The sequence below is a fragment of the Temnothorax nylanderi genome, unplaced genomic scaffold (genome assembly GCF_030848795.1).
Source record: "Temnothorax nylanderi isolate EJ_2023f unplaced genomic scaffold, tnyl_v1.0 TNYL_tig0136_pilon, whole genome shotgun sequence".
In the NCBI taxonomy this organism is placed as follows: Eukaryota; Metazoa; Arthropoda; class Insecta; order Hymenoptera; family Formicidae; genus Temnothorax; species Temnothorax nylanderi.
In genome coordinates this window covers 875-142,883 of record NW_027249198.1, presented here as the reverse complement: position 1 = coordinate 142,883, position 142,009 = coordinate 875, and the positions used below count along the sequence as shown (strand labels likewise).

General features: G+C 41.3%; 13 protein-coding genes, 1 long non-coding RNA gene and 1 pseudogene across 21 annotated transcripts; 8 read left to right on the top strand and 7 right to left on the bottom strand.

Moving 5' to 3' along the window:
- Nucleotides 1–27,391: 27,391 nt before the first annotated feature.
- Nucleotides 27,392–39,706, bottom strand: LOC139777030 (uncharacterized; annotated as a pseudogene).
- A 5,976-nt stretch (nucleotides 39,707–45,682) lies between these two features.
- On the top strand, nucleotides 45,683–66,904 carry LOC139777020 (uncharacterized). 2 transcript variants are annotated; one of them, XM_071714166.1, is made up of 2 exons: nucleotides 45,683–46,464; nucleotides 61,862–66,904. In XM_071714166.1, the coding sequence occupies exon 2, from the start codon at nucleotides 61,882–61,884 to the stop codon at nucleotides 63,316–63,318; it is 1,437 nt and encodes a 478-aa protein (XP_071570267.1). In that variant the 5' UTR covers nucleotides 45,683–46,464; nucleotides 61,862–61,881; the 3' UTR covers nucleotides 63,319–66,904. The 2 variants fall into 2 exon arrangements, with proteins under 2 accessions (XP_071570267.1, XP_071570269.1); XM_071714168.1 differs by lacking the exon at nucleotides 45,683–46,464 and adding an exon at nucleotides 58,042–58,176.
- On the bottom strand, nucleotides 54,844–57,350 carry LOC139777022 (uncharacterized). The gene is given in 8 exon segments (XM_071714170.1): nucleotides 54,844–55,372; nucleotides 55,374–55,493; nucleotides 55,496–55,528; nucleotides 55,530–55,557; nucleotides 55,589–55,686; nucleotides 55,689–55,855; nucleotides 55,858–55,888; nucleotides 56,935–57,350. Coding segments are annotated over 8 exon segments (1,035 nt in total). The 5' UTR covers nucleotides 57,073–57,350; the 3' UTR covers nucleotides 54,844–54,952.
- An 89-nt stretch (nucleotides 66,905–66,993) lies between the features above and the next one.
- Calypso (ubiquitin carboxyl-terminal hydrolase calypso) lies at nucleotides 66,994–72,566 on the bottom strand. Its single transcript, XM_071714163.1, has 8 exons — nucleotides 72,389–72,566; nucleotides 72,035–72,249; nucleotides 71,168–71,940; nucleotides 70,766–70,899; nucleotides 68,806–68,910; nucleotides 68,414–68,730; nucleotides 68,083–68,231; nucleotides 66,994–67,938 (listed from the first exon to the last, which is right to left on the bottom strand). The coding sequence occupies exons 1-8, from the start codon at nucleotides 72,444–72,446 to the stop codon at nucleotides 67,860–67,862; spliced, it is 1,830 nt and encodes a 609-aa protein (XP_071570264.1). The 5' UTR covers nucleotides 72,447–72,566; the 3' UTR covers nucleotides 66,994–67,859.
- Nucleotides 69,205–70,772, top strand: LOC139777024 (uncharacterized). The gene is made up of 2 exons (XM_071714172.1): nucleotides 69,205–69,375; nucleotides 69,477–70,772. Exons 1-2 carry the CDS (start codon nucleotides 69,205–69,207, stop codon nucleotides 70,734–70,736), a joined length of 1,431 nt encoding a protein of 476 aa, XP_071570273.1. The 3' UTR covers nucleotides 70,737–70,772.
- A 394-nt stretch (nucleotides 72,567–72,960) lies between the features above and the next one.
- On the top strand, nucleotides 72,961–76,667 carry LOC139777025 (uncharacterized). Its single transcript, XR_011719249.1, has 3 exons — nucleotides 72,961–73,508; nucleotides 73,893–73,954; nucleotides 74,058–76,667. It is a non-coding gene; the product is annotated as an uncharacterized lncRNA (long non-coding RNA).
- Nucleotides 76,668–77,155: 488 nt separating this feature from the next.
- On the bottom strand, nucleotides 77,156–78,482 carry Galla-2 (MIP18 family protein galla-2). The gene is made up of 3 exons (XM_071714171.1): nucleotides 78,231–78,482; nucleotides 77,794–77,873; nucleotides 77,156–77,709 (listed from the first exon to the last, which is right to left on the bottom strand). Exons 1-3 carry the CDS (start codon nucleotides 78,349–78,351, stop codon nucleotides 77,440–77,442), a joined length of 471 nt encoding a protein of 156 aa, XP_071570272.1. The 5' UTR covers nucleotides 78,352–78,482; the 3' UTR covers nucleotides 77,156–77,439.
- Nucleotides 78,483–78,858: 376 nt separating this feature from the next.
- Ecsit (evolutionarily conserved signaling intermediate in Toll pathway, mitochondrial) lies at nucleotides 78,859–80,523 on the top strand. Its single transcript, XM_071714169.1, has 2 exons — nucleotides 78,859–79,926; nucleotides 80,110–80,523. The coding sequence occupies exons 1-2, from the start codon at nucleotides 79,017–79,019 to the stop codon at nucleotides 80,379–80,381; spliced, it is 1,182 nt and encodes a 393-aa protein (XP_071570270.1). The 5' UTR covers nucleotides 78,859–79,016; the 3' UTR covers nucleotides 80,382–80,523.
- Nucleotides 80,524–80,696: 173 nt separating this feature from the next.
- Nucleotides 80,697–99,003, bottom strand: Cerk (Ceramide kinase). 2 transcript variants are annotated; one of them, XM_071714164.1, is made up of 8 exons: nucleotides 98,582–99,003; nucleotides 89,986–90,233; nucleotides 87,024–87,217; nucleotides 86,117–86,492; nucleotides 85,523–85,672; nucleotides 85,229–85,425; nucleotides 84,611–84,777; nucleotides 80,697–84,341 (listed from the first exon to the last, which is right to left on the bottom strand). In XM_071714164.1, exons 1-8 carry the CDS (start codon nucleotides 98,746–98,748, stop codon nucleotides 84,257–84,259), a joined length of 1,584 nt encoding a protein of 527 aa, XP_071570265.1. In that variant the 5' UTR covers nucleotides 98,749–99,003; the 3' UTR covers nucleotides 80,697–84,256. The 2 variants fall into 2 exon arrangements, with proteins under 2 accessions (XP_071570265.1, XP_071570266.1); XM_071714165.1 differs by having other exon boundaries at nucleotides 89,986–90,237; nucleotides 98,582–99,002.
- Nucleotides 99,004–101,903: 2,900 nt separating this feature from the next.
- Sps1 (inactive selenide, water dikinase) lies at nucleotides 101,904–106,963 on the top strand. Its single transcript, XM_071714158.1, has 6 exons — nucleotides 101,904–102,533; nucleotides 103,464–103,568; nucleotides 103,723–103,984; nucleotides 104,072–104,262; nucleotides 105,059–105,303; nucleotides 105,789–106,963. Exons 1-6 carry the CDS (start codon nucleotides 102,248–102,250, stop codon nucleotides 105,939–105,941), a joined length of 1,242 nt encoding a protein of 413 aa, XP_071570259.1. The 5' UTR covers nucleotides 101,904–102,247; the 3' UTR covers nucleotides 105,942–106,963.
- Nucleotides 106,964–107,089: 126 nt separating this feature from the next.
- On the top strand, nucleotides 107,090–111,905 carry LOC139777010 (uncharacterized). The gene is made up of 5 exons (XM_071714154.1): nucleotides 107,090–107,664; nucleotides 107,915–108,386; nucleotides 109,065–109,267; nucleotides 109,517–109,656; nucleotides 109,894–111,905. Exons 2-5 carry the CDS (start codon nucleotides 108,001–108,003, stop codon nucleotides 110,785–110,787), a joined length of 1,623 nt encoding a protein of 540 aa, XP_071570255.1. The 5' UTR covers nucleotides 107,090–107,664; nucleotides 107,915–108,000; the 3' UTR covers nucleotides 110,788–111,905.
- LOC139777015 (uncharacterized) lies at nucleotides 111,048–114,171 on the bottom strand. 3 transcript variants are annotated; one of them, XM_071714159.1, is made up of 5 exons: nucleotides 113,893–114,171; nucleotides 113,622–113,802; nucleotides 112,947–113,430; nucleotides 112,474–112,623; nucleotides 111,048–112,136 (listed from the first exon to the last, which is right to left on the bottom strand). In XM_071714159.1, exons 3-5 carry the CDS (start codon nucleotides 113,337–113,339, stop codon nucleotides 111,837–111,839), a joined length of 843 nt encoding a protein of 280 aa, XP_071570260.1. In that variant the 5' UTR covers nucleotides 113,340–113,430; nucleotides 113,622–113,802; nucleotides 113,893–114,171; the 3' UTR covers nucleotides 111,048–111,836. The 3 variants fall into 3 exon arrangements, with proteins under 3 accessions (XP_071570260.1, XP_071570261.1, XP_071570262.1); XM_071714160.1 differs by having other exon boundaries at nucleotides 113,626–113,802; XM_071714161.1 differs by having other exon boundaries at nucleotides 113,956–114,171.
- A 938-nt stretch (nucleotides 114,172–115,109) lies between these two features.
- Nucleotides 115,110–118,750, top strand: Rnmt (RNA guanine-7 methyltransferase). Its single transcript, XM_071714157.1, has 8 exons — nucleotides 115,110–115,425; nucleotides 115,751–115,907; nucleotides 115,978–116,179; nucleotides 116,774–117,033; nucleotides 117,132–117,313; nucleotides 117,638–117,850; nucleotides 118,033–118,241; nucleotides 118,345–118,750. The coding sequence occupies exons 1-8, from the start codon at nucleotides 115,367–115,369 to the stop codon at nucleotides 118,422–118,424; spliced, it is 1,362 nt and encodes a 453-aa protein (XP_071570258.1). The 5' UTR covers nucleotides 115,110–115,366; the 3' UTR covers nucleotides 118,425–118,750.
- A 1,217-nt stretch (nucleotides 118,751–119,967) lies between these two features.
- Nucleotides 119,968–132,133, top strand: Top1 (topoisomerase 1). Of its 3 annotated transcripts, none has more exons than XM_071714152.1 (12): nucleotides 119,968–120,400; nucleotides 120,731–120,785; nucleotides 122,544–122,928; nucleotides 123,014–123,345; nucleotides 123,421–123,554; nucleotides 123,627–123,824; nucleotides 123,933–124,091; nucleotides 124,170–124,264; nucleotides 125,720–126,693; nucleotides 126,818–127,268; nucleotides 127,677–127,826; nucleotides 128,111–132,133. In XM_071714152.1, the coding sequence occupies exons 1-12, from the start codon at nucleotides 120,359–120,361 to the stop codon at nucleotides 128,211–128,213; spliced, it is 3,078 nt and encodes a 1,025-aa protein (XP_071570253.1). In that variant the 5' UTR covers nucleotides 119,968–120,358; the 3' UTR covers nucleotides 128,214–132,133. The 3 variants fall into 3 exon arrangements, with proteins under 3 accessions (XP_071570253.1, XP_071570252.1, XP_071570254.1); XM_071714151.1 differs by having other exon boundaries at nucleotides 119,969–120,400; nucleotides 123,918–124,091; XM_071714153.1 differs by lacking the exons at nucleotides 119,968–120,400; nucleotides 120,731–120,785; nucleotides 122,544–122,928; ... (3 more) ...; nucleotides 123,933–124,091; nucleotides 124,170–124,264 and adding an exon at nucleotides 125,319–125,471.
- A 107-nt stretch (nucleotides 132,134–132,240) lies between these two features.
- Nucleotides 132,241–140,087, bottom strand: Mxt (Eukaryotic translation initiation factor mextil). Of its 2 annotated transcripts, XM_071714155.1 has the most exons (10): nucleotides 139,936–140,087; nucleotides 139,602–139,742; nucleotides 139,286–139,455; nucleotides 138,835–139,027; nucleotides 138,454–138,525; nucleotides 137,396–137,456; nucleotides 136,961–137,255; nucleotides 136,442–136,718; nucleotides 136,074–136,195; nucleotides 132,241–134,159 (listed from the first exon to the last, which is right to left on the bottom strand). In XM_071714155.1, the coding sequence occupies exons 1-10, from the start codon at nucleotides 140,042–140,044 to the stop codon at nucleotides 134,055–134,057; spliced, it is 1,545 nt and encodes a 514-aa protein (XP_071570256.1). In that variant the 5' UTR covers nucleotides 140,045–140,087; the 3' UTR covers nucleotides 132,241–134,054. The 2 variants fall into 2 exon arrangements, with proteins under 2 accessions (XP_071570256.1, XP_071570257.1); XM_071714156.1 differs by lacking the exon at nucleotides 138,454–138,525.
- Nucleotides 140,088–142,009: the final 1,922 nt, after the last annotated feature.

The following is a 142,009-nucleotide window of genomic DNA, read 5'->3' as shown; positions in this document are numbered from 1 at the left end:
CCGTTAAATTCCTGGAACGTTCACATGGTTTCGGAATCCTTTGTACTCGGCACTCTTGGACGTCCCGCCAACGTCACAAAGCTCTTGTTTAAAGCGGCATTAACCTATTGAAACGTAAGTTAACGGGGAACAAAGTTTACGACGCTTTGAGAATCTCGCCGTTTGTTTTTAACGCAAAACGCATCACACAGTCTTGGCCGGCGCCCAATTAAGTCTGTCCTTTTTGCAATATCATCTCTCGACGTATGATCGCGTCTATATATCGGATACTGTACATATAACTTACGCGAACGGAATAATGGGCGCTGCGCAGTTTTCGGCGCGCGCGCGCGCGCGCGAAAGCGATTGTTCGCGCACGAGCGAATCGTTTTCCCGGAACGAATACGTCGTTTTTCGCCAAAATTTAATTACGGCAGCGACGATCGGCCCGAATTCGCAATGACATAACCACTCCCAGCTTTGTATTCCCAGTCGAATCGATTATTCCGCGACGCGCCGTATCAGTCGCCACTCAAGCTAATTCCAAGTAATTGATAGATTACCCTGTTTGTTTTTCCGAAACGTTCGCGCGATCTGCGCCGGCGAGTTTCGTATTTAAAAAAAATATTACGCCATTCAGAGCGTAAGCGAGCCGATATAGGCGCGAGTTATCAATGCCCGTTATCTGTCATTGATTACTTATGCAAGATATGCTATTCAACGAGACGCAGCGGCGAGTTGCGAGCTGCCAAACATAAAAATAGGTCGACTTTACGACGGATCACGTTGCGTCCATCGCGAGCGTGTATACGCGAAAATCATTTGGCGCGAGCGGCCACTTTGGTTTCTATAACGATTTCGCAAGAACCTCATCGCCTCATCGTGATATAATCTAATTCGACGCGTGGCTTTTGTTTACCCGTTCCCGATAGGCAAAACACGGACTTTTCCATGGACACAGAGTCTATGTCGCGGCGACACGTGGCAGATGATTAACTTCGGCATCATTTTCCGCGAATTTAAATGCGCTTCCTTCATAAATCAATCGCGCGATACTAATCTAATTGAAGGGCGGGAAAATCTCTCGTGTATTAAGCAACGAGGTTGTTGTCGACATATATCCCGCGCGACACGTGGCGTTATTATTTCGCATCATTTCCTGCCCGCTTCTGTCGACGTTGCGAATTTAATTGCGCTCTCTTTCATAAATCAATCATATAGCATATGAATTCTAATTGCAGACGGAAAATCTCACACGTGCCAAGCGACGAAGCCGTAAATATGTATTAATCTAACGTGGAACTATGTCATTTTGCACCTGACAACGTTCAAAACATACCGATTAGTGTGATTGAAAGTCGAATTCGTTAAAAGTGAAAATTATACAAATCGAAACTAAAAGCGCGATTATAATTGCAATTGTTTGCAGAAAATACATAGTTCTCGTTATTTTCGCGCATCAAAGAATGATTCATCGCACAAAATCACCTCCGCGAGAACGCTTGTAGAAAAATAACTAGAAAACATAACAGCTAGTGCACTTATACAAATACATCTGTTTTCTTCATCTCTTTTTTCCTACTTTTATCGCAGGCCCTAAAATAAAACAGGTGAATTTAATTCACAGGCACGAATTTACATGGAAAGCGAAATTTTGCCGAAAAATAACATTTCGTCGATGCGGTTCGTGCGGGCCGTAAAATACGGCATTTACAGTCCATAAAATACGCCGATATTCACGGTCACGCGCCGCGTAAATTTTGAATGCAACTGCAATTCTGCAACGGGCGCTAAAAAATGACGTCAGCGAAAAAAAGCACGGATTCCGAAAACACGGCACTCTCTTAAAAATCTCCTGAAAAAAAGACACGTGCACGGAGAGAATTTTATATTAAATTTTACTATGCTGCCGCACCAACTGCGGACCATCAAGACGCCACAAGTTTAAATGCTATGAACATAGCAGTCAATGCTATAATTATAGCATTCAATGCTATAATTATAGCATTAAATGCTATGATCGTAGCATTGAATGCCATATAGCATTTAAACTTGTGGCGTCTTGATGGTCCGCAGTTGGTGCGGCAGCATAGTTAATATAAAATTCTCTCCGTGTGTCTCTAAAATAGGATGCAGAGGTTATGAAAGACAATATATACGCACATAAGGTAAACGTCCCAGTGGCCGGACACGTACCAGTGTCCGACCACATTAGAAAAAAATATTTACTATTTATTTGAACAATTAAAAATAATAATTATTGTAAAAAAAACTTTAATATTTAACGATTAATTGGGAAAAAGCTTATTTTTATTTTTACTTGTTCAAATAAATAGTAAATATTTTTCTCCAATGTGGTCGGACACTGTTACGTGTCCGGCCACTGGGACGTTTACCTTATATCCACGCGATACAGATCTCTGGATGAAATTTACATTACGATTGATCTTCAAATCGAGTTCTTTGTCCCCGATAAAATTTTATTACGACATTAAGTTACATAGATAGAAATCTATCTACGTATTCTCGTTTGATTTGAATTTTCTTAAAGGAATAACGTTCAAGTTTAGAAAGCAGATTCCTCAAATAAGAGAAGGTCAATATACAAACGTGCATTGTATAAATCTCGCGTTTACACGAATGTCACGAGAATGTTTGAATCAGGTTCGTTTGGCTTTCAGCACGCGATTCGTCGTCGACGGTTAACGAGATGAATCGCGCGCCAGGATCGAACGCAGATTCGTCCGCAGGCTGATGCATTTGACCTCCCGTAGGCACGATGTGCATTCGAGCTATTTTCGCAGGATAGCAATTTAGTTTACCCATCGAGCCGTCTCATATTCTCGTCCAACAATGGGGGATATTTATGAAACGAGAATAGAGAAAGCTCCGATTATAACATTTATATTGTATCTTAATCGGATTTGGCCTTTGCAGCATTTAATTTCACATGCAATCAGAATACTTATTGTTAGTTGGATAGAGAGAAAGTTTCCCGCTGAAATATAGACACTGTTAAATTTGTTAAATTAGTGTGAGTTACACTCGATTTGAGTAATTTTTAACCGTTCTTATAGGTCACCACTGTCCTACTCAATATGTCGTTAACTAAACTAATAAAGTTAAAATAATACTGTTTTGTGTTAAAATAATAAATAACAAAATGTTATTTAACTCACGGTATTGGTTTAAATTTCATCCTTTGATATTTAACAGTGTAAGCTTCGAAATATCTTATTTATCAAAGTATATCCTATATCAGAAACTGACACGGGTGATGATCTTCAGATATCTCCAGTTTGAGCCGCGACGTAACGTCGCATTGAATTCGCATTCGTTGCATCACAACTCCTCGTCCCTTTTGTCTTTCTTTGTGTTTTATTTCCTGTGGGAGGTCGATCCGGCGTTCGCGCGCGCTTCTCACGGCCACGAACCTCATCCCGCCTTCATCCCGCGTGCGGGCGCTATTTCTAAAGCCTCGTGTCCACGATGCTACAAATCGCCCCGAGATCTCTGACGGAGGAAGAATTAACCAATTGCATTGGTCAATTGGTCGAATTGTTTAAACGTGATTGGTCAATTCTTCCTCCGTCCAAGATCTCAGAGCGATTTCTAGCATCGTGGAACACAAGGCTTAAGGCTTAAGTGCCAAAATTTAAGGTGCCGTTGCACCGGACGCGCCGACGACGGAATCGAAGTCGCACGAGTGGGTGGTCGCCCTCGGGAGCGAGCGGCGACTCCACCGCGCAATGCGCATATATATATAGTTTATATACACGCGTGTGCGTTACGTGTGCGAGCGAGCGAGCGAGCGAGCGCGCGAGCGCGTTGCTATGGCACCAGCCCGTGCGGGCACCGCCTAGGACAGGTCAGTGACAAAGCAAGGTCACGTCAAGTGCTTCGAGAGCTTTCGGTATGCGCCCCGATCTCGTCGCGCGCGCGTTTGCTCCCGCGACAGAGGCCTCGTTTCTCCGCCATTTGTTCCTGTAATCTGATATGTCGCGCGCGGTAGATGCGCCATGGCCGCCATGGATTAATCGTATCCCTTTCGTGCTTTAGTCCAGTCGCCAGGTCGATTGAGCATTTTTTCGAGGTTGATGGCTTAAGTTAATGTTTTTTTATGTTTTTTGGGTCGTAGAACAAGAATCTGTAAATAGTTTTTTCGTAAGTCGATGCAATAAAAAGTTATTAACAATTTATTTGTTTAAATTGCCCTAGCGATCAAACTATACATCCTATAAAAAAATGAACTGGAGAAAATTTGTTGCTCTTTTCACGACGAACAAAATGGCGTTTGAATTTTTCCAAAATCTTGATTATTGACGGAAATATGTCAATTTTTAGGTAATTACTGCCTACGCGTCGCGGCGTACACTAGGCGTGCGCGCTCGCGCTCACATGAGTTTTGCTCCTTTAATTTTAATTTAATTTATTTTTTTGTTCCTTTTTTATCCTTTTTTGCTCCTAGGGTACTCCGCGACGCGTAGGCAGTAATTACCTAAAAATTGACATATTTTCGTCAATAATCAAGATTTTAGAAAAATTCAAACGCCATTTTGTTCGTCGTGAAAAGAGGAACAAATTTTCTCCAGTTCATTTTTTTATAGGATGTATAGTTTGATCGCTAGGGCAATTTAAACAAATAAATTGTTAATAACTTTTTATTGCATCGACTTACGAAAAAACTATTTACAGATTCTTGTTCTACGACTCAAAAAACCTAAAAAAAAACATTAACTTAAGCCATCAACCTCGAAAAAAATGCTCAATCGACCTGGCGACTGGACTACTTGACGCTTTCTCACGCGCCAGCGGTAAAACACCGCCTCCGCCTCACATATAAGTGTATGCATTGATTCCTTTCGTACTAAATTAAAATGTTAATGTTACGTATACTAAATTAGAATTACCCTGATGCGATTATCCAGGATGTTATCTGCGACAACATCCGGATGCCCCTTGTCTCGCGGATTAAATATTTCGGGACGCTCTATCCGAGAACGGATTCGAAGAAAAAGATTCCGTCATTCCATATGCAAGGAGATTCAGCAGGATGCAACGACCCGGCGGCCTGTCCAAGGCGATCCGGCCGGTGACGTATCGCGCGAAAAAAAAGAAATCACGGGTAACGCACCGCGCGCATCGCGCTTTCACTAAGAATAGGCAGCAGCGGCATCGCGGGCGCATACGAATTATCGTGTGAAAACATCGTAAACCATTCTCTCTCTCGCTGCCGCCGCTTAACCCTTTCCAGCACACACGCGTTCCTTTCGTGCGCAATCTGGATAAAAACGCGGCTCTATAAATTTTCTGGATACGATCAATCGAGAGACTGAAATCACACAAAGCTCTCTTGAATTTAGAACACCGGTGGAAAATACGAGAATTGTTTGAATAATATCCCCCCCCATTAGTAGTTGGAAAAGAATAAGGAATTCAGAACAGAAGTAAGCCAAGTACGAGAAACAGTTTAGTTTACGGGAGCATCGCTTTCGCAAATAATCTTCAGATACCCCCTTCTCCGAATAATTTTTGCCGGCGAAAGACTACGTAATTTTACGACGCTGTACTCAATCGCTTTCACATTCTTCCGAGTGCATTTTGCATAAAGAGGTAATACGATTCCGTAAAAGAAAAAAGAAAAGAAAAGAAAGAAAGAAAACAGTGTTACAATGTGAAAGTGACAGATGGAGAGAGGCAGTAATCGCGTGCCGTAATTTAATTAATGATCGAATGGGTAATCTCTCCCGCCAGTCTTTGTTCTCGTTCGCGCAAAATACCTCGTTTTTCTCCATCTTTCCCTGACGCTGAGAAGCGTCCGTTCTCAGATCGTTCGACGGTTACTACCGTCGCTTTAATTAAATCGAGGTTTCTCCGCGAGCAAGTGCGAAGAAAAGACTATAACGAAAAGAATAGAGAGAGAGAGAGAGAACGCGCGATCCGAGATACGAAAATCGCGAATAATAGTGAATATATTAATGCGGGCGGTGATATTTTTTAATACACTCTCGTCATCGTTAGACCTCGCTTAAACTTTTATTTCGCGACAAATCGCTGGGATGGAAACAGGTCTGCGCGAAAACGAATAAAAGAAAACATCGTGGGGCAAAACGGGGACGCGTGTGTCGTCGCAAGCGCGATCTTTTTTCTTTTCACAGCACCGCGAAATTAAGGCAATGACATTGTGTCGCAAAATGACGACACACCCTGTTTATCGAAGGAGGTAAAGGCCGCCACGCTTTACCAGAATGACTACGCATTTTCGCGTTCGGCGAATTACGACGATGCGGCATCAATTATGCAAATCGAGCAAACAATTTCTTACCAAGTTCTTGATTATCTTAAAATTATCAAAATTGTACGCGTAAATTCCTCGAAGAGCCATTACGACACTGATAAAGACACGTTTAGTTATCTATTACCTATACCTACTTCTGCCTTATCTATTTATCTGTTGTCTAATAATAGGATCTTCCCTGAGCGTCACACTTTTCGTAAATAAAAGTACGTCGCAGATGATTACATAAGGAAACTCGTGTTGTAAATTTTTGCGTTCCATTTTATCTCTGAAATCTCGCGTAAAATCCACGTGAGTGTTGCCGATGTTTCAACTATACGTGTACTTCGCGGTCTGAATTTTGTTCTTCCGAGAATCCGCTACAATTCTGTTCTCTCAGAGCTATTACTAAAACGGACCATATAATTGTTGAATGAATGTAATTACGAACGCCGCATCTGTCACTATAAATATTCCTAAGCCATTGTTTCACATATTACAGTCGTTATTAATATTCAATAAATGCATGGGACTTGGTAAAATTTATTTTGTGCGTTAAATTAAAGACCGTTCGGTTACAAATTTCATACAATTTATTGAATTTATCAAAGCACTCGCATAACATTTAAGACAAAACGGAAATCAATTACCTGATACACATAAAAATCAATATATGTATTTTAGGTTCTTATCGCCGCGAGCTCCATATCAGACTGACCTGAAGTAATCGGATAATAATTACTCGAAATAACTCGAATATCAAATAATATGAATATTTACCTGCTTATATATACGCAGCATGAGGAAGATTTGAAAAATTAACAATTCGCTTTCGAGCTCTTCTTGAGGATGGCCAAAGTTGCGCGAAAGGTTGAACGAACGTGAAACGAGATTCGTTAGCGAACGAATGGGGAAAGGGGGCGGGCAGATTCGAGTGAGAGTTTCTCTCTGGGGGTCATTGACAAGCGATGGATTTACGACGCGAATGAGACGCGCGATGTCTTTCGCGAGCGAAATCCCTCAGCGCGGCGCGGCGCGGCGGGCTGGCCGGATGCGGAAACCGCGCAATTATTTTCTTACGAGAAGCGCGCGGCGTCTTGCGTCACGATGTTACCTAGTGGAAAAGCGATCGGCTAACCGGCTGTCACGGAGAAAGAAGGCGGAAGCTTTCGCCAAGCGACAGCCCCCCCCCCCCCCTTAATATTTCAAATCCGTTAGTTATGTTAGAGGAAACAAAATATCGAAGGCCGGAAGGAGCAAGGATCCAAAGGGCAAACGTTTGGAAAGTCTGTACATTAAATTTGGTAATATCGGAATAGCTGCGATAGCTGCTTTTGTGAAGATAACGACGATAATGTTAACGCACAGTGATTCATTGTTATGTTACCCGGAGAAAAGACGACCACGCATTGCTGATTCACGAAATTTACGAAGTGAGAGTCGCCGGACGGTCATCGCCGAGCGTTTCGTTGCAAATCGAGGTAACTGACCGGCGCGGCGTCTCGTCCGCGAGCTGGTTTACCCTCGTAGCGACATCGGAGAAAGTGAGCGTGAAACGGGGAAAATAATTTTCCACCTTTTGCGGAATTTCATCGCGGAGAAAACCGACGGCGCGATCGCATTTAAGGGAAAAACTCACGCGACAGTATCGGTCGCGTAAACAACGTCTTAATTGCTTAATTCAAAATTTCACAATTAATAACTTATTGACACGATACAAACTTTCAGACTGGCCTAGTTCCAAAAATCGCGGTTTAACGAGCTCGATCCGGTTGGCCGAATTTCGATCGTTCACAATGACGCGGACAAGATATCTCGACTCTCGGAACGGCGATGGCATTGATCGTCAGCGGGCCGGAAGGAAAGGGACCTCCGACGCGAAATCGAGGTGACTTACCTGTCCGTGACATAACGAGCGGCGGCGTCGCGGATGAGCGCCCGGTCTCGTCCCGTCATTTTCACCGGCAAATATTTACGAGGTCGATTCACCGCCGCCGGGCGACCGGACCGGACGACGATGATGACTCTCGCGCGAGCGCGAGCGTAACGAGCAAGGGAGAAAGGGGACGCGACATGAAGGAAGAAAGGAAGGGAGGAATCGCCGCCGCCGTCGCCGCCGCCGCGCCGGAAGAAAGACGCGGTGTGTTGCGGCCAGTGTCAGTGGCCTTGCTTTCTGCGACCCACTTTCTACCGCCGGTACCACAGGCGAGAATACCCGCGTGCGCACACGTAAAAGCGTGCGAGCGCGCGATCGTGAAATGCAATGTCGCTGTCACCCCGGGGAAAAACGCTCGGCGAATTTTCACGTGACCCTCGCGACACCGCGGGGAAGATGACGAAATGTTTAAAAGAAAGAAATTCTGAATTATTTATATTATATTATATTATGTTATTTATATTGTATTTTATTTTATTATGTATATCTCTAATTAGCAATTTTTAATCTTTAGAGATTGTGTGATAAATAGATGTAAATGTATTTTCGCACGGAAGCCATCAATTCTAATACGAGAAATTGACGCAACGCTAGAGAATGGATTCTAAAAATATTCGTCTTTGCAAGAAAGATCATTGCCACTGGCGAGTACAATCGAAGGTATAATTCAAGGCCGTTGAAATTAGCATTAACTCATTGACTAAATTCTAGACGCGTTATACGTTTGCATACATAACGTTGCATACATTGCGTTGCGTTGCGCGAAACATACGTTTGTGACGAATAATCGAGTTTAATGTACGTAGTCTGTCTCACGCATGACGGTATAGCCGGTAGTAATTACAATTTAAATTAACCTATAGGGGATTACAATACAAGTTAGCCGAAGAAATTCATCGGATTTCTCTCGACGTACTTCCAGGCATTAATTACGGCGGTCTCTAATCCGATCGCCGGGCTTACGTAAGCACACAAACAGGTGGCGGTGTTATTATCGCGAACGCGACTGGGGGGTTGGTGGTTATAAAATAAACATCAAAACGTGTCACGGGACGTACGATGCGATCGAGAGCCGATAGAAAGTAAAATTAGCCCGAAGAGAGGAGAGGAGGCGTTTGCGTCGCACATATCCTGCTGTAGGTTGTTGACACCTGGCGTGTCGATGACGACGGCGACGAGGATTGGAAAAGGTGTTGATGCTAACTCGGCATTGCATTAGCATTTCTTCGCCAACAGCCACGATCGATGTTGTAATCGAGCGGCAGCCGAGTTGATCGACTCAGAGCACCGAGACAATTTTACGCCGGGGAAAATTATCGCACTGCGATAAATGATCCTGCTACGTTCCAGCGACTATAGATTTATTAATAGAAAGAGTAGATAAATGGGAAATTTAAAAATCAGAGAACGGGAAAATTTTAGAGATCCCGTTTGGAGAAACAAAAAGAATCAGCGGCATTATCGCCAAGAGATAATTTGATCGGCCTAAACACTCGACTGGGTATATGCCAAATTAATCCGCTGATTTATCGCTAATTGCTTATAAAGTGTATAATTAATCGACGAGCAGTGATTTATAGAGCCGGGAACTCTCCGAATTTCCGACGCTGCGCGTTTAAATACGAGGCAAACGTGAACTACGAGGCAAATTACGTAAGCTCCCATCGCTCGCGTTGTAATTATTCTCTGCCGCGCGCGTGCCTCGTGTGTCTTCCAAGAAGGAAGCATAAAGGATCAAAATAATCACGAGTCTTGGCTCGCGGCACTGCAACGAGACAAGACTCCGTGGATATCGTTGCTCGTCGCACGTGCTGGCGCAAGTAAGGAAAAGAGCGAGCGAGAAAGTCCGATGACAAAAACGGACTTTCTCGCTCGCTCTTTTCCTTACTTGAAGGGAAAAAGAAAGGGAGGATACGCGTGTGCGCACGTGCGGGAGATAAGCGTCCATCGCGCGCGATGGACAGTGTTACGCGTGTCGCAACGCGTGCTTTCCACGCGGGCACGCGCAGCGTATGAAAGCCGTCGTCTATTAAAATCAGGCGGAGAAAAATAAACCGTTGGATTCAAATAATTCGCCAATTACCGTAAATTTATATCGACAAATACATTCTATCTTTTTTCGGTACACCAAAGGAAAGGAATTCATTATGTTATCATTCATAATAGCTTAGTCTGGATCCACCCTAACATGCAATTCCTTGTTTTTTTTTTAACACGCGTTTAAGATGCAATTTGAGAAAATAAAGAGAGGGCTAACCCGTATGTATAATACAGCATACGTGTAAACATATAGCACGGCCACAATGTAATACGACATACGTTATGTGCGCTTGACCGCGTATACGAGCGCACGCAAGTTCGCGCGTAACGCGCATCCGCTTTATATAGTTAGCAAAGCGCTACCGCGTGTAATAGCGTGTAATGCCGGCGCTTGTTCTTACGAGTTCGCGATTGCACAGCGCGCGTAACCCGCTCGAGTAAGTTGGTATAAGAGCTCCGTTCTGTAACCGCTTTTGCGAGCGATACCGTACGACGCGCGCGTCTGCGGACACCGAGACATCCGGGCTCTGTCCCGGTTAACCTTGTTCCTCAGTAACTAATTAAAGAACCGTGAAGGAATATCCCTCGCAATGTTTCGGACGAATTCGGACCGAGTTTGGACCGGGAACCGGGAGCGAATCAGTCGTTTATAAATCATTGAGTAAAGGGAATTGATTATTCTAGCTCAATTTCTAATTCTCACGCATTAGCGCATTACGCGAATCAAATCGCAAATTTAAAAGTGAACCGAGAATTTGTAAAAATTGTCTAAAATGGCGGTACCGTTTAGCCAATAATCGATCAATTGCATCGACGTTATCTCACGTTGGGAATAGCGTTCCGCTTGCCCGCCGCCACTATTTTAACGCGCGCACGCCCGTCACACTAAATACACCTAATTGATTCGCAATATACGTTAACGTAGATACGCACGTCTCCGTGAGCGATCGCTCGTGAAAGCCAAGCTGAGCCGCCGATTAGCGGTGGCGTCCGGCAGGCAGGTTAGCGTGCGTTTCGCTTTAGCGCGGAATGAGTTACATAAAAGTCGAGTCGGGACCGCGCGCGCGTTGTGGAAGGCCAATGTCCTGACCGATCGGTACGACGACGCCATCGCTCGTGTAATAAGAAATGCACCGCTCAAGCGGTTTCTCTTTCGCGGTGAACGACACACGTCCACGCTCGAAACGGATGAACACGCGTGGGTTGTTGTCGTGCGCCCTGCAATTTTTTCCTCAGAATCCTCGCGCATAATTAAGTATTTCTAACACAATTAAATAAATTGCGAAGAAATTAGACAACTTGTGTGGGAGTGATAAAGTTATGTGTATCATTTTCAAAACAAAATAAAACGCCAATGTATGTACATATATTTAATTCATATTAAATATGTTCTTAATTAAAGTATTCTCTACTCGATGTTCTGAATTATTTATTTAAGGATTAAGAAATTGACTGAGAATGTTATTTAATTAAACATACTTTTTCACTTATCATTCTTGAGAAGCTTTAAGTTACAAATCTCACTCGTTGATTTATAAAACTCTGAGTCGTGTGTCTGCGATCAGGAGCGATCAAGGAGGATTCCGTGGATTTTCTCGGCATTACGCAGATTAATCCGCTCGCTCGATCTCACATATCGCGAGCTGAATAGAATTGCATAGTCGGTGCACCGATGGGGAAGAGCGAATAGCGCCGACCGATTGGAGAGGAGATTGGAGAGGAGACTTTCAAATGTATACGAATGCACTTGCCGTAGAAACTTTCTTCGGAAACGGGACGAGAGCGCGCGCGAGAAAGCAACTCGCTCCCTTATAAGCGTATTTCATAACTGCTTAACGTTCCGTAACGCGCGGCAGGGGGATAACACGGGCGGGCGCCACGGCCCTCATGTTACAAGGGCCCGGGAGCCAACAAACTACACCCGGTCTCGTTGCCTGACGTAATTTCACGCTTTTCCCCACTTCTCTTGTCTTGTACGCGTAATTTGAACTTTCGGCGTAATTCTACGCGGCTTTATCTAAAACACTGCGAAAATGCAATGTCTCAGACATTATATATACTATTATTGGGAATGACTAGACTCCACAGATTTAAAGATGTTTTTATATTACGATCACAGTTATAAATAATTCATATGTTTTTACATTTACGAGAAAATATAAGGCATATATGTATATGTATGACTCTTTTTTTCTATTTTCGGAGGTACGGGAGAAACCGAGAATCTACAGTTATGACTCATGACGAGATGAGGATCGGATTAAGAAACTGCCGTGCATACTGTCACGTATCATCCACGATTTCAGAGATCGCGATCGGCGGGCCGGGGTCGACGAACGGCGCTGCCGGTTTCGACACATCGCTTCCGCCAATTCGGCGGAAAAATCTGTCGATTCAGGATCCTCCTGTCGCAAGTGCATGCCGGCCGATACCGTCGACGCGCGGGTCCTAACGGGGTCAACGACTTTCTCCGATTACCTGCGCGCGCGCGACAATGTCGCTGCAATTACAGCGCGACTTGCAATTTTTGAAACGTCGCGACGGGACGATAAAAATACCGTGATATCTTTCACATTAGATAACTCGTTAGTAAGATAGCTATCGTCGACTGGCGCTTGTCGGAACGAGAAATTTTTGTTTTCTTGCTCAAAGCGTAATTTCTCCGCGCCTAAGCCTCGCGATAATAAATCAACATCGCGCCGCGTTTCCTGGTGATCAGTTAGGGCCGCGAGAATCACCTTCGTGTCTTTCCTCGATCCCGATTACGTAAATTATCGTGCGTGCCTTGGCGATCAATGGATGAGCCTCCAAGTTAGTTTCTTATACGATGTATAGACGCGTCAAGAGAAACTTGGCAGGCCGGCGATAGTTCGCGGACGCGTTAGCGTTTCCCCACCGGCCGGCATTGCTCTAGAAATTGCAGCTGCGAACGTGGTGGTGGGACTGCTCCGGAAGAGTAAGAAAGCGGAACGGCGAGTGCCACGTTACACGTACTTGAAACTTTGTACGTGGCCCGTGACGTGTCTCCGCGATCGCATCTCTTTTTTCCCTTCCCCGATAATAATCCAAGTCGATAAACTCGATAAAGAGAAGATCCGCGATCTGCAGTAAGGTATTATTCGGTAAGGTATTAATTTCAGGAAACTCGAGGGTCGTTCCTTGCTGCCGATGAGATAAAAATAAAAAATAATGAGGCTACTGCCCCGCGTGTCATGAAAATGATACTAACTGAAGCCCGGCTTGTCGGAAGGCGCTGAGCCCCGGCCATAATTTCACACTGAAACAGGGGGTGAACGATGTTGACAGGACGAGAATAACTAATGAGAAGCGAAATGCCTTACGTGCGAAGGGATCACCGTTTTCGAGCATCTGCGAGCGGAAGGCTAATTATTCTAGCCTTCGTCAGAGAGCGGGAAAGAATTAATCTTGATTAAGTTAGAACGGTTGAGGGATGGCAATTTTAAGCCACCGGTATTTTTAGATGATCGAGGGCGGGATATAAAGAGTAAAAAGGTGCGGTTTCCCGTTTCGTGATATGAAAGTTTTTCCAACGACAACGATACGCTGTTTATCACTCGAATATCGTCGATCGTTATCGGCTGCTCATTCAAGGGTTACCGCTGACTTTCTCGTACAATTTCTGCACGTTTCGCGATCGCGTGTCGAGTCCGCCTTGCAGTCCCCGAGATAATAATCTTCCCCCCCCCCGATTACGAGACAGCACAAAAACCGTGTAACAACGCGGCATGTTGTCGTTGAAAATTATTTGATGTTTGTAAATACTCGTCGCGGTTTTTAAACCTTAGATATATATTTTTAAAACTACACTGAGAAAAAAAACTATTGCTTCAATTAAAGTGCTATCACGGGGTGCCAAAAACATAAGTAGTTTAATTAATTAAATTATTGGTTTAATAATCCAGATATTGGGTCTAATAATAATAGAATTGAATAAACTGTACTTATGTTTTTGGCACCCCGTGATAGCACTGTAATTGAAGCAACAGCTTTTTTTCTCAGTGTATAGGCTCTTTCAGACTTGAAATTTTGGGAGAAAATTAAATTAAAGAGAAAATTAATTTATCTCGAAAAAATATAATTTAAACATTGCGAAAAACTCGGAAATTTATGCAACCTATATACAGGAATTAATTAACCTTGGATATTTTTAAGTCCAGCCATTCCTAGATAAAAGAATTAAGATGCAGGAAAAATTAATTTAATGCTAGAAACTCTTGAAAATTTGCGAAGCTTATATAAGGTTAACTAATCCTAGACATTTCTAGATTTAGAATATTCCGAAAGTATTTAAGATAAAAGAGAAATTAAATTTCTGCCGAAAATTTTAATCCAGACACACCGCGAGAAACAGTCGGAAACCTGTTGTTCCGTATACAGAAGTTGATTAACCCTTCCATCGTTCTCGGTTTCTCGATAACTGAAACTCGCGGAGGGCGAGGAGGCGGCATTATTATATTATCGTATGCAGACGCCATTCTTCCATAGACGAGAATAGATGCAGGCGGGCGCCATTGTTGCGTCGTGAAACGAGCGATGTGGAAGAATAACAGGAATACCTAACACACCCATTCTGCGCCTATTATGCCGGGGAGTATGATTATACGCGCGCGAGCCGTGTGTCAACGTGATTCCCGTGCTAAGGCCGGGTCTACAACCAGCCCAGCGCTTAGCCGAGGTGTCATAAGCCGCGGGCTTATGTAATGCAGTTTTATGCTCGCGTTACTAAAATCGCGCGCGCGAGCACCTACGCGAGTCGTCCGTTTCGTCCCGTACCGGAGGATATCAACGCTACTTGGACTTTGACCTCGCAGTGATGTCACGAAATATGCATTTCTGTTTATGTCAAATATACGCGAGCGCTGTCTTCACAATTTCATACACATTATTCAATTCTACGTATACACAGTACACACCGTTCGTGAGGGATATGGCCAATCGCGAGAGAGAGATTTTCATATCGTCACTACGGATCGCAATTTAGCCGTAAATTTGCGCGATAAAATTAGTAATCTGGTCGTATTACGCGAGCGCGATCGGAAATTTTTGGAGGAAGATTTATATCCGCTCGTCGTTCAATCGCGTCATTACTTAAAGCCGTATTAAGCCCAAGCGCTTTGCGAAAACATTTTAACGAGCGTCCGCGCATTGTTATGTCACCGGCGCGTAATTTATCGCGCGTGGCATTATTTCGCCCGTTGCGCGAGACCGCAGTGAAACAATAATCGACGGGGGGCGGGAGGACGGAGCTAAAATCATTTACATTGACAGCGACCAGCGACCGCGTGTAACGATTACCAGGACAAATTTATAGTCGCTCATAAAACACGCGGATATACAAATGATTTATAGCGCCTCGTGAAGCGCGAAAGTCGACGACGAGCAATAATTATCGCAAAAATCGTTCGACGTGCATCGCGGCAAACGTCTGTTCCCGGCTTCGCCGATATATACGACGGCAAAAATCGGATCGTTAAGCGGGAAAAATTCGCTTCCCAAGAGGGAAGCGGAAGGGAGGGAGGGGGGCGTTTCCTTCGTAACCCCGCTCAAACATTTGTCGTATAGTGGCGAAGTTTCGACGCAATACACACGTAAGTTCTGACCGCCGTCGTGACTCACTGCGTGCACTTTTAGCTCTATCGATCGTGTTATCTGTGCTATCCATCCCCTTAGAGCAAGCGATACACCGTGTTACCCGACCGAATTACGTGGACGCGAAGGACTGTCTCTGGTTGCGTCGCGAAATCGCGTCAGTCGCCGACCTGATTCGCGCGTTGATTCGGGAATTCGAGAGAAGAGGTAAACGAGAACGGGGGGAAACTCTGTAAATGACAAATCACGATCGTCCGATTTTTTTATCGGGTGCGAATGTCGGAATTCTGCGATTTGTGGTAACGTAAATTCGGTGATCGTGGTGAAAATACCGTATACCGTTCCCCGTACGGTCGAACGCGATTTCCCCGCAAAACGGCCGGATCTTTTTAACGTTTGAGGAAGGTTATGGCGGGGCGTTGGTGATGACGCAAGCGGCGGCAGGCAAGACATAACCAGGCGGAGAGAAGCGGGCGAAACGGAAGAAGGGAGACGGCACCCTGGCACAGCCGCAGGACGCGGAGGGAACGCGAGGGCGAAGATATCGGAGGGAAACCGCCAGGAAGGGCGAGAGAGAAAGAGCGAGAGAGAAAGAGAGAGAACGGCAGGGAGGGAGGGAGAGAGGCAGGCACAGGAAAGAGGGTGTCGGGACAGAAATAGACGCCGTGGCTGCCGAGCTCTCGTGCATGAGCCTCGTGAGCGCCGCGCACAGCCTTCGAAAACGAAGCGATGCACGGCAAGGATGCACGTGAAACTCACTTATCTCGCCGTTCTTTTTTTCCCCGGCTCGTTTCCAGTTTTAGCGCGCGCCGTGTAATGACGAGAGGGATAGCCTCGTCATGGAAAAACCGACTGAATATTGCTCGAAACGTTGCCTAATCCTCGTACTGACGAGTAAGATGAATCGCAGATCTGATCTGCCCATCGGCCTTGAGATTTTCGAATGAGGAAGGAACGGGACCTCATTATTGAGGAAATTATGAAGCTATTTTTCAATCCGTATGAAATCAATGCCCGATATACAATTACGAAGTTACGACAAGAGTAAAGAAAAAAGTATAGTCTAAAATAAAAAAAGGAAACATTGTTATCTATAAATTTTCTTTAAAAAAAAAAAGAAGGAGAACAATAATTCAAAATCAGAATTTAAATAGAAGAAACACTCGGCGAAGCAGATATTTTTGGTACAAAAATTTACAAACTAAATTTAAATAGAATGAAAAAATGAATAAGCTAAATAAACAGATTGCAAGATTTGACTATAAGACTACGTTTTCAGCTGCTTCGATGATCGGGCTTTCTAATGATTAAATTTTGCGATCGTATCGGCCGTTCGTCATTGATATGTCACAGATGCGGAAATCGGAGATGTAATCGCGGGAAAGCGAGGCCCCACACGGGAAATATTCGAGGCAAGAGTGGTTACATCAACGAAGAAGATCGCGCGAGCCGCGGATTGTGGAGATCGTCGAGGGACTCTATCGCGGTTAGAGTTTCCGAGAAAAAGGGACACGCTTGTTGATACGGGGACGCAACACACTCCGCCGCAGCCCAGACAGCCCAGGATACTGCAGCCGCGACGTTCCTATCGCGCGCTGCGGACATCCTGGATGCTGTGCTCGCGCTGCAACAGCCTCCCATATAACGCGTGTCGTTAACCTTACGCGTTGCGTTGGAAGACAACTGATAAACGCCCGCCACGTTTCATCCGCTCGTCGTTATCCTTTTCGTATATATATATAATATATATATATATATATATTTCTGTCGCATTTGCGAGACTAATCCCTTAATTTAACAAGGTGTTAAATATAAAACTCTGTTAAATTGAAACATGCAAGATTACGATATCAATTTTAGGAAACTTATCACAAAATTATTTTGACATATTAATCCTCGCCAGAATTGTAATAAGTTTCTTTGATACCTCAAAATTTATACGGTTCTTAAAAATTCATTAAAATCGAAAGATTTTTGTAAAACAATGTGAATCAGTAATAAAATACTCAAGATTTTATTTTTCGGATGTTTCATTATTAATAGCACGATCTAAAAAACTCCATCTTACCTGCTGAAAATTAATAGTTTGTAGCGAGAGTTTACTATGGATATATTATTACAAAGGGGTTCAACTTCAATTTTATGACATTTCAAGAAAGCTTCAGCTTATTATCTTTTCGAGGGATAACCGCACCAAGCCAAGCGTCTCGAAGCTACGATAAGCAATGTCAGTCCGCCTGACTGGCAGACGAAGAGCATCTGTCCTTCTGTTCCCAAGACCGCGGGCGACTCTTGGCTGTTCTAGTTCCAGGGTAACCGATCCGCCGTCTTCGGTCGTCACACGGGACTCGTGCGATCGTGCGCGCCGGTAACGTGCCGCCCAGGGATGCGCACGTGACGACGACGATGGGGAGAAGCGTGGAGGAGGCACGACGAAGAGGCGGGAGACGGAGAGGCGAGGCGAGGCGATTTTTTACCGAGCAGCCGGAGACGACGCGACGTGGCCACCGCCTCCTCTCTGGGTAACACGGTACCAGCGAGCAACGAAGTAACTAACGGTGTTTTGCCCTCGATAGCCGCCATTGTGAAACTACATATTATGACAGAGGATCCGTCGCGTGTACCGCTTCACCACGACACACTTATCGGCGCGGCCTTAACGTCGCGTCGTAGTCGTCGCCTCACGACTCACGATCGCTTCCTCTCCCTCTCGCATCCCTGCAGCCGCCTCCCCTCCCCCTCGGATGTATTTGTGCATCATCCTATTCATCGTGCGACAATTTACATCGGAAATCGCTGAGGGCCTAACTTTCTACGTGTTGGCGTCTTGGGTCTTACGAACCGTAAACCGTTGACAGCGCTCGAACGAGAGTGTCAAATCGACCGCGTGATAATCGCGAGATATTTTTGTCATACCAATATAAAGTGAACGAGAAATTCCTCAACTCAACGTCCGTCTCTCGAAGTATGTTTATCTATTCGAGTAGACGAGTCTCCCGTAACTTTGTGACGCCTCATACATATGTATGTGCATCGTATATTTTGAACTCAATATGTTGAATTCATTAAAATTGTAAATTATGGATAAAACTGAGAAATCGGGGTTATAAAATCTTATACTCCTACATATCTCGATTACTGAAATAAAAAGTAGAGAAAACAATAAATTCTTACAATTCTCCTTTTCAAAACCGTTTAATTTTAAATTGCTCGTTATTTTCTTACGCTATATAATCAAACTTTGCACGCGCGCGTATCGTCTCATAAAAATTCCGCAGCGCAGTTCATCATTCTTATTCTCCATGAAGAAAAATAAAACCGATTAATTATGAAGCGGAGAAGTTGTGCGGCTAATAATGGACACACTTATCGACGCGGAATACGATGATCCGATTTGCGTCGATTATTTTCGTCCGACGTTCTGCAATCGTAACGTTCGACGACATTCTTTTAATATGCAAATAGCGCGGAACATCAACTGTACCGGCGAACGTGCATCGCCGAGCGACGCAATCGCATGTGTGCAATGTTTGTCGATCGTTATCTTCGCCCGCGCTGTCTCGATGCGATATCGAGAATTTCGCAACAAAGAACGACGATCTACCGCGAAACAACGCCGGTGATTCACTATTGCGCAGAGTAAACCCGCAAAATCTTTCTTCAGAATCGCGTCATTCTTAATTTTAATCGCCAATGATTGATTCCCATTCGTTAAAAGTGTAAGAGAATAATCTGGAAATTATATATAAATATTGTATAAGCTGCGGTGTACACACAAATATTACTACATTAAGCTGGGCAAATTATAATTGTATTACTAGGAATAAAAAGATTAAAATTTTTGAAAGTATCACAAATGAATAAAACGCGGCCTGAATGAAAAAGAGAGCGGCGTGACGCGCGCGTTTATCTCGGTTTCACGACACGATTCCGAGAGGCCGGAAGAGCGCTTAATTGTCTCGTTTCACTCTCTCGCGGTGTCGAATCCAAGTTAAAAAAAAAAGAACATTTCCCGTTACGCCGCGCGCACGCCGTATGGAAACGTAATGCGAGACGGAGCGGCGTAACGTACACCCACAGATTACTTTGCATCTCGTAACAGAGACAAATTCCCGTGCACAATACGCGGGGGCCCCCGAGGCTCCCCGGCCGATCTGCGCTCGTACGCGCGAAGGATACAAAGGGGGGGCCCCGCGTACGTGGCGAACAATGATCGAGGGATGTACAGGAAATCGGTGAACGCGAACGAACCCCCTGGATCTTCTCTTTTTTTTTAGGGCAACTCCCGTTCGAAGTTTGTTATTGGGAAGAAGGGCGCGCACCGTTGGTAAAAGAACGATCGAGATTTCCCCGATCGACCTCGATCGATTGTATACGCCGACCCGAGATCCCTCTGGTCGTTGCACTCCTAATGCAACGGATCTCGAGATCCTCGAGAACATATGGGTCACGATTCCAAGGGAGATCTCTTTCTCGCAACGCGAGTAGGGCGAAAATAATCGACGAGACTGATCCTACGAGAATGACCTATTTCCACATGAATGGGCGACATGGATTTTTATATATTTTCCGCCGAGGCTCTATAGAAGTGTAAGATGACACTTGAAGAATTAATTTTAACTATTTATTACGTGAAAAATTCGGATCTGACTGGAACTCCATGGGAGAAAATTGTGTCGCTTAAATTCTTTTTTCAATTGAACAACCTAACACATGATAATCGATCTTCCCATTCACAGGCAACGCAAGTTTATTCATAGACTCGCAAGGAAACAATTTGCATTCGGGATAACATAATTACCGGAGAACACAGAGTTTCGTAAAAGAATTATTGAAATGAAATTTAATCTATGTCGAGCATTCGGAAAGAGAGAATTAAAGCTAAATACAACAAATATCCGGAGCCTCACGATGTAGCCGATAAATTAGCGCAGATTTTCGAGAACGGCGAATTAATTGGTCGGTCGTTGGCCGAGGAGGAAATACGCGGCGGTCGGTAATTAGATTGCGCCGCTAGCATTTCGTCGGAAATGAGATTATCTCGTAGCGAAGAATAAATCAGCAGATTGCCCGTACGCAAATAGCCCGACGAGCCGCGGAGATGGGTCATACAGCTGCAGATTATTAAGTTTTATCTTCGCACACAATGGCATTAGAGCAGGGCACCGAGTTCGACGTCGAGCGAAAACAGAGAAGGGAAGAGGGAGAGGGAGAGAGAGAGAGAGAGAGAGAGAGAGAGAGAGAGAGAGAGAGAGAGAGAGAGAGAGAGAGAGAGAGAAAATGCGAAATTATTGCGCCGCCTCCGCCTCCTTGTTTCGACGAGGAACGTCGCGCGCTATTCCGGAGCGGAACAATATAAATGAGAAAAATAGGGGTATACGAGATTTTATTTACTGAAGAGAATTATCCCGCGATTCTGGTGCGGTATCTTTCGACGAGAACTCGCGAAGTCTGTTGCCGAACGCTCCAGTAAGTTTAACATTACATCATCGAGACGTACGGTATTTGCCCGGACCACCGCCACCGCCGGCTTTAAGAGGTCCTGACTCGGTACCAGAACTACGTAAATAATAGCTAATACATCCGTGTGTTACGTAATGGACGGCCTCGAACTCAAATGTGCGATACACGTGCTCCGTTGGCCTACTTTCCCGATTCCGAAAGCTCCGCGCGACCCTCGGCTTTTCCCATTTACCAGAATCGTGGAGGATCTCAGAAACGAGAGAAGACTCGCTGCTAATCGATAAATATTTACAAAACGGAAAGATGCGTTTCGCGCTCGAAATAGATATCTCTTTTATTTAAATTTCGTAATTTATTTTTACTTCCTTAATTTTATACAAATAAGTAATCTAACATTTCAAGAAGTTAGAATTCTTTAGTTTGATTTCCTTCTCTCTTTCGATGTTACTCGCTTACATTTAATATAAACAATACAAGGCCATCAATATTTATAAGTTTCTCATAAATGAGTGAATAATTTGATATATTTCAGATCATTCTAAATACCCGTACTTTTAGTTTACCGGTGTATATTTCACTTAATTTTCATTATTGTTTACTTCAACTTCACCGCGGGTTTCATGAATGGCACTACAACAAGAGATAAGTATATGACTCGGGTTTGCTTTTAGCTCATCGCGCAACGTGATTCGCGATAAGACGCGACGCACTCCTTCACACACACACTCGCATCGCTGCTGCTGCTGCAGGAAAAGTGATAAAAGCCACCGAGTATTTCCGGTGTCGCAAAACGTCGCCAATTACCACCGATTAAACGAGACGTATGAGACGCGCGTGTATCGATAAGCGACATTGTCGCGTGAAAAATAAACGATAAATTCTCACAAGGCAGCCTTATCGTCGCCTGTTATCCCGACGAATCTTATCCAACTGTGTATCGAGCCTGGATTTAATCCGACGTAAAGTTATACATTGCCAACTTTCATTCGTTACGAAAGACGCGAAATTATTGTTATTAATGTTAACAATTCTGCGCCAATCTAGCCCGACCTAATCGATTTTAAGTCCGACTTTCATTCGTTACGAAAGACACGGAATTATTGTTATTAATCTTGAATAACCGCGCTGATCTAACTATAATCGATTTTAAATCGAAGATAGTGTATAAAAATTGGATCATTGATTATCCCGATAAAAGAATAATGATGAAAAAGTAAGACACTTACAGTGATGCGGAAGATGCAGCTGCACGACGCGGACGCTCAGAGAAAAGATCTGAAAACAAATAGACAAACTTATAATCTCATAAATATCGGCAGCATTATGCAATATTATAGACAAAAAACATTGAACGAGAGAGAACATAGATGAAATTAAAGAATTTGTAATTTCTCTGACGGAAATGGTAGACTATATGTTTATACGAAAGAATTAGAAAAGTGATTAATTGATAATTGATAATCGATAAACAGTTGACAATTAATTTGTTATCACATTTTTGGTATTTTTATTATACTCATCGGATATTATTGTACTTATTGTATAACACAAAGGGGAAAATAAAGGAAGTACAATCAGAGCGCGGAAAGAACGTAGGGAATGAGTAATGCGATAAAAATGACGTCGGAGGCAATCAACGGACATTTACGAATACAGCAAATTTACTCACCAGTCGTCGTCCTCGGCATCACCCCCGCCGATCGATCTCCTTGGCACTGGACACTCACCTGCGTAAACCAATCGCGGAAACAAGCGACTATATAATCCCGGCGCGGCGCTCCCGGCGGTCATAAACACTGGCGCGACAAGGCGTCGACACTCCCGGTCGTGTAATTAATACGCGTATTCGATTAGCGAAGAAAATTAACGACACGGTATGCGTACACACGTTCGCGACGTATCCCGAACGACGGGGTTGTAACCTGTTGCTCGCGGGCAATCGACAACCAAAAACTCACATCGGCAGACAATTAATTGCGATGCACGTTACAGGACGCATAATTTGTACGAAGCGGAGTCGCGCGACACGCGTTTTCGGCACGCACAACCGAGTATTGCTCCGCGGGTGCTCGGGAGTAGGGGGAGGGGAACAAAAACAGCGTGACGCGGCCCGTGCTACCGAATTCCCGGAACCGAGCGCCGGCCGACCGGCCGGCCGGCCGGTAAAAAATGCGCGAGGGGTGTGTGTATGTATGTCACGATAATTTCTAGCACGAGTTTGGAAAACAATCTAGTGAAATATTCTGCGCTACGTCCGAGAATTTGTTACTTCGCAGTATCAGCATTATATTCATGATTTCGACAAATAAATGTATAATAAATATATAAATAATTAGACACCCATTACTTGTGGGCTGAATTTGGCTCCGCTCCGCAGAAGCTTCAAGCCGAAGCGCGTTCCTTGACAACGGGACACATATGAAATTATTGATTAATCACCGCCTGTCAGATTTATCTGGAGATTCGAACCGTTCGGATCCGGTTCTCCAAACTCTTTCCTGTACTTCCGTTCTGAGCCTGAATAAACCCGAGTTCTTATTTGTATGACGAGTGTGGTTATTTCCGCGATCCCGGACGAGCCCCCAAAAAGTGTTACGCGATTTTGTCGTTTTCTTTTAGCTCGAGGCAAAGGAAAATAAGCAACGTTGGAAAACTCAGATTTTTCAAGAGACATTTTTTCTACGAGAACATCGGTCTGATAAAATTTGATATCTAATTACTTTTTAGAAACAATATTAAACAGGAAAAATACGGCATATTTGAAAATAATAATTTGTAAACATTGCTGACAGAATTACGGAAAATCTGAAATATTACATTTACTGTTTACTTGGACCAATCATATTTTTGTATCGCCGTGATAAATATCCGCCCGAAGGAGATTTGTTACCAGTGAATGGATAAATAACGTACGTGGATTCAACGAGAGTAAACCGCCAGTTTTTTTTAATAGGTAAAAAATCAGCTTTATTTATCTAACAACAAAGCATCCGGTATTCGGCCATATGTGTATCTAACGTTGCGTATTTTATCTGTGCGTGAGTTTGCCGTGTCGATATTTTTCAAGTGATTATTTGAAAACGACAAGTCTCGTAACGAGACGCGGATTCTCTCGGAAACAATTAATTTTAGTTGAAATATCCCGCGCTAAGAGTTTATTACGTTATGCGTTGTTATTGCATCCGCGCTCGCGTTTGTAGGCGGTCGAGAATCTCCGCGACGAGGGGGAATAACGATTTCAGGGAGAATTTCATTCGTCGGAGATATCCGGGGCTAAATTCATCGCTCTCTATTAAACCAGCGACGCATCTCGATGAACAAGTAGGCATAACGATAATCGCGCGGTGATTCCGTTGGCATTCCTAACATTTACCTGTTGCAGGGGTTCGCGTATCTAAAGGCAAGGACTCTGTGTCAGCCATTAAGCGCTCGTCCACAATATTGGGACTCTTCCGATTATGCGTATTTAGTGTATTCACTGTTCTCCGTTTTATTAACCTCGCTGCGCGCGTGCCGACTAGAAACGACAATTGTTCGACAAGTTCTATTGGCGGTATATTGGCACTTCTGGTACTTTTCGACACTCGCGCAAGACGCTCTAGACGAGGAATTTAATTAAGGATCCACGGGAGTCGCGGAAGAATCGCTAACTCGCCTCACGTCGGCCGTGACGTCACGCGATCAAGCACCAGGGGAGTATGGGAGGGCCTAAAATCTAGATACGGCGACTCGCGACCGTTACCCTTTTTCGCGGAATAATCCAATAATCGTGCGACGTCTCAAACGCTGTGCTACTCACGATGCATCTCGAATGAAGAGATATACATATTTACGATCCATGGACACTTGTCGCAGTACTTTCAATACTTCTCTGCGTCCGTACGATACATTTGAGACGGCTTAAAAAATCGCGAGACTCGCGGAAGGTGCCGCGCGTCCTACCTCGCTCGCGTCGTGTAAGAAACTAATGGCGATGTGACGTCACGCAGTCAAGCGCCACGGGGGCCGAAAATCATAATACAGGGACTTACCACCGGAATTCTTTTTCGGACTTAATCGCGCGATATCCTAAATACTGTATTACTCATTATGTATCCCGCGAATGAAATTTGCGTGTATACGATCCCCAGATATTCGTCGCAGTACTTTCAATACTTCTCTGCGCCCGTACGATACATTTGAGACGGCTTAAAAAATCGCGAGACTCGCGGAAGGTGCCGCGCGTCCTACCTCGCTCGCGTCGTGTAAGAAACTAATGGCGATGTGACGTCACGCAGTCAAGCGCCACGGGGGCCGAAAATCATAATACAGGGACTTACCACCGGAATTCTTTTTCGGACTTAATCGCGCGATATCCTAAATACTGCATTACTCATTAAGTATCCCGCGAATGAAATTTGCGTGTATACGATCCCCAGATATTCGTCGCAGTACTTTCAATACTTCTTTGTGTCTCCGATTATATATTTTAGACGAATCAAAAAGTCGTGAGACTCGCGGATAGGTGTTGCGCGTCCTACCTTCGCTCGCGTCGTGTAAGAAACTAATGGCGATCTGACGTGACGCGTCAAACGTCAAGGGAGGCGAAAATCTAAACTCAGGAACTCGCAATTTCTTGGGCGACACTTGGGCGATTGCGACAGAAAGGAATGTGAAAAGAAAAGTTGGAATCCTCATACTCTTTGTCAATGTCTTCTCTTATTAGGGAACACTAATAATTTTTCGTACCCGATGTATGCGTCACGTCTCATTTAAATGTTATCTGAATGATTCGCCGGAAAATTTCCATTCGACTGTTTCTTATCCGCGCGCCTCTCGATTCGTGTTTCAACTCATAAATATATATTACAAATGAAATAAAAAAATTACTCACCGGCCGATGCGCAACAGCGGAGTTGTAACGTTGTAACCCTGCGTTGATCTGTAACAGAAAAATATTTTCACATTAAAGCAGCGTTTCCAAGATAATCGATACTAGAAATTATTAATAAAAAAGTTTCACCCCCCCACTTTCGAGTCTAAGACCCAAAATATCGATCCTAGGTGAAAAATGATAAGGACCAAAATTGTAGAGTATTAAATTTTCTACAAGTTTGGTTATTACCACTTTCACTCTAAAGTTGAAAATAAGCGAGATATTTAATGACCCTCCGAAACAGACAAAAAAAATCGCTTCCCGGAATTAATTCCATTTAAATGTCTCTATCGACTGGGCTATCACAGCAAAATATAACAAACGAATAACAATTACTCTCACCTCACGGTTGCCCCGCTGTCGCCCGATGCCTCCCAGGCCTCGTCCTCCTCTTCTCGATCCTCCTCCGTTGCTCCGTTGTCGCATCTCCGTCGGCAAATCAGCAATATCGTCACTTTATGATCGCGCGACACTTTGCACGGCACTCCCGGTATTAATCTCGCGACGCGGCGCGTACTTTGTCACACGGTATCGGAAGAATTACGGCGAAGAAGCTTACAGCACAGAAACCTTTCAGAGATATCTCAGAAATGTTTCATCGATAATATTGAAACATTTCAAAAACATTGCAAAATGTTTCTGCAACAGCTCTGAGACAGCTCTGGAACAGCAAAATGTCCGCGATTCTTGCACTTGAAACCTCTCTGAAAGTGCGTTGAAAGGTTACCGAAATATGTCTGAAACCTTTCTGAATGTTTGCTGAAAGGTTACTGAAATAAATCTGAAACCTTTTTGGAATATGTCAGAAACATTGCTGAAAGGTTATTGAAATAATTCTGAAATCTTTGTAGAATATTGCAGAAATAATACAAAACCATTAAAATTATATTATATTTACTGCAGATCGACATTAAAGCAGTAAATAAACTATAGCATATATAAAATATATAGATATATAAAGTACATTTATAGTGCCATATATGTATATATACTTATGGTATATTAATATACGTAAAAAAACCTTTTTTTTAGAAAAAAAATGTAATAACGGTAATAATTAGTCGTTTGTATAACATTATTTTTGTAGTGCAATTGTTCTCAGCATAACTCATATGCATCAGTGTGTAACTTATTATTGAAAGCTATATTACTCAGAACGTAAAATAATAAATTATGTTTGTTGTTTACGTTGCAATCGTTCCCTGAAAACATATACAAATTCAAATTTAAAAAATATTGTAATAGATACTTTAATAAAAATGTCTCATTTTCCATTAATATTTACTTACTCATCTCTGTCATGTCGCAATTTTCCTTGCACAAACCATTTCGATATAATCTGCACAATTTGTTGATCAGTCGCAGTTTCGAATTTCGAATTGACACATTCCAAAATAAGGATTTATAATCGTTATAATCGTTAGTTTGAAATTAAATGATTGAAAATCTATGAATAACACATAAATAAATAATTAATTACTGAACTGAGAAATAATTAAAATTTAGCTTAGAAATTTTCTAAAAGAATATATAAATTTATATAACTCATTCTATTATAAAATATATAAAACTCTATTGTCAAAAATACATTTTAATACATGTATTATCATGCGTTTTCGTAAAAAGGTTTCAATTTATATAAATAAGTACGAAGCTTTATAAAAATGTTAATATACAAAGTATTCAAAAAGTTCTAGGTCGTCAAAATATCTAAAAAATGAGACATTTTAGAGGTATCTTGCTGACCTGAAACTTTTTAAACACCCTGTACAATCATTTATGTAAAAATTTCTGAAAATGAAAGGATATATATCTATATATATATATTTGCGGAAATTTAGATGCTTTTAATATATTTTTATAAGGAATTATAAAAATATATTAAAAACATCTAAATTTCCGCAAAAATTTATAGTTATATTTTTTATAATCATGCATTTTTACAAAAAAATTGTCGCTATAGTTTAACTTACGTTTTATGCACTTAGCTATTAATAAATCTTTGAATGCTGCTTTTTTTCCATCTTTTCCATTCCAGCAGTACAGAGTGGAAAGGAAATTACTAATTGTATGTTTTAGAATAATAATATTGTCATTTCGTGATAAGTTTTGCCACCTAAATGTTTCATGAAATTTAAAACGTACAAATATAAAATAATAAACATTTTATTCGTGATAATGACTGATACAGAATTTGTATTCAGAATTTTATGAAATAAAAATGTTGCAATAAAATATCTATTATATCATATATGCCTATCTATCTTACCATGTTTTTATAGAAATCGGCATCTTGAAGATCCAAATCCAACTTGTCCAGGGCTTCTTTAGTTTTTAAAGGAAAAGATACAATTTCTGTAATGTCAAAGTAGTCCTTACATTTATTACTGATTCCATTCTCTAGTCTTTCTTCGAGGCTATTCAGCCTCCCATCAATACGATCTAACTTCGCGTCTATTTTATTCCATTTTCGTAATAATTCTTTTTTAAATTCTAAAATATTAATGAATTATACTATTAAAAACCAAAGTCGCATAACGCGATAAAGTATAAAAAGATCAAACGTTCATATTATCATAGACAAATATATTTTAAATACCAATATCCGCTACAGATATTGCACTATTATTGTCTTTTGACACGCTTGCTTCAGTGCTAGTCTGGCACTGTAAGGAGACATGAGAGGTGTAGCATAAGTGGGAGATGGCAACATCGCCGGTGAAATACCACTACTTTCATCGTTTCCTTACTTACTCGGTTAGGCGGAGCGCGTGCCCCGAGGGATGCTTTTTCGAAATATCTTGCACAGATTGTAATGTATTAACATTGCTGTTCTTTCGCGTGGCCCCATTTTCCAAAGGCAATGAATCCTCCATTGGCTTATTATTTTTGGAGTTTATTATGGACAGCGTTTTCGAAACAGGTTTTTTTGGCGGGGGAGGTAACGTATTTTGCCAATCATTAACATCACTGTCATCTTCATCGAAATAGGTTGATTTTGTCAACCTAATACGACGACTTTTTTTGGAAGTATTGTCGACATCAGACGAATCAATATCCGAAAACTTTTCAGCCAGCTTTACTTTCGCCATTCCACTCTCATATGTATCTGAATTATTACAAACAATTAAGTTAATGCAATTAAAACATTTAGCTAAATGTACAACACAGTACATATACAGTCACATCTTGACAATAAGAATATGTTTACTTATCGTACATTAATGACAAATCAAATCATAAAATATAAATAAATAAAAGAATTTAACATTCACATATTTACGGAATGAAATTTATGTAATATGTATACATGATTTATATACTACCTTATATACACATTATATATGTATTAATTATATTTGCATTTATTAGTTACTTATATATGTATACAATGCAGTGATTATATTTGATACATTATAGAGAAATTTATTCTTGTTATGTTAAACCAATATACATTTGAAGCAGTCATTTATTTACTCACTTGCCCTTGCAAAAATGCGGATAACTTTTACGATTTCCCAATTTTCATCATCTTGTTCCTTGCATTTAGCAAAATTTTTATGAAGTCTTTTTATGTTCCCGTGCGTTGGCCAGAAGCATTCCGATGTTCCTCTGAACCAATTGCTAGGCACTAACTGCAGTCCATCCTCAAATTCGACGATGGAAAATCGACTCCTCGCTTCTTACTTATTGTACTCTACAATATAAAAAGTATAACAAAGTATCTATCTCGGGGTCTGCATATAAAGTCACAACACACCATGCATACAAATATACTTTAAATGCAACTACTTCTATATAAAAATACACGTATTTAAAATAATCAAATATTAACAGAATAATAATAATATTAATATAATACTAGTCTTTACTGCGAACGTAAGAATACAAATATATGGCAATTATATATCTATGTCTAAATATATTGGCTCTACATTTTCAATATTATCAAGCTGTAATTCATCGTCTTCAATATTATCAAGTTGTAATTCATTGTCAATTTTAGAATGTTCATTGTTAGTAAAATTTAAAATATTTAATAAATCTGAAGCAGTATTATGAGCAATAATTCTTCGAAAATGCCGTTTAGAAAGGGAAGAATAATTTTTACGTTTTCTATCCATCTTTTACTATTATTATATAAAATAATGTACCATCAAAAACGGAGATATCTAAGTACCAATTGATCAATCTTATAACCTACCTACATTTAATATTTGTATGTAAAAACCGAGATAGATACAAAATACCTTTTTTCAATAAAATGCCAATCTCAAGCGTTAAATGATGGCTTCCTCCGTGTACGTTGAAATACAGCTGTATGTTCAATAATGCTCTTCACACTTCAGATCGTACTTATCTAGCAACACATACAAATATATCATATATAATTAATGTACTAACAAAAACGGAGATATCTAAGTGCGTGTACCAATTGATCGATCTCATAACCTACCTACATTTAATATTTGTACTGTAAAAACCGAGATAGATACAAAATACCTTTTTTAATAAAATGCCAATCTCAGCGTTAAAATGATGGCTTTCTCCGTGTACGTTGAAATGCAGCTGTATGTTAATAATGCTCTTCACACTTCAGATCGTACTTATCTAGCGACACATACAAATATATTATAAAAAATATATATTGTATATATACATATATATATACACACAAATGTTTATAAATTTATAAGGCCCGGTTGCACTCACGTCGCAGAACTTTAACCTTAGCTTAACTCACTCTCTATCTCTTTCTAAAGTGGGGAACACAGACTTTTGTATAACGCATAATGCATAAGCATAAGAAAATGGATTGGTCTATAATTTCTTTATGCACATATGTATATGGATCAATCAATTTTCTTATGCTTATGTATTATTTGTTATGCAAAAGTCTGTGCTCCCCGCTTAACTGCTTCCCTTAGAAAACGAAGAGTGAGTTAAACTAAGGTTATAAAAGTTATGTGACGTTGGTGCAACCAGGACTAAGGGCCAATTTCTTCACCGTTGGATAACTCTATCCTTCGGTTAACCTCACTCTTCATCTCTTTCTAAATGCCCCCTTAGAAAAAGCTTCCTCCTCACGATTCGCAATTGTTATAAATAACGGGTGCTGCCGCATAGAAACGGGCGCTTTCCTTCGACCGCGAATCCAAAAACTTTGAGTTTGATGAAACTATATATGTGTATAAGTTTCATTAAAAACTCAACTGCGAAAGGTTTGCAAAATTATATTTTATGAAATGTTTCCGAAATAACTTAATTAAAAGTTTTCTAATTTATTGCGTGAGAAAGGTTTCAGAAACAGCTCAACTGAAAGGTTTACAAAATCATTTCATATGAAACGATTCAGAAATAACTTAATTGAAAGTTTACAAATTTATTGCGTGAGAAAGGTTTTAGAAACAGCTCAACTGAAAGATTTGTAAAATTATTTCATGTGAAACGATTCAGAGATAACTCAACTGAAAGTTTTGAAAAATTATCTTCATGTGACAGGTTTCAAAAACATTTCCATTGCAACATTTTATATGACTTATTGCAAAATTCTTTCAGAGATGTCGCACATGAAATGTGAAAGGTTGAAATGTTTTTGAAACCTTTCTGGAAGCTTTCGGCAACAATCTGTGCTGTATGGGAGGGAACGAAACTATATACGATCCGCTTGACGCCCGTGACTCGTGTCACCCGTGTCCCGCAGGTACGAATACTTGCAAAGGGATAATGAATTTCATACCGCGCACTTCGTTAGTTTGAATAGAGCGAGCCTTGATGTATGGATCCTTTGTGTTAAATTGTGAGTTGCGACAAATGGATTGCGCATTGCACGTAACAGAGCAACATGAATATATACAGTATGTCTCATCTGGTAACCATTCAACGATCTTATTCTTTCAATAACTTATGTCAAATTGTTTTACATAGTATTTTATTAAATACAGTACAGGTACAGTGTATAAAAATATTGTGTAATCATTTAATTTAATTTAAACAAAATTCAGCAAAACCAATTCTTTTTTTATTGGGAAGGGAGTATTTTAACACCAAAACACTTCTGTAGGATCCGCCAGTGGTATGATATCTCGACGTCTGTCGCGACGCGCTAAATATTTCTTCGCGATGCACTTTCGACATAAAAATTCGCAAGAAATCACAAAAGACGCAATACGTCATTAACCACTTATGATGCCACGCGATCCAGAGACTACGGAGACCAAAGACGACGGGGACTTATGTTTTCTTTTTCTTTAATAATACCTAACCGTTGAATATCGCGATATTATTAACGCTGCATGTTCGACGAATAAAAAGCGCACGCCGGCAGCTTTTGATCGAATAAATAATAAATCAAGCAGTGGAGGGTAGCATTTCCTTGCGGGCGACAATATCGTTAAGGACTGTTGTCGACCGTGAGGTTTCAGTTGTTCATTCGCTTACCCGTTATTACAACACGTCAGGGTCTCGTGTAATCTCCGCTTCGGGCGGAGGATAGCCTTCCCGGGCGTTTTTCACGATCGCGTCGTCGTCGCCGCGACGGCCGCCCGCGACACCCAATAAGTCCCGAGTGGCCTTGAGGACCTTGCCCCATCGACACGGACGACCGTGATCGCCCCCGGGCCCCTCAAGGTCCCCGACGGTGCAGGATGTCAACCTCGCGGGTTTCGCGATCGGTCGGTCCGATCGATAAGACGGTGCGTGAGTCAGCGCGTCATCGGATGACGAGGCGCAGCCTCCGCCGCATCACGCTCCTCCGCGACGAGGACGATGATTCAAAAGCGATTACCGAACGAGGCTCCGAACGCGGTTCTCACGCTACCTCGCGTGGAAGAAGAAAACCGTCGATATTGACTCGTCACGACGAGTCGATCCGCGGAAAATGACGTGATACGTCGTCCAGGACTGCAGCCGAAGCTCGTAGGAATTTCGTTGAGTAACCCGTGGTGATGATAAAGGTGATGACTTCTACGCGATCGGGATAAGAGATAAAAAGCGCATCTGTGTTACGACCTGTTACGAGTCGTTCTATTATTTCCCATGATAGGTTTAAGCAGATGATATAAGTACGTCATCGATATCGTCATAATGACTCGTTTGGTGTTTGAAAGTTAATGTTTGCGTTTTAATCAGAAGGATAAGCGTGACAGAGAGTCCTGTTCGCGTGTTCCGAGCGCACTTAATCAAATTAAGAAAGCTACGGCTCATTTAGGTCGTAAGTAATCCTGTCGAAGCCGCGAGAAAGTAAAATCAGCGTCGCTCGTCGTCGTGAAGAAAGAAAAGCGTCTTGATCTCGAGAGTCGGGAACAGAAAAAAGAAGCCGCCTCGCCGCGCACGCACATGAATTTGCATCTTTGGCTTTGGTGAGCTGCATGCATGCATACGATACACATACATCCGTAAATAGCGAAGGCTGCTTTCTCCGATCTATAATAGGCGCTCGCTCGGGATTTCCTGCCTCTATTGCATGTGATCTTGGCGTACGCGCGCGCGGCGCAAGTTACGCTGGCCGGAGTTACGTGGCCGGACGCCGATTAAGCTACTCGTCGGCCGAATAAAGAAAACCTCCTTAATTCTCGTATTCCATTGTAGTAAGTAGTAATACGCTGCGATTGCTCAACAACGCATTGCGCCGTATACGTTTTTAGTCCGCGAATCTTTTCCTCCGCGAAAACAGAACGAATCAAACTGTAGAAAGTATAGATTAGATCGAGTCTTCCTCTTCTTTCGAGATCTTTCGAGAATTTATATTAAATATTGACTAGAAAAATTTGAATTTCTTAACTTCATTTAAGACAAATGTAAAATTTTCTCAGAATTCTCTTTCTCTTTGTTTCGCTTCAATATTTTAACAGTTAGCTTTAAATTACTTTAGTCTTCCAATAATAGTTGAGACACAAAAATTCTGTTAACGCAGCTTGAAATAAAATCTTTCAAAATTTATATTCGAAGCGAGAGTTTTCTTTCTCTTTGTGTCTCCCTCCGGGCAATATTTAACTTGAAATATCTCTACGTAAATAGTTAAAAAAAAGTTTTTGTTAACACGAAAAGTCAATTTAAAATAAAAATCTCTCAATAACTCAGAAAGTTTTTAAATCGCGGAGAGGTTACGGCGCGTCGATTGATGCAAAAATAGTCGTGCTTGCATAAAGATACGCCCGGCATTATTCAATCGTAGGTATGAAAAACAGCAGGGGCGTGGACGCGTCAACGACCAAATCATTGCTTTGACCTTTCTCAACGATTGCAGCTCGGAGTGCCACTCGTATCTTAACTCTTTCGAACCTGCTGCGCGCGTATCGTTATGCGGTCATTTCGCAACAAGTTATACGTTAAACGGCTTTAAATTACGCCCGCGCGTAGAACGCGACGAGATTACCACCTCCACGATAACAACCGCGGCAAATTTTTAAGTTTCTCTCGTTGTCACGTTTCCCGTCGCGATCGCCGGCGATATCGGATCCGCGATCCGCCTTTTCCTTTCACCCTTTCTTTATGCGTTCCCGCGAAGATGCAGAAGTTATCTCATCGTGCTTGACCCGTGCCGAACGAAATAACCCCCGGCCCCCCGATAACTCGGTATCGCCCGGGCGATAGCGGTATTACAACAATTCCGAGCGGTTACGCGAGGAGGACGCGACTCCCCGAGGATGCACCCTCGACAAAATATTTATATTTATACGCGATGCGACAGAGAGAAAATGAGAGAAAGATTTTGCTCCCGTATAATAACGCCGCCTGTTTTTCCTCCTCCGATTATTACGGCCGATAAAACAATTTCGTATACGTACGACGTTATGTTTATTCCTGCGCGCGCCCGCGCGATTAAAGGCGAGATTTATTTTCGCTAGAGGCGGATGTCGACCGTTGACCTTAGGCACCGAAATCAAGGGCCGCCCCGCGCGCAACGTTCTCCATCGTAATCGGCTTCATCCTTCCTCCCTCCCCCTCACCCTTAGCCACTCGGCGCGCGCTCTCAAATGGGTCGACTGGTACACACGCACGTAACGGCTTCGTCTTTTTATCGTACATTTCACCTTTCTACTTTGCAATCAAGCACTTTCATATTGCTTTCACTTGGCGGATGAAAGTGCCGTCCGCAAGCCAAGTAGGCTCCCGTCTTTTATACTGGGTGGACGAAATGGCACATCTCGATGACACCCGTAGAAATATCGAGAATAAACGCTGCGAGCCAAGAAGACAATAAATGGAATTAAATATATTATTGTCTTGTACTTTGCTACTTAATCCCTATCGAACGATTTGAATAAAATAAAGAAGATATAATGACAAGTTGTCGATCTTCTTTTTATATTCAGATAAGATTTTAGGATTCTCCATGGCACGGTGTGCGCAGCTCGAGAAAAGTAGTGGTGTGCGGCCAACCTTCTGTAATCTCGCGGAGCGGCTTGTGTGGAATCGTTATTTTCGGAGCACCCAGTGTGAAACACCAACGCGCTCGCACGTTTTCGTATTTGAGATTTGGAATACGGAGGGCAGTGAACCCGAGACCGGATCTGGTCGAGAACCTTAGGCTTTATACAATCGCGATTGATGCCTCGCCTCAGTTATCACCGTTATTGCGCGAGCTCGCACGATAATTACACAGCGACGAGGACCAAGAATTAATCTCGATGTTGCAGCTGCGTCGCGCGCAACAAACGAGGAATCACACTTCCCCGCCGGGTATGTGTATATACCTGCGAGGGTAAATCTCGCGCCGTTTGTCATCTCCAATTTGAGAAATCGAGTTTTATGGAGTTTATATCTCCTCGAGAATGCCCGATGTTTCAATTTGAATCCGTTCCTTATAGAATGCCGCAATCTTCATCAGCGTTACGTTAAATCCTCTCCCGCGATTGTTGCGAGTTCTTGGAATGTACAAGCAACTTGAGCTTTCGAAGAATCGCATTATCATGATCGGAAATCCCGCCTCGAGACTCGAGACTCCATCGTCGGATTGAACTCGACGACGGAAGGGTTAAAGGAGGGAAATCGCCGGACCTCGGGGCTATTTGAAACGCATTCGCACGCGCAATCTTGCGATTACACCGACATCGTCACTATTACTTTAACAGTTACACTTTCTCCTCGACGTCTCTCCACCGACGTAGTTAAGGAGAGAGCAGACCGCGAGCGTGCCGGGGAAATGATTGTTGTTGAACGAGGTGGTTATTTAAAATATGCACTCTCTCCCGTTATATTAATGATCTAACTAGCGCACGGCAGAATATAGAAACGCTCTTAGATAATATTAATATTCCGTCCGCTGCACTGGCATAATGTCCGAGTCGCTTCGTTCCTCCCCCTCTTGCACGAAAATAAACCCCGTCGATATTCTTCTTTTTCATTTTTCATTGGATACTAAGAGAGAGAACAAAAGTCGATTCGATTAGGATCGCGGCCGAAATATTTCATTTTACGTCGCGCAAATGCGATTAACCCCTTGACTCCCGATTATGAGAATTCTCGTCATTTTAAACTTTGCGTTCACTGTCGCGAAAATGCGTTTTCTCGTTATAAAATATTTTGTTGTAGAGCCGCTAAGTAATTTTATTATTGATGCAAAGTGTAACTAGGAGTTTTTGAGTGTGCTGAATACGATTTTCGAGTTTGATTTGCAAAATGTTGCCTCAGAAAAAAAGATATGGCTGTCAAACAAATAAATATTTTCGAATATTCTCGTCATAAGATATTTTGTTATATTAAAGTTTTACAATAAATTAATAACTGAAACAAGGTACACTTAGAAATTTTCGGGTGTGCTAAACATAATTTTGAAGTCACATTTGAAAAAAAATGTCTAAACAGTTTTACAAAGAAATTTGTCAAGTTTGACTTGGAATTCGTCATCGGCGCCATCAAAAACCCTTCTATACAAACTTTCATTAATTTTCGAGAATCTTTTGTTTTTAGCATTTTAGGTCCACTCGAGAAAAATGGTGTGGCAGTCAAGGGGTTAAGTTTCACGCGAGCGTACCATGCTATGCAATCTTTTATTAATGATTTATTCGAGATGCAAGCCCGCAGATGCGTCGTTGGCGAACGCCCGCTAATTGGGGGAGGAAAGGGGGGGGGAGGGTCGATCGAAATGACTCTATCCCCGCCCCGACACGACGCGCGAATAAATAAAGCGTAAACCGGTATCGCACACCAGGCTTTCGAAACCTCGTCGAGAAAAGCTCGTCGAGATTGAGATACGGAGGTCCCGGCGCGGCCTTGCGCGTTAAAGACCGCGATAAGAGAGGTGACTGGCCGTGGCCGTCCGCCTGCGACTTTCTTTCAGCGTTAAGGACGCCAAACAGTCGAGAGTCTAATTGTTTTCCGGCAAAAGAAAATAACGTGCGACGTGTGCCTGCGAATGAACCATCGAATGACTCTTATCTTCAACCTTGTATAATCGAATTCTTTCGTTTATGAATAAAAATATTACATAATTGATAAATAAGAAATATTGATTAAATATTGAAAAAATGTAGACATACGGATATGTTACAAACTTCTAAGTTACGTGGCTAAAACGACTTGATGCCTGACTAATTGCGAGAAAATTCACCTATTATAATTCGTTTTCAAAGTATATTCCATTATCGGTCATAATTTATCGTTGTAATTTACGCTACACCCATTTATCGTGGAGCGCTTTATTATCTTAAAAAAGAAGTATCGCATGTTTGCTCTTGATGCGCGTATTTGGAGGGTTAATACCGTTGTTGCGCGTGCACCTCGCCGACGCATCGATGCGGTCGCGTTTAATTATCGCCGTATAATACGCATCGGGTGTTTTCTCGCACGTAGGGAGAGGAGACGGGATGTCATTGTTTCCCGCCGGGAGAGCAGATTTAATTATCGCAAAGCGGTATTGTATAGGCGGCATGTACTCGCGCGCTCGTAAATCACGCCGACCGATCTCACACGCCGCGCGCCGGCGCGAGACTTACGTCGAAATGACACGCTACCCGCTAATGACGTGGCGCTTTCGCGGATTAAATACGTTTTTGTGCGATGCAAAAAAATTCCAGAGAGAGAGAGAGAGAGAGAGAGAGAGAGAGAGAGAGAGAGAGAGAGAGAGAGAGAGAGAGAGAGAGAGAGAGAGAGAGAGAGAGAGAGAGAGAGAGAGAGAGAGAGAGAGTACTGAATCTCGCTCGTAGGAGCTGCTCTTATTAAACTATTTATCTAACTTTCGAATATTCCGATCAGCTAGCAGATTCATCGTTACGAGCGCGTGGCTACCGAGAAACGATTAGGAAGGAAGTGAAATGCTCCCGAAGGACAGTTCCGACTACCGCGGTTGACGATTCCTTGAATAGCATGCACAATAATGGTGCTAATACATCTACATCTTCGTCAGCGTTTCCAGGTACGACTTGCGAGTTTATACAAAGCGATATGACTTTAATATCGCGTGATACGCACATGTGTGTACGCGTTCTTATAGATTAATACAAATTTAATTCCTCAATTTTATGATTAATTTCACAAATTTTTGAGAAAGCGGGTTATGACGCTGTTGCGCTAAATCCTTCACACGCATTTTTCGAGGGAAAGCGTTCTTTTAGTTTAAATAGATAATTTTAAATATATTTTTATTATATATAATCAATATATATTTATATACAATTAATAATAATTATGTAAATATGAAAAAATTAGTATTTTCTACTGTAAACCCAAATAAATAGTTTAAATATCTCTTATAATGTCCTGGAGTTGTCCTTCAGGTTCACCGACTCAAAAAACCCTATGTACTAATTTTCATGAAAATTAAAAGATTTTTTTATTAATCCGCTATACTGGATTGGATATTTTGAATTTTTCAATTCTGACTTCTGACTTCTGATTCGTAATCAGCGATCCGAAAAATCCCCGTGTGCAAAGTTTCAAAAAAATCAGTCTGACACAAAAATTCGTGACACAAAGGGTTAATGATGATTGTCTCGAGTAATCTGCAACATTGCAATATCGCCTCTTACGTTATTTCGATGCATCGACTCATCGAGCTCCCCTTTGGCGCGCGAAGGAATAATCGCGGCGCATCCCGGCGATTCACAGTGCGTGAGGAATGCTATGTATAAGTACTTGAACTGCATGCTCTTTCCGTACTTTTCAATGACGCATACCGTACGAGTACACGTGTCTGTCACGAGTTGCAGGTCGTGAGTTGCCGCGAACGCGACGCGTCGCAATAAGTTTAAGTGCGCTTTGTAAGAGGCGCCGATTCCTCCGTTGTGTTTAGAAATAGTTATTGCGCATGGTCCGTGGTAGTGTTGCGTATAGAACGGCGGCCACGATCCTTTTCTCCCCTTATACTAGACGCGTGTAACGCATTGCACAACGGAACGACATTAAAATCAAGTAATGATGAAACGAGAGTATCGTAAATTAGATATAATCGTAATTATTATAAATGCAAGGAAGTGAGAATTGACACAACCGCAATTACGATTCGATCAATATCGACGCCGTTTTACCTTTCCTGTTTCAACATTACTCGAATGTTCCTTAAAAAAAAACATCAAATAATTTATATATCGTCAATGAACAAACAATACCGCTCGTGTGGCAATTAGTAAAGTTTTCAGGAGAGACAAAAAACTATGCCAAAAGCGAAATATACAACATTAAAACTCATTTGTAAATAATATGTATAATCATTTTTACCCTGTAGAATGACGTGGAGCGAACAATCGAAGCCAAAAAGTGCATTCGAATCGAAATGTCACATAGGCGGTATTGTTTATTCACAGACGCTATATTTAACGCAGCCTTCCTTTTTTTCCTCGGATTTGTTTTTCTACACGGCCCGAACGCCTTTCGCTTTCCATTAAGGAAGTTCCTTTCTTCTCTGCCAGTCGCTCGTTGTTTTTCATCGCTCGATAGTTTATGATTCCTCGGATCGTTGGCGTAAACAGTACACGTGGCCCCCGCGCCGCGCGCGCACGGACGCGTGCACACGCGTGTGCACGCGCGCATGCCGCGCATACGTGCGCGAAATCGCGTCCGAGATAACGACGCAGCGCACGTCGCGTCACCGCGCCGCACGCGCGCGCGTCCTTGAAAATACCGAATTCGCCCACCCGTCCGCGCCGCACCGGCGGACACGTGATATCATTATGCATGTGCGCGATCTATGCAAATCGCATTGTCGAACTTTGTATTCGCGTCCGCCGCGAATTTTCCGTCTATCCTCTGCCAATTTTTTCCTCCCCCCCCCCCCCCCGACGCGAGCGACTCGCTTGGAGCTGCTCGGCTGAACGAGTTACAGCACGGGCGCAATTGCGATATCGCTACAACATCGCTCTACATTGTGTAACAAGAAATTACAATTTATACAAATACTTATATAAAACTGATCGTAGAAAAAACTCCCGGCCCATTGTTCCGCGAAATATAATGTAATGCGCAATAATCGTCCGCGTTTGACGCACGATTAGGAAACCGTCCTCTGATAACGCGACAACATCCTTATCCCCATTGCACATACGTGTCGATAATGCATCGATAAAAAGAAATCAGCGATACCGATTGCATGTGGATATTCATAACGCGCGAGGAAGAGGAGAAGGAAGAAGAGGAGACGCGGTGCGGCGCGGCGAGGTCGGGTTCACAAAGTTGCATAAAAAGTGAAGGTGACCGGCGGTGATTCACGGGGGCTGATGCCCTCGTTGTCTGGCATTCGGTTTACGGAGGACGGTGGTGATGGAAGAGGAGGAGGAGGAGGAGGAGAGAAGAGCAGAAGCAGCAGCAGCAGCAGCAACGGCAGCGGCGGCGGAAGAGAAGGAGGACGAGGAGGAAAAGGAGGAGAAGGAGGGTCCTTGCCAACCGACCGGCCGAACTGAGAACTCCACCAAGAGAGCGGTCCGACTCTTTGTTTTGGCTGGATCGCAGCCGACGCGATTCCGAGTAGTATCTCGCTCCGATGCGTATCTCGTTACGGGCCCGACCCTGCCGCGATCAACGCGTAAATCATTTTTTTCAACGCGACCGCGAAATCGCGTCAATTCGCCCACACGCGTGCGACCGAGGGGGCGAGCGGTGAGGAAATCACGTAGAGTCGAGAGGGCGGGCGAGCATTGCACCTCGAATATTTTATATTGAAGGGGATCTTTTTACCTAATTGCTATACGGTTAAATTTATAGTTCAAATTAATACTCAACTCTTGAGTCATTTTTAACCATTCCTAACAGGTCGTCACTGCTCCTAGACAGCACCGTGTCCAAAATCGGGACATAGACGTCTTAAAGACATCTTTAAGACGTCTTATGATATGATGTCTGGGTACTCAGCATGTCATTAATTTAACTAAATCAATGAACTTAAAATAATACTATTTTGTATGAAAATAATGAATTTCGACCCACATGGTAGTTAAAAATAACAAAATGTTATCTAACTCCAGGTATCGGTTTAAATTCCATCCTTTAATATTTAACAATGTAGAATTATAAAATTATTACTCTGATTCCAAGATACCGTAATGTCGTATCGAATGACGAGGATGTCGGCTGGCTGAGGCATGAAATCACAGAGATAATTCGTAGTGATTTCAATTTAATTTTCTAACGTTCCGTCGTCGAGCTGGCCCTTGTACTTTTGGCGCAGTAGGCCAGTCAGTAAAGACACTAAAATTCGAAAATTTAACTTTAATTACAAAAGTTTTCAAATTTTGATGGAATATTGGGTGAGTTGAAATAACAATAAATCTCATTTTGCAACCATCCCCGAGGTCCGGAACATGTTAAACATTGCAAAAAAATGTTAATTTATTATAACTTTGCGAAAAAAATTGCAAAAGTTCTGCAAACTTAAAGCAATGTCTATTGTAATATTTTCCACAATGTGTTAGATTTGCAACCTATTTCGAGACGCGCAACATTGAAATTTATTGTAAAATAACGTTTTTATTTATAACCTGGAGGAAAAAATTGCAAAAGTGCTGCAAACCGATAGAATAACTTTTACAATTGCCCCGAACAGTTGTGCCAATTTTGCAACCTTCTATGTTGCACGCAATATATATTTTTTAAATCAATGATGGAACAATTGTTTATTTGGTCGTAATTTTGCCAAAAAAATTGCAAAAGTTTTGCAAATTGGTTGCAAACGTTGAGATTATTTTTCGTCACAAGCTGTTAAGTTTGCAACCTCGGACAAGGTCCGCAACAGTGAAAAATTAGCAACAATTATTATTTTGCACTTTTTACAAGCGTGAAAAAATTGCAAAAGTTTTGCAAATTTTACGGAGTGCTTCAAATGTCTTCCCTTATCCAAATATAAATTTGCAACCCTCTACTAGTTACGCAAATTATTGCAACTTATTAATGACTAATTTTGTGTTACAAAATTAATACAAAAGTGTTGCAAATCCAGGGAAACAAATTAAAAATACATTTACACATAATGTCGAATTTGCAACCTCCTACTTGTCACGCAAAATATTCAAATCATGCTCAATACTACGAGGCCCCGATGGTTGCTTCGCACCTGTGTATGAGGCTTTAGTTTTCTATGTTGTTGTGGTGCGTGACAATAGAAAAGTACGCGGACTTTTCTTATCATTTCTCCTATTTTAACGGTACACATTTTCGGCTTATTTTCTGACCTTTCTTGTTGTTTCTTATTCACGTAAGAAAACGTTACACGAGCAGCATCGTTTGACAGCATCGTGCTTATAAATTAATTATGGAAAACGAAAATGTTTGTTTTATTTGCGGTAATGATTTACAAAGTGGAGCTATTGACGACGTTAAAGAAAAAGGTATCAGTTAAGCACATAAAAATTTCTTAAATTTATAAGACATTACGAAATAATTTTAAGATTAAAATATACTAATGTACCTTCAAAAAATATTTTGCGTTAAATATATTTAAAAATCATTATAGGTATCAGTTCTTTAATTAATAGTAGTGAAAAAAGACAGGACGGGAAGGCAGTTTTTATTGTCGGACTGAAAAATGTGAGAGTGCATCAGAAATTTAGAGAAATTTACCCTGAGAATGCGGAGATGAACGTTTCTGACAATCCTGGACCTTCTGGCAGTAAGAGACGAAAACTCTCATAACTATATAGTGATTTTTATGTTATGCTCGAAATTTTATTTTAACTACAATAAAACAATTGCATAGTACTTTTAGTTACAGATTGTTGCATTTGGGAAAACTTAGAACTCGAGAGTGTCTTGTTCCCTTTTTCAATTCTGCAAAAATCGTAAAGTAGTTGTATTTTGAATAAAGAAATCATCATTTTCCTAACTCTTCAAAACTTTCTAAATGTAACAATCGTCGGAGTCAAAATATTGTATTCGATCTCCTTAACTCACATTCCATCAATAAATACTCAGTACATTAATACAATCATCGAAAAGTAAAGAAAAATATATTTGATTTGAATATTTTGCGTGACAGATAGAAGGTTGCAAATTCGACATTATGTGTAAATGTATTTTTAATTTGTTTCCCTGAATTTGCAACACTTTTGCATTAATTTTGTAACACAAAATTAGTCATTAATAAGTTGCAATAATTTGCGTAACTAGTAGAGGGTTGCAAATTTATATTTGGATAGGGGAAGACATTTGAAGCACTCCGTAAAATTTGCAAAACTTTTGCAATTTTTTTACGCTTGTAAAAAGTGCAAAATAATAATTGTTACTAATTTTTCAAGGTTGCGGACCTTGTCCGAGGTTGCAAACTTAACAGCTTGTGACGAAAAATAATCTCAACGTTTGCAACCAATTTGCAAAACTTTTGCAATTTTTTTGGCAAAATTACGACTGAATAAACAATTGTTCCATCATTGATTTAAAAAAAAAATATGTTGCGTGTAACATAGAAGGTTGCAAATTGGTACAGCTGTTTGGGGCAGTTGTAAAAGTTATTCTATCGGTTTGCAGCACTTTTGCAATTTTTTCCTCCAAGTTACAAACAAAAACGTTATTTTATAAAAAATTTCAATGTTGCGCGCCTCGAAATAGGTTGCAAATCTAATACATTGCGGAAAATATTACAATAGACATTGCTTTAAGTTTGCAGGACTTTTGCAATTTTTTTCGCAAAGTTATAATAAATTAACGTTTTTTGCAATGTTTAGCATGTTCCGGACCTCGGGGATGGTTGCAAAATGAGATTTATTGTTATTTCAACTCACCCAATATTCCATCAAAATTTGAAAACATTTGTAATTAAAGTGAATTGATTGTCTTTAATGACTGGCCTACAGATCGATCTTAATGTCCCTCCCACTCCGACGGAGGCACACCCCAAAGGTAGCGATTAAAATTCGTGGAATACAGACTGAGTGGAGGGATCGATAGCAGTCACTGACTGTCAGTGATTGCGCCCACTTGCATAGATACATAAAGATAGAACGGAATCAATGTTCGATGATATTTTAATCTATTCGACAACCATTCGAAATCTATCTTTCTTCCAGAAAGAGGATTATTATTTATTTACACATACATGTTTTCATAACTAAATTAACCCTCTGATAATAAGGTCGAGGTCGGATGCGACCCACGGCTTCGTCTATTTTACACTTTTTGTTTTACTGCAATTATTTAAAGTCAGTTAATAATAAATTTATTGCGTTTTTTCATACAAATAAACAGAGGAAGAAGTTTTATGTTATTATTTGCTCCTTTTACTCATTTTGTACATTGATTAAATGAAAAATAAACAAAACAGAGAGATCGGATCCAACCCCACCTTCCTAAATACGTTCTAAAAAGCCGCCTTGCTATTAACGGATTAAGAGTCCAAGTAAGCTTAGGACACACGAATAAATGAAACAGTAGTCGAGCGTATTATATACCTCGATTTAATCTACTTTCTCAAAAATGCTTCGATTATTTAATTCGCCTCCTGGCTGGAGCTGGAGCTCTCCATGCATTCCCGACCTTGGTCAGAAGTTTCGGCTCGCTCTCCAGCCGTCATCGATAGCCGGACATTTTCGTCGATTTCCCGGAATTGCCCAAGAAATTCCGTCACATCGGCGCGCCAGCGACGAAGTGTCACTCCTGCGTGGCACTTGCGTCGCGGTCGCGCACACGACGCAATCTAATCGCGCCGCTCCGGCTCGTCCGCTCGGAGCGACGACGCGGGTGGATTCCGCGGCGCGAGGATACCGCCGCGCCGGGCGGGAGGGGGGGGGGTCGGCACCGGGGGGAGCGTCGTCGCGCAACGCACGGCGATAGGGGGGCGAGAGTGGGGGACCGGACGGTCTGACGCAGAAGCGCGTTGGGACTTGGGAGCCGGTCGCGCGGACGATGTGGTGAGGGAGGCCGGTGAGCGCTCGGGGGTGGGGGGAGACCGTCACACATAAACCGCGTATAAACCAGGCGTAAACTTGTCCCCCCCCCTCCCCCTGCGCCGTCTCGCGCGACCTACGTTCACCAACGTGGCTTCACACACGCGCGCGCGCGAGGCAACCCCGTCCAGTCAGCCTTCTCGACATCGGATCGGAGCCAGACGACATTGGGGCCAAGACGGCGGTACGTACGGCAGTCACCGTCGGAGTCTCACGCGGTGCGCGCAGTCAGTTGTCAGCCCGGCTTCGTAGCGAGCGGACGTGCGCGTCTATACGAGAGAGTCTCGCTTCGCGCAGCGGAGCCCGCATCACACCACGTATAATATATCTTGTACACAAGATATACATACGTGTGCTCGCATATATACACGCTGTATATATACGCGTTTACGCCGTCGAGAGCTTCACGCAGTGCAACGACGCGGTACGTCGCGGATCGCTGTCACCCGCGTAGCGCGGAGTTCAAGTTCACTCGCCCGAGCGCGCGGCAGACAGGCAGGCAGGCAGAAGGGCCCGTCGTCTCGCGTCGAGTCTTGCAGTGGCAGCCGATCGTTCCTTTCGGGAGTGCCTCGTCTTTCTCTCTTCCGCGAGTGCCCACTCCGCACGGACGCACTCGTACTGGTACGTTTTTTTACGTCGAGTGTCCACGCCGGAGTAAAGTTGCCGGAGATTCGTGTTACGGGGACGACTGTTATGTCGCAGTGACAGCCGCGCGCCGCACCGCCGCAGGTTCGATGAACGGAGCATTGCCGCGTGCCGTTCCCGTTTCGACGATCGCGTCGCGATAGTTACGCCTGTGGAAAACCCGCGGGGAAACTGTATATTTCTGACTGTTCCGCGGTCCCCCGAAGGTCGATAGGGTCGACTTGGAGATCGACGACAATCGTGGATCGCTGTTCTATCGCGCGCTCCGGATCGACGGAACCTTTCAAGATTGGTGAGTACCATCCTTCCTTGGCGCACGCTGGCGAAAACATTAACAGAAAGGGTCAATTGGCAGCGCGAGTTCGGACGTGAAGAACAATGGTATATTTCATGTGTCGTGTAATTGACCAGAAATTGACGGACACTTAAAATCTCGAAAAAGTTTGAAAAATACGCGCGCCGCTTTTCCGTAAAAATCGCTCGAAGCTCTCGCGTTCGCGAGATTCTCATCATCGATTCGCGACGTTAGAAGCATCTTAGAGCACGTGCTTCCGGCGCGAATGAGACGCGAGAACGGCGCGTACGAAACTCCGAGTCACGGTTTGACAGGACCCTTATACACTGTTAAATATTAAAGGGTGAAATTGAAAATAATATTTTATTATTTTTTTCAACCACGCGTGTCGAAATTTATTATTTTCACACAAAACAGTATTATTTTAATTTCATTGGTTTAATTAAATTAACGCCATATTTCTTTTTAGTAGAAGCAGTGGCTAAAAATGACTCAAATTGAGTATAATTTGACACTACGAATTTAAACAGTGCATTAGCTCACCGAGAGAGACCTCCATATTACACTCGCCTGTCAAAGATCGACTCCTCGCGATCGTCGAAGATTCGAATTACTTCGACGTTGCAAAAAATGCTATAAAAAAAACTAAAATTCAAACGACGATATGAAATTCTGCAAAATATCAAATCGATCTCTTCGCTTCGTTTTATACAAAATGTAGACCAATCAAATTAAGGAAAACGCCGTTGAACGGTCAGGACTGGATCTTGGCCTAATAATATTATTATTTGCGTGAGAATTTTACGTTTAAAATACAGATCGTTTTATAAGATCTGTATTTTGTCATTCTTTGGAAATGCGAGACGAGGCGTATTAAAGACATGCGTCCGCGCGATTTTCGCGAAGCCGAGTAATTGGCGATCTGAGAAGTTCGCGCACACGAATGACGCAATATCGCGCTCGGCGATAACATTCGCGAACGTGATCGTCCCGGGTGCATCCATTGTCCGGCCGCGCGGTGCATATCTTATCGTCCCGATATTCGCGCGGCTGAATCACGCGGACTCTCGAATAACGCAGGTGGTAGATAAAGGCACAGTTTCGAGAAAATGCAATTAATACGCGACCGACGCGGTGACGTCACGCGCGGCCGTTTACGAGGATAAAGCGTCTTCGCTTCGCCGCGACTTACGAAAGTGCGTGCAACACGACGCGTCGTTGTTCGTCGCGTTGCGTCATCCCTCCCCGCGTTCGCGAGGGCCCGCGATAGCGGAGAGAAATAAAAAGGGGGGGGGGGCTGAAATTTTCGCTTCACGGTTTCGGTTCCGCGCGAAACTGGAGGCGATGGAGAACGCGCGCGACGTTCCGCCTTCGCGGTACCGAGTGCGTTTGCGAAATGCATCGCGATCAAGGATCAAGGTCGGATTTTATTTTTACCCTTTCGACTCCGCCGCCATCGCCGCTCGCGTCGCTCGCGCTCGGTTACGTGAGAAGAATCGATATTCTCGTCGTACGGTAAGCTCTCTCTCTCCCTCTCTCTCTCTCTCTCTCTTTTTCTCGCCTCTTAACGGCCGATTATAATTTAAAATTAGCCGATCCCGGCGAATTTGATTAATTGAGACACATTGCGGAATCGAGATACGATTGATAACGTTTCCTCGGTCTTTGCTGTGAAGTTACGCAACGATCGATTTCGTTAAGTCTTTCCACGTGCCCGTGACAGCTACGAGGAGTGATCCATTCTTCTTCTTCTTCGTCTTATTTTGGCACATCTATACCCTATCGGTTAGCATCGGCCATTATACAATTCTCCAAGGAGTGATCCATCGATCGCGAGATCATCTCGCGAAACGGGAACCTCCCCTCTTTCTCTCCCTCCTTCTCTCATTACACTCCGACTCCCCTTCCCCATCGATCTCTCCTCCCACCTCGCCCGCCGCGTGCCGCTATGGCTCTCTATCAAAGTGGGCCACGGCCCAATTTACGGAGCTCTCTCAACCTCGTAGCGTAAACCGTCCGTGCAATAAACTTCACGGACTCCGGCCCGAAGGGCACGCACGTGCACGTTCGCGGCATATTGCTTAGAATTAGACGTGACTGATCCGCGGAAAATCCTCAAATCCATCGAGTTGCAGAAAAACCGAGAAATCGGACGCTGGTGAGAGGAGAGAGAGAGAGAGAGAGAGAGAGAGAGAGAGAGAGAGAGAGAGAGAGACGAAAGATGTGTGGCCGAGTCATTACTGTAATAATATAACTACCGGATGTTCCAGCAATTAGATAGATAAATGGGTAAATAAGTTATACGCAGAAAAAAAGTGTCAAATCGTTATTACGTCGAATTAACGCGTTCATTGTTTCGTAGATACGCAACAACCTATAATCTTCTTATATAAGAATTTCAACTTTTTTTTCTTGGTTATTAAATTACACGAAATGACTTCATTCAAGCAAGTTTTTTTCGCAGTATATTATAATCTTGTTTCTCAAGATTCCCATGTTGAAACTAAAGATATTTTTAAATCAAAAATATGTATATTTTTTTTTATGTACAGCTACCGATGACTTCATTCAAACAGATTTTTTTCATTTAACGTAATTTAATCTCACTTTAAAAGATTTCCACGTCGAAACTAAAAATATTTTCAAATCAAGAATATTCTTTTTTTTTCGTATACATACATACAGCTGCCGATAACGTGTCGTACGCCGAAGTAACGGGTAAATTACATTGAGCCTTCGGATGACGGTGCGTTTATTCGACAATAGAGAGAAAATCGGGGTCGGCACTTGCGGGGCCGGACTCGACTCGGTTTCGATTCGATCGCGTGCGATCGCAATTTGCGCCGGTCGCGCCGCGGCCGCGCCGGAGGTTTCCGCGAAAGAGATCGAGTTATCTGCCGATCGATACGGATATTGTCCGGCGGGGTGTTTGCGGTCGCGTCAGAGAGCGGATTAGCGGTATCTGCGTTGCGCGGAAATGCACGTAGTCGCAGGTGTTACGTTGCAACTTGCGAGCGGTCGCAAGTGCAGCTACTGCTAGTTACGGTTCTCCCGTCCGTGCACGTTAATGTGTGTGTGTATGGCGTACGCGCGGCCGGATATATCGGCGATATCTAAGGCGTATATACGTGTCGTCGCGTCTCGGACATTGTGGATTAAACGTTGCGTCATCGGCCGTTCATCGATCACCATCGTGTAAATTAACAGAGAGGGAAGGAAAGAGAGACAACGGTGAGCGTCTTGTATCTGTTTGCGCCGCTCTATTTCTTATTTAAACGATATCGACGGCAAATCGCTATTCGGGGCGAGCTCATTTCCAATTCTTGTTAAACTCCGTAGGTAAACGCGAAGAAATAGCGCCAGTCGACGAAAATATCGTGGATATCAATGTTTCAACGACCGTATTACCGCGGTAAGAATTGCGTCACGAGCGTTAATTCGAGGTGGCTTTGCCTCTCACGTCGCGGAATCGAGCGATCAAATTCCGCGACGATCGCGGTTCAGAAGCAGCTGCGACTGCGGCAGCGGCAGCGGCGGGGCGGCGGGGCGGCCGGTTTATCGATCATATTAGCAAATATCAGACTCCGTTGTTCGCCGCGATGACCTTTTCCCGCTCGTATTATGCAACGAAGGTGAATGGTCTAACATAACAGCCTGCACGTGTTGCAGTCACGTGGCGGACGGGACGGGACGGGACGGGACGGGGCGGTCGCAACAACACAAGGCGAACCGACCGCGCGAATTGCGCGAGCGTTTGCGCGCTATGTGCTAACAGTTGCATCACGCACCGCGTTATTTCTTAAGCGACTTTCACACCGCCCAAAGAATCGAGCCGCGCGCCAGAAGGCCGCACAATTTATGTAGCTACCTAAATCAAATTGCGGTACATTTTTATTAACTGCTCGTCGATTAAAGAAATTCAAATACCGTATTTCTTAGACTTTTATCTTTTAAGGTTAAAATTTTAAAAGAGAATGCATTGCAATTTTGTAATCATTATTTATAATAGAATGCCGTGTATATGCACGAATACGCGCTACACCACATGTCACAAGAATCATAATTTTCGGAGCAACAGGATAAACAAATCGGTCGCTTTGTTCGGAGCTCGCGGGGAAAAAGAAGGGGAACGTCGATCGTGTCACGATGTTGTCATCACGCGCGTATATTATGTAACGCGGATAAACGCTTTAGCGCAAAGGCCTCGCTCGTTACCCGCCCGTGTCACGTGTAGCGGGAAGGTCGGGGCGCGTCGTAAGAAACGCCGTGGATCTCACGTGGATCGCGAGCCCCGCCGGAACGTGAACGTGCGACATTGTGCGAGAAACGCGATCGAAACCGGTAAACATCCCGGAGAACGAATCACCGCGAAATAATAAACGCGATGAAAACTATTGAAAACGCGAACGCGTGCGATTGGTACGCGATGTCTCGAAAAACGAGGGCGAATTAAGATTCCGTGGAGACTCCTTGCCCCCCCCCCCTCCCCTAGCCGCGATAATTACGAAGCGGGGCGGTGCGTCCGGCGGCTTAAAATGTGTATAGGAGCCACCACACACGCACTCGTCTCATGTAATTCCTGGCTTATTTGGAGCAGTACTGCTTAAAGGTCATTACTCAAGAAGAAGAAGTCTCATGTAATTCGGTCTCGCTTCTGCCTGGCCTTTCCCCTTCCCCTCCCGCATCGAATCGTATCAAGCCGGCCGGGCCGCGTGACGCACGATTATGTAACGACAAAGCGTGCCTCTGTTACGCGACTATAATGCGACTATACCGGGTGTCGTCGATCAATCTGGCGCTGGTTCCCGACCTCTCGTTTTTCCGGAACCTCTTATCGAGCACCGGAGTGCTCTAAGAGCCTTGGACACGCGCGCGATTACGATCTTCCTCGAGATCCGCGATCTCCCCCCTCCTCTTTCACCCCTCGGGGATTTAATCTGCGATCTCGCGATGCAATCGGGTCGCGCGCGCGTCGTAAAATTTTCCTTTCTCGTTCCGTTGATGATCGGAGCGGCGCGTTATCGCGGTCCGGTTGCATAATGAGCGGGAAACGAAATCGGAGACCGGTTCGAAATGCCTCGGCGGAGGCCGATAACGGTATCAGTGCTCGCTGTTACGTGAGCGCTGACCGCAAGACCGCAATCGTAACACGTCGCCACCACGGCCAAAGCGCGGTCGGGTGTCGGGTGGCCCGGCATTGTGCACATGCCTTTATGTGTACCAGCGCGCGCGCGCGCGAGCGCTCGCTTAAGTTCGTCGTACCCGGACTATTTTCGGGGCGTTCGCGCGCATCCTATTCAGCGGTTTTTCTGAAATGCACGTTCCGCAAGTAATAATATCCAGCGGATGGTCGTGCTCCCCAAGATCGTCACGCACAGACAGACGTGCCCGAGTTATTTATTATAGATTATTATTATTATACGTATTATATCCGCCGCCTCGTTATCGATTCAGTTAAAATTTTTTACATCTCGCTTACTACGAGATTATCGTCCCGTATAATTCCGCCGAGCTTTATTATCGCAGCTCCGTAGGATCGTTTGTGATCGTAGCGCGGAGAGAGTGTTATTCTCTCTCCTAGATATAATAATTTTAGACTTCCGTCCCGTCGCGAGATTTTCCGGCGGTCGGCCGGCCGCGGCCGGGAAATAATGTAAATAAATTTCCGGGAAGATATACACACGGGTGAGAATACGTCGCGTATGCACATTGTATAAGCCGCTTCTTCGAACGAATGCGTCAGGAGAAAAAAAATAAACGCTGGCACCGGGTCAACGGATGAGTTAATCGAGATACGGCGTGATATCATGCTAATTACTCATCGAGCAACGTAATACGTCGCTAATTATTTTGTATTCTAAACTACACGGAGAAAAAAATAATGTTGTATCAACAGCCTGAGTCTAATTGGAAATAATCTTGTTAATTCAATACATTATGGTTTTGTTTTAATGAAATAAGTATTTTTTTTTATTAAATAAGTATTGTTTCACTAATACTGTTATTGAATTTACAAGATTATTTCCAATTAGACTAATGCTGTTGATACAACATTATTTTTTTCTCTATGTATGATACTGATTTCGTAAGCGTTGTTTATGAACGTCGCAAGCGCTGTTTCCGCGGTTACAACGTCGTCAAACGACAATATTCCATTTTCATATCTATATGTATAATTTTTTTGCTATTTTATAAATATATTTGCTGTATTTATATATATTTGTGTGTGCGCGTGCGTATATTATAATATAGTAAATATATAATAATTGCACAACTGCGTCGAGATTCTTTTCTCAAATCGACGTCGCAATGCGGAAAGTACGCCGCATTCTCGGAGAAACGGCGCCAAACGGCTCCGCGGAAAGCGTAGAACGCGCTACGATTTCGTGCTACGCATTAATCCCCGGGGCGGATTTTCCGCGCATCGGCACGTTCCCGGAAGGAGAGCGCGAGTCCCGTCGAGACGCAAATGCGACGCTTGTGCCGTGCCATGCACGCAGCAGCGGGCCACGTGCGGGGCCGCCGCATTGCGCAACGCGCGGACGGAACACGTGCCCGCTTTATACGAACAACGCGTTCTATCTCCCTCCCGCTATTTTTCCTCTCTCCTTTCCCGGTCCGGCCCGGCCATTCCCGGAAAATTAGATGATACCGGCGGGAGGAGGGAGAGGGGAGATAAGATTTCCTCGGAAATGTCGATTGATAGTGACGACCCCCGGAGAGATACCGCGGGGAGACGCGTGGCTCGGAGGAATTACCATCAGAGGAACGCGCAGTTGGCCGCGACGTTTTTCCTGGTGCTAACAACAAACGGCGACAACAACGAATAAATATTAATAGCGCGTGATTCGTGAATCGCGAGTGACCCCGATCTGATCTAATTTCCCCGAGACTTTCGATCTCGCTTGACGAATTCTAGCGGCCTTCTGGTTCCCGAAACTACGATAGAGATCAAGGTAGAGCGAGAAAAACACGCAGATAACGTCAATCGTTAAACCTAAAGATTATAGTATGGTATCTCGGGAATATTATTGTCTCGAAAAGAGGATTCTTCGCGTCACGGAGAGTAAGGTACCTAAATGTACCAATGCTTGGACACGTACCTATGTCTGGACATTTTTATCATTTTAGTCCCTAAATAAGTTATAAGGCGAATTAAAATCAAAGAATCAAAGATAATAAAGGTTAGATCTTAAGTGTCCCAGCATTGATACATTTACCTTAACACACGTCGACCGTGGACCGGCGCGCGATTCAGTGAGCTCATCATTAAATTATATCGAGCCAAGTCACCGAGAGCGCGCGACGTAGCGTCACGATGATTTTTCGATGTGGAGATCGAGTGGAGCAGTAAACGGTACGCGACGCGGCGGAGTTATGAGATTGCGCAACGGCGTCTGGTGACGTTTCGACGGAAAACCCGTGGGTGCACCCACCCACGATATGCACGCGTAACGATACCACGGCCGGTAGCGATGATTCGGCGAAACCGATTGCGAGAAAAGCGACGCCGTTTACGTGATTCAGCCTCGTTTCTCGTTGCCGATGACGCCTCGTCCTCGCGGAAAATGCACGAAATCGTCGCCTCGCCTATTGACCTGCGTCACGTATCTGCCCTTGCAGCGTTCGCGCGAGCGAAAGATGAGACAGAGGGAAGGAGAGAGGCCTACGTCATACGTGTACGGTGCATGCGAACCTTATTATACGGAATCTAGAATCGGCCGATTAATTGAGCAGCGATGCGCCGTTTGGAATATATACGAAAGCGATCGATGAGATTGCGTAATGTTTCCATTTAGTTTTCACGCGTTAGAATTTCATAAGCATTCCATTTCCGCGGAGCGCATTAGCCGATAAAAATAACAGAGCAACATTTGCATGTTGACGTCACGTCGATCTATCTAAAGGCCTCGTATCCCGATTTGAATATCAGAACGCGCCTTTACGTACGTCTTCATTAATTTGTGCGTGACGCAATTGTTTCATAATCGTGGGATCATGGATCACGATGAGTGAGAGAAAGAAAAAACGATAGAGAGCGGGAGGAATGACGTTAGGAGTGTTTATCGCGTCTATTCTTTATTGCCGTTTTAATTTCGATAAGTGATGTCACTGCTTCTTCTCGGCTGAAGAATTATTTCGTTGGTAAATAAGATAAACATCATATTTGTGCGAACCTGCGGTCTATTTGTTCAAAATCACTTCCGTCCAGTAAAAGTTAATACGCGACGCTGCCGCGCAGTTCGAACGCGAGAAGGACGGAAAGGAACCTCGCGATATGTGATCTTCCTTCCTGGATCGCGCGCGAATTCGCCGATTATTTTGACTCCGTCGTAAGCGGAAGAACGGAACGTGATTCCCCGGCCGTATGAGTTGTTAAAATTAATTGAGCCTGCGATAGAAAAAGAAAATACGTCGTTTCGTGAAGCAATTTCACCGACAGAAAGGCTTGCAGTTTGTTTAAGGTAAACATTTTTTATAAAATTTACATTGTATTCTGTGTATAACCTGTTTGTTCACCGAGATGTGGCATTGGCATTGACATATCGTAATATGATGGCGATACAGTTGGAGTTGTTAAAGGAGATGCTGGTATAGTTGACAATGACGGTGACGATGGTGATACTGATATTGATGATAAAGGACGTGATACATGCGGCCTAGTGTGATATAATTCGGCAGAATGTTGACGTTGTATAGGTGCATTAGGAGGTTGCTCTTGCAAAATTTGTTTCATTTCAAGATCAGAGATAATGGAAAATATTTGTGATTTAGCTATATTTTGATAGTAAGGAGAAAAACTGTTTACCGTTGCTGCAATACTTGAAAAAAACGTGTTTATTGCATTAGAATCATTAGATTGTTGAGTCGGTGGAGTTATTTGCGCTTTTGCAGTTTTTTTCTCTCCAAAAATATTTTATCATCACTTCTGATGCCGTTTCTGGTTGTGTTTGACATTTATTTTCTTTATTCTTAGCTTAGTTGATATTTTTTCTGTTAATGTCTTTTTGTTTTCTCTTTTTCTCATTTCAACGTGTAACTCATCATCCACATTATCATCACTTGTCTTTATCGTTGTTTCGATCATCTCTTCTATCATCGTTTCGATCATCTCTTCTACCAATCTCTTCTATCATCGTTTCGATCATCTCTTCTATCATCGTTTCTATCATCTTCTCTCCCATTGTTTGTATCATCATATTCGTCTTCATTACGGTTCATCCTTCATTATTATCATCACTGACATCTTCTAAATTACTGCACGTGTCTCTTTCTTGCATGAATGGTAGTAAGAACGACATTTCATCTTCAAATTTCCATTTTTTTATTTTTGAGGCGGACTGTCCACTTTTTGTTTCACGTTTTTTTTTTAACGCTCTTCTAAAGAATCTCGAAGATTTGTCCATGTTTTTTACAAGCAGTCGCTGGAAAAAAACGAACAATTTGTTTATATTAATATTTATTGTATATTTTATATTTATAATTTTTTATTTATTATCTTATATTTCGTAGGTTCTTAGCTACTGGTGATTCGTATAAAACAATAGCTACCAGTTATAGACGTCGGACATTCAACGGTGCAATCGATTGTTATTCAAGTATGCGAAGCGATAATAGAGAATTTGATGCCACTAACAATGCAAAGCCTACAGTGGATAAATGGAAAAAAATTGCCGAAGAATTTTGGGATATTTGGAATTTCCAAATTGTTTAGGCGCTCTTGATGGGAAACATGTGACCATTCAAGCTCCGCAAATAGTGGATTCTCAGTTTTTTAATTATAAGAAAACGTTTGTCCATTGTTCTTTTAGCATTAGTTCGATGCACATTACAAATTTATCGCGGTAGACATAGGCGGATATGGTAGAATAGCGATGGAGGCCTATTTTCCAATTCTAAATTGGGTAAAGCTCTCGAAAAAAATAAATTGAATATCCCGAAAGATAATGCGCTTCCTAATACGCAGAATGTTATGCCTTATGTCATAGTTGGCGATGAGGCATTCCGTTAAAAAAATATTATTAAGACCATATCCTGGTTCTCAAATTCAAGAAGATAGATCAAAAAGAATTTTTAACTACCGTCTCTCACGCGCACGAAGAGTGTCGGAAAACGTATTTGGAATATTGAGTCAAAAATTTCAGCGTTAACAATCGAAGACTGAAGTTAAAACCAGAAAATGCAGATAAAATCATTTTGACTACGTGCATTTTGCACAATTATATCCGAGACTATAATTTAATGCCACACAACAAGACCATGCGCATAGAGCTGATAGAGCTGACATTGGTTTACAAAATTTACCACGACAAGGAGGAAGTGCAACAAATACTGCATTTACTGTTCGAGATGCATTCAAGGAATTTTTTATGACAAAGCATGGCCGTGTTGAATGGCAAGACACATAAATTAAAAAATATTTTATAAAAACTATTTTATTAATACAATAGAATAAATTATATTCATCTTACCTGGCTGGTTCATTTCTTTCGCAATTCTTCTCCAAGCATTTTCTTTAAATGTATTGTCACTATATTTTGAATGGCTCATTACATACAATGGCTCACAAGATTTAACCATTTCAATTAATTTTTCCTGGTCCATCTTGTTATTGCGTCCGTTCTTTACCGTTATTCAGTTCAGACTGTCCGACTCGCCACCGACAAGTCCCGACAAGTTCCGACACGGACCGTCAAAACATTCTTCGCGATAATGTCGGTCAATGTCGGTACGTTCCGTTGACGGAACGTGCAGGTCGGTGCCGGTTAGTGTGAACAGTCTCGTTAAAACGCATTGTTTAATGTTTTGTCGTGCCGGTGTCGGTACGTGTCGTTGCCGGAACGTGACGGTCCGTGCCGTATAGTCTGAATCAACCGTAATACGTGGCGTACGTCACGCGGCGCGACGCAACGCGGCGTTTCCGCCGTCCGTGTACGTCACGGCGCGAGTGCGACGCGAAATGCGACCTATAGCGGCCGCGGTTGTTTACGCGATCTGCGTCGGAATTATATTAGCCGAACGACGTTGAACGCGGCGCGGTGCTTTACGCGCGTCGCAGCCATCGCGACGATCAACAATGTTGTTTACGCGTTTAATCAGAGACATCGATGCGAGTAAACACGCCGCTTCGGCGGAATCGGCGTTTCTCCCTCGCGAAGACTCTCGAATCGAGTGTCGAGAGCGGGAAGTGCCGCGTGGCCGAGCGCGCGCACGCGACAATCAGCCCGAAATCCGCGCGTGAATCGTCGCGCGCTTCGAAATAGATCGCGCCCGCGAGATCATAGAGCAATTTACGAGTCACCGAAATAATTTCGAGCTAATTTCAAAACGCAGAAGAGAACGTCGTGTCGCGGGAGGTCGTCCGCCGTGGGCGGAAATCGCGAGTTCTCTTGGAGCACGTCCATCGGGATTTCGCAAAGTTGCGATATCAACGAGCGGAGCGTACGTTGCACGCATTCTCAAATCTATACGATTCTTTCCCAATTGATAGTTAGAGACAATTTAGCCTCGGTAAAGAAGAGCAACTCGAAATTCTCTCTCCGTTATATTCGGTCAATTTTTTTTTAATTGGTGCACAGTGGATGTTGGAATTATAATTGTTTTGACGCTGGATGATCGGTTTCATTCTAACGAGCCTCGTGACTTGCGTGGGCGGCTTTCGCGACGCGACGCGGAAAAATCGACAGGTCGGATCGAGCGAAGGATAACGTGAGTCACGCGAAACTCGTCGTACGTAATTGGGCGGCTTGAATTCCAGGAGATTGCTCAATTTTCGACGGCGTTTCGTGTCCCGATAATTCATTGCTCCGTGTCGCGCGCTCTGATATATCGAGGAAACCGACCGACCGACCACCTCGACTTTCAAAGCCGGTCGGAATCGGTGTTGTAATGCGTCGGCAATCCGGCTCGCCAGGAGAACAGACTTCCAGAGATTGCATCCTTCAAACGATCCTGCGAACGCGAGCGAAGTAATCGCGGAGTCGACTCCGCGGTCAAAAATAATACGGTTATCGGAACGACTCGCTTTGCGGGAAACGGGTGATACATCGTCATCGCGAAGATTCTGATTTACTTCCTTAACTATTCTATTTCCCCGCGACGTGACGCATAACGCGGTGTTGACGGCGCTCTTCCTCGTGTCACGCGAACACGAATTATTCGACCCAGTTGAGCGCGAGAGAGTCGTAGAATTAATGAGTCACTCCCGAACTTCTGAAAAAAAAAACAGACGACGGCGAGTTGCGTAACGCCATATTAAATAACGAGCGTGCGCGTCACGCCGGTGTGAGTCGTCTGATTTCCATATCAGGATCCTAGAAATCTTCGCTGCGTCGTCATAAGAGTATACTTCGAGATGGTTTTTCGTTTTGGCGTACAGTCTGCGATCGAGAGAGGTACTCCTCGTGTCAGTAAACCCGTCGGAGTCGCGGTACTGCCGGATCGTTTGTTTGCGGTTATTTTCTCCATTTGTCTCCGTTTGTCTCTGTAAAAACGGGTTCAGGCCGAACGAGCGCGAACGAACGCGAACGAACGAGCTCTTTCTTTTCGGCAAGAGAGGAAATGCTTTCGTCAATATAAATTTAGACTCGTTTGTACTTGCCATCCATGCAAATTCATTCCTTCGTTCGCACTCTTTATCTGGTCTCAACTTTACCGGTCTCGTGCTTGTGTGTCGCAAGATTGAAAGGACTCTATCTCGTAATGAGCTAAATGTCATGTCGGATGCGTGATGTTTTTGACTGGATCCAGACCAAGCAAACGAGCGCGAACAAACGCGACGAACGCGACTGAACAGTTTGCTTTGACGAATCCGCCGCGAGCACCAGCGAGTCTGAATCTTCCGCGCGGAGCAAGCCTTTCGCAGCAACGGAGACTCGACTCTCATTAACGCGCCACATGCGTCTTACGACGAACGCGTAGCGTACACTTCCGCGGAAATAAGCGCCGCTAGCTAGCGGCTTACATAACGTGCGTCGTTACATCCGTCGCGCGCGAAACGCTTTATCATTTATATTGCCGCGGGAGGTAAAGTTCATCAATAGTTGCGTAACCGCGCACGAGCGGGGGTTTTACTGCCAAGATCTTACTTCCCGCGTCGACTATGATTTGATAGCGTAACGAGCATGTCTCTGAATAGAAATCCAGTATAAAGAGAATCAGGAAGCGATTAGAGAACTGTCCGACTGAGAGATCTGTTTTATATAAAATATTCCGTCCAATCAGTGACGTAAAGAAAGTGGAATAGATAAAATTTTCTACTCACCGCGCACGAGTTTTTTTTTTTTCTAAAGATGATTAATGTCCATTTCTATCAATGTAGATTAGATTTAATCTCGGTTTAATTTACTTTTTATCCTTTTCTAGCTCTAAGAATTAGAAAAAGTTTAAAGTTAATCTACATTGGTAAAAACCGACATAAATGAAGATAATCTTACTTCATGTTTAGTTTTTTTCGTTGACGGACAGTTAGTTGTGAAATCGCCGTACAGACTTTCGGACGAAATTCAGTGCCTAGGATCGTCGGGATTTTTACGAGGTCGAGTTCGTGCACGATTATCGTAGCGACGATAAGCGATGCGATCGACACACAACACGCCGTGCCTATTACGATTAAAATATTCTCACATATGGAGCACGCCAATTTACGTAACGATACTTATCTCATCTCAGAGTGGATTTTTTAGGCCACAAATCATATAACTTATATCGACGATTAGCTTGTCGCAAAGTGATCGACGACGATTGATCCGAAAAAGAGAGAGAGAGAGAGAGAGAAGGAGGAAAAAGACACGGGAAAAAAGATGTCTTTCTTGTGCATCTTCGCGGGCATAATTAGTACGTTAGCGTTAATGGCCTCAAGCTGCATCGAGACTTGTACAATATTGATAAATAAATATCGAAGGTCGAGCAAACGTGTGTTTTCTGCCGTTATTTATTGCGAGACGACGCGACTGCGCGACCGTTCGACATCCAGAACACGTGGATCGGCGCGGTGAACGCACGTGCGCGCGGTTGCATAACCGCGCCGCGCATCCGCTGCTCGGATTAAGGCTTAAGCCCCTTGCACAATGCCAGGCAACAGGCAATAGGAACAGGGAATAGAAATCAGAAATCATGTATAAATGCAGAATAAACAGTGACACAGGCAATAGGCACAGAGTTTCCGTCACGTTGGAAATTCTATGCCTATTGCCTGTTGCCAACCAATCATAGCATTCGAATTTTTTAGGTTGTAATTAACGATTTTTTGGTTATTTCCTGTTCCTATTGCCTGTTGCCTGGCATTGTGCAAGGGGCTTTACGTACGTATACGAAGGCGATGCCGGCGGAGTATTTTCATCCGCGATCGCGGGTTAAAAATAAACGCGCGAAGAGTAGACGCGCTCGTTCCCGCCTCGTGGCGCTTAATCGCGAACCGATAATCGATTTGGGGACAATCCAATTATACAAGCTTGCGTCACGGTTGCCCGAAACGGTATCTCCGTCGTCAAAATTGCAGAATGTTATCTCGAAGAAGCCGCCGCTAATTGGTCGATTGTCCGAAAAAGATCCGTCGGAATTCAAGTTCACCGCGATTCCTCAATCTTCTCGTAAAATCGTCGCGGATCGAAAAGATCAAGGAGGCCCGTTCTTGTGGAATATCGATTGTTGCGTAAGAAGTCGCGAAATGACGACGTATTTTTTTTTTTTAATCGGCAGAGGTGAAACGAACGTTCACCGGCCGGGTTCACTGGCACCTTCGACCTTGGCGAACGTGACCTTACTCAAGGCTATTTTGCAACTTCGGACGAGAGAGGTGCGCCCGTTGGCAGGGCGAGCGCGAGTCTCTCGATCTCTAAAAATTCTTTTATCTCTGGCTGTTCTCTCCCGCGCTTTGACGTCAGAAGCAGCCGCATAAATCAGTTGTCTTTGTCGCATTGAAACGTATCATTAAAAAGATTAAAAAGAAAACAGATTTGATGAATAATAATTTTCCTTCTGCATCGAAAGAAGGTTATTTCCAAATTAAACTTGAAAAGGATGGAGATTATATTCTTAGAAGGAAAGTTTCTGAAGAACTTTGTAATTTCCATTTTTCAAAACCTAGATCCAATACAGTTTGATAATAAGCTTTCAAGATTATATAAGTATCTCTATAATTAGATACTCCCCCTCTCTCTTCCACTTGACACGTACAACGATACTGATCGCGGTAGCCTGATTGTCAGCCATTCCTCTCTCTCTCTCTCTCTGACGTATGTATTATCGCCGCGCGCCGTCTGGAACGCAACGCGAGTTTCGTCATCGCTGCTGTTCGCCGCGCACGCGAATTGACCCACGAGTAAAAAATCGCGCGACGATATCTCCATTTCGCATCGATTAACTCTGACCGATTGCCCCTTTTCCGTTCCAGATGTACTAAGAAGACAAATTATGGTGGCAGAGTTTGTCGCCCGCCAGAGTGGATCGCCCATCAATGGTGAGACCGCGTGTCTGAACAGCAACATGCCGGCCACGCACACAATGGCCCATAGCGGCGGTCACGGCGCGCCCCACGGCGGGCCCCACGACGCCCATGGACCCCTCACGGTGCCTCTCACGCATCCCGGCCATCACGGCGGACCGCCGGCCGCGATTCAGCAGCAGCATCAGCATCAACCGCAGCAGCAACTGTCGCCGCAACAACAGCAGCAGCAGCCTCAACCGCCGCATCTTCATCACCATCATCAGGCCCAGCAGCCGCAGCAGCAGCCGCAGCAACAGCAACAGCAACATCATCACGATGGTTCGCCGCATCATCACGATGGTGCGCCGCATCATCACGATGGTTCGCCGCAGCATCCCGATAACTTCTCGCCCAACTTTGACATACGAAAGGAGCTGTTCTCGCAGCGCAAGCAACGCGAGTTCATCCCGGACAATAAGAAGGACGACAGCTACTGGGACCGTCGCAGGCGCAACAACGAGGCCGCCAAGCGGTCGCGCGAGAAGCGCCGCTTCAACGACATGGTCCTGGAGCAACGGGTGATGGAGCTCAGCAAGGAGAATCACATTCTCAAGGCGCAGCTCGATGCGATACGCGATAAGTTTGGCATCTGCGGCGAGTCTGTCATCAACACGGAACACGTGCTGGCCGCGCTGCCGACGGAACCCCCGATCAGCGTGAAACGCGCGAAGATACCGCCGTCGGCGGCGCTTCTCTACGCGCGCACGCCGAGCCCGGTGCACACGTCGGTGATCCATCAGCCGGTGAGCGGCGCCCGTTCGCCCAGATCGCCGGCCCAGCTCTATGTGCCCGAGACGACCGCTTACCCGGAGACCGAGAGCTTCCAGTACCCGTACTCGCACCCAGCGATGCACCACCTGGACACCACGAGCGCGCTGAACCTGTCGTCGCGCGGCCGCCGGGCGCAATCGCCGTTCGAGCTGTCGTCGGGCAGCGGCGACGAGGCCGGTCCCCAGATAATCGTGGGCTCCCAGAACAACCCGGCCGTCAACAACAGTCTGCCTCACAAGCTCAGGCACAAGTCGCGCATCGGCGACAAGGACGCCGCGAGCGCGCTCCTCGCGCTTCAGGGAATCAAGCAGGAGCCGGGACCGCGGGCGTCGCCGCCCTGGGACGAGGGTTCCAGCGACGAGCGCGATTCCGGCATCTCGTTGGGCGCCGAGTGGACCGGTCCGACCGTCACCGCGGTCACGGAGAGCGATCGGGAGGTGAAGATGAAGCTGGACCGTCTCGCGTCTGAGGTCGCGTCCCTGCAATCGATATTCCGCCTTGGGAAACCCGTCGCGGCAGCGGCAGCGGCGGCGGCCGCGGCGGCGGACAGCCTGGTGACGGGTCACTCCGCCGCCACGGTCAACGGACCGTGAAGGACACGGTCTCCCTTCCTTTGCGGGTCACTGCGAGTCCTCCTCCCCTCGGCCGGATGTCGGGGTTCTTGGAAATTGGACATGGAGACGTCGTCTGGAGGACGCGTGGGAAGAACGACGAATCCTTAGATCGTCGCGCCGAGCTGAGCGTCGTGTACGCGATCGATCGTAAAGGATTTTGTAAAATAAAATTCGTGTTTATTTAAAGGATGAAGAGCGCGCAAAGAGTTCTCGCGTGCCGGTGCAACGGCAGCAGACGTGTAGCAGCCGCTTGTTCGTCCCGCGATTCGCCGATATATGAAATAAGAATAGAATACTCGTGAGTCTCTCGCGAGTAATTCGCGATTACCGATTGCTATCGATCTGTTTGTTGCACGAGAGTCATCGATAACGAAAAAAAAAACTTTAATCCTTCAACCCGTAGACTATACCTCCCCGGAACGCGAGGCTTCCTCTTCGATAAAACTTATAACTTATTGTGATACGCGAGAACGCGAGAGATATCAGTTTGCGCCGTTTTGGAAACGAATCCCCCCTCCGATGGATTCGACGGCTACCGGTCGAAGGGTTAAAGGCGTTCTCCACTCTTGGTCCCGAAGCGAAGTGGAGTTAGGAGTTAAGAGCCGAATGCGATACCTTGTAGCGCTGTAAGTTACGTTGTAAAACTCCCGTAGGCTAATCGTTCTTCTTATCGTTATTACCATTATCGTTAACTAGAGAGCTTTGTCGATTCGGGTAAACGTGTCGCGGCGAATCGGGCCGAGCGTACACTGCAAATCCAAGTGTTATTTTCGCTGGAGCTCTTCTTAAACATTTCTCACCGTTTTAAATTAAACGTGTTAAATGACGTAATTTAACACGTAAGAAACACGCGAAAGGAGCTTCAGTCAAATGTGTCATTTTTAAACGTTTATGCGTGTAAAAATAACTTAGATTTGCAGTATAATCGGCGCGATCAGGTGAACGAAGCACCGCGATCTGTATTAAATAGAGCATTATATATTAATACACGCGAGTTACTCCCCTGATTGATGATTGGTCGCGCAACCGGCTATCTCACTACCATCGGATATCCATAATACGATTCATTCCCGTGTACGAAACAGGGATTACTTCTTCCTCCTCTTCTTTTTTTCTTCTTCGCGTCATCGTCATTATCATCGTCACTTTCTTTTCCTATTTGCGATCACGTGACGATCTCGCGCAGTGGAGCTTCGAGGCGTAGCTTTAATTCGCGCCCTCGAGTCACTTAATTTATTTGCCTTCGTTAATCTTGTACACCTGCACGATCGTTGTTAATTATCGAAAACTTTCGGAAGCGATATCTACTTTGCTCGAAACTTTGGAAATTCGGTTCGCTGGTACATTCGTTACGAATTCGCTTCTTTATTTATTGCCTCTGCCGTCGCATCTCTCGAAATCCCACGCCGAAACTTGGACGAAGCTCCGCGAGTTTCTCGGATTCCTTTTCCTTTTGTTCTTCGTTCCCTCGAACGTTTCCCAGGTCCGAATCACTGGCTGGTTAATCCGGACTTGATTGCGTGAACGGGAGAGAATCGCGAGGCAGCGTCTCCTCGGCATTCATGCCAAATTTTCTTACGACTTTTGCGCGACTGTCCGTTGTCTCCTTTTTTTATACTTTTGCTATCGAATCCATCCTACGGTCGTGGCGAGTGTCTATATATATTGATGTACATGTATGAAGAAAGAAACGAAAGAGTGCATCTGTGTTACAAAACGCCGGACGAGAAACGCTAACTTTGATGTATGTACAATCGCCGCGGAAAGTCCTCTCGGAAGGCGGAAATTTAGCGCGTATTGAAGTATTAAGCGAGCCTATAAGTGTATGTAATATATATTTACATAGCATATACTTGCAAGAAATATATATATTATATGCATATTATATATATATATATATTTGTCAAATTTATGTATCTTTCGATATCATTGAAACGAGCTGTAACGCACGTGCAGTGCTTGATTGTGCCGTTGCCGATTCGAAGGTGCGAGAGATTACGTTATATTGTAACAATAAGACCGGCCGAGACATCGAAATCGCGTTATCGGCGCGGAACCAAAGTGTGATTTTTCTCGAAGGTGCGAGGAAAGGAAGGAAAACGAGGAATATTTATCCGACGATGATGGAGCGATCGAAGTCGGCGACGTGGGGAGAGAACCGGCGTCGATGTACTTTGCTGATCATTGTCCCCGCTCGATCAACCATTCGTTTCTTACCCCATGTGATAACGCTAAGAGCGATAGAGACGCGAATCGACGTGAACCCGGGAGCAACCGTAAATAGCGAGAAGGCATCTCTATTTATTGTACACTAATCGCCTATGTTATATACGGCGGGGCATGCGACGACGACGACGAGGAGGAAATTGGAGCATTGGAATCGCTGCAGGCGGCGGTGTTTCGGGGGTCCCCTCTCGCGAGGCAATCCGTCGCGTCTCTCGCGGATAGGATCTCGTCTTTATTCCTCTTGCCCCCGTATTTTTTTATGTTACTCCCCTCCCCCGGCGTGAATGTTCCATATTTTGTACGGTATGCTTGTAAATACCGCGACCAGCGACGGTATTGCGCGAGGAGCCTCGACCATCGCCGAATTTTCAACTTTCCTGATGGTTGCCTGACCGAACGGACAGAACGCAAACGTTGATTAACGCGTCTCAATAGCAATGTAAATATAGCAATAAAACGTTTCGAGTCGTCGTCGCCGAGCTCCGACACGCTGTCGAAGAACGACGTGTTCGCCGGCAACACCGCCGCATTTCGCAGTCGCGTCGCTGTAAGATACCGAGAGTGCCTGTTGTAACGACGAAGTCATATGCGTTTCTCGCTGCGGCCGCCGGCCTCCGGTGGTCGCCGAGATGAACGAAGATGCTGCACCGTGTAAATACGTTGTCTTCTATTGTTAACTAACGAGCGACCGCGAGTTTCGCGATCAACGTCGACGACGAGGTTTCGACGCGATTCCGGATTTAATACACTCTACATAAACTCAGGTATACAATAAACAAACACACACACATACATACATACATACATACATACATATGTACACACACACACACACATATCCCGATTACTCGCGCACTATTTGCCTCGTTCGCCTCGAACAATCACGATAACGCGATCGCGAGAGAGCCGACACGTTACAAATTGTACATATACAATCGCACCTTTTTTGCCAAAAAGCAGTTACGAGGACCGCCGGAACGTCGGCCGGAGAAGGAACGACACTCTTACCCCCTTTCTGCCCTGCTCCTTCTTCCATTCTCCCTCTTCCATCCTCCCCTCAATTGTGCCCCGCGAAATCGTTCGCGCGCGTTTCGACTACAGTTCCTATGCACTATACTAACGGTAAAGCGACTTAGAGGCGAGGATCGATGACCCGTCGTCCGATTTACGATTAAAGAAAAACAACCGTAATTCCAACCAATCGAATAAGCTTGGTTCTCCTTTCTCCGGCTGCTCGGAGATGTAAGTATTTAAACTCTAAGGGACATATCCACAGCGCGTGTAGTGTACTTGTATATGAATATCGATAAATAAATATTTTCAATGTTTTTGACACAAAGCCCCTCTGTCTAGTTCTTTGATATCCTATAGCGCACTCTTTCCTGCTCCTCTTTTTCAACAATTCGGCAAGGAAGAAGAAACGTCGCATTACGCCTTCACAATAAGTTATATATTTCATATGAAATATAATTCAGAAAAGAGAGACAGAGTACCTTTGAAAAATAAGCGGGACTACAATAAGCATAAATATCTACTTTGGACAATTAAATATCACGCGTGTGATTATAAAAAGAATATAAAAAATATAATGTATACATTGTAAAGTAGTTTGTACAGTGTAAGACGTAATGTCTACTCAATGATAGCATCCGAGCCGAAATCAGTCCTACGATCGTCTAAAAAGTACTTGCATTACGCTAAAAAACCAGAAATATCGAGCTATAAATTATATTATAGCCTATAATATATATAATAAGTCAATGCTATTTACAGTCCGAGTTGGATCTTGGTAGCCTAATAATATTGCTGTATATTTCCAAGTACACAATTTTTCTTAATAAGTCAATGATTTTGAAAGGATAATATTTAGAAACCATATAGGACGATTCTTAACGTCAATACTGTAGAGTAAATTTGAAGTTGAAAAAGAAGACAAAAATGTCACGTGAATAGCCAGGTGGACTTTTCGACTATTTTAATTTATTATGATTTGGAGAATAAACAGCCTACGTTTGTATGACTCTTGTTTCGGACTCTAGATTTATCCTCTAATGTATATTCCGTATAATTTAGAATTGTTATATATATATATATATAACAATTCTAAATTATACGGAATACATTAGAGGATAAATCTAGAGTATATATATAATACTTATGGTTTCTTTTTCTTTATGTGATTTTTGTAAAATTATCAAGTAGTTTTCACAGCATGCGTATCCATTATAAACAATTCAAATAGTTACAAACAGACAGAACGATGCCCTAAGCCTTAAATTTACGTTAGTTCGAGATTACTTTCGTTTTTTACATTTTGTTCTACCACGGCGTCTGCGCGAGGAGTTTTGACGGGTGTCGGACTTTTTCGATGACCTGAAAATATATCGAAATTAGAGTTCAGAAAAGCAGTTAACTTAACAAATTAACTTAACAGATCAACTCAACGGTTACTACATCCATCAACTTCGTGAGAATTCCAAGTGATCGAATATCGATCAATTAAACGCGAAAACGCACCTGTGAACCCTATTCACTGAAACGGAAGAATGCTTCTTTAATGTTAGATGTTGCTGGACCAACTCCGCCAGTTTTCCCTGCTGAGCGAGCATCGAGAGGAAAGTGCAAATGAATTCATCATAATTATGCGTTCTCCGGCAATCGTCGATCTGAAAAATTCGCACAATTCCTATAACTCCTTGAGATTAAAACTGCTCGATAATATTACCAGTTAATTACCGACATAAATTGTGACCTATAATCGCGAGGAATGGATGAAATATCGTGACTGTCAGCTGCAACTTTTGTCAATTAAAAATAGTAAGCGCTTCATGATACGCGTAAAACCGACCTTGTACTTGTTTCTCTTGTCGTTCTCATCCTTCAGGCTGGTCTCGCACACACTGATCTCGTGCTCCAAATTTTTCAGCAACGCCAGAAGGTCCTTAGGCGCGAATGTGTGCGGCTCGAACAATTCCGGATACTTGGAGCACAGCTTGGGATCGATTTTCTCGACCTTCTTCTCCTCCGTGACTGTGTCGCCGTTGCTAGTTTTCACCCTCGCGTGAGGAATTCTGACTTCGCCCGATAAGCAGACCTTCTTGTGCAAATGGCCGCTGTCGGAAACCAATCTCTTCCCGTTTATATTGATATTTCCCAGAGAACGGCCTGCAAAAACGCGATGTTTTGATATTAGGTAACTGATGAATTTGTTTTGCCGAACTATGTAAATCTAATACCTACTCAGACCCGCCTCGTTCTTTTCGTCGCCTGCAACTCTGATCACCACGAATTTCTTGAAGTCCTTCGTCGATGTAGGACTGCTCTGTCCGGAGGTCCATCCCCAAGCTGGAGATATCAAGATATTCTAAATCTCCCTTTCTTTGACGGCCCAAGGTTCTCGAAGTTAGTGCTAATGCTCTTAAAATATCTGTTTTTACTCTGTATAAAGCATTTCTAAAATTCCGCGCGATTAGTAACCGGTAGATGGGCAGTACGTAACAAACGGGTCGAGTAACTGTACGTAGAAGGTGCGAAATAAAACGTCTCGCAAAGATGTAGGAGTATGTATGCATGTGTGAAAAGTACATAGTATCTCGAAGCAGACCCACGAACTGCAGTCTGTAGTAGTTGCGGCACAGGATGCGTTTCGTATCGGTCCTCCTCACGTGCAGCCTGATCTGCCTGGTGAGCTCCTCGAGATGTCCGGAATCGAAGAAGCCGCATTTAACGAGCTGCACGATTTTCTATAATTGCGTGAATCTGCCTGGCGGTGGTTACGTGTGGATCCCGTCGAAATGTACCGAGGGCTTGGTGAGATGTTAACAAATGAGACAAACAGAAGCACTCCCGACCCTCGACCCTGGTAATTCTAAATAGCGTCGCTTTAACAAACTTCTGAAATACGATTTTAGGTGTTCCAACCGTATTTGCGGATGTGTGTGGTTCCGGGTGATATTTGGACATGCGATACGCTCTCGACCGAGCGCGCTCCTGCAACGAAGAAGTACGGAACGCCCGAATTGATCGATTCGACGGACACCAGCTATCTGGGGTATACACAGGATCCTTTGGGATTCTCCGAAACCATTGACTCGTCCTACGTGATCGACAACTTCTCTGACTCGACGACCGAGGCGGTGACCGCGTATCCCTTAATCGAATTTGAAGAATCGGATGAAACGACGCATGGCGACAAAAGTGTGAGAAACGCAACGTATCACAAAGAGGAGAATTATCTGTACGAGTACACGAATAGCCAAGAGCAATTACCGTTGTCCTTAACGCAACAATATAAGGACGTCGTAGATAATCACTACAAGTGGCTGAACAAAATGATAAATCAGTTGCACATCAACAAGGAGCTATCAGCTGTGATATCGAGTTCTCTGTCGATACCCGTTAAAAACGTAAATCCAACGCAAACCATCGTCATATTAGCGTCTCACAATTGTAGGCAGAACATAACGTTGAGCTATCTTGTACAAAGTAACGCAGAAAGAAACGAGTTACATAACGGTGAACCAACCGAAATGATGGGAAGCAACGGTCCTCAGGTGAACAGCGTCACAACGACGGCCAGCACCGTTTCGACAGAGAACGCTTTGGAACTGCTAATCGACAGTCTGGACTCTGACAACAGCATAATAAGGATTAGCGATAATCTCGGGTACAAACAGTATCTCACGATCGACCGATACAAAGCCGTGGCGCATCGTTTAACACCGCGCACCGTTAGCGTCGTGGCGTGCACGAGGAACGTTCGTCTGCCGAACAGGACTGACTGTAACCGGTATTACACGTGCGAGCCAAAAACGGCCACCGTAGTGGAGTACTCCTGCCCGCCGCACACGGCTTTTAACGTATACTCGCGAATCTGCGACGTCGAGAGCACGAAAACGTGCGCGAGCAACAGGTTTCCGGTGAATGAAATATTCGAGCGTGCCGAAAACAAAAGTACGGCGATACACGGCGAAGAAACGTCCGAGGAGAGATTGTGCCAAGAGCTCGGTAAGATAAAGGATCCCGCTTCTGACTCTCATTACTACATCTGTTACAGCACGCCGGATTCCGAAGATATCAAATCCATCCGAATGACCTGTCCGAACACCTTAATATTTTGCCAAAACAAGAAAGTGTGCACTACTAGACGGTTATGCGACGCACTGCCATGAAGTACGACCATCTTTCTTTCTTCTTTTACCTTGAGTGGGTGAGTTAAAGGCCGATCCAATTTCTGACGACGTGTCTGTACTCGAAGAGCTGTGAGCTGGCGAGGTCTGAATTCGTAATGGCGTGGCGTAATCCAGAGCGCACATCACCACTTTCTCCATTCCGCTGAAATCAAACATAAATCGCTTGTATCGAAACTGTAACACTGATAAAATTTTATAGTTATCAATAAACGAAATAGATGTAATACAAGAGAAGATATAACTCTCTAACTGAAAAAAAAAAAAAAATTAACTAAGATTATGCTTGTAAACTGTTATACTCTGTACTACTGTATTCTACGAGATTTAACTCAACTTTATCAATCAAAGTGTTATGGTGAAGCTAGAGATAACATTGTGCCATACGAATAAAGAAGTCAATTGTTATTTACGTGGATTCGGTTTTTCCAGATGCGATGCCAGAAACCGATTCATCCATAACCACCGTCGAATCATTATTTCTTTCAACGTTGATAGTGGGAATTATAGGCGATTCTTCAATCTCCGTCTTAGTAGGCAATCCATTTTCATCCTCCGTCTTGTTCCTTTTCTCATACTGTTTCTCTTTATCGGGATTGATCTCTTTATGCGAATTCTTCTCAGTGTTACTGCCGTCTTGATGGCTCAATTTCATCAATTGCTGCAAAGCCTCCAAGACTATCTGTCTGTTGGTCTTCAGCATCGTTAATTTATACGAGATAGCAAGACGTCTGTCAGGCACAACAGCCATGAGATTGAATCTAATGTCTTGCAGCTGTTCGCCAGTCGCCATGCCTAAACGATCGGTTATGACACGTCTGAATTGCTCCGTCCACTCTTCGTGCTCCTTCCACGGTCCGTGATCCATTGGATAGGGTTTTAGGCCGTCCAGCTCGAAAAGCCTGCCATTTATTGGTACATAGCTCACAAAGTGGAAAGCCTCGCCGGTGAATCTGCCCGTGGAGACACCGGTGTTCTTGTCCTGCCGCCTCTTCGCCTGGGGCATAGCGTGCGAATTGTGCGCACAGGCTAACTCCGGCGTGTTGCCGATCGCCCAACCCTTATTCTCGGGACACATGCCGGAGGTATGCATCTTCAGCCGGGATAAGGTCGTGCCTAGATGGATATTCGGGCAATTCAACAGAACTGAGAGCAACGCATGAGTGGCGCAACTGTTGGGGACAACCTGCGACAGTTATATTACACATTGTGTTACAAAAATAATATATGCTTTATACATGTAATATTAAATCTGATACGGTAAGAGCTATATGTTAGACCTGCTGCGCGAAGAAGATGTTGTTCACAATCTCCTCGTCCTTGACAAAGCTCTCATCTTGCTCCACGACCTTTCGCCTAGACCGCCGTTCTTCGATCCATCGAAACAGAAAGATGAAGCCATAGACTGGGCCTTCTAAAGATTTCTGCAGATCGTAGATCTCCTCCACTTGGACGCCCTTCACGCCGAAGTCTTCCAAGAGCAGCGTGAACAGGCCTACGTGAGTGTGTAAAAGAGTTATAGCTTTGCCTGCTACAATTTTACAGCGCAAAAATAATTTTTAAGTTACGGGATTCTGACATTAAATCTTTATTGACTGTGGATGGACAGACACATTTCAAAGTTAAAAACGTACCCGGGTCGCTTTCTAACTCTAGCCAACCTTCCGTTAATCGATTAATGTCAACGGGCATCTTTCCGTTAGCTGTCAGACCGTGCTGTCAGATCTGCGAAACACGGCAGAAATCGCTTCCACGGACTCATCGCACTCTGACTCTGACAGCCAGAGGCGCCATGTTGCACCTTGCACGGCTGACGGCTTGCACCAAAACATATGTCGCATCCACACCACATCCACGCCGAATCCTGTAGGTAATATGCACGATTTTGTGGTTCTCTTCCGTGCTATGTCCACGATTTTTTGATTTTCTTTGGAAAAAAAAACTAAAAAATCGCGAACCTAACGGAAGAGAACCAAAAAATCGTGAACATAACACGGAAGAGAACCACGAAATCGTCGACATTAGTGACATTACCACAAAATCGTGAACATAGCACGGAAGAGAACCACAAAGGCTGCGTTCCGATATTCACTGCAAGTACTGAAAATCTATAGTTTACGTTACGTACACTATAGATTTTCAGTACTGGCAGTGAATATCGGAACGCAGCCAAAATCGTGCACGTTATCTGCAGGATTTGGTAACAGTCAAAACGCAGGGTCGCCTAGCGGGCATGACCACTTTCATCTCATCCTTCTTTCTGCTTATACTGTGCTTATATATATTGTGACTGCACTGTAATAGGAGATACTTCTCTGCTGGTTGAAAAGTGTTACTTCCACATTGCGCTTGTCAATTGCGGTTGTCAAAAGAGAGTTGGCGAACTTTTAACTTTTTTGGCGACAGTGACTGGCAATCGGCAATCAGAAATAACACTTTTCAACTAGTGCAGTTGCCATCGTTTGCGACGTATTGTAGAACCGGCTTTACCGGCTTTACTTCATGGTCACATAGCTACATAGCATGTTGCCGTTGCCATCGTTGCCGATCGCACCCGGCACCGGATCGCACCATTGACCATATACATATAACATCATCATTCATCGGTCATCCGTACTCTTTGCGGCAGCAAGGACGAAGGACGTAGTAATCCCCCGCAAATTGAAGATTGCGCGCGTAATTGTTTGTTTAAGATAGAACGGGCGAATATTTGCGGAAGAGAATTGTTAATATTCAAGTAATACTTGCATTAAGGTACTCTTAAATTACTTTAAATTATCGTTGCGTTTACACGTCTTTTTAAAGTTGGATTTATAAGTCTGCTCTTCAGCAGAAATAGCGTTAAGTCCCCCGCACCACCCAGCACAATCAAAAATATAAAAGGAACAAGGAACACACGGGAATAAAACTGGATGCACAATGAAGAACACAGGCAACAGAAACAGGGAATAACACAGGCAACAGTATTTTAAGCTATCGAAAGCCGTGTATCAATGCTACACCAGCTTTAGTCATGATTTCTTATTCCTAATCGCTAATATCTGTTCCTTGTTCTTTATATTTTTGATTGTGCGTGGGTCTTTACTGCTATACTTTTTCTTCTTCTTCTTTGTAAAAATGGTGCTCAATCCTCTACAGGTTCGATTCGGGATCAAGACGAAAATAGTGAATCCACTCAGGAGAATGTAATCCAAACTTGGGTAAGTGTAAATTGTGTGTGCAAAGTAAATTTCGCGTTGTAGGGAAATTCTTTTGAAATATTTGATTTTTCTGTTTTTCTATGGTCTTCTCTGTTTTCCATAGGTCGACCTCACGTTTAGACATCATCTAGCTGATCCCCATAAACGAGAACTTCGACAGGCCATGTTCGCCAACGATATTCAAACCATAACGAGAGAACTGAGGAATACCGTGATCGTTTTGGCGGACGACATCAATACCGGCCACTTCGGACCCACGCGACCCCGTGGATTGACCAGCCCTGCGTTAGCTAAGCAGCCGAATTTGCTATAAGGAAAGGGGGGAAAGGGTAATATTACTTACATGATAAAAGGAATGACTGACAATGAGAGTAACATCGAAAAAAAACCGCGTCGGCGGAAGAGAGACATTTCTGATAAAATAACTGATCAAGGACCTGTCCAGAAAAAATCTAAAACAGTTAGTTCCAAACGGTTTCAGTATCAATGGTTTGACGACTATCCGTTATGGAGAACGTGGGTAAGAGAAGTTCCTAATGATTGTTCCAAATTTTTCTGCAAGGCTTGCAAAAGTATATTAACTTGTGGTCTTTCAGAAATAAAGAAACATGCATTAAGAGAAAATCATATAAAAAATTTAGAGCAATTAAATCTAAATTATTGTATTGACAACCCAAGATTTATAAATAATACATCATTGATCAATGCAGATAATTCGGGACAACCTGAAATGATTGAATGTATGTCGAACCTTGAAGATCATTTTAATTTTAATGACCGTGTTAAGATAGCAGAAATAAAATTAGCGACTTTTTTCGTGGAAAAGAATATGCCGCTTTCACTTTCATCCGATTTACTTTCGATTATGAAAGCTATTGGAAAAGAACCCGGTCTTTTACGAGCAATGTCTTTAAGCAGAAAAAAATTAACGCAAATTATTACTAAAGTCGTGTGTCGTGCAGAAACAGATCGAATATCTCAAGTTTTGAGAGAAAATAAATTTTCAATATATAAAGCTGAAACATCAGATGTAATGAATAATAAATGGTTTCCATTAATGGTTCGTTATGTAGACCCAATAACGTTAGGCATTAGATGTGAATTACTACAAATAATTTACTTGAATGCGAATAATTGCTCGGAAAGTAAGATGTTTGAAGCTTTCGAAAACGAGATGTTTAAAAACAATATTTCACTTCAATTAATCGTTGGTCTTGCTTGCGATAATGCTTCAATAATAATAGATAACAGTTCTTCCATTGAAACAAAATTGAGTGAAACAAATCCATGTCTTGTTACACTTCCATGTGTATGTCATTCTTCAGCGTTAGCAGCAAAAGTAGCTTGCAAAATAATTCCTCAAGATTGCGAGCGTTTTATTAAAGGTATTTCTGCATTTGTTAATAGTAGTTCCAAAAAATCAGCTATTTTCCGAGATTTTAACATGTGTCTTGAAAGTTCTTCTTTGACGACTTTGAAATATGCAGACACATGTTGGCTAACGCGTCACAAATCCATTCAGAGAATTTTGGAAAAGTGGGATACCTTATGTCAATTTCTAATGGGACAATCATTTGAGAACATTCATTCTGCAGATAACTTGCTCGAGATTTTTCAAAATCCTGCAACAAAAGCTTATTTTTTCTTTTTGAAATTTACGCTTGATGCTTTTAACAAATACAATGCTAAATTCCAAGCACAAGAATCTTTAATTCATGAGTTGCAGCCTTCTTCGATGGAATTGCTCCTTTGGTTCCTTCGGAAATTCATTAAACCTGACTTACTGAAATCCGAAATACTCGATAGCATAGAAAATTTGAAATTTTCTGATCGCGATAATCAACTCCTTTTAGAAGAAATTGATTTTGGTTCTGAATGTGAAAAATATTTAAAAGAACAATTAGAAAAACAAATTTGCTGTGAAATGGATATTATTTCTATCCGAAAAAACTTCTTGCAATTTTACGTTATAGCAAGCAAACAAATTCGTAAACGTCTTCCAACCAATGACAAGTTTTTAGAGTGTGTTACCATTTTTGAAAGCAAATCTGTATTATTCGATCGTGATCGACATTCCACGTTTCGTAAAGTTCTTCATGTTAATAACAGATTAGGCGAATTAGTTGATGAAAAATTACTTGAAATTGAATGGGAGAGTCTATATGGAATCGAGTCAGACACAAAAGAAGAGTGGTCAAATTTATCTTTTGACGATATGTGGATACAAATCGGTTTATTTTCCACCGAGGAAGGACAACTATACTTTCCAGGTTTACGATCACTTCTGAGCGTTGTGAGAACTCTTCCTCATTCAAATGCTATAACACGTGTATTCTCTCTTATACCAGACGTGAAATCGAAGAGAAAGAATAATAGGTCATTTGAAACATTAAATGCAACCTGCGTTATACGATATGCTTTAAAAGACAGCAACAACACTGCTTGCACCATGAAAGTAACACGTGAGCATTTAAATTTAATGAGTACGGAAAATCTTTATGAACAAAAAAAGTCAAAGCGGAAAAGCAATCTTACATTGCGTGAACAAAATTTGCATGACAGTGATCCTTGACTATGTTTACACAGTGGCTTATAATTCAGTTTAATAACTACCGTATACTCAGATAGACAGACGTGTGCAACGTAGCTATTGTAATTATATTATTGTATAGCATAAAATTATAAATGAAAAATAAACTATGTGTACCTATTATGATGTCGTATTGTTATATATTTTACACATATATTTCATGATGTAGCAATATGTTCTCACTTTGCTACAAACGCATAACTGCAATTATATATTCGTTGTAAAGGTCAAGGTAAAATCATCGAAAAGTGAATACTTCACATTTTATATTAAAAATATAACAAAATTTTAAATATCTCAGGAAATTCTTACCGAAAGAGAGCTTTATTACAGTGTTTTGAAAACGTCTCCGACGAGATCTACAACTTTTATCTCAAGAAAAAATCAAGTTCCATTTAAGAAATTAGTCATTAAAATTTCTTGAAAACGACATCTATGACACGACTCACATCGAAATCACGTGCCCCCTTTAGACCATACAACTTTTGTTTGGAACCTTTTTCCGTATCTTCTATATTTTTCGAGATATTTGCCTGCATCGATTAAAATGACTCACTTTGTACATATCTGTATCTTAGAGGTAAAGAATCGTATTTCCAGTTTTGTCAAAATAAGCGTTAATACATAGTAAGTTTATTAGTAAATATGCATTAAATGTACAACAAATAAATTTTCTGTACATTGATTTATCTCTGTATTAAATAATATGTTAAATTTTGTAATCAAAATCCATTATTTAAAACAGTTTTACTGTATCGACTTTCAGAGTTTCTGCAAACTGTCTACGTTTATTATTCAAACTAAGATATGAAAGCTACTTTATAATGTATATACATAACAAAACTACACAGGCTGTTGCTTTAACCATCAAGAATTTCGGAATTTCCACAAGTTACTAATTTTTCGGTGCCAAACACTGATTGAGCACACCAAGAAGCATAGCATTTTCTAAAGCTGCAGCCACTCTTTCCTTGTCCGCGAGCTGTTTGTTCACTGCTGCCTCTGAGAAATGAGTACCCGGAGAAATTTCCACCCTGACCTTGAACCTAGCAGGTAAGGCACGCAGTAATTGTACGCGAATGGACAATCCGATTAGAGTGGCCATGCTGCAATGCGGAATTGTAGGCGTGAACTTTATATCCACTCTGTTCTTTTTATCATCGACCTGCAATACAGAGTTGTAAGCAACTTCAAAATGCAGTAAAGTAATCAAATCTAGTATGATATATTGATTAGAAAAATATTTTACCTCAATGAGACTCTGTTCCACTACGTTTAGTTCCTCCAAAGTCAAAGGATGCTCTGGATCATTGATATTCCTAATTATATCTGTAAATTAGTTAATGATCAATATTACCTTTTTATATTCCATTTATAACAGAGAACATACATAACTATGTTTACAATGTACATTCAGCATATTATATTTTTACATTTCATTAGATAATATCGCATAATACATTAATAATGTAAATGCAATGATTCTTTTTATCTTTTATTATAACGCAAAATATTAAATAAATCATACATTTTATTGTTCACACTTGAGAGTTAGTTTCTTAATTTTTAATCGTCAATAAAACATCTAACAATTGCAAGCATTAATGAATAGAATATCTTATACGCGAACAAAAAATATATAAATAATTTCATGAATAATTGACACTGTACTTAGAGGTTATGTACCAAAAATTTCTCGCGCATCAAATTCATCCACGACATCTTCGTCTTGCTCTTCAACTGTGATCTCTCGATCATCCAATTTTTTGTAAAGCTTCGGATTAATGTTCTCCAAATTTTCACTCATCGTGTATCATTGAATAAACGTCAAATTTTCATAATCCGGTCACCTGTTATTCATAGACTACAAACAAACATTAAGAGCATAGACGTGAAGAAATAAATAAACAGAAGGTGAACCGAGCAGAAGCGAGTTTCTTTTATAGGTCTGTTCTTTGCAGCTGAACTGGCTGCACTAGTTCAGAGTTTATCTTTTTTACACCACATTGGAAGGAAAAGGATGAGCTCTGAACTAGTGCAGCCAGTTCAGCTGTAAAGAACAGACCATATGAAAAGGGTCGACAGGAGTGACGGCCGAACTCAGGTGCACTTTATGCACTAAGTGCACTTTAAACTGCACTTTAACTCCGTATTTTATTTATTATATTTTATTTAATATTTCATGATGGATATTTTTATGACTTACATAAATAATATTCAACTTATACGGATAAAATAAAAATAAGTAACGAAAATAAGAAGACTATTTTATATTTTCTTTAAAATGGCGCGCAATACGAAAGAGGAAATTGAAAAGAGAGGTTAGGCGGCCCCCACGGATCCGCGGCGTATTTACACCCGGAGTTAATAACCTAAAAAAAAAATCCGCGGCGTGTCATAGCCTCGCGGACGCAAGATCTTGGTGAGCGAAACTCTATAATCTGTCGCCTGCAGATGACGTGCTAGAAGGGTATGTCGGTCAACATGATCTCGCAGATCATCCGGAACGTTCTCGCGTCAAATGTCACCGCGTTGTTGAGGCAACCGCTGCGCGAGGCTGTTACGACGGGCCGGCCGTTGAGTCGCGCTATTCACACCAGCCAGGAACGGCGTAAGAAGGATGACAAGAAGGACGACAAGCCGTCGGCCCTCGTGCTGCACGCCTTCGCGAACGTTGAGAAGAAGGAGAAGGAGGCCTATCTGGACATCCTGCGCCAATACAAGAGCAACAACGAAAAGAGACGCGGCCACGTGGAGTTCATTGAGGTCGCCCTAAAGTACATGGACGAGTTCGGCGTGAACCGGGACCTGGCGGTGTACAAGTCCCTGCTGGACGTGCTGCCCAAGGGCAAGTTCATCCCCCGCAACTACTACCAGACATTGTTCATGCACTACCCCAAGCAGCAGTTCATCGCCATCGATCTGCTCTGCAAGATGGAGCACAACTGCGTGATGCCGGACTTGGAGATGCAGGAGATGCTGCTCAACATCTTCGGGCAGCAGGGGCTGCCGTTGAAGAAGTTCTGGAGGATGATGTATTGGATGCCCAAGTTCGCCAATCTGAATCCCTGGCCCTGTCCCAGACCGGCGCCTAAGGATCCGCGGGTGCTCGCCAGACTGGCGATAAGTAAGATATCCAGCGTGGATGTACAGACCATAATCACAGACTTCAAGACTAAGGATGTGGAGGATGCAATTGAGGATACTTGGATCGTATCCGCAATGAGTAGTATGCAGGAGGAACTGTTACAAATGCAGCCCCGTGATATTCCGATTTTTGTTGAAGGACCTTATACAGTTTGGGTCGCCGATCAATGTATAGATTATTTTGTCCTGAAGGGAGCAGCTAAAGAAAGGAAGAACGTTCGCGAAAATCCTGATGGTAAATAATTACTTACTAATTTAGAAATTGTTACTTGCATATAATTATATTACTATCATATATGTGATAATTATTATTAAAATAATAATTATTAATCATATTATAGCATAATTATATAAATATTTTAATATATTATTTAATATTCCAGCAGACTTTTTAATAGAAAATGTTTTTCTTTTACAGACGTTTCAAATATTAGAATACCTTTCTGGGATAAGAAAGAAGTAGCTCTTGCACCTACGGTTCATGAACAAGACGATGGCACGTACTTTGCAATGTGCGCTACCGGCACATCTACAAAAGACTCTTTGCTGTCCTGGATACGATGTCTACAAGAGAAGAATCCCATCTTGACTGTAGTTCCGGTAGTGTTCAAATTAATGTCGTCTACAAGGGAACGGTTGTTCATCGATTCTGATGAAAGTGAAAACGAAATAGTGCAAGTGAAGGATTAGTGGAAAGGTACAAATTGTTGTTAAACTATTAAACACCGAACAGGTGATGCGCAATATCGCTAATGTAATAAATCGACACGCGTGTCTGTAGACAGCTCTTGTTTGTATATAAAAATATAACGTTTTCATACGGTTGACGTCACTTCAATCTATTTAACAATTTCATCGATCTGTAAATTTATTTAATAATTTAAACCTTGATTTGCTAATATGATTTTATCTCCCTGGTCAGGAAAATAATCCATTATTGCTACATAAATACGGCATTATGGGGTGGGAGGAAAGGGTATGTAAAAATAAGAGATACACAATACATACAAAGATATTATTTATTCTGTGCAGCCACGCGTGTGTGGTTGGTGCACCTTCCCAGTGATAGGAATTAAAATAATATATGTTACCGCCGGTCAATAGATCATCACATTGATTCGCTAATATATACTCGCCCATTTTCTATATATATATATATATATATATATATATATATAAATACATCACGATTAAAAAAAAATATATGGTGTATATATATGCATATATATATGTATATGTATATATATTTCTGTACAATTTCCGATATCGTATACACTATATACTGCTTCGGTGACACTATTTCGTTAATGCGTTAAGTCTAAGCCGCCCTTTAAGAAGACATCATTTCAATTGCGCGAATAACGCCTCGCAAATAAAAAAATATGCATCTCCACCGCGCGAATCCTATGTAGATCGATACAAATCTATGATATGTTATTAAAGGAACGAATCAAACCTGCGTATACGACCTAAATCTCACGCTACGGAGTCTAATCTTTCGTCAAAAAATATACTTCAAAGTAATCTCCTCTAAAATATATCGTGTATTGCATCGGTCCCTAGCCGCGTGACGTCGATTTCTCTACGAGTAGCGACGATCGCGAGCGTTGTAGCCCTCCCCTGATGAATTTTTTATGCCTTGGCCATCGATAGGACTGCTCATATAGTGCCGTTTATACTGTCCGTAATCCGTCGATTACACGTTGACACGTGTAGCGAAACCTCTGTCTATGTCTAATTTCTCACGACGCAAAATAGCACCTGCTTAGAGGCACTAAAAGTAGGATATTTGCGCGACGTGTATAAACCGCGCTTAACCGTGTTGCACTTTGCGCGACGATCAAGAGAATTTTGTCAGGGATTTAAGCGTCGTAAACAGACCGCGAATGTTTATGCAAATACGCGGAAAGAGAGTAGAAAAGTTGCGAAATCGAATATTTTTTATCATAAATATTTGAAAATATTTTTCATTATTATATTTCTCTGAATTCATTTCCTATTCAAATGTATAGAAATGTTTAGGATGATATTCTTAATTATGTGTCAATATTTCGGTTAAATTTAGAACTCAAAGAAAAAAAATGGCAAATAGCCTTTATTTCACAAGTTGTTATTGTTTGTTATAATTGTGGAAAATTTATCCCTTCCAAGACAACTGAAATTGTCTTGGAAATATAAAACACTGAAACATTGACAATATAATTAAGAATCCCATACATTTGCATAAACGTTTGCATAAACGTTTTAATCACAAATAATCGCATCTTGTTACCACATTACGCTCTCTCGCCGTACAATTAATGTACAAATACTATATAATCTAAACTTTCGCGAATAAAGATAGAAGCAATTAGTAAAAAGTTCACTAATTAGAAAAAAGCTCACTATTAAATCGTGTTGACTTAAATCTTAAAGTTTTTAAAATTCAAGCACCATTCTCGTCTCTTGATTGTCTTTCCACAAAAGTTTGCCGAAACCATTAAAAATGATTTAATTAAGGTGTCAAGTGCGCATTTCGCGTTCGAAGATCGATAATATGAGCCAAGGTTTAAATTTTATTACAATAATATCAGTTATCGCTTAAATTTATTATGTCGATGAAATTGCATTCGCTATTGATTGCGAATTTATTATTTGAAATAAATTTACAATCAATAATATATGTATATATATTAATTTAAGTAACAATAATTGCCACGCTTATCACTTGTCGCTTCGAGTTTGTAGGCATCGATAACACAGACACACACAAACAAATGTGCGGAGCCAAAAAAGCGACCTATATAGCATTGTAGTATTGGTCGAGCATAGTCGAAATCCAAACTTTTGGAATTTCCTGTTTACCAGTTTTTTTTAATTTGACCTTGAATTTTGGGTTTAGGTTGAATTCTTCCAAGTTGGCTACTAAACATCTGAAATCGTTTTTTTGAAATATTATGTAAGTGGGCCGGGCGTGGCCCCGGGGCGGAAAAAGAAAAATTTTATACGAGGTGTGATGATAGGAATTACATAGTATTTCTTTTAGCATTTCTCTCCAGGAAAAATGTAGAACGACGTGCAGTAAAAAAATTTTTTTAAGTAGAAAAATTTTTAATTTGTTTATAAACAATTAATATTTTTATAAACAAATTCGATGTTTGTATATCCAAAAGCATATTTCTAGAATGTACGTTTATAAATAAAAAAATTTACGTCAGAATTGTTAAAATCCGTTTAGCCGTTCACGAGAAAAATGTTGATCGTGTTGTAACATTATACTTTTATTGTTAATAAAAAAATTTTTTTTCGCGACCGAAACTCGGGAAAATCTTTTTTAACATAAAAGCTATAACAAAATCCACTTTACAGCTAAAAAAAAAACGATTTCAGATGTTTAGTAGCCAACTTGGAAGAATTCAACCTAAACCCAAAATTCAAGGTCAAATAAAAAAAAACTGGTAAGCAGGAAATTCCAAAATTTTGGATTTCGACTATGCTCGACCAATACTACAATGCTATATAGGTCGCTTTTTTGGCTCCGCACATTTGTTTGTGTGTCTGTGTAATAAAACGTTTTAAGTACAAAACGTAGAAGATCGGCTTGGTAGTGTCATCGTTGATTTCTGCATCGCGAGGAGACCATGATAAATGCAGTCTCTGGATCGGTTTTTAACGAATAAATATATATGCGCGATAAGCACGAAACAGGAATCGAGAAGCGTGCAAGAGACGCGATGGTATTTACATATATTACGTCTTTTTGTGTGTTAATGTTTCGTGTAGAAAATATCGTCGATGCACGTATAAAATTAATTTGAGCTTCAATGCGGTTTGCATCGCGCCAACAGGTGGAATGTTCAATATATTCTCGGAAAGCATCAATTGCCAAACAGTCGTCAAATGCAATGATAAAGAAGTTATAAATAAATTTCTGCGCACGAGACGGATTATACGTAGGCGTAAACCGATGATATAAGCTCCCGCGCTGGTCTTTAATCAATCACCTGTGCCCAGTAATCATCTGATTCCGGTTGATGTTATAATCAACATTTTAAAGCAAACGCCTTCCTTCGTAACTCTAGATTCGGTGCAATAGCAAGTGAATTTTACTTACGCCATCTCTCTAGAGTTAAAAAAATTTTGTAACATTATTAATTATTAAATATATTACGTTACTAATTATTAATTTAGCTCCGGATTAGTGGCCACGAGTCAAGCTTGCTCACTCGAAGTAAAATTCGTAAAACAGCAGTTTTTAAGAAACAAATTTTACTCGTCGCTACCAGTAATAAATAAAAAATAACTTATCCAGGGAGCAATGTAGAAAAGCGTATTCAACGTGTGAAATAATTCCCGCGTTGGATAAGCTTGGAAATGTTAGATTGTTAAAAAAAATTGTTCGTTCTTTTTATCAGTGAGTCAAGAGTCAAAAGAACGAGCGACTTTTTTTTTAATCGATCCATGTTATTGCGTAAGACATCCTGATCATAATAGGGCAAGACAAAGGAACTTTGTGCCCTCGAAAGCGTCGCGGTGCGGGATCGCGGCCTTGAAGACTAGCCGTTCGACGACCTCATTCGGCTCATTCACGTGGAACAGCTGATGCATGTCGGGTCCCGGGCCGAGTCCTGAGTTCGTCTCGTATAGACCTTCAGTAATTGGCAGTGTACCCTGCACAAATATTTAATAGCATGAGGTAGTGTTTCCTGTGCAAATTTAGAGGCGCTGAACCGCGGAATGTTTCATTTCGCCTTATAATTACGCGATTAGCGTCGCACGAGCGTCACGTGGAGGCACAGCTATTATATCTAAATTGCACGCGCGTAGCACACGTACGCGAGTTTTAGATAAGATAAAAATTCGAATGGGGTGTTAAAATTGAAACTAACGCGGCGCGGGATACTCGATAACGCGATCGCTATCGCCTGTTATTTACTTGCCTGATTTTCACATTGGTGCTGTCGATCACCTCGCCGTCGCAGTTCCACACGCTGAGCCGTGAGCTCGAGCGGGCTCCCGCGTTCAACCCGTTTTCGAATTGCAGCGTCGGCAGGGCGCGGAATGTAAATTCTCTCGCCCGGTAGACCTCGACGAACGGTAGCTCGTACTGCAACAGAATTGCAAACCCAGTGTGATTTTCATCCCAACTTTTAAGATCAGTGCATAATTATAATCTAAATATAGCGTATAATTATATGTATTTTATAAATAATAATATATACATATAGAAATAAATCTTATAATATATATAGATAAATTAGATATTATATATATGTATAATTATAGTATAAATAATTACAGCATAATATACTAAAAATGTTTTACAGGTGTCGTGCATAATAATGACATTTAAATAATGACTTGTTAAGACCACGGGTGACGCACATGGTACACGAATAAAAAAAAATTCGGTGTATATCAATGATGCACACGGCAACGAAGGTGCTAAATGTCTATGAACGGTGATTGATATAGCAAACATAGCCATTAAAGTGTGAAGCAAAAAAATGAATAATTGGCGATAATTATTCGAATACATGGTTGGAACTCGCGCGTACCAGAGTCTTTCGTTTGCTGGATAGCCTGAGCAATAATCTGATATTGTTTATCAGAGATGTGTGTCGAATTAAGATCACGTCCACGCAGCCGTCGCCCACGTGACAGTGAGGACTGAAGCCCATAGGACTCCTCGAACACGCGCACGACACGTTCGCGCCGTTCACCATGAAGAACTTCCCTCTGACCGTCACCCATCCTACACGAAGATATAAAGCATTATTCGCTTAATTCTAACTGGTTTTGTAACTGCATTATGTATTGATTTCTGTTCTCTTTTATTTTTTAATACTTACTGGAGATTTCCTTGTCGGGGATGCTGTGCATATGCTGCAGACAGCGTAAGCAGTTCTTCATGCATCTTGTGCTTCCCGCTGGGTGACATGGGTCCGATAGCAGCTCGATCTCACCCTCGTAGCCCTTGTTTGCTAATATCTTTTTAAAACCTAGGAACGAAAAGATCTAATTAATCTAATATCAACCCCATCTATATTTGTACACAGAATATTTTATCACTTATCACATCAATTGGAGGGGTTAAAGCCATAGTGGTGTAAGTCAATTTTTTTGACCACTTTTTTTTCTTCTTTTTTCAACATATCTGCATGTGTAGACTACATCTATGAACTTAACTCGATAGGTTAAAAAAAGTGACTTACACCACTATGGCTTTAACCCCTCCAATTATATATAAACATATGTTTGTTACAATACAGAAAATCAATTGGTATTTTATTATTTAGTTTCGTACTTATTCAAAATTTGATAGATCAAAATATATTAGTCAGATTATTACACAACTCGAATCGAACAATTAGACTTGATCAGCTTCGCTCAATGAAGGTCCACCGCATTAAATTACACAATCAAAAGACTTGGGGACCCCTTACCAGACCAATCGTATCTACGGGGTCCCATCCAGCGGAACTTTTCGCTGTCGCGGATTACGTCGCCCAGATAGCCGTAGCTGAGCACGCTGGCGTAGAGCCTGAGCAAGGTGCGATTGCTGTGAACCGCTGAGATGTCTAGACCGATCGAATCGCCGAAGATGATATGTATGGCGGCAGTCTCCACGTCGGTGGTGCCGTGCAGACTGTAGGCGACCGTGTCTGTGCTACCGCTGGGTATAACGCCGACAGGTAAGGCGGGACCGGGCAGCCTGGCGTCAGGGTCGTTGGGATCAATCTGCTGATCCCTCGCCGCCCTCAGAATCAGCCCGTTGAACGCCTCAGCGAACGTACCATCGCCGCCGATGCACACCACCGCCTATCAAGCGCGAAAAGTTAAATTTGAGGATAGCGTGAATCTTTTAATTATGTATAATGCGAAGCCCAATTTGCAATTTCAGAAATTTAGATTATACGTGTTAAAAAATGTTTGTATATCCATTATAAAAACCGGAACATCTCGATAATTATCTAGAGACATGTAATTTAGAGATGTGTTCTAGATACGCTCTAAATATATCGTAAATATTTAGAAACTCACGCTCGATTTTCTGATTTGATATGTATAATTAACATATAAAGATAAGATTTTTACTACATAAACCGCAACCAAACTTATGGATTTACATTTTTGATAATTAGTGTAAAATTATCCTAGATTAGTAAATAGATAATTATCCTAATATATAAAATAATAATATAAATCTAGTGATTAGGAAAATTGTTGAACAGTTTTCCTAAACAGTTTTCTAGATTTGCGCAATGCATTTATTTGCCGAGTTAGAGCGTTTGAATCCGGACTCCACATGAAAGTAATAGAGAATGTTAGACTTGCAAGAACAGGACTCACATGTAGGTCACTCAAGTCGGCCGTGAGCAGAGCGTCGCGAATGTGGCCGGCACGCTCTGTGACCATCATCTTTGTCTCGATGCCGGCGATGGTCATGAGCGGCTGGACATCCTTCTCCCAGATCTTGACACCTTTTTTCTTACCGCCTATGGGATTGATGAACAGCATCACCTTTCGCGGCCGACACGACAGACCTGAAACACGATCAACTGCAAATTAAAAAAATTCAGATCCCACCTTCTAACTCTGTAAGAACTTTTTGCGCTTTAGCCTTTCAATCCCCCGAATTCCTTTAGATAATTAAATTTGAATCTTTACAATCGCCTTTGCTTCTATATTAAGAAACTATACTACATATCAATATGTGCCATAAGCTGTTTTAATCGTTTGACTGCATTATACAATATACTCCGACCGATGTAATCTGAGTTACAATCTATTAATGTTGCGCTGAGTATGACCCAAAAAAAGGGTTGAAATGCTAATTATAGCTAACGCTATAACATCATTTCCTCTCTTTCATTTGTATATTTGATAATAAAATATATTGCGCCCTAATTACTGCGCCTGACTCTTATTGTCAATTTTGTTAATCTTATTCGATTTAATCAAATTTATTTCTTTCTTATATCATGCAAAAAAAACTAATTACAGAAAAAAACTGAAAGAAAATTTAGAAGAATTAAAAGCAACGTCTCTGTATATGTACAAAGTCATAGGTACCATATAACTTATCGTACTAGTTGATAAAAAAAACCCTTTCTTTCTTTTACAGAACGGACATTGTCAGATTAGTAAAACGGACCAAGTTTTTTAATCGACTTCCTCCCTTCTTCGTCGCGATTTAATCTTTGCCAGTTTAAAAACGAAAATGGGTCAAATGGAGACTCGGAGGAGGAAGGCAGTAGGATTTTAATCATGTAAAGTGTCCCGATCGATTTGCCTTACGGCACGCGACGCAACGTCGATAATCGAACAAGAGTTTTTTTTTCGCGAAAACGACGATTACATGAGCACGGAAAACCCCCAGATCAATAATAGCTGTTGACTCGCGACGATGGTCGATAGGGGTAGTTTAGAGCACACCCAGCCTGTTTTCTCGACATTCATTAAAATCTGTCCTCTCTATCTCTCATTCTTTCTCTCTCTCCCTCTCCCTATCGGGGCTAACGTACAGCATCGCTGTCTCTCAAGCGAGCCGAGAGATCGTGTCTCGCTTAATTCGTTTTGCAACGCTCCTAAGCGGATCAGCAATTCAATTTAACTCAGGAAATCTAGAAACAGCGAAATGGGAGAAACTTGCCGAAACACATGAAACACATGAATGGCGAAATTAGAGAATATGGGTAGCAACGTTCCATTTGGAACATCTCGAAATTCGTACTTGGCGAAATCGACCAGCGTATAGCAACGGTCTTCAATTTGGAAGCTATTGAAACTTGTAAATAACGAAAATCGGAGAGCGAAACGGTAATTTGATTCGGAAACCCTATCGAAATCCGCGAAATTAAACTGATTCGCGATAAAACTTTCATGCCAGCCGCAATTAATTGGTAGCCGGCTACGCTGCGCTATCAAAGTTTTAGGGTCACAGCGTATATTTTCGTGGCGCAGACCTTTCATCGCGATTTACGTCGCTTCCAACTGGGTTAACACTAGCCGACTAAACTTCGCATACTACGTTTCCGGTTATAATTGTGAAAAAATACTCATATAGAAAAGACAGCTGTTTATTGTAGAAATATTTTGCTTTGTAATGTAGTAATCATCAGTAATTAAAGGCTTATCTTAAAATCTTATCTCTTTAACTTATCTTTGAATATAGTTAAGATATATATGTCAGTGCAAATTAAAAGCTTTATATAATATCTCTATTACACACACGCACACACACACACACACACACACACACACACACACACACACATAATGGAGATATTGTACGTATATAAAGCTTTCAGTTTTTGACTTTATTTTACTTTATATATGTAATCTCTATTTTTTAAAGTATGGCTTTAATTGAGGTTTAAGATTATATTATAATAAGTAGGATTAAGATTAAGGTAATTTAGAAATAATCTCTTTAATTTAGTGTAACTTTGTATTTAATTTATCTTGATTTAATCTTTCTTAATTTTCTAATTACCGCGACTTTTTCTATATTTTTAATATTAAGTGATTTTATTCCTTCCTAGTATTTTCCTAAGCCCGAGTTACTTCTTGTCTAACAATAAGTAAAAGATATATGTTAATATTATGCTTACACACAGTGCCACATAATGATATCAGCGACGATGCAAGAGCTAGCAAATTCTCATTAATTTATGCGTCACGTTGATTCTTTGGAATCAAGTTTGATCGACTGTTTTCCTCGTGTCTTTTTTTACGCGCCTTTTTTTTTCATTCAGCAAGCAAGTCGGCGAGGAAATTCGTCACTCTTTATCGGCATACAACGAAAACAAGTTTATGCAGGAACACAGAGCGCGAACGAGTCGCTCGCAGACACAACACGTCAGCTTCGCGTGTATGGCTAAAATAATATATGTATGTGCATTCTCTTAAGCGCCGTACACGGGATGTAGAAAATTACAGGCGCGTTATTAATTATTCTCGGCGCCAATTGCCTGCGGCCTTCGATACGGAGTGCGGTGCGTCGTTTTACATCATGTGCCGCCGTATATATGTTTTCGATAAACACACGGAGCCGCTTCCGTTCAATTTCGCTTGGCTCAATTTCACGATTCTATTGAATCTTTATATGCTCCCGTCGTTTCGTAATTTACAGACAATGATCTTATACACGCCTCTTCGGGCGCGTATTATATATATACGTCGCAATTCTAAAATTATTATACGCGGCCGACGTTGACCGCGCGGTGTGGCCGCTTTCGCGTGGTTTCGCATAAAACGCACCGGTGGATTTAGAACGGCGCGGCGGCGATGATCGCGATCGGCGACTCACCTAGGAGGTAATTGCGAATGGTTTTCACCCACGAGGCGACCTGCCTGGGATCCGTGTGGCTCATCGTCACGCTGTGATGCCTCCATTTGTTCTTGGGCCCGCGTACAGCGTAGTGCAGGATGAAATTCGTCGGGCACACCGTCGTCGGCGAGGTCGGCTGCGTCGGCTGCTTCTCCTTAACGCTCACACCCGGTATCCAGTCGTCGCCGTAGCGCACCGCCAGAACGTCCGTCAAGGGCAGGGTCCATCTGGCTGGAGGAACAACGAGGGGATTATCAGGGTGGTTCACGAGAACGAATTTATCGAAGCCGATAAATTTCCGTTCGCTGATGATTAAAACCGATCTGCACGACCTTTTTTTTCTTTTCTCTCAACGCGACTGTAAAACAGACCGTTTAAGGGGGTATTCTGGTTTGAAAGGTCGTAATTTTGTAGGAAAACGAAAAAGCGAATGACGTTAAACTTTGCACGTTCTTTTAGCTTTATTTTTAAAATTTGTTTTTATTTTTTAATAGAATATAACATAAAAAAGAGCATTTTTTGTTACTTAAAAAATATATTTTTAAAATAAAGCTAAAAGAACGTGCAAATTTCAACGTTATTCGCTTTTTTTGTTTCCCTAAAAAAATTCCTGAAAAATACATTTTTAATCTTTCAAATCAGAATACCCCCTTAAAACAACGGACATTTAACGCGAACGACGACGCAGTTTTGACGTGATAAATGTCAACGAACGTTGCGTTTGACGAACGTTTACAGCTCGACCGCACGTAGGCACGTACGCGCGTATAATGTATACATATACCAGCAACTTTTATTTAGATAATTATCGTTGACGAGCTCGATAAGAGAGAGAGGTGGCTCAAATTTGGTCCGGCCTTATTTATTAATTTAGTCCTCTGAGGGAACACTTTACGTTTGACATTGAATGCTGATCTATTAATTTATCATTTTATCTACCGTGTCTATCAACGTTGCATAAGTTCAATTTATTTTTGCATCAGGATCATAACTTTATCAGGCCCTACAGTGTTATCGCTACGCTCTATATCACGTATGCATATTGTATATTATTTTATTTTTTATTATATTGCAGGAATAAAAAGCCGCTTATGTTATCCGGCGGACGTGAACCGCAGAGAACGGCACAGCTCGACGCACGCGTAAGACGTTGCGCAATATTTCCAGTAGTTTTACCGAGTTACGCGCTATCAGAGAGCAGGTGTACGCGCTTGCACGCCAGGATGCAAGAAGGTAACGGGTCAGATTATTATTCCATGAAGAGAGAGAGAGAGAGAGAGAGAGAGAGAGAGAGAGAGAGAGAGAGAGAGAGAGAGAGAGAGAGAGAGAGAGAGAGAGAGAGAGAGAGAAGAGAGAAGAGAGATGCTCTATCAGGTTTCAAGAATGCGAAGCATCCCTATACGTTGTCTGCAAATTTCTCATTTATTGCATGTGTTAAGTGTTTATTTATAATTTTTTTAGTTATGTATTTCATGTATTTTATTAACTTTTTAGTACGTAAATTAATCTCGACTCAAATATTTTTTTAACAATAAAAGTACGATTGAGTTCGTTAAAGATATCCTGTTTCTTTTTCGACACGTGAGTCCTCTTCCTTATAGGTACCTTTGTTTGATACTTTTGTTTGATACTTTATATACGCAACACTCTCTCTTGAATGCGTGAGACTATTCCTGGAATGCTTTCTTATCTCTCCTTTTTGTTGCCAATAGGTCGCTGCGCAATCGCAGCGGGATATCGGCTATTATCTCTCGCTTATCATCTGTCAAGGCAATGTTGATTTCAATGAACATCTACCTGACAATCGCGTTACACGTAATGATAGTGGTGATTAGTCAGTCGTAATTTAGGGTGATTTTTTTTCCGCGCGAGCGAGGAAGCAATTTAATACGGCGTTACGTCAACTGCATCTCGCCTGTGTATTCGTAACTCGAAAATATCGGGAATTGCTTCCAAATAATCGTAATTTGCGTCACGAATTGCCACGTCCGTATTTACCGGGTCGTGGAACCGAAGAGAACCCCATTCCTTGTTACATTCATACGAAATTGTTTGAATCAAATGTCAAGAAAATTGGTCTTGTCGATACAAAAATTAATTTTAAAGTATTGGGACTATTTATGCTTAAAAAAAAAATTCAGAAGGAATTGAATCAAGGCTCCTAATTTTTTTCACTGCAGTTATATTAAATTACAACTTATCAAGGTAGGAAATCATGCATATTTTTTGCGTTATATGTAGAAATAAATTAGTTTTATCGTAATTTTATTAAACAGCATGATTCACAAAAAATGATTTCTTGCTTCCCGTGTTACAATTCAGTAGTTGCAGCGGCCAGCGAGGAAATCAGAAAAGAAAAGAGAAAAGAAAGAAGAGAAAAGAGAAAGTGCAGATAAAGAAAAAAAGAAAACTCTTTTTTAATATTATTCCAAATACTAAATTTTTTAATACGTTTGAATCTTAAACAACTTATTTTAAAGGCTTTTGAATATGCAACCGTCTAAATAAAAAATAAACACTCAATTCCGGGTCACTGTGTGAGTGCAAGGATATGCATTTTGGAACAATGCGCGATGCATCGCGCACAGATATACACGTGTGCCACGTGACGCACGTGGCGAAATATATTTTTAGCTAGCGGCGATTCGATTTCTCGCGATCGCGAGCATATGATCTCCATCGTGCGTCTCGGGACCGGCGATTCGTTCGAGCGCAATTGCCATGCCGGCGATCGCGCCTTAACGAACGGTTGTTATTGGGGATCGATTCATTGGCGATGTATTGCGCGTTGCGATCGACCTTAATAAAACGACGGTTATTGTCCCGGGTTTACGACTTCCTCGTGCGTCGTGGAAGACGCTGATGAATTCTTCAGACGATTTAATAATTCACGTTTCAGATTTCAGGCCAGAATTTTGTTTCTAATTTTATACAGCATATATTTCGACGCGTGTACTTTAATATGTACTTTAAATATATATGCGTGTTCGATTTTCCAAATTATTTTCGTATTTTACATGATATTATATAAATTAAATTATAAATGAAGTTCCCCATCCTTTTCACTATGAATTATAGATCGTTCAAAATGGACTCGATACGGAGGAAACTCGATTTCGTGGTAGCCATCTGTTTCGGTAATGGATTCGTAACGATAATTTGGCTAACGATTGATCTTTTATTTATAAAAGTCTTACCATGACATTTTGACATTTGCGGAAAAATAATATAATGATAATGATTGATAATGATTGTTGTAAGTTCTATTCAATTAGGACATTACTCTTCAGAAACTTAACATTCTGAAGCTAAGTAATTGGCCGATTATAGCATTCGGTTCCCGTGAAGTAAAAAGCAAATGAGTTTGCTTCATTAAAGCTGATAAAACAAGCTGAAAAGAGGAGGAAGTCGAACGTGAAATCAAGGAAGCTTTATGCTAAATATACACAATGTTATGTAAAATATGTGTTCTGCGTTTGAAACGGGTCATCTCGCTATACTTGCGTGTATTACGTTTAATAACGTGTACCGTCTCCTCGCGTGTTACGCAGACGTTTGTGAACAGAAGCGGGCTCCTCGACAATAACACTAGGATGAAATACATGGAAATGAATACGCGAATTCCATGACGACAGTCTGAAATTAGTTACGTGACTGCCTGAATCATTGCCTTTAAGATGGTTATAGCGACGTACTTCGTTAGTCTCGTTTACGTAAGTAAAAATATGTTTTATACTATTAATATTATTCTGGAACGCGTTCGACTTAATAATAATTAAAAAAAAACAAGCAAAAGTGTAGCAAGGACAATGATTAATAAAATATAAAACAATAATAAATAATAATAATAATAATGTCTCCGACGTTTTTCCCAGAGTTACTGTTTAATAGATATTTAGAAATCTTAGGATTTTTTTCGAAGATAATAATAATTAGAAAGAATAGATAGTGCGTTCCGTAGGTCGTTGACATACCACAATACCGGTTTCTCGCTTGCAGACAGGTTTCTCCTGTCTGACCGGGATAACGTACCGGTCCGTAGGAAACACCAGCGATATGGTGAACGATGGAAAGTGAAAGATTTGCAGGCGTTGCACTTCTCTTGCCTCGCTGCAACGGATGTCCCGAAACAGATTCGACGCTATTAAAATCAACGAGTCGCATCACCGGGCGCGAAATTAGCGACGCTATTTTCGATCGAGCGTTATTCCGGCACCCGTAATATGCAGACGTGAAAGACTGCCTTATAAGGTTTTACGATCAAAACGAGATAACGGAAGTATTAACGCGAGCGTCTGGAGCTGGCCTGGGAGTAACACTCGGCAAAGTGTACGGTACTTGCAGAGGAACAAATAACGAGTTTTCGCACACGTCGTGTGAAGTATTAATTATTATTAAAACACTTTTTAAAAATATTAATCCTCGAAATCAATAAAAAATGTTTGATATCTTTTGCTCAATTATATTTTTAAAATTAGAGTTTGATTGATATTACAAATAAAAAAAAACCATTTTTCTACCCAATTATTTTGAATTCGATTAATATTATTTTTTTTTTAAAGGAAATAATTAAAAAGATTATTATATTTTTTTACTCAATTATCTTAGCAAAAATTCAATTTCTATCGCTCTTTCCATAAACTAAAAAATCGTTATATTTTTTTATTCAATTATTTTAACCGAAGTTTGAACAATATCGCTTTTTCCAAAAACTGAAAAAAGTTATATTTTTTACTGAATTATTTTAACATTTCGATTTATATCGAATTTTTCACAAGCTAAAAGATTATCTTACTTTGATTCAATTATTCTAGTAAAAATTTGACTGATATTGTTTTCTCCACAAGAAAGATTGTTAATCGTCACGTAGTCGGACGTTCAACGATACGCGAGCACGTTACAAGGACTTCATTGTTGAACACGAAGCGTTCACGGGGCTGGAGAATGCGGTTGTAAAGATATGCTCGCTCGCCATCCGCGATGTGATTATCGCTATTTTATTTAATATTCATGACGCGAACGCGCACAATCGTATAAGGAAATGGAACGATATGCAAATCGCGTTCAAGGACGAGGCGAGTATCGACATGTGTTCCTATCTACGTGAGCGGATCGCCAAAAACTTCTTAGTATTCTTTGTGATATCCTTGCGTCTCGAAGTTACAAAGTAAATCTACAAGTAAGAACCATGTCCTGTGGGCACACAGTTCTGTTTATTTTTTTTTGCTTGCAACCGAAGGATTACATGTGCCAATGATATGCACAACTCTTCCAAAAATCTATTTCGAGAAGCGATTAGAGAAGCGATTATAACACTGGACAAAAATTTTGACGGACGATTTAGAGAATAATTGTAAACTTGTAAAATAATTTTGATTTGTTTAAATATATCTTTGTTTAATAGCCTTTCCTCAATCATTAAATCAATCTTTAATATAATCAATACCTCCCTCTTTCCAAGCTCTTTCTCCCTCACTCTTTCCAATTTTATTCAACATTTAAATATATCGGATTTATCGAACTTTACTTTATTTTATATTTACGTTTGTTTCCATTTTGTAGGACACGGAGTTCTTAATTGAAAAAAGCATGATCTGGCTTATCGTAGATTTGCGTTATACATAGATATAATTCAAAGAAGCATCTAATAAAAAGTTGCACTTTGCCCCTTTATTACCTGTTTAACATTGCAAATTATAGGCCAACAATCCCGCCTATCTCGTCCTTCCAATTTTTTTTTATGTCTTTAGTGGCGTAACGCCTACCGCAAAAGATGCTGTACAAATGGAAGGTCAAGGCCAGCCACAATCGACAACACACGGCTCCTCTTGGCGTGTGTACCACACACTTAACTCTCGTCCACCTTGTAAGACTGAATTGCTCGAGTTGTATTAATAAGCGCTCGTTGGGCTTAAGAGCGGTCGACCAGAGAAGGAAAGAGAGAGAAAGAGAGAAAAAGAACAATATACGTGAGTCGCATTTCAGGCAATTATTATGTAACTCCACGAGTACGGAAAACACGTGCGAGACGAGGGTTCGTCGTGAGACGACCCTGAAGGAGATGTTTACGTAATGATTTTTTGCTCCGTGGTTTTTTTTTATCAGCCGCCAATACATAATACACGTTCATCGATCCGTCGGCGCAATTCGGCGGGCTGCAAATCAATGCAAGAGACTTAAATGAGATTCACGTTGAATAAATCTTAATAAAGAGAGTGTTTTTCCATTTCCCGGCCTTGGGATCGGTTGAGCGCGATTCTAGGCAGCCAATAGAGAAGTCGGCCGTTCGCGCGGGTGATTACGCGGCTTTCTTACGCGACAAACACGCGAAGCCGCGGAATGAGTTGCGAAGTATAACAGCGAGCCAAGAGATTGCCAGAGGTAAAAGTAAACGGGATGTGGCAAGAAAGGAGAATGAACGGCGAACGCAGAACGATGCGCCGCGCACGAGCGAGCCTTGACTCGAAAAAATGTTAATTCGTCATGTGCCTGTGTGTCTGCATCAGTCTGCATCCAGCCACACAAGCAGATTTTATCGAATACGCGCGAGAAATTTACGTCTCAATTCAAAACCTGCATTATTCAAGATCCGTTTTGATTTATCTTTAGGATTTCCAAGTAGAACGGTGAACCCAATTGTTCGCAAATAATCGCGTATCTGAAAAAATAGATTTTATCAGATTTGCGCGATCCTATTACGTTTGATTATACGTAATAAATAGATTTAATCGACTTGTGCGCAATAGCAATTCACAAGAAGTTAACCTCGAGATAAAATATTTAACCAGGTTCTTGCCGAGAATGAAAAGAGACGACACGTCGATGGGGACAATAATCCAATTAGCATCGATCGCTACATTACGTCTCTGTTTGTCTTTGAAGAAACACACGTTTCAAAGGGGAGTTTCGACAGGGCCGTCGACCCGGCAAATTATTAATCTATCTTATCATTATTCATTTGCCCATCTAATATTTGCTAAGAATGGATCTCGCCGGATTGGCGAGTGTCTGTCGGGCGAACAATTTACCCCATTAACTCCACGACTCCACGAAGGCGAGCTGAATGGCTCGTAAATTGAAAATTCAATATTTCTTGCTAAGACGCGGAGTTAACTAGCTGTCCGAAATTAGCTGTTCAATATATTTACGAAGATCGAAGAAAAATATGTTGCTCCATCCAATGGAATTAGTAATCCCGCTAAGGATTTATCCTTGGATAAAAGACACGAGGACATTTACCTAGGATTTCGAGTCCGCCTTGAACAAAATACAATCTTGGCCTTTAGGCGTCGAATATTTTCGTTAAAACCGAAACGCGCGTCATTGGCGAGATGATAATTCGATTCGATTGATGTGTTCAGAGATGATGATTGAAAGTGTTTCCGCGTGTTAATCAAGCCGTGATTAATTACTCGACATTCGTCGATGTAATGATGATCTGAGGAAAGAGTGTCGCTTTTAGATAAAAATTTTTCGCGCGGTCGACGAGATAATAATTAATCTAGCACCCGTCTCTGCAGCCGAAAAAAGTTAAAATGGAGAAGATTTTATCACCAGTGATTAAAATCGTTTAATCGCCGCTGATTAAAGTTATGTAATCGTGCTAATCAAGGTGCAGCCGTGAGCACCAGATATTCGATATTCAATTCAATGTAATGATGATTCGAGGAAACGTGTCGCTTTTAGATGAAAATTTCTCTCTCTCTCTCTCTCTCTCTCTCTCTCTCTCTCTCTCTCTCTCTCTCTCTCTCTCTCTCTCTCTCTCTCTCTCTCTCTCTCTCTCTCTCTCTCTGTGTGTGTGTGTGTGTGTGTGTGTGTGTGTGTGTGGATTGAAACTGTTTCCGTGTTAATCAAGCTGTGATGCGGTGCGCAGCCGTGATTATCGACATTCGTCAACGTAATGATGACGATCCGAGGAAACGTGTCGCTTTGAGATGAAAATTTCTCGCGCGGTCGACGAGATAATAATTAACGAGATAATAATTGGCAATTATCTCTGTATCCGAAGACAGTTCACTCGGAGACAATTTCGTCTCCGGGTGATTAGTCATTTAATCGAATAATCGCGTTAATTAAGGTGTAGCCGCGAGCACCAGGTGTTCGATATTTGATGTAATGACAATTCGAGGAAACGTGTTGGATGAAAATTTCTCGCGCGCGGTTGACGAGATAATAATTAATATAATACTCTCTTAGAAAAAAAATATAGTACATCTCCCAGCTAGCAGAAGCTTCTAAAAGATGTCTTAAAAAAACATCTGAAGAACGTCTGAAAAATTGTGTCGTCTTTTAAACGTCTTTGTGATGTTTTTAAGACGTATCTTAGAACTTTCTGCTAGCTGGGACCTCTTCATCCGAAGAAAGTTCACTCGGAGAGGATATACTTCGTCACTCTGGTAATTAAAATCATTTAATGGCCGGTGATTAAAGTCAATTTAATCGTGTTAATCAAGCCGTGCAGCCGTGAGCACCTTGGTATTCGACGTTCGATACTAATGACGAACCGAGGTATACGTGTCTCGCACTTAAGTGAAAATTCCTCGGCCCGGTCGAGGAGACCGCGATCGACGCTTACTGTAAGGCGGCCTCTCGGTCTCCCAGATGAGCGTGCCGCGATGAAAGTACACGCGGCACCGCTTCTTCTTCACGACGAAGGTGTTGAGCAGCACCGACTTGGAGGCGGCACGTTGATCGTCGGCGGGGCCGCCTGCAACGTCCTGCATCATCCTGAGGCCGCTTCATCGACGGGGTTGACGGCGCGGCCGTGACGTCATCCCGAGGATGACCGCTGATCGATGCACCGCAACGACGACGGCGACGGTGCACGTCGGGAGGATCGTCACGGAAAATCGCGGAAAGGAGCACGGCTCGCGCGGCTCGCTGCTCCGCGATCGATTACACGCACGCTTAACGACGCGCACCGCACTGGGATCCTGCCCGGTCGGATGCGCGAGCGAGACTGCGAGCGAGACTGCTTGATCGCGTCGCGAGTCGCGAGTGCAACTCCGCGAGCCGTCGCGAAACGCGAAACAGGACGAGAGTGCGGCGACGCGCACTCCGGTACGCGTGCACTCGCCGTCCGTCCGCGCGCTGCAATATGAGTCATATCTGTCAAAACCATGTTAGATGCGTGGGTACGTATGATCAGGGTTTTCATTCGATTCTTCGGCGGCAGTACTGATGCTGACGAAATTTTTGTGCTAATGAAATTCAAGATGTTGAGCTAATTTTTCCAACCTGATAAATTAATTAAGAATATATTTAGGAAGAGAGAGAAAGAGGGGGTGGAAGGGGGGAGGGAGAGAGAGAATAGCAACAAAACAATGGGAAACGATGAATACCGTAATAATATCGTTTATTGTGAGAAATGTGATTATTATTATTTTATTATAATATATTATTCTTTTTATAATAATTATTGTCACAATTTGGAATTGGCAATTTTTGGACAAGGACTATGTTATAATTTTGTTAATATCAAGAGTTAATGATTAACAATTGGAGAATTCATCTCATTGATAAATATTTGTAGATTAAAATAAATTCATTGTTCTTGTCGCGCGTGTACAATTTTAAGGGTACATTTATCGAAGTTTTTACTTTACATTCGTCGAATAATGTTACAAATAACGTAACAGACATTGCAAAAATATAGTTATTAATTAAAGTTTTTAATATATTTTGTATAACTTTTAGATAATAATTTCGACAGAAGAGTCTTCTTTTTTTAAGAATTTAAATATGAAAAAAAAGTTGCGGTTTTTTTACAGGTATATATATTTCTTCCATGTTAATTATCGATGAAGTAGATACCACTATTATTAATAGTAGATAAGCACAAAAAGATTCGAGGCGTAAAATATATTATTTATTGCTTATGCAGTGATCATTTTATATTACTGTTATAGAATTAATTATTAATCAATACAACCGCATACAGTTTCCTTTTTTTTACGTATGGCGTTGGAATCGAATATATTGCGAAGCAAAAATCGTCATAAAATTCTTCGTAATTTCGTCGCAAAATTTATTTTCTGAAATAATTAACTTTTCTTACAAACAGTGACAAAAAGATTCATCTCGTATAATCTTATCCAAGCTTCAGAATACTGTTTGTGATAGCGATCTCCACGTTCACGGTTCTGTCGACGTGTCTGAACATGATGCAAATATTTGATCCGCAAACACGATACAGTCCGTTCAAGCGAGGCTACCTGACGCGGGTCATCTATGATTAATCGAACCGAAAATTCGAATGGAAATCGTTTGAGTTCGTAGTCGTGCGAGTAAGAGAAATGATTGCGGACGTTTCTGGAACATTTCTTTATAATTGTAGAAACACGTGAAAATATAGAAATGCGATCGCGGTGGAACTCGCGGGGAGCGGACCGTCGTCACGATTTGCGCGGGAAACGTCGTGAAGGGAGGCGAGTACCGGCGCGAACGGCCGGACAGCATTCCAAAGACGATCGCACGCCACGTATTTCGCGCACCCGGAGACATTTCGCCGACAGTTTCCTCAACATCCACCGTGCAACCATCAAATCTTCGCGACGGCAATGTTTTTCGCAAGTTTACATGTAAACGGCGAGATTTTTGCAAAATTTTGCTTTACGAATCGTCATGTTTTGAACAAATCCTTATACACGATAATTGCAACAATATATTTATAACAATTATAAAATCACAATTGTATAAATTTTAACTTTTATATTATCACATATATAGAGTCCATAATTGACATGAACTGTATTTAAAACATAAAATAATTTAGATAATTAATTTTCCCCAAGAAAGAGGTTTCTCCATTTCGTTTTCCACATTGTGTAAATTAATGTTAAATCCGGAGTAGAGAAAACGCTCTATTTGAGAACCGTTGTCGGCACGCCGGTGCGTCGCGATTGGCTCGCCGCGACAACGCGGTGTGCTCGAGACAAATGACAGAGACGAACGTGGAGAAACGACCAATGAGTGACACGGATCGTCTCGCGATGATGGACTTCGGTACACTTGGGCACCGCCACTTCGACCGATATCGCCGTGATATTCATGGGACGCACACATCAGCATACGTCGAATATATCGCCTATATCGGTCGCTCTGGAACTACCGCCGTTGTGCGAAAGGCTCGTTTGAGCTAGGATCAATGCGGATTAAATATGAATATTCTTTGTATCCGACGTTGAACAATGCATCGGCGACGAAACACGTCGCTGCTCGCGCAAATGCGTCGGTTCTCAGTAAACGTCATTCGCAGGAATCGATGTTGCGACAATGAAATCTGCAATCGCATAAAGACGAACCTAATATACATCCACGTTATATATAATGAAGTTGAAAAGAGTAATTGATAGAAAAAACTGGAGTTTCCCACATAGCATGCATATCAAAAAGACGTCCAGAAGATATCCCGAAGATATCCTATCTCCTAAATATATCTTCGGAATATCTTCTGGACGTCTTTTTGATATGCATGCTATGTGGGTTCCAATTGGAGACACGGTGATAAATTTAGGCTTATTCCGAACTTGAAAGAAAACGAATTATATATGCTTTATCCAACGATCGTTGTTCTTCTATTAATTTCTCACGCGCGTAACCGTAATACTTTCAATTTTCGAATATATCGCAATGTTTATAGATTCGCGGAAGCGCGTCGTCGGGAAATCTTTCAGACGTGCAGAGCGAACTCGGCCGGAGTCAAGTGTATAGTCCGGCGACAAAGAAGAAACGGAGCAGTTCGGGACGGTGGTCGGCGCGCGGCTCGCTACGCTCCTGCGGAACGGCGCCGCGGGCGCGTGCGCAAGTTCGAAATTGGCCAATCGGCGCGCGCGGCCGGCACCGTGGCGGTGGCACCGTGGGGGCTCGCTCGCGCCCTCGGTATCGCCGTGCCGGCGTTACCGCGTCCATTTTGTCGAAGCATACGGTCCCGGTTAGTCGACGCCGGTGTGGAACAGTATAATTCCCATTTGCTACGAGTTCGCGCGCGGGAGATCCAGTGGCTGTCCTTCGGCGGCGTTTGCGTTATCACCGTACGGGGCGTACGACGAAAGCGGCGAGAGCACACCGGTGCGGCAACTTGCGCGCGCGCGCGAGGAAAAGTTAGAAGGAATATCGGCGGTCCTTTCACCACGTTATTCCGCGACGCGGTTTCGACGCGGGCCGCGACGTACCGGCAAAGGCGTAAAAACCGACTTGCCTCCTCCTGATCTCCGCCTCGTAAACGAGTTCGCACGGCAAGATGGCGGAGCTGCAGGGCACCCCGGTGGCACAGGACGCCCTGACCGTGGCGCAGCTCGAGCTTGAGGGGAATCCGAATGCCTTGGCGCTGCGCAGGCCGTTCGACCCGGTGGCGCATGATCTCGATGCATCCTTCCGCTTGACGCGGTTCGCCGATCTGAAAGGATGAGGGTGTAAAGTCCCTCAGGAGGTTCTTGGTAAGCTCCTCGAGGGACTTCAGGCGGACGATGCGTCCGCACAGGATCACGAGCATGCCCACTTCATGCACATGGCGATTCCGCGCATCGGTAAGTGAACGGACGTGAATGAATAAATCAACGAGCTCCGGAGCCCCCTGTTGCGGCGCGCTTGCGAGCCGGCATCTTCGGCTCACCGTGTATTTGTTCTCTCCCTTTCCCTCGCGCCGTCTTCCTCAAAGCGAATTTTTGCATAGAAAAATCGACACGCTTGGGGAAAATTGTTCCTCCTTCTCGCACTTCCGGCAACAATGTGTATCTCATTTCGGAGTCGCGTGACTCCGAATATTTCGAGTGCGAGATGCAAAGTCATCGATTCTTGTCTTTGATTTTCTTGTTGATTTTATACCGGGCCTGAAAGCGCCGCAAGGCAGCCCTGCCGTAACATGGCGACCGTGTCGTCTCCCGCCTAATTTCTCCCGTGGCACCGGAAGCACACATGTTCTCAACCTCAATCTATAGTTTGGCGTGCTGATTCGCACAAATTTGCGATGATATATATTACCTCAAATTTTATTCAAACATACCATAAATAAGAAAATACATTGAAATATTATGTATTGTTAAATTACAATTTTTTCTGGAAATTTCTGAAAACATTTTTAAAACACTTTTGGGGCAAATAAATTTTTTAAATTTACATCACTTTTTCCTAATTTCTTTGTAATATTCTTACAGATTTTAATTTTTTTTTATATATATTATTCAAACCCTAAAATGTTTAATAAAAAACAATGAACGCAATTGTATTTTACTTAAAAAAATTTTTTCCTTAATTTTTTTGTCATATTCTTACTTTCTTACATATGTTTCGAAATTTTATAAATCTTTATGTAATATTATTTAGACCCTAAAATGTGTAATAAGAAACATCATGTGCAATTATACTTTGTAAAATAATTGAAGATAAAATAAAAAAATATTTAAATTGTACTACTTTATGTTGCAGTAATCTAATAAATAATTGTACTATTGTTTCAGGCATTGGCATGGATTCCTCCGTGACGCCGGTGCGACACGGTGGGCTTAGCCTGGTGCAGACTACAGATTTCTTTTACCCGCTAGTCGACGATCCTTACATGATGGGTAAGACAGGGGACGTCGAACGGATGAGAACATTATGAAATATTATGATACCAAGTTAAATTAAATGTCACACTTGTAAAATCTGCAAATTCAGATCTATATATATCAATTGTATTATTTCGTCTACTTCATTGCTATGGGAGGTGTTTTCCAGGTAAAATCGCGTGCACGAATGTCCTTAGTGATCTGTACGCGATGGGCGTCACAGACTGCGACAACATGTTGATGCTGCTGGGTGTCAGTACGAAGATGACGGAGAAAGAGCGCGATGTTGTTGTGCCGCTGATCATGAGAGGGTTCAAGGATTCTGCTCTAGATGCGGGCACCACGGTAACTGGTGGCCAAACAGTCGTAAATCCCTGGTGCACTATCGGTGGAGTTGCTACCACTGTCTGCCAACCAAATGAGTATATTGTGTACGTAATTAATTACGATGATCGTCACAAGTATCGGCATTGATTGTTAGATTTGGCACTAAGTTTCTTTATGGCTCTCGGATTTAGGCCGGATAATGCCGTAGTTGGGGATGTATTGGTCCTAACAAAGCCTCTTGGTACACAAGTTGCCGTTAACGCGCATCAATGGCTCGACCAGCCGGACCGTTGGAACAGAATCAAGCTTGTAGTGAGCGAGGAGGATGTGCGAAAAGGTTATCAACGTGCAATGGATAGCATGGCCAGGTTGAACAGAACAGGTACATCTATGTTACATAATGCTGAATCATGCTAGGATATCTCAAACTTTTAATTTTAATAACACCGGACCAATTGGGAATTAAAATTTTACTCGCTGAAAGTATCGAGAGAAATCGCCGTTTATCTTAACTTTTAAATTTTACAACTAATCATTGGGTTAAAGTTTTATTGAAATATGTTTGTATGAAACTAATTTAAAGAGTTTATTGTTTTCGAAAGCGGGAAAATGACATTTTTCCCGTTAATATGTTTACAAATTATATATAAATTTTCCTGCTAATACAGTAGAATATCTTATATTTGTGAGATATTCTAAAGAAAGGCAGGTAGAGAAACAGAAGGAATTTTTGCTATTTATTGTTAATATATATTTAGTTTTTTTACCTTCTTACAGTTGTACCTTTATATTCATTTTACATTAACTTGGATAAGTTTGTTACAATTTGTTTCACGCGCCTTTATTTACAAACTTCAACCGTTCAATTAATTTTTTTATTAACCGAGGCATACACGGAACGAGAGTCGAGAAGTCCGGGAGCTATCGACTATGAATCAATCGGTCTCACACGAAGCCACGTATTACCCATTATTATGAAATTAATTAAGAATATAAATGTTATCTACTTGTCTATTTATTGTTAGCAAAACTTATTCTGCGACAAGTGTCTTTTTCTTCAATATTTTCATTTAAAAAGAATCAAACGTAAAGTTCATTAGAGGATATTTCGTTAAAATCAATTAATAGAATCTTCAGTTAAACTAATTAAAATCAATCATGGCCACTCGATTTTCCAGCTGCTAGATTGATGCATAAATACAACGCACACGGAGCTACGGACGTCACTGGTTTTGGTCTTCTGGGACACGCTCAGAATCTGGCAAAACACCAGAAGAACGAAGTTTCCTTTGTTATCCATAATCTCCCTGTTATCTCCAAGATGGCTGCAGTAGCGAAGGCATGCGGGAACATGTTCCAATTATTGCAGGGCCACTCAGCCGAGACTAGCGGCGGTCTGCTCATTTGCCTTCCTCGTGAACAGGTTAATAAGTTGTTCATTAAATCGTATTATACATCGTCAAATTTATAGGCGTAACGTCATTAGGTACATTCAGGCAACAGGTAATATTAACATACGATCAAATTTAACTTAATGCTAAGAGCATTTGCCTGACAAGTAAAGGATTTGATTTCTGATAAGCTCGATATTTTTCTCGCTTGTATGTTTACAAATTATAGATCGGATTTCCTGTCAATACAGTAGAATATCTTATATTCGTGAGATATTCTAAAGAAAGGCAGGTAGAGAAACAGGAGGTATATTTTACTATTTATTGTTAATATATATTTAGTTATTAACCTTCTTACAATTGTACCCTTATACATTCATTTTACATTAACTCGGACGAGTAATATTCAAATTTAAAGAAGTTTTGTCTACGAATCTCTAATCCAGCAGACTGCGGTTAGTAGTTTTAAAATGTAAAGTTGATGCGAATGTTTTAGATTGCTAATTGTGTTTTACAGGCCGCGGCTTATTGTAAAGATATCGAAAAACAGGAAGGATATCAAGCTTGGATTATCGGCATCGTGGAGAAGGGCCTTCGCACGGCTAGAATAATCGACAAGCCGCGAGTAATTGAAGTTCCAGCTAAGGAAAAGGACGGCGAGCTCTGGTAAAAGAAAAGGACCCAGGGATATCCCACATTTGCCTCCTCAATTATACATACGTTCATATACTTCGAAAATAGCACGCATACACACTCGACGGCGCTTTTACGTGCACCACAGACAAAAAGAGTTGTTTACATCTATATCTTGTATAGGTATCCTCCTTTACATAAAAAAAATGACAATTTAAGTGGTATTCAAAGTCTCAAGTATTAAATCGCAAAGCTTGGGAGCTGAGCCATTATACGAATCATCTATCTACAATGAGATAGCTCTTGCGATTTAATAATCGAGTACTTGTTAATAGCGAGTACCATATCATGTTTTATTCAAAGTATTCTTACCCGCATTTTATAGAGAAAAAAAATCTTGTTTTTCTCAGTTTTCTTTCCATATTGATGGCACGTAAAGCTGTTTAAAAATTTCAAATCTCTTGAAGATCGAAGTCGACGATACTTTTTCTTGTACCAAGCAAAGTTTAAGAAAATGATAAATTTAGTAGCTTTAGAATTAAGGTAGCACTAAGTTCTCGGACTAAGAAGCTTCAAAAGCAACTCGGATAAATATTCGAATAGTAATCGATCTACTATATATGCTATATCGGGGGGCGAATTTGAATTAATGGCGTTTAAAAGAGATTGATGATCGCAGATAATTGCAGAGATCTACGGGATATATTTTACAAGATGCAAAATACAAAATGACTGGGTGGTGTACGTTATTTTATGTAGCAGATTACAAACGACGATATGTAAATCGGAATGACCAGTGATTTTTGCGAAGAAAGATTGTTAAATAAGTAGCTTATATGTAATAGCAGACTTATACGGTCCTCGCATCTCGGTGAGATATAATCTAAAAGTATTGAGTAGAGCACCATACACATACACAGATATAGAGTCCAAAAAAGATGAAGGCCTTCTAATTGTCTCCTACGCTTTGATATCATTCAAAGAAAGAAATTAAGCACAGGCCCTAACGTTGTATTACTTTTTCATATGAATAAAGTGCTACTTTGTCAATAAAATTAATCCAACGTTTATCGTTATATCCTCTGAGAAATAATTTTTTGAGTTATTAAAAATTCTATAGCTCTAATGTAAAAAAAAAACGAAAGTAAATATTGTAATAATTTTTTAGCTTTTTAAAAAACTTTTCTTTTTTTTATTCCAAGAAAATAAATTGTCTCATTTTGAGTGCGAGTGCTACGGTACTCTCGCATGCGTTCCGAACAGGTGCGCAAACGCGCAGTCGCGCGTGCGTACGCCTGTACGAGAGAAAAATAAAAAAAATAGTCATAACCTATCGGCGACATGGTATCGATACCTGGGGACGCTTTATCACCACCTTGCGAAATGTGAGCTTATCGGGCTATCTTCCCCGTTCGTACGGCGCGCTGACTAATCGATCGTGCTGATACGCACAACGTATGGAACGCCGCTTGTCTTTCTCTTCCGTAAAGTTCCCTGTACTCTGTAATCACACGGCCCGCGCGCGGTTGCATAATTTGTACGCCGAGAGTCTCCGAGTGCGTTACTGCGTTCCGCTTCAAGCTCTGCGGTAAGACCGTAAGCGTAGCGATGCTACCGCGCTACCTGACGAAAAATTGAGGAGCATGACCGTGCTACCTGTTGAACTGGCGCAATCTTATCGTTGAAATGATTTGATCGGCCTTGAGAGAAACTAAGAGAAGACTTGGGAGCGTCGCGTGCCTGATCCGTGCTCGTTTTAGGTAAATCACGAATGTCGATTAACTTTTAAAATATATTCCCTTTCCTGTCACGATTACACTCTACGTTTAAATTAATGTTAAATAAATCACTATATCAAAGTAACAGGTTATTCTACGTGACAGTTTTCTTGTACGTTGTCTCATTATTTGTAAATAATTATTATTTTATTATATTAGAGCAAATAATGACAGTAGTATCCTTATGATCATCCCAATTTTCTTTTTATCGATTGTATTCTTTCTCTTTTAGGCAGCGAACAACTCTGTCAATATATTTACTAAAAGAACATATGTGACATCATAGAAATGTGAGACGAACTTGCTAGCTCCAGGAAAATGGCGAAAGAGATATATTCTGTAAATTCTGTGGCAAATACGCTTTGCCACAGGAAATCTACGCGTTGCATGAAGATCCCATTGAAGTCGACTGAACAGATATATCTAATTTTTCTCGTACCGACATTGGTCAATTGTTTTGTATATATTATTCACTTTGCTGCTGACTTGGTGGTAGCTATTCAACACTTCAAGGAGGAAAATCCATTATGGGGAATGTCCACCCTCGCAATTATCTACGCACCGGCGCTCATGTACTTTATACTGACAGTTTCGAGGCCAGATTGGTGGATGACGGAAGACGATAAGGTGTCGAAAGGCGTACTTGGCTGGTTCGGCCTCCAAGTGTGTCAGTTCATAGGATTTGTGTTCTTCGTATTATACAGGTATTTCTTTTCCATCATTACTCTCGCTTTAGTTAATTAAAAGCCAATTTACTCTTTTCACATATATACAGAGCGTTTAAAAAATTGTCCCATATTTTGAGAGCAGGTAGTACTCGTCAAAATCAGAAGTAAATGTCCAGTAAACATGGGTCCTAAATTAAATACATGTTGAGATATGGGCCAATATTTATTGTAAACTATAAGAGGTGTTCTATGTGGTTCCCATTCATTGTCATACATTTCAAATAAAAAAGATACACATTCCTACAATGTTTGTACGTCATCGATGGGTGTTGAATACACCAACGTCTTCAAATGATAAACATTGCCCTGTTCTTATATTAATTGTGTTATTTCTGCAATGCAGTAAGGTTTAAGTCATTATCATCGATGACGTACATAGGAATGTGTATTTTTTTATTTGAAATGTGTGACAATAAATGGGAACCACATAGAACACCTCTTATAGTATACAATAAATATTGATCCATATTTCAACAGGTATTTGATTTAGGACCCATGTTTACTGGACATTTTCTTCTTATTTTGATCAGTAGATACTATCTGCTCTCAAAATATAAAACACTTTTAACCACCCTATATATTTTTTAAATTTACCTTATATAGAGTTTAAACAGTAATAAACAGTCGTGTGTACAAATTAGTACATTTTTATAGGTACGCGGGACTCATTGTACTGTCTGTGGACGCCATAAATTTATCCGGGAACGAAAGAGTCAAGACATTAAATGTCGCTGCTGCACCTGCGGCCATCGAATTGTACTTCTTTCTGCAGGCATGGTTCCAAGCTGCTCCACAGGCGGTTTTTCAGGCGCACCTGCTCTTCAGACAGAGCCCTGTGCCTCGCAGTTATCAATCAAGTAAAATAGAGAATCACTTTTTCGATACGAGTGTTATGCATATATTTCCTTTTCATAATTCGAGAAGATACATGTATGTACAATATATTTTTATAATATAGTGTGTGTGTGTGTGTGTGTACACACAGAGAGAGACACACACACACAGACACACACCATACACACTATATATATATATATATATATATATATATATATATATATAACATTTTATATAATAATGACTTACATAATACACTTTTTTTGCAGTGACAGTACAGGTCCTCTGCATCATTATGTCCATTGTAACAGTGGCCATCAAGACAGCTTCCTTTCAAAGGTTTGAGAGCCAGCGTGTAAACGGCAGGAAACTACCCTGGGCAATGTGGCTAAAGAAATACTGCATTCAGGTACTTGATCCAGCTTAGCGATTACTATTAAAAATTAAAAATCAATTAAATACAAGCGATTACAATTAAAAATATTACGATTAACATTAAAAATTACAATTTAAAAAATAACGATTACAATTAAAAATAATATTTCAGAGCAATTTCAAAATCGTTATATATCCATTTGATATTATTCTAGAGGGATATATCTGTGAATATTAACAAATATAATCAATGTCAATTTAATTCAATCAGGAACTGAATAGTATCGAGGAAAAGGCCCCGCTACAAGCGTTACCCTTGCCCGCAAACAAGCAAGAAGACACTGTGAATGCATCATCCGAGTCAATGCCGCCGGGAGAAAACCCAATCACTGAGAACGAGCAAGAGCTCCAGACTCAATCACACGCGGCTTTGCTGGACCGTCAGGTCTCCGTGACTCCGCCGTTACCACCAAAAAACGTGCACGTGATGCCACCGCCGATGCCGCTTCGCGGCATAACGACGGTTGCACCGCTCCCAGTGCCGGACTTGCCAGCGCCGCCGCGTCCAGATTCCGTTTATACGGAGGAAGAGGCGACGAAAGCAGCAGCTACCCTCGAGCCAAACCAAAGACTGATAGACAGCAGCGCGCAGAGCCTGAAAGTTCCTAAACGAAAGTATTCCGAGAAGGGCCTCGAGGAGGATGACCCGATAGGAAAGTTCCTGTCTTTCCTTTGGTGGTTTTTCTTCATCCTGGTGCGCGTGCTCACCATCGCCGTGGCCTACGAGTTCTATCCGATGACTGTGGTGACAATGATGGGCGTGCACTACGCCCTCATGTTGGCCTATCTATATTACTACTCCAAGTATTATGACGTCATCACATTCATCGTCAATCTCTGGCTCGGTCTGGTTTACATATTCAGCCTGATCGAATACCGGATCAAATTCAAGTATGCCGACTGGTGGACGTTGCCGTACTACGTGTTCGTGATCGCGCAGAACGTGGCGTTGACTCTCACGTGGTATTTGAACGCTGATTGGAACGGATTCTGGTACACCTACATATTCGGCACGATCCTCGGCAGCATGGCGCTCTGCGTCCTCTCGTCTGCGGTATATTACGCGGGGTTCAAGCCAAAGAAATGCAGAGTATACAGCAGCTGACAATCGTTGGAGGGGGCACTGTCCTTCAGATAAGTCTTCTGACAATCGTATTTCCGCTTTTACTTTCGTACAAGGCGTGTAAATAAATTGTAGATACACACTCGAAAGATTGTGATCGAACTTTTCGGAAGAAACAAGTCTTCCGAGCATTCTGGCGGCTTTCTATACTTTATTTACAACTTGTAGGTGTTTTTTCGACTTTTGATAAAGCTTTAGACCTCTCGGTGTTCAAACATTTCGAGAATATTTTACACAAAGTATATCGTTTATTAAACTTATATTTATGAGCTATCTATACTTCGGTATATACAATTGACTGTCTTACTCTAATCATGTATAGAATGATTGGTATAGAAAAAGACTTTTGGACATGATCATTGTTAGATTGGTGCAAAAAAAAACTTCCCGTACTTGCCAAATAGACTTAGAAATTGCACACAATTTGAATTAATTCATTAAGTAAAGTAGTCATTATACACTTTTCTCATCTAAAAAATGTTCTTTGGTGCTCTAAGAAAAATTGCTGATTTCATTTAAAAGATACCTTAACAAAAAAGCTGGCAACTTCTTCCAACCAATCTAATACTTTAGGCAGCACATATCACTATTTGACAACATATTTTACATTGTTACGCGAATTGTATTATTTACAATATTATACAACGATATAAAAAGAAAGCGGAAGGCTTTCAATATACGCTTATGTGTATCTCTCTTGAGATCAGAATATTTAAACTCCTCGTCTTTAAAAGTCCAAATGTAATTATCTCAGGACATTAGAAGATTATAGATGTATCACAAAAGTATGAACGTTCGTCATTCGATAAGGCTAGAATACAAATATCATTTACGAAAATCATTATCCATTCATCCACGAACATGCAATCTTCATGCACATACACACGCACGCGTGTTATATAACTAATCAGATAACTCTATTAATCATATCACGCCGTTTTGCACCAAATCAGGCGAAAGATCGTTCTCTCGCGATTCACCAGAAGATATATAATATCGACTCACAGTCCATATGTACATCTCTCTTCTTTTCACACGTGGATGCTCGAATTTCTGTGAAGATTACCGAGCTGAGCCTCAAATAAAATGTCATTCACTAATTTCTCAGCTATTATTCTTTGGTCCAACCTCATATTCCTGAGCTTGGCGGCAACGTTGCGGCCGATTGCGTCATATTCATCTTCCATCATGAATGAATTGTTGTGCGACATTCTCAGAGTTGGAGAAACGGGTTCCGCGGATTCCGGCTCTTCGGATCCCCGAATTAATGGTGCGTCATTCCAATCCGCAGGTTGTTCGTAGGGCTCTTCGTTTCCGGCCGTACATTCCTCCTGCGTGTGAATATGTCAATTTAATTACAACGCGATAAAGGAAAGAAACTCTTTGATGTAAAATCGAAGTGGATAAAAGAAAGATTAATGAGAAAATCTAAGCACAATTAATTTAAATAATTAAGAAATGTAAATATTATGTGTTTCTAGAATAAATCTTAAATAATCTTCATCTAACATAGATATATTTAAATAACTCAAGATAATTCCATCTAAAAACTAATTTAATTACGCTAATTATTAATCCTCTTTTCTAATAGTAATTTCTTGTATTTTAATATTTTTATAGGGCAGCGAAATCAAATTACAAACGGCGAAAATAAAAAGTCGTGCTTACCGTTTTATAGCGCTTCTTATTTTGAAGGACTATACGCTTTTCTCGCACTATCTCGGGGCTTTTATCGGGTAACGTCGAGTTCACATATATCGCGGATTTTCTCTGACTAGATTTGCACCTTATTCTGCTCATCAGAGACGGATGTAATCGCTACAAAAGTAATAGGGCTAATAAAAGTAATTAAAATTTCTCTACCTAAATCTGCAACGGTAAAAGAAGGCCCAATGAGAGAGTTTAAGCACAATGACTGGTACACAATTAATTATGTAATTGTAGATATACACCAGAAGTAATAAAATAATAAATATTAAATACACATGTGTTAAATAAATATTAAATGTGAGAATAGAAGGTACCAAACGACTGGCGTTTAGGCTTAGCCCTTTTCTCATCTTCGTGGTTTTACATCAAGAGGCCCTCTTTTCACCCTGTTAATCTACACCGACAATTCTATGTGTTTTTAATAATTTTACCTTTACGTGACTAAGAAAATTCCCAGTGGACTTCAGATTGCCGTTTAACTGTTTCTTACACTGCTGACAACGCACCGTAACATTAGTGTCTTCCACCCTGGTCACCGTAAAATATTCTCCATCCAATAAGGCGGGCAATCTAACTGAAGTTGGTCTCTGTTCAACATTCGACTCCATCTGCGTCACCTGATGCGTCTGCTCCGTCTGATTCTGCTGTTGCAACGTCAATGTGTCGTGACTCTCTTGACTCTGCATTTGTAGCTCCTGTGCGGGTACCTGATTGTTGACCGATTGACCGATGTCACATTGGTGATTTGCAGCGGTAACCATAGACTCGTCGTACGTCTCAAACGGTTCCATTTTGTTGCCGTAGTCCTGCGAGAAGCTGTCCATAACAGCGGAGTGTATTCAAAATCTCGCTCCAGGAAGCAAGTGGTGTACGACCAACGTTCCTCCCTGCTTGAATTCTGTACAGCCGAAATAGCTGGAAAAGAGTTAGAGCCTTGTTGCGAAACTTGGCGGCAATTAAACATTGGGGAGGGGGGGGGGCGATATTTATCCTTTGAGTCTTATTGAATTTTAGATAAGCTGCCAGATAAGAGCGTCGCGCAGGGCAAATCTAGATCAGATAATAGATGAGAACGTGTGTGAGTTAAGAGATTAAGAATCGTGTACCAACTTCGACGATCAAGGTTGTGCTTGGTTACGTCCGCGCATCACTAGGAACCGGGTGTCCAAGCGGGAAACAACGGACGTTCCATACGTGCTCCTCTCGACCGCAAACACGTAGACAAACAATAATTGCTTCCGATAATTTTTCAATCTTTCCAATCATCCGTGGGTGGTGGTGGCAACACTGAAGTAAACAAAGCATCTTTTTTTTAATCTCCTAATCAGCATGCTCATCACGAGCTTGCTCAATATATATAATTACAAATAATTGTACCATTTTTTTAAATGTTTCAGCAATAAATTCTAAGATACTCAGTCTCCCGATAAAAGCGCTAACCTATAAACTACATGCTCGTAACTTCATGGTGACTGGCACTGGCACTCCACGTTTCAAAATGCGAAAAAAACGCGCGGGTTATTATTAATCGAGCTAATTAAGCGAACGTTCTTGCTCTTGTCATTTACGCGCAATTAAATGCGGGGAAACCCGAAAATTGCCGTAACACTTATAACCTAAACTCGTCACTATCAATAAATAATCGACGACTCGCTCTATTGGCGACACTGAAGTGGATGCGCAGTTGTGCGCAGTCGTCCAACATGCTCTTTGATCAATCGAAAATTTAAATTGTAAAAAGCAACATGGCTGTTTCTTTTACAGTCTTCTAAATATTTTTTCTAAAAGACATTTTCGTTTCTTCCGTATAAGTTGAATATAAATTTAAATAAGTCATAAAAATATCAATCATAAAATATTAAATTAAATTAAATCAATCTATTCTTGAAAATGTATCAAGTTGTTTTTAATTTGCATATTATACATATTCTATATAGTTTGTAGAAATGCCATCGTGTTGCATAAAGAACCATATATATAAGTACCGCGAATCATACTTATAACCTTCTTCAGATTTCCAAAAAATATCAGCTTAGTAGAAGTAACGCTCGCGTAAACGTAGTAGTACTCTTTTGGTAATGGGAACACACAAACAAAAGTAACATATAATATAAATTAAATAAAAAGATCAAGCTCCGTATCACACATAAAATTGATATACTGTCGTATTTCCCAGATTTCTTAAATAAAATTTAACTTTATTCAAATTTAATAATTAATCTTTAAATAAAATTGAAGATAATTAAATAAAATTAAAGTAATTATTTATATAATTTTGTGTCTATTATTAAATATCGTTAATGTTTCTTACCTTGCAATAACAAATAAAAGCTCTTGCTAATTTAATGATATAAAATTCAGTCAACAGCTGCAAAAATTAATCTTTATTACAACTGTCTATTTACTGCAATTAAATATATTGCGTATTTAATCAATATCAACCTTTAGAGACACACTATTAATTTTTTTTATTTTTAATTTCCTTCCCTTCTCCCCTTTAGGGCTCAGGCTCAGACGATACTTTACATGTCACAAGATACGTTCGCTACTGGGAGGGGGAGGAGGGGTCACGTGTGACGTGACGTTCGTGCTATTGCGCGCAATGCGCACGCGCGAAAAATCTTTCCGTTCGCCGTTGGCGATGTTGGCGTCACTGCGTCATTGGCAACGCTTTTCGTGGCGTATATTCAGCGAGATCGCGTCGTCGTCGTCGGCATGAGATCGGCTCGCGTTCCGGAGTACGGCGTACACAGTGATGAGCCAGTGGCAGTCCTCACGTTTCGAATACCTTCTTGAACGACTTCTCGCATCGTAATCCGCATCTCTTTATTTACGATTCGTATCGTCGACCATGTCGGCACTTCGCGCGGAGGATAAGGCCGAGACCGAGGAGGAGAGGCAACACGCGAGGTATATATTTCCCCGCGCTTTAACGTTGACATTAATATACCGATAATAAATTTTTTTCTCATTCGAAGGATTATTTCTAAATTCTTGTAGTGTTAAATTAAATCGACCCTCGTTAATATTTTTGTTTCTCACAGAGATAAAATGTATCGTTGATTGTTCTGATTTTATAATATCATTGGCAAACGTATATCTGTAATTTGTAATTTTGTAAATTTTTATTTCAGAATTTTATGAAAATAATTAATCACATTTTTCGCACAGTGTCATTTTTATTTTAAGCGCGGATGATATAAATGTGAAAGAAAAAAAAATTTGTGATTTCCAGCGAAACGGATACATCTTGTACCACAGCAGCAAAGTCAGAGACGAGTAAAGATACAGACGCGGAGAGTCCTCAAAGTAGAAAGTGCAAGTTGTCGCCGGATCGCGAGCGGCCGTCCAAAGTAGCAAAGCGCGATATTGATGAAGATGCCTCGTCTGCTGTGAGTTCCTTAACCGTACGTTACTGCCTCGAGCACCGAGATTGTCTCGCTAACATATTTTCTGTCGCAGAGTACAAGCGTACCCTCGGATCTAACGACGTCCGGAAGTAACGAGAAAGATAAGGATGCTGATGTAAACAGGACCCTTGACAATACAGCCTTGGTAGCGGACCATTACAATGCGCTTGAAGAAAAGGGTCTTTCGCAGAGAAATCAGAGCCGCATCGTGTATATGAGGAATTTTAACAACTGGATTAAAAGCATGCTCATAAGTAACTATTGTTTTTTATAGCTGTCAACTAAATGGTATGCCAATGAAAGAAGGACCAGTAAGAGCCTATATATACACGATTGCATTCTTTCGGATGCATAATTCTAGTTCTTTTTGAATATTGATTTCCAACCGATAGCGGTACCATGATTTAAACTTTAGAACTTATTATTTTTATCATATTTTTATTCTCTAAGAAATCTAATGTCGTGATGTGGTACCAAGTTATCTTGGATTTGTTTATATTTATGATTTTAGATGTCCTTGTGTTTATCACAATAGAATTATATCTTTTTATTTAAAATGTTATGTATGTGAGGTAGCATCGGGAATTGAACCCGGATTTTTCGCTTGATGGACAACTGCTTACCAGCTTAAGCTATCCAGTACCTCAAAATTAATCACGATTATTAGATGTTAAAGTTTAAAAATACAAACATTTTGCTTCACTTTTTCGAAGCTAATTTGAGAAAAATTAAACTTTGACTAAAATTGACATTTGTCTTATTATTATGATTTTTATATTGAATATCAGTTATTCTTGCAATGGATATTAAATTGAATTTATTCTTATTATAAATTTATTATTTATCAGATGAGTATGTAGTCAAAGTGAGACAAGGCAAGAGTTTCGGCGCTTCGCTTAGAGTAATGGACATGTGCTGCGGTAAAGGCGGAGACCTTCTTAAATGGAAAAAGGCCAATATCTCACACCTGATTTGCGCGGATATAGCACAAGTGTCGTTGGAACAGTGTCAGCAACGGTACAATGACATGGTGAATAAGAAAGGTTCCAAAGACAGAGGTTTTGCTCCCATTTTTAGCGCGGAGTTCATAACGGCTGATTGTACAAAGGTAGAGGATACCTATCATCATCTTCAACCCCACACATAAACTCCACCTAGCAAGAAATGCACTTGTCAATGGAATTTTGTTAATCAGGTATGTTGCAGGTTCGTTTGAGGGAGAAGTTCATGGATCCCAGTATGCAGTTGGACTTTGTTAGCTGCCAGTTCTCTTTTCACTACAGCTTTGAGTCCCTACCGCAGGCGGAATGCATGCTCCGGAACGCCAGCGAGAGTCTCAAGCCGGGTGGCTACTTTATCGGAACCATTCCAGATGCGTACGATTTAGTGTATGTTTTTCTTCCCCTTCTTTATGTTCCTTCCTAAGTGCTGGTCTAGAACACCTTGTTTTAAAGGGTATTTAAACTCTAAGCCATAAGACATTGACCAATCACAGTCGAGTATTCTCCTCACATTCCACTGTGATTGATCAGTTTCTTACGGCTTAGAGCTTAAATACTCTTTAAAGCAAGGTTGTTTTCCAACAATTAAACTTTTAGTGCTCTTGATGACATTTTTACATGATTGTCAGTTTCTATAAAATGCAGAAATCGCTCTAGACCAGCACTAATAGACCACGCACACACGCTCATACTTCTTTTTGGTAATTGCAGTTCTAGATGGCAAAATTGCGATGGTAATAAATTCGGCAATGATGTATACAATATTGAATTTTTATCCGAGGACAAAATAAAACCGTCGCTCTTTGGCGCAAAGTACAATTTTTATTTGGATGGTGTAGTCAACTGCCCAGAATTCCTGGTTCATCTACCCACTTTGTGCAAGTTGGCTCTGAAATACGGCCTTGAATTAGTGTCGTTTGAAAGGTAAGAGAAGAAGCACACCAACTTAAATCCATTACTAATCGGTATACATTATTGACGAATGACTTGTAAAAAGCATATATATGTTAATTTAAATGTACGTAGACATTAGTATTGAAACAAATTATTGCCGCATTTTTCTAATGTATCTAAGTTATTACCTAAAAAAAATGTTTTTTATTCAGATTCGAAGATTTCTACGAGCGTTTCAAAGGCGAAGGTAGATCTCTTTTAGGAAATATGCAGGCACTAGAAACTTACCCGCCGTATCACGAATCACCTTTACTTGGCGACCCCGAGCGGGACTATCATCATGCTGTTGAATATATGCAGAATCTACCTGCGAATCATCGTAAGATTGGCACTCTCTCGCAGTCGGAATGGGAAGTTACTTGTGAGTATAAGAATTCCAACTGAAGATAAGGAGAATCGGAAAATGAAAAGAAAAATAATAAAGATTCTGAATGAGTCCGATTTCTCAACGAATCTTTTTACAGCACTGTACGCAGTATTTTCATTTCGAAAAATGAAGACAATTTGGAACAGCGAAGGAAAACCGGAGTACATCAAGTCATAAAGTTTCGTAAGATAAAGAAAAATAAGAAAACTGAAGCAAGGAACGATTTTTGATTGATGATTTTACATTGTACAGACGATTCTTTTTGTTACTGTATCTAGCTTATGATAGAATGATCCGTGTGATACTAATAGAGCCATTGCTGCGTTTTATAGAAACTGACAATCATGTAAAAATGTCATCAAGAGCACTAAAAGTTTAATTGTTGGAAAACAATATTTTTTCATTTGTACTTGGCTTTCGATTTTTCCGAGTTGCAAGAAATTTTTCGGTATTACACGAATGATTTGGACCTCAGGAAATACAATATCCTGTTGTAATATTAATTTCTTAAGCGAGTGGTTTTTTAATAATTAGGCAATAAGGAAAATGTGTATCATATTCCTAATTAAGAGTTATATAATTGGAAATTATATAATTCTTAGTTACATATAAATGTGTGTATAATTAAAAATTGGAATATTATAATTAATATAATTATGATATAATTATTATATTTATTATATAATTATATAATTAATATAATTATAATATTATAATTGTATATACTTAGACAGATAGATTTAGTAAAATTATATATAATTATTGCTATAATTATATATATTTACATGTAGGTTTAGTAAAATTATGTATAATTATTGCTATAAATTATTCATCATACAAGAATGACATTTAAAAATGCAAGTATTCTTTTAATTCACATTTCTTAAAAATAAACACGCTGCGAAAAAATTAGATTTTCAAATATCCCTTTCTAAAAAAGGCTTGGATATTATGTAAAAAAAACAATTTCTTTGCGCCAAAGCTTCGAAAATTATAAACTACAATTTATAATAATCGAACGTACAATCGAATGCAACTTCACAGAGTCGATCCAACGTGAAGTTGAACCAAACGAAATAGTTGGTTCACGACGACAAGAGATATCTCGTAAACTTATTCTCAAAGTCAGCAAAACCGCGGAAGTACGGAGTTATTTCAAAATTATCGGGTTTCTTGCATTCTGAAAGCTTGCGCAACGATCAAGTGCAATACCTCTATTTATCTCCATAACGATATTGTAATCTACTTCGGAAATTCTCGGCGATTAACCCCCCTTCGCAAGTAAAATCCCGTTTTTAGAAGTTCACTTTTGCCGATTCTCACGTGAGAAAGATCTTCCTCCACCGCAAGAAAAGAGAAAAATAAAAAGAGAGAATCTGTCGATCGAGATCGGTACAAATTCGACCGGATCTCGCTTTGGGATAACGTTTCCGTCGTGCGCGGGTCCTTTCATGGCGGCGAAATGAAATCGTCTTCGCGCATCGTGTATTGAACCCGCCTGCGGGACCGTACCGGTTTCAATCGACCTCGCGGTGAATGACTCCCTCGGATCGAAACGGATCGCATCGGCCTCGCGCGGCGCGCGATCGCGATCGCGATCGCGTCTGGTTCGCGGCGTTCGCGCGTACACTTGGCGAGGGGTGGGGCGAGCGGGCGCATGCGCGGTCGCGCGTTTCTGACACTTAGACTGGTTGCGCGGCGTCGCGACGCGCCGCAGAAGAAAAGTCCAGTCGTTCGTCGGACGTGGGACGGGACGGACGCGGTTACGGGCGGTGGAAGCCTCTTTCTCTCCTTCCTTCTCGCTGCCTCTCGCCTTCTGCTGCTCCGTCTTTCTCTCGGCCCACGAATTCGGCGACGGCGACGACGACGACGACGGACGGGGCGGCGTGCGGTGCAGAGACAGAAAAACGGAGGCCGCGCGCTGCTCGTCGCGGCGTCGGTCGGTCGGAGCCGTGCCGTGTGTGCGTGAGTCGTGCGTTGTACGTGCCCAGCCATCCGCTCGGCTCGGCTCGCGGCTCGCCTCGCTCTGTCGGCAGCGCAGCTGAACCTCGCGGTCTCGCGCCGCAGTCCATCGCTGGCCGCGCTGTACAGGTTCCGTGTGTGTCGGGGAAATGGAGCTCGAGCAGGCGGCGGCGCAGGTGAACGCGGACCTGGTAAGCGTCGCATTTCCGCATCGGGGCGCGATTCCGCGACCGCGTAGGTACGCGTTTTCGCGTTTAACGGCCGTACGAGCGCTCTCGCCTCTTGGTCGGCCGCGCGCCGACCCGTCTGCCGACGCGAAATTTTTCTAAGTCCCAAAATGGCGTCTGCGGCTAAGTCCTACCGTGGCTGAACACGGATGAAACCGGCGAGTTCCCGTCGTTCCCGAGACACGAGAGTGCTCGGCTCTTTAGAGGCCGTTGACGGACGCCCGTACTCCCCCCGCGGTCGACCCCCTTCGTCGCGCTTCCTTCCGTGCCTGAATGGCTGCTCGTCTGTTACAGGAGAGGAAGACCAAGGAGAGCGGCGGCGGCGGCGGCGTCTCCGGGAATCATAGTGGTGAGTTCTTTTTATTCCGGCCGCGCGCGCCCCAGGCAAACGTTGACCGATCGCGGGCGACATGCGGGAACGTGGTTGAATTAAAATCGGCCGGAGGACCCGCGACGACCCCACCGGGGAAGGGGGGAATCGAACACGTGTCCCGTCCCGTCCAGGGAGGAAGCGCCGGAAGGCGGCGGGATCCGTGATTTTTCCGGCACGCACGGAAATCACCTCTTCTCGGATCCAACGCGAATTTTGCATTTTTCCGAAAGTTCGATTTTCGTAATTTTTTCCCGACGACAGAAACTCGGGACTTTTCGAGAGAATGTCGTGGGTGACGGTGCTAAATGCTTATCAAGTTCTCCAAGACAAATGTGCCATTGTGCCAAGGCTGAAAAAAAAAAACATGTGATAGAGGCTTTAAAGGGCGCGCGAGTTTTTCGATTGTAAAGCCTTGTGTACACGATACTAGAAATCGGTCCGAGTTTCGGTTTAAGCCAATGAAACTGCTGCTTTTCTGTAAGAGCTGCCAGTTGATTGGTTTAAACCGAAACTCGGACCAATTTCTAGTATCGTGTACACAAGGCTTTAGGGCTTTGGCACGTAGAAAAACTTAAGCAGTAAAACAGCAGTAAGGAAATCAACGGTATGGATTCGCTACCGCTTCGTGTTATGTCTTAAGCTCTTGACTGTGATTGGCTGATTTGCTTACTGCTTAAGTTTTTCTGCCACGGCCCTTAGTCTTTTTGTAGAAAAATCCAGGGCCGGTATTTATAGTCGGATCTTATTTCAAGACTATAATATCTTAAGATGCTAATACGGTTCTGTGATTGATTAGTGACATCTTAAGATTGTACTTAAGACGGTTTTTAAATATAAGAACCGACCATGAATACCGGCCCAGGTGTTTCTTTCCTAAGAATCTTATTAAATCGGACTAAACATGTTCTTGGTACTTGGAAAAATAAATATTAGTTTACCGCAAAAAGTGTGAAAAGAATAATCAAATAAGGAATAGATGAATGAAATTTAAAATTGTAATGTTTCCAAACTGTTTGCCAAAGATTTCAGATAATTGTAACATATTCTAGTCTATTTGCCAAAGATCTCGAAGATTTCAGAGAACTGTAACATATTCTAGTCTATTTAGTACAAAGATTTCGGAGTATTGTAACATATTCTAAACTATTAGCCATTGTAACACCGGCGAAAGTACATATCCGAAATACAGACTGTTAAAATACGAATAAGTGTTATTTGTCCGAGCATCGTCCCATCGGTCGCCCATCCCGGTTCCTGACTTCACCAGGGTCTTACAGCATGCAGGGTCTTACAACAATAGTTTGGCAAAATTATTCTTTCCACACTTTTTGTGATAATAACTAATATTTATTTCGTTTTATTATTACATACTTTATATCACTGGTGGGGAAGAGGGGATAAAACCTCCCTTTTTTCAAATAAAACAAAAAATAGTTTTGCTGGATTTGTTTAAAAAATCTAGGAAAAAAATACAAAAAATTTTTTAAAAGTAAACATCAGATCAGAAGTTTTATCATGTTCTTGTCGTTGATTCTGGAGTAAAAGCTACGCGTGATACTAAGAAAAATATCATAACCAATTAATTTTGCCGAAACCCTCTCATTATCGATGACAGAATCTGCTAATGCTTTATACAATATAGATCTTACATTTTTTGTTACAGAATTATTCTTTCATATGTAAAATAAATAATAAATTTCTTGTGTATTTCAACCCTATACTTAATTTCCCTAGATCATATCAATGGCATGTCCAATGGTTTCGATAAGAAAAGGGAACACAAGTCGGTGCATAGAGACAAGGACAGAGAACGGTCTCACAAATCGGATCACAAAGACAAAGATCGGAGCAGAGATAAGGAGAGAAATCATAAAAGCGAACACAGGGATAAGGACAAAGACAGGCACAGACATAGCTCCAGTTCCGTTAAGGACAAGGAGAAGCATGATGGCAGTAATAATAAAGATAAGGACAAGGATAAAAAGAGTTCCTCGTCTAGTAAGGACAAGGAGCATAAGAGTAGCAGTTCGTCCAGCAAGGATAAGGAAAAGGATAAGGAGAAGAGCAGGGACAAGGAACATCATCACAAATCGAGCTCGAGCTCCAAAGATAAAGACAGGTAAAATGAAAAGGATGTTCCATAAAATAGTATTTTAATGATGTTCCATTACGATATTTGTCTGATGACGATGTATTTCTGCCAGGCATCACAGCAGTTCTAAGGACAAGGACAGCTCAAGCAAAGATAAAGAGAAGGATTCGAAGAGCAAGGATAAAGATAGGCATAGACACAGTAGTTCCTTGAACTCTAGCTCGCGCAACAAAGACAAAGACCGAAGTATTTCAAAGGACGGCAAGAAGCACTCGTCGGAAAAGGACAAGGATAGACATTCCACTTCTCACTCCTCAGGCGATAAAGAGAAGCATCGTTCGTCGGAGAAAGATAAAGACAAGCACAGAGAAAGTTCGTCCAGTGGTAGAGATAAGCACCGCCACGAAAAAGACAAAGATCGCCACCGCCACGATAAGGACAAATGTATGCAGGACTATCTAAATATATTTACGTAACTATTTATTTTGTGCTTTTTAATCACCTGCGGTTAAATTGCAGCTAAGCATCGCGAGGGAAAGGAGAAAAAGGATAAAGAGGAGGTTAAAGTAAAGGAAGAACCGAACGTGAAGATGAATCACGCGATTAATCAAGGGTATCATTTTAATATGGAAATCAAGACTGAGATAAAGGAGGTAAGGTTTCGTTTGCGGTTACGTTTCAGAGAATGAATAAAGAGCGATATACTGAAATGGATCTTTCTTCAGGAACCTATGTCACAAGACTTAGATGATGACGATGACAGTGGTGGCGAGCGACGGCTCTATATCAAGGAGGACGATGACGATGAACCGATGAAGGAAGACGGTAGCATGGACTCGACGGATGGAAACGACACCAGACTGTCGGATCTCCACAATACGACTATAAAGACGGAAGATGACTCTGAAGAGGATAAACCATTGGTAAATTTTATTTTAATTATAAATTGAACAAAAAAAGAATAATCTTTTAAAGATTATTTAATTTAAAAAATGCTATTAAATATATTGATACAGACTTCGAGATCAAAGGTATCGCCAAGCGTGAAGAGAAAAATCGAGTCGGACGAAGATGAAGACGTCCCACTGTCGGCGCGCAAAAAATCTAAGAAGGCGGCTAATCTGAAAACCAAGAAGAAGAAACGAAAACATGTAGACGATGACGATTCTGACGAGCCTGAAGAAACGCAGGTAATAGATTTTTTCCACAAGTCAACTTAGAATTGTATGTTTATGGTAGAATATGTTTCACACCATTTTTTTTTGTAGAAACCAAAGAAGAAAAATACAAAAGTGAAAGCAGACGGCGACAGTCCAAGTCCGAGGAAGAAGAAGCAAGAGGAGCAGCAGGAAGTTTGGAAATGGTATGAACACTCAAAGCTTTCCGCGTAAACAGTAACGTGAACGCCCCCTTCCCTAATTTTTATTTTATTTATTTCTGCATCCTCTAATGGGATTTGCTCAGCATTTCATGTACGCGTCCAATAGGTGGATTAATTTCTAGGGATAAAATTGATATAAAGTTCCTAGGAAACTCCAATAGGCTGTCCAGTAGGATATCGGAACGTCAGCCATTGGGCGGAGTGAGAATCGCTCTTAAGCCTTGTGTCCACGATGCTAGAGAATCGCTCCGAGATCTCAGACGGAGGAAGAATTGACCAATTATATTTAGGGCCAATTTCACCAACCACGGTTAGCTTAACCGACGGTTAAAGTTAGCAGGATTGACCAATAGAAATGAATCCACCCTGCTTTCTATTGGTCAATCCTGCTAACTTTAACCGTCGGTTAAGCTAACCGTGGTTGGTGAAATTGCCCCTTAAGCAATTCGGCCAATTGACCAATGCAATTGGTTAATTCTTTCTCCGCCCGAGATCTCGGAGCGATTTCTAGCATCGTGGACACAAGGCTTTAAACCGAAACTCGGACGCAGTTCTAGCATCGTGGACACAAGGCTTTAAGCCTTGTGTACACGATACTAGAAATCGGTCCGAGTTTCGGTTTAAGCCAATCAACATGCAGCTCTTACAGAAAAGCAGCAGTTTCATTGGCTTAAACTAAAACTCGGACCGATTTCTAGTATCGTGTACACAAGGCTTTACAGAAAAGCAGCAGTTTCATTGGCTTAAACCGAAACTCGGACACAGTTCTAGCATCGTGGACACAAGGCTTTAGGCCGTATCCGATGCACGTGCATCCGTTAAGCCTTGTGTACACGATACTAGAAATCGGTCCGAGTTTCGGTTTAAGCCAATGAAACTGCTGTTTTTCTGTAAGAGCTGCAAGTTGATTGGCTTAAACCGAAACTCGGACCGATTTCTAGTATCGTGTAGACAAGGCTTTAAACCGAAACTCGGACGCGGTTCTAGCATCGTGGACACAAGGCTTAACGACGTCTCGCACCTCGAATCCTCGTTAATTCTTAAATGAAAGATGCGAATGACAGGCGAATGTAATGCGGATCCTTGTAAGAAATGTAGTGGTCCGTTTGTCAACGAGATGTTTATTCGATTTTGGCAGCAGCTACAATTACGTAGTTTATAAAACGAAAAAGCAACCATCGATTTTGAGGTTATATCTGTAGTAACATTGGAGTAACATCGTATCTAACATCGGAGTTTGAAGTTATTTTTTCTACCACTTTCTTAATATATCCGTCTTTAAACTTAACATGATCTCTTTTCGTGTATCATTTAACATAATTTATTGTTAAAAACTTTCTTTTATACTTTAATGATACGTGCTTTATATCCCGAAGCATGATCTCTTCTTTGCTGATCTTTTCGTGTTATTTAACATGATTTATCGTTAAAATTCAGGTGGGAGGAAGAGAAGAAGAGCGATGGCACGAAATGGCATTTCTTGGAACACAAGGGACCAGTATTTGCGCCACCCTACGAACCCTTACCCCCTACCGTAAAGTTTTACTATAACAGCAAGGAGATGAAGCTGAGTGAGGAGACGGAGGAAGTTGCAACCTTCTACGCGCGCATGCTTGACCATGACTACACGACCAAGGCTGCGTTTAACAACAACTTCTTCCACGACTGGCGAGAGGTGATGACCGAGTCGGAGCGCGCCAAGATCACCGATCTGACCAAGTGCAACTTCAAGGAGATGCACACGTACTTCTTGCAGAAGAGCGAGGAACGCAAGGCTATGACGAAGGAGGAGAAGCAGAAGATCAAGGAGAAGAACGAGGAGATACAGAAGGAGTATGGCTTCTGCACCATTGACGGCCATAAGGAAAAGATCGGTAACTTCAAGATTGAGCCGCCCGGCTTGTTCAGGGGCCGCGGCGAGCATCCTAAGATGGGCAAGCTAAAGAAGCGAGTGTTGCCGGAGGACGTGCTCATTAATTGTTCAAAGGACTCAAATATACCAAAACCACCGGCCGGCCACAAGTGGAAGGAGGTGCGACACGATTCCAATGTCACATGGCTCGCGTCCTGGACGGAGAACATTCAGGGACAGGTGAAGTACGTGATGCTGAATCCATCCAGCAAGCTCAAAGGTGAGAAGGATTGGCAGAAGTACGAGACGGCGCGGAAGCTGGCGAAGTCGATCGACAAGATTCGCGCGGAGTATCGAGATGACTGGAAAAGCAAGGAGATGCGCATTAGACAGCGAGCTGTCGCTCTGTATTTCATCGACAAACTGGCGCTCAGAGCCGGTAACGAGAAGGACGAGGATCAGGCGGATACTGTGGGCTGTTGCTCGTTGCGAGTGGAGCATATCAAGCTACATGAGCAGAAGGACGGCAAGGAATACGTCGTCGTGTTTGATTTCTTAGGTAATAATTGAATTATTGCAATTGTGATACATAATCAATATACTTATAATTAAAATAGTTTTTTTATCTCTTAATATTATAATATAATGTAATTACGTGATTCTATGGAATTAATTATCCACAGGTAAAGATTCTATTCGATATTACAACGAAGTGCCAGTGGAAAAGCGCGTCTTTAAGAATCTGCAGCTCTTCATGGAAAATAAATCACCCGGGGATGATCTATTCGATCGTCTCAACACCACTGTGATGAATAAACATCTGAACGAGCTGATGGAGGGTCTTACCGCCAAAGTATTCAGAACTTATAACGCGTCGTGGACGCTGCAGCAACAGCTTGACAAATTAACGGACCCGAACGACACAGAGGCGGAGAAGATTCTCTCGTACAATCGAGCCAATCGCGCCGTCGCCATACTGTGTAACCATCAGCGTTCTGTACCAAAAACACACGCGAAATCCATGGAGAATCTAAAGGCAAAGATTGACGCGAAGAAAGAAGCCATAGCCGAATGCGAGTTGCAAGTAAAGGACGCTAAACGAGACGCAAAACACGGCTCGGTGAAGGAAAAAGTGTATGTTATTTTTCATTCATATTATACATATACATATATCAAATAATGAATATTATTAGTAATAAATTCATAATAAATAATTAAATTTAAATTAATAAACAATAACAACTTTTTTACGAAGTAAGTTATTATTTATTAATTTAAATTTAATTAGTTATTATAAATTTTGTACATACACGAAGACTCTAGATATAATTTTAATTTAAATAATATTTTGCTTAAATGTAGAGACTGTTCTATGACACACACTTGACAAACTTATTTACAAATTCTTTGTATAATTTAGAGTTTTTTTTCTTTAACACAAGAAAGAAAGAAAGCTAGGAAAAAGTGTGGCTTTGTATATATCTCATGTTTCTATATCGTGCAGCTTGTGTGCATGAATTGATTGCATCTATGCTTTTACAGAACATATGAAAAGAAGAAGAAACAATTTGAAAGATTGAAGGATCAGTTGACGAAGCTGGAGGTCCAGGCGACCGACCGAGAAGAGAACAAAGAGATCGCACTGAGTACCTCCAAGTTGAACTATCTCGATCCTAGAATTTCTGTTGCATGGTAAATAAATTGTGTATTTTTATCTAATTTCTTATAATTTTAATATTAATTTTATTATTTTACATTCTTTAGTTTTACCTTTTTATTTCATATATTTACAATTTATCTTTCTCTTATATATTTTATATTTTAATTAAATCTCTTTTCATATCTGTGCTTTTTGTTAATACCGAGACTACGCTATATTAAATACTTTTTCTTAATTTAAATATTAATTTAAATATTAATACTTCATGCATTATTTCTATCTTCCATGTATGTACTAAATTTCTATGCTTCACCAGGTGTAAGAAGCACAATATCCCAGTCGAGAAGATCTACAACAAGACTCAGAGGGATAAATTCCGATGGGCAATAGACATGGCGGGTCCTGATTACGTGTTTTAACCCCGTGGGTCATCGTTATCATCGTCACCGTCAACGCGTATCGGCCCACGAGTGGAGTACATCTCCCGCTGACGATGTATCTAGTGAATTTTACGTTCTAACGAGAAGCCAGGAGACTTAAAGTAAGACAAAAAAGGAATGTTGAAAAAAAGAAAAAAAAAGAACAGTGTAAACTGTACGAAAAAATTTTTTTACACTTACGTGGTATAAATGTGAGAGTGTGGGAACATATTTTCTATAGGATGATAATACAACGCATGCGTATTAAATCACGATTGCGATTGGTATACCTAAAGAGGTGTTAACTTAAATACCGTACGCGGATTCGAGCTTGTCTCGGGTCAATCGTACGCGCGTGTTTTGCCACCGATAAAATGCTATCCACACCGCTAGCGCTTGTTCGTCTCTACGTGCCAGTTCGTGCAAAGCACTCTGACGTGATAATCCATAAGGATGATGATCAAGAGAAAGAACCTCGCGAATTGCGGGTGGCTTTTAAACGAGAATGGGAGGTTCACGAGTTTTATTTTGTTTAGGTAGAAATTTATTCTGACCGAAGTAGGAAATTAGCAAACAAATTTGTTCAGGCAAAAAAAGAAAGATCGTTTAAATTTGTTAACGGGCGTGCACGGAGTGCGGCGATTAATCTCGCGAGGAGCGGACGAGATCGTAGTGAGCGTTTCGCGCCGACTTCAGCATCCGAGAAGCTAATAACTGCGCTATTGTATATATGTAGGACATGTTCGTGCGAGTGAGATGCGAATACAGTTTATGCTATTTCGATATTTAAAAAAGAAAGAAGCAAGAAGAAAAAGGGAAAGGAAGGAAAGGAAACCAATTCTTGGAGCAGGCAGCTGAAGAATTTTGTATTTCCCATTAACGAGCATAACACGAGCGTAATACACACTTGTTTCTCTCATAAATGTATGATAATGTCATTCATCGAATATCACGTTTACATTTTGCAGCATCATGTCGAAGACATTTATATGTATTCGTAGAACATATTCAATATTGCGCACTCCTTTTTTTATATATAAATGGAATGAAAACAAAGCGGCTAGCAAATTTTCGCCGGATCGCGATTTGCCCCCCTTATCCTGCAAGCCTACGCGCCCCCCCCCCCCAAAAAAACTCGATAGTATATAAAGAAATGCTGAATATATATATATATATATATATATATATATATATATATATTTAAGTGAATTACATCGCTTTTAGCGATTTATGTTTTATAAGATGATGTCTCTAGGCTATAAAAATAAACGAGAAAATGTATCCCTTAATTTCTTACCGTTATTTGCACATATCTCGCGCGGACCTTGCTCGGAACTGAGTGGAAGGGTTACTAGGCGCACATATACACGCATATATATACACATACATATACATTTTACATAACCATATATATATATAAATTATACATATATAAATTATATGTATTTGTATATATACATATGTAGTCATATATATTTTATGCTCACTTGACGATAATAAGCATTAAAAGCGTAGCATTAAGCTTTTCATCTTTACAATCGAATCGCGAGACATTCTGGCGCATGTGCTTAATACATAAGACGTACGCACGTATTATATATACCTAGGAGAGAGATTTCATTCGTCGTGACAATCTCTGCCCCTGTTGCTTTCGTTCTCCGCGAATTTTTTACATTGCGAAACCAAGTGCGCGAGTAGAAACTCTTGTCCCACTTGTAAAAATTACGAAATCAGGCGTCGGATTTATGGAGATCAGGAGGATCTGCGGGACAGACGCGACCTGCGAAATTCCGTGTTCGATTAAGAAGAAAAAAAATGTTAGATACAGACTTAACGTGATCTACGTAATTGTATTTTATTGTATGACGGCGTGTGTCTCGGAAGGAGAGTAAAAATATCGTCTGTAATTCGCGCTAAAACTAATTTTTAATTTTCGCCCTCGCCTCTTTAATTCGGATTCGTCTCGCGCTGTTGCGAAGCAAACGAATCGGCTCCGATCGTCGCGATTATTTTGCAAAAAGAAAAAAGAAAGAAAATCATCGTTATTGTTTCGTTGAGCTTGTACATACGACAAGACGCCGCTTGTTCTCGATCGGCCGAGGATACGTATTTAAGCGTTCAACGCTTAGGGAAAGAGGAACAAGGAAACGCGAGTCGCGCTCTGCTGACTATTTATCGGTCGGAACGCGACGAACCTATGTTACGTGCGAGCATCATATGCATAATTACTACTAATTAATTATAAGATACACACACGTAGATATATATGCATACATATATACGTAAGTGGGTTCTCAAGGCGCTCCGGATTACATTCCGGGGACGTGCGATCGCGGGGTTTCTTGCGTGTTCATTATCGAAAGGGGTAAAAACGTCTCCGATATCGGCGACTCTACCATTTATTTATTTCCTCGCGTAATGGAAAAAAATAATAGGCTTGGTTTTTTTAGGTGAACTTCTTGCACGGTTCATCTTTTCTCTTTTTCTTTTCACGTTAGAGAGAAAAAGAAAAGATGTTCTCTTTTTCTTTTCACGTTAGAGAGAAAAAGAGAAAAGATGAACTGTATAAGAAGGTCAATTAAAAAGAACAGGCCAAATGTACTAACAGCGTCAGTCTAATTCGAATTAATCCTGTTAATTAAACATCGTGCTCTTGTTTTAATAAAAACGAGTGTTTTTCATTAAACTTTAGAGGGTCGCGCAAGACGTCTTACAACGTCTTGAAATTAATATCATATTTTGCATATTCGATTATATGTTAAATATGCATGTTTTTCCTACAACGAATTTCCGTTGTTTAAGAAAAAAAGACCTGTCTAAAGATTAATACTGTTGTTGAATTTACACTCTGGTGAAACAAATTCTTATCCCATTTTTTTGAAAATTTTTTGCATTTTAAATTTATGAAGATTTATAATAAGAATAAACTTTTTCAGATTTTAGTTCGTTTTCTTTGAAAATTGTAAAAAGAGAAATCTTAAATATTTTAGAATTCTAGAAGATATGTAGATTTTCTCTTTTTTCTGAAAAATGTTCTAAGTTACAAAATTATATAGAAATTCTGAAAAATTACGCGAAAAATTCTAAATAAAAATTTCAGGGCGAGATCTATTTCCAATTAGATCCAATGCTGTTAACATTACTTTTTCATCTCACGATACGCTAGAATGGAAAAGATAGCAGAAGAGATCTCTCGTTTTTACTCTCCCGTTATGTTTACGCCACATGTCGCGCTAATTTCTGTGAAAGTAGCGTTATCAGTTATTACGCTGTTATTTATTATGTAATAGGTGCATCATTGTTCACACACACACACACACACACACACACACACACACACACACACACACACACACACACATTACACCACCACACGCAACAGCAGGACGATGATATTATTATATTGATAATTGCGTAGGGAAGAACCAGTTATATATACGCTCTAGCTAGATCATAGCCGAGATTGATTTTAGACTGGACTACGAAATATTGATAATACGATAATATGTATGTTTCCACGAGTAAAAAAAAATTACACGATAGGCCGCTCGCAATCACTCGCAATACGAATAATAGCAATGTAAATGAATAGTGTGATGAGAGGAAAAGGGGGAAGAAAAAAAAGGAGGAAAAAATGCAATCGGCGAGTGTGGGCCTTCGTCGAGCACTGCTAAGATTTTTAACTTTTACAAGGAGACTCGAGTATGAGCGAGAGAGAGAGTGTGTGTGTGTGTGTGTGTGTGTGTGTGTGTGTGTGTGTGTGTGTGTGCGCGCGCGCGTGTGCGTGTATATGCAATTGATATTTAGTACAATTTTCTGAACTCGCGAGGCCGGCGGGAGATACATAATGTGTATGTTTCAGTGATCACACTTTTCGACATATATTATTATTATTGGAATAATAAAAGATTAGTACCGGATCGACGCAGTCGACTTTATTACTATACAACCAGTTTTCGTGTACAAGACGTTCCCTCTCCATTGTACCCGAGAGGGTAAAGAAAAGAGAAAGACAATTACCAACGTATGTGTCTCTGACTTTACTGATTTATTATTATAAACGACAAGGTACAATAATACATTATAGTACTATTACATTACTGCGCAGTTAGAGACGATAGAAATAAATTATGTATGTATATGTATATAAAATTTATATATAAATGACAAATTTTATTTATATATAAATTATATAAATATATATATAATTTAACCGACGTAGAGTGTAAATAAATATTAAATTGTGTGTAAAAACTTAAAAATGAACGTAAGTGTCCTAGACATTGTGCAGTAAAGTTCGACGATGCGCGAAGGAAGTCACGTTCCTTGTTCGTGAACACGTGTAGCCAAATTAATTAGATATTAACAGTATCGCAGGGAGAGAATTGGCCTACATTTTTGGACTTTTCGGCAGTATCAAGATCTTTCGTTTCATAAACACCAGAGTTACAAGCGTATCGGTAACAATAGCTTGTCCGCTGCGAATTTTTCGATTTTTGAATTGCAAAGTAATATCAGAATCGAGGCTTCTGTCTTCCCAAGAGAAGAACCCCGGCGATTTCTCGGTTCCGACATTTTAAGGAGACATTAACAGAATCCTTAAATCCGTTAGAACGGAAATAAAATAACATTTTACACGCAAGGAACCGTACTTTCTGATAACAATCTTCCTTGCATAATTCTGCGATTGTCTCATGTTTTATTAAAGTGAGGCATTTTCTCACGCTAATTACACAATAAAATAAACAAAGAGAATCATCGGCTACAGAACGATCCTAACAATACATACTGCACGTAGCACACGAACGCTTCCGTTTAGCGTATATAAAAAAAAAAATATATATATATATATATATATAAACTCTCGAAAAAAATTTAAATTCTTTCTCCTCCGTTCTTTAAAGTTTTTGGTTATTGCGTCACAGCAGAGTAAATACCAAAAAGAAAAATGGTAATTCCTACGTTAAAATAGGTAGACTAGACTTTGGGACCGAACTTCCGAATATATTATATTTCCGAATACTTACAAAAGCGCGGGATTTATTCTTATAATGTGTGATCTCTACTTTATTTTCTCCTAACGTAACGTATTAGTCTTTCACAATTAATCTTTTTCCCGTCGAGACCGCGAGAAACGTCTTCTCGATCTGATTAGGCGAGTAGCAAAAAATCGTTATAAATAATCTCGCTTATAAAAGCTAACTCCTCTCCTCTCCTCTCCTCTCGAATGCACAATCTTAATTCCTCAGTCTAACGCTACTAATCCTATCGCAACTACATGTACGAAAGTTAACAGCTGTCTTTCAATGTGCGGTTTCAACAAATCTGATCTTGTTTCTTTCCTTTTCCCCTTATCATTAATATTAATAACCTAACGTAACATTCTTGCGCGCTTGTCGAGATTTTCTGCGGCAGAATGTTGCACAAGTCGTGTGCGTGCCGTACAATATCGGCGCGGTTCGAAAACAACGACGTGTAATCGATCGAAAAGACGAACAATGTACGATAATTTATTCGTACTAATTTTTTTTAATAAATAGAACGTTTTTTCACTCTAATGACTAGCGTGTCAATTACACGAAGCGCGTGTCCGACAATTCGCGTTTAGGTGCATCTCCGTGAATGCTTGGCGAAGACGTCTTTTGATATTCTCTTCGAGATATCGTCAACGAAACTTTTTCGCCTCCTTCTCGGGGAAAATATCTTCTTTTTCTTGTCCTCTTCTTAATCTTATTACGACCGACAAGACCGTTACAGCACACACACGTCGTTCTCCGAAAATTTCTCGTCACTAAGGTGGGAGAGGATAACGGGAGGAAGGCGACAAATTGACCTCCGGCCTCACTCGGGATCGGTTTCCGCTTCGCTAATCGGCAATATCGCAACGGGACCAGCGGCTGCTAGCTTTGCTTTGTACGCCTCCGGTTCGAACCAGCGAATCGGTGCCTGTCAAGAGAAAGAGATTAGTTGCCGGGCGAGCCTCGCGATACAAGTAAGAAAGCAATAAAATCCCCTTACCTTACCTTGTTATAAGCAGCATGCTTCGATTCGGTTGAAAAGCCGAGTGTTAAATTGCTTACGTGAGGACACATGCAGACGGTAATCGTAAGTCTACACACGTTCACAAGCGTACTTTACACGAAACCTTCCTACTTTAGCAATTGACGTATATGTAGTGAAAATATCGTGTATTCTGAAATGTTAGTAAACTGACTCGCGCGCCTTTCTTTTTCGCAGACTTTGCAAGCACATGTCTAAGCAAGTATGCCAGCTGTCATGTAAACTGCGCTTGTTTACGAAGAATGCGCAGAGAGCAAGACTCAGCGGATTTTGCAATACTCATTTATTAATACAGCGTGGTATGTGAGTTTAACACACAACACTAGTTTTATTAGTCTAGTCTTATTAGTTTCTTTGTATACAAGATCAAATAAAACAATCTCGTATTTAACTCCTCAGAAAGAGAGAGAGAAACAAAAATATAAAAAAATAAAGTTCTTTACCATAATATGAACAACATAATATAGTGATATAAGAAAAAAACAGTTTAAAAACATATCGTAGTGTATATCTCTAAATTCGAGACGTAGGAACATAGACTTTCAAATTTCGGTACAAAGAATAATACCGTATAAAACTTTGTACGCAATAAATACTGGATACCATGACTGTTTCACACAACAAGCCAATTGAGTCTTAGATAGCCCTTCGAGGGCTGAACACAAAATGTTTTTTAATCATATTTTGCGACTATGATGATTTGTACGAATCCATTCAGTCAATTAATCGCGCGGGTTTAATGCGCAGTCTTTTTGAAACTAATTGTAAACGCGTAAACAATGTAAAAAAAATATATGTGTATCACATACTACGAAACTCACTTACGATCTCTTTGGTCTTGAGTAACTTTTAAAAATTTGTCGTCTCCTATTATTGCAAAAGATCTAATCTCTAATTACGATGTCACGCATATCGTGAGGAAACTTCTAAAGTCTTTTAATACGCGAGATACTATTGAGATTCACACGTTCATGATAATCTTCATTAAATTCTCTCTTCGATTAAGGGTCGGCAGGAGTCACGGTGGAGACCTCTGTCGGGTTGGGTTAGCTGCGAGTCCGTATTTTATTTATTATAAATTTTTAAGAGCAAAAATGCAAAATCGGGCTCTTTAGCTGACTGCATTATTATATAAAGAGTATATAAAAAAAAATTCACGAATCTATGTAACTTATTTTATGAGAAATCTGGATATTACGAATCCGTAATTCGACATATCGGCCGGCCGCAATTACGGATTCGTAATATATCCAGATTTCTCATAAAATAAGTTACATAGATTCGTGAATTTTCTTTATATAATAATGCAGTCAGCTAAAGAGCCCAATTTTGCATTTTTGCTCTTAAAAATTTATAATAAATAAAATACGGACTCAAAGTGCAGTTTAAAGTGCACTTAGTGCATAAAGTGCACCGGAGTTCGGCCGTCACTCCTGTCGACCTTTAATCGTTAAATACAACCTGGTCTCATCTCCTTCGTAGAAAGCATATTCTCTTGTGAAGAGAGAGAGAGAGAGAATACGGAGACCTGACTGTGATCGATGATTAAACGAAGCAGATCTCATTTCCGTTCCTCCCCTTACTGAATGCATGCGGTTATGGAATACCGCAATTAATCACACTCGTAACACACTCGCATCCTCGGAAACGCGGACTCCTCTCCCAGCGGGGCGTTAATGTATATGTGAGTATTATGGATGCGTGTTGTATACAAGAATACTAAACCGCGGCGTTACAGGGAATAGTAACGCGGAAGGTTTTGCACGGTATATGATTGGCGTTCCTGTCGCATAGCGGTACCTTACGAACTATATTGGGACATTCCTTCTGTATGCGCGCCCAATCGGCGGGGGGCCGCTTCGCGTACGGGCCCGACGCGCACAGCAGCAGAAACTCGTACGTAAGTTCTCTCGCTTCTGGAACTAAATAAATAGAAACAAGATGGAATTACAAGGCATTGATTAAAATTTATTTATTTTATTGTGTATTGACTGATCAGTTTTACATTTTAAAACCGATTAGACTAAATTTTATTTCAGTAAAATTAAGAACAATGTAAATTGCACGAAAACGAGAATTTCTTGAGTTTTTTCATTATAATCATAAACTACCCACTTATGATTATAATGTTAAATATAATATTACATTGTGTTTTTATATTTGAATACCTTGTTGAGTCGAGCCTCGCTCTTCAGAGATCGGACGAGGCTTGTAAGTTTCTTCGCTTTCCGAAGAGGTCGCGGCGCTATCCACACTTAACTCTCGGCCTAGAGAAGCAGGAGCGTTTACATTGTCCAATGGCGACAACGGCGTACGGGGAACAATGGGGGTGGATGTGGTAGTTATGGTGAAGTTGGGTTCGTCCTCGTAATTAAAGTACTCTATCCCGCTGGTAAAGTTCTCAGGGTCGCCCAAAAAGTGTTCGTCCAGTACCAGTTTTGCCGTCTGTAGATTATCCAGTTCACAAAAATTATACATGAATAAAGCAGACAGAATACATAAAATAAAAAGAATATAAATGGAATTAATAGAATTAGATGCTGATTAATATAAATCTAATCTTTAATTTATCAGCATTTAAATTTAATTAAATACTGTAGTTTAGTTAGATGTTAACACCTGAACTTAATCTCCAGTTTAATAAAATTATATAAATGATACAACAACGTGTACGATTTTATTATTACCCTGACGAGGTCGAGATTGCAGCCCGTAATTTTGAGGGACTGGTTACCGACGGTGACGGTGTACTTGTATTCGCCTATGCTGGCGTCGTTGGTGGAGAGACTGTGCAGGAGGGACGAACGTAGACGAGAGTTGTGTTGCTGACTCTGTTGCAGACGATTGCTCTCGTCCGACGCGCTGCTGTTGAGCGAGGAGCTGGAGCCGCCCATTGCTCCTTTTTCGCCGCCGGAGCTCTGCTCCAGTCTCACTGGCGATGCATTTCGTTGTATCGTATCTTTGATTAAATCCTTCGCATAACTGAGAACGTTAAACGCTGTTATTAATAACAGCTCGCTAAATGTGCCGTTATTAAGTAGATCTTAGGTATAGAATACATTTATTATTAAACTTCTATTAGTAAACTTCTACTTTATTGTAAATATATTATTTAGACATACTGAATCTTGTCCTCGGACGTTCCCGTGATTTGGACAAGTCGTTCTTTAGCTCCAGGGTTTACTACAAACCAAGATACTCAGTATCAGTGGTGCAGTCTTGTCAATATTGATATTCATTGAAAAAAATCATATGGTAGTTGCCGTTAACGTAACATCTTTTAACACAAGTCCAATGGCACGGTTAATGTGTTAAACGAGATGTGATATTAAATACTTGTTAAAATATCGCCAAAGCAAGGTAAGTACAATATACAACGTATTTTAAAAAATATTTAGATATATGTATGTAAAATCACATTCAAATGTAAAACAGACGTCTCACATGTTATGCGATATTAACGAAAACGTCAAAGTATTAATGAAATGCCAACCTTCCTATCCACGTGGGATCCGCGATATATGATCGATTCGTCGACCGGGCGTTAATAAACTGATAATACAATATAATATCTCTATTCGGCTCTTAAAGCTGCGAACGTAACGCACAACATTCGTATGCTTCACTCATCGGGCTGTTAAAGAGATGCATTCCACCATGGTTGATATGAATTGTACGCATTAGATTGATCGAGAGAAAAATGACTATTTCGTCTCGTATGATTTTAGCAGAACAAAAAAGGAAATAAGAAAAAAGAATGTTTTCATCAACTTAATCCTTGCAAAGTGTAACACGATTTGTGTCATCACGTGAAAGAAAGCTGACGTGCTTCGCATTTTCTCGATTAGTAGATCACGTTGCAAAACTAAAACATTAAACTTAATAGTGGCCTAATCACGCTGGTTAGATAATAGCTTTGTCATGCAAACTAAGAGTGACCGGATAAAAAATATTGGCTGCCATTTTTTATCACAGATATGAATATTTTTTTTTACATACGTATGATATTTGAACAATAGTCAATACAATTTGCCGCGGCAAACTCAATAATGTAAGAGAGGATTAGGTGTTTTTGTGGGACAAGAGAGAGCCTCGTTCGACCGATTAATACTGTTCTTGCGATGCAATGAGCACAAAATGCTATGACAAGCCATTGGCAGATCATTCATTTGCTTTTTACCTCGCTGGAAGGAGATGATCGTCTGGCTGAGCTCTTCAATCATGTGAACCCGCCGCCCTTTTATTCCCATCACTGTATTTTCGTGCGAATTATTTAATAATAGAAACATAATCGGACCAACATAATCGGGAAATCAAAGTCGGTTGATTAAAGGTCTAATACAACCGATTGGTTTCGTTTTACGTAAAAATCAGATCATCACTTTCATCTCACAAACAATTCCTATCGATCGCATCGCGACGTTACTAAAATTACTGTAAACAACTTGCAAATAACGTAATAAAAATACATTGTACGGGTTACATTTTGATCCATAAGAATCGAACCTGCTCAATTAATAATGGAAATTTTGTACAACGAGAATGAAAGCAATTAAATTACCTTTTCCCGAGTCGCTGTTGCGAATGACGACCTCGTCTTTGCAATAGTTTTTCCCCGGTATGCGTGTAGGCTTGGCGAACTTTCCGCTATTCTTGATCACTTCTCCGGGCCCCAAGATCGGTGCCGAGGTGGGTGAAGTCATTGTCAATAACGGGGACGACAAGTTCGTAGGTGTATCGGGTACCGCTACGGTCTAGGAAGAAACAGCATTATTTTATTCAATGTTAAATAAAAAAGTTTAATAAGATTTTTTTGTAAATATTTCAAGATTATATATTGAAACGCTAAGAATGAAAGCTGTTTAGATAATATTCAAAAAATTTTAATTGCAAGCTTTTACTCTCACCAAGTATAATTATTACTCTTGCGTCTGGCTTGCATGTCTCAAATATAATTTCGAAAAGTTACGTAAATGTAAAGAAAATACGAGTAAGTTTTTAGGGTTACCTACATTGTCTAGATGCGACAACTTCTGCATGTAATATACGTCCATCGAATCGGTGTGACGCCATTGTTTCGCTCGCAGCTCGATAAGTTCCAGCAGATGAACCCTGGTCGTCAGATCTAATCTGTCGTCCTGGCTCCCATTTCTGATCGCCACAAAAGCTCGGTCCAGCTGATCTAAAAAATTATTTACAAAAATCAGCCTTTATTTAAAAGCATGTGGAATAAAATCTATCATCGAAAAACATGAAAGAATTACTATTCATGTAAACTACTGAGCTGGCTTTCAAGTTACGTTTTATGTACAAAAAAGGATTATTTACCTTTGTAAATAGCTTCTAACTGGTTGGCATACAGTTTCAGGTGACTACACATAGAAATCACATTCATTTGCAGCATTCGGTCATGGAAGCCATTGGTCAGTTGCATTGCAACATTGTCGATTAGGGACACTATATCCTCTACTGAAAAGTCAGAAGAAAAAAAGGGTTTACAAAGAATTGTCATCGATCTAATTTGGGAAAGAATAAACGCAGCTTATTAACACATTCAATTTACAAGAAAATGATTATGTCTTTATAAAAGACTGTCTAAAAGACTGTCGTCGCAAGAGATCGTAAGTTTTACCAAAATGAGAATAAATACAAAAAGATTTACCAGTCGTGATCCGCCCATCGACGGTCGAGTTGCGCTGGTTAAGCTTAAGCGGCCGTGGTTTTTCGAGCTTCTTTACGGTCCTGGCTCTGTTCAATTGTGCGGTAGCCATTGTGATCCTGCAACAAAGACGTTACATAAAAGGAAACTTGAACCCTCAATATTAAATATATTCGAAGTTATAATTTTCATATTATAATTTTTACGATTTAAGTTGCACGGTAAAATTAGTACGTATGCATTAATTGGTATCATTTGATACATTGTTAGTAAAAATATATTGTACTTGTGTACTTGATACTAGCCTCAATCGTTTGACGTAGAAACGCTTGTTATAAAGAGAAAGTATCGTAGACCGAATGAAAGTTTCGTTCCGAGGAGGCCATTTCATCACCGCCTTTCAATAAACTCATTTCTCCCGTATGGCGCAAATTAAGCAATATAAGAACCGTAACGTCAACAATACTCCAAAATCGGACTCTTTCGCAAGGTAAAAGTCTTTCGAAACGCAAAAGACGACGGTGAGTCGTTATTATCTTGCCCAAGTCGTCGCGGCGACAGAAATAATTTAATTTGCAGCGTCCACGTCGTCGCGTAGGGAGAGGACGAAGCGCGGAGCAAAACAGAGAGCCGGCGTGATGGAGCGGTGGTGGAATCCCGGATTCTTCGCCCTTGCCACCCTCGTCCTCCAAAAATACACATTCGTCGGCGCGACACACGTGCAACGGGCGCGTTTGCCGCGCTAATCGGGCTATAAAAATTCGAAACCAAATCCTTCGCGCCTCTATTAGGAAATAATACATCCATATATGTATAATTGCGAGAAATAACGTATAATCTCGGATAGCTAAGTCTATCGAGAACAGAGTTATACAGAGTGTCTGCTATAAATTTTGTCGACAAAAAGATTACAGAATTAATATAGGATTTAACATGTATACAATGTCGACAGAATGCTGACAGAAATTTAACGAAGTTTGTCAACAAAGCAGTCTGTATGGATTGTTTACGACTACTTTACGTATTGCTTACATTATGTTTACACGAACTTTTTCCATGTAGACAATATAACTAATGTAAATTATTATAAACTGAATGATTGATTGTTTGATTGATATTTCTTTAAACTGTATTTTTGCAGGCCTACAAAAATAATTTTAAATTAGATTAGATTAAAGCTGCACTTCAGTTATAATTTATTTATTAACTGTACTGAAATGAAAGATATATGATGCTAATATAAAAACATGATTATTTATATTGAGCAATATTATTTAGTTTTTTATCATGGAATATGCACAATGTTTATTTTTTTTCTATATAGGTATAAAATCAATATCTTTAAAACCATTGTTATTAATTTTCTATAGTCCTAAAAATTGTGCCCAAACTGAATAATAGTAACTAAAAATAAAAATGCAAACAAAATCTGAATGTATTTAATGAATAGATTACTAATTGTTTACATGACACATAAAACATAAATTTACATTGTATACATGTAGATGTAGATTATTATATTTTACGCGTAAACCTGCAACAAAGTACGATGGCGGAGATCAAGCAGATTTTGACATACTTGCTACACAATTTGACGCAGATTGGCGACAGAATCTGGAGATTCGATGGATGCTGTTCGATCTCTACCGTCAATCTGCCGTTAAATCCTGTGTCCACGATGCTAGAAATCGCTCCGAGATTTTGGACAGAGACAAAATTAACCAATCGCCAATTAGTCAATTGCCGAATTGGTTTAAATATGATGATTTTTTTCTCCCATTTCTCCATCCAAGATCTCGGAGCGATTTCCAGTATCGTGGACACAAGGCTTTAAGTTATGACGGCAGGCTCCGCCGGCAAAACGTGATGCTTACACGAGATTGATGCCCGATTTATTAGCAATTTCTAACCGAATTCACCGCCAATTTGTTATCAAGTTATAACGGCAAGCTCCGCCGGCGAAACACGAGCTTAATCCGGGCGTAATTGATGCCGATTTGCAAGCAATTTCCGATCGAATCTGCTGTCAATCCGCTGGCATGCTGTGAACAATTTGCTCATTGTTAATTATGATTAC

Bases quoted from the DNA above. Each gene is read 5' to 3' on its own strand.
- Galla-2 (XM_071714171.1), bottom strand. From the start codon at position 78,351: ATGAGTGAAAATTTGGAGAACATTAATCCGAAGCTTTACAAAAAATTG. The intron at 77,874-78,230 runs GTACATAACCTC...ACTAATTTACAG, and splicing joins TGATGCGCGAGAAATTTTTG to ATATAATTAGGAATATCAAT. The intron at 77,710-77,793 runs GTAAAATATTTT...TCTGTATTGCAG, and splicing joins TGGAACAGAGTCTCATTGAG to GTCGATGATAAAAAGAACAG.
- LOC139777015 (XM_071714159.1), bottom strand. From the start codon at position 113,339: ATGGACAGCTTCTCGCAGGACTACGGCAACAAAATGGAACCGTTTGAG. The intron at 112,624-112,946 runs GTAAAATTATTA...TTACTTTTGTAG, and splicing joins ATTTTCTTAGTCACGTAAAG to CGATTACATCCGTCTCTGAT. The intron at 112,137-112,473 runs GTAAGCACGACT...ATTCACACGCAG, and splicing joins ATAAGAAGCGCTATAAAACG to GAGGAATGTACGGCCGGAAA.
- Rnmt (XM_071714157.1), top strand. From the start codon at position 115,367: ATGTCGGCACTTCGCGCGGAGGATAAGGCCGAGACCGAGGAGGAGAGG. The intron at 115,426-115,750 runs GTATATATTTCC...TGTGATTTCCAG, and splicing joins GAGGAGAGGCAACACGCGAG to CGAAACGGATACATCTTGTA. The intron at 117,851-118,032 runs GTAAGAGAAGAA...TTTTTTATTCAG, and splicing joins GAATTAGTGTCGTTTGAAAG to ATTCGAAGATTTCTACGAGC.
- LOC139777010 (XM_071714154.1), top strand. From the start codon at position 108,001: ATGGCGAAAGAGATATATTCTGTAAATTCTGTGGCAAATACGCTTTGC. The intron at 108,387-109,064 runs GTATTTCTTTTC...ACATTTTTATAG, and splicing joins GTGTTCTTCGTATTATACAG to GTACGCGGGACTCATTGTAC. The intron at 109,657-109,893 runs GTACTTGATCCA...TAATTCAATCAG, and splicing joins TAAAGAAATACTGCATTCAG to GAACTGAATAGTATCGAGGA.
- Mxt (XM_071714155.1), bottom strand. From the start codon at position 140,044: ATGGCTACCGCACAATTGAACAGAGCCAGGACCGTAAAGAAGCTCGAA. The intron at 138,526-138,834 runs GTAATTTAATTG...ACGAAAATACAG, and splicing joins CAACAGCGACTCGGGAAAAG to TGATGGGAATAAAAGGGCGG. The intron at 137,256-137,395 runs GTATGTCTAAAT...TAACGTTCTCAG, and splicing joins ACGTCCGAGGACAAGATTCA to TTATGCGAAGGATTTAATCA.
- LOC139777024 (XM_071714172.1), top strand. From the start codon at position 69,205: ATGCGTTTCGTATCGGTCCTCCTCACGTGCAGCCTGATCTGCCTGGTG. The intron at 69,376-69,476 runs GTGAGATGTTAA...ATACGATTTTAG, and splicing joins CGAAATGTACCGAGGGCTTG to GTGTTCCAACCGTATTTGCG.
- Calypso (XM_071714163.1), bottom strand. From the start codon at position 72,446: ATGCCCGTTGACATTAATCGATTAACGGAAGGTTGGCTAGAGTTAGAA. The intron at 71,941-72,034 runs GTCTAACATATA...TAACTGTCGCAG, and splicing joins ACATCTTCTTCGCGCAGCAG to GTTGTCCCCAACAGTTGCGC. The intron at 68,232-68,413 runs GTCGGTTTTACG...CGAATTTTTCAG, and splicing joins ACAAGAGAAACAAGTACAAG to ATCGACGATTGCCGGAGAAC.
- LOC139777020 (XM_071714166.1), top strand. From the start codon at position 61,882: ATGGTGGCAGAGTTTGTCGCCCGCCAGAGTGGATCGCCCATCAATGGT.
- Top1 (XM_071714151.1), top strand. From the start codon at position 120,359: ATGGAGCTCGAGCAGGCGGCGGCGCAGGTGAACGCGGACCTG. The intron at 123,346-123,420 runs GTATGCAGGACT...GTTAAATTGCAG, and splicing joins CCGCCACGATAAGGACAAAT to CTAAGCATCGCGAGGGAAAG. The intron at 123,825-123,917 runs GTAAATTTTATT...ATATTGATACAG, and splicing joins CTGAAGAGGATAAACCATTG to ACTTCGAGATCAAAGGTATC.
- Ecsit (XM_071714169.1), top strand. From the start codon at position 79,017: ATGTCGGTCAACATGATCTCGCAGATCATCCGGAACGTTCTCGCGTCA. The intron at 79,927-80,109 runs GTAAATAATTAC...TTTCTTTTACAG, and splicing joins CGTTCGCGAAAATCCTGATG to ACGTTTCAAATATTAGAATA.
- Cerk (XM_071714164.1), bottom strand. From the start codon at position 98,748: ATGAAGCGGCCTCAGGATGATGCAGGACGTTGCAGGCGGCCCCGCCGA. The intron at 87,218-89,985 runs GTGAGTCGCCGA...ATCGTGTTTCAG, and splicing joins CATTCGCAATTACCTCCTAG to GTCTGTCGTGTCGGCCGCGA. The intron at 84,778-85,228 runs GTACGCGCGAGT...ATTCTGTTGCAG, and splicing joins CCAGCAAACGAAAGACTCTG to TACGAGCTACCGTTCGTCGA.